The 144,179-nt window shown below is 39.9% G+C and overlaps 5 protein-coding genes and 2 pseudogenes across 8 annotated transcripts in view; 4 read left to right on the top strand and 3 right to left on the bottom strand.

Moving 5' to 3' along the window:
• Window positions 1-1,476, top strand: part of LOC103698045 (cytochrome P450 CYP72A616-like) — a 4,712-nt gene extending 3,236 nt beyond the window's left edge. Inside the window, exons 4-5 of the mRNA XM_008779999.6 lie at window positions 175-565; window positions 789-1,476. Coding sequence (XP_008778221.4) covers window positions 175-565; window positions 789-1,214 — 817 coding nt within the window. The 3' untranslated portion in view covers window positions 1,215-1,476. The remainder of the gene's footprint in view (window positions 1-174; window positions 566-788) is intronic.
• A 23,390-nt stretch (window positions 1,477-24,866) lies between these two features.
• LOC120110179 (uncharacterized) lies at window positions 24,867-26,796 on the bottom strand. The gene is made up of 6 exons (XM_088702136.2): window positions 26,769-26,796; window positions 26,339-26,687; window positions 26,114-26,237; window positions 25,703-26,026; window positions 25,486-25,593; window positions 24,867-25,379 (listed from the first exon to the last, which is right to left on the bottom strand). The coding sequence occupies exons 1-6, from the start codon at window positions 26,794-26,796 to the stop codon at window positions 25,017-25,019; spliced, it is 1,296 nt and encodes a 431-aa protein (XP_088558262.2). The 3' UTR covers window positions 24,867-25,016.
• Window positions 26,797-26,865: 69 nt separating this feature from the next.
• Window positions 26,866-30,548, bottom strand: LOC120110055 (uncharacterized). Its single transcript, XM_039123998.3, has 4 exons — window positions 28,255-30,548; window positions 27,861-28,172; window positions 27,676-27,775; window positions 26,866-27,594 (listed from the first exon to the last, which is right to left on the bottom strand). The coding sequence occupies exons 1-4, from the start codon at window positions 30,546-30,548 to the stop codon at window positions 26,866-26,868; spliced, it is 3,435 nt and encodes a 1,144-aa protein (XP_038979926.3).
• An 18,297-nt stretch (window positions 30,549-48,845) lies between these two features.
• Window positions 48,846-51,011, top strand: LOC120108749 (uncharacterized). The gene is made up of 7 exons (XM_089925158.1): window positions 48,846-49,282; window positions 49,376-49,620; window positions 49,737-49,940; window positions 50,019-50,111; window positions 50,212-50,313; window positions 50,400-50,729; window positions 50,833-51,011. The coding sequence occupies exons 1-7, from the start codon at window positions 49,108-49,110 to the stop codon at window positions 50,881-50,883; spliced, it is 1,200 nt and encodes a 399-aa protein (XP_089781284.1). The 5' UTR covers window positions 48,846-49,107; the 3' UTR covers window positions 50,884-51,011.
• Window positions 51,012-51,387: 376 nt separating this feature from the next.
• LOC120110482 (lysM domain-containing GPI-anchored protein 1 pseudogene) lies at window positions 51,388-52,365 on the top strand (annotated as a pseudogene). Its single transcript, XR_016397821.1, has 3 exons — window positions 51,388-51,668; window positions 51,744-51,775; window positions 51,877-52,365. The product of XR_016397821.1 is annotated as a lysM domain-containing GPI-anchored protein 1 pseudogene (transcript).
• Window positions 52,366-56,490: 4,125 nt separating this feature from the next.
• On the bottom strand, window positions 56,491-136,858 carry LOC103712676 (adenylyltransferase and sulfurtransferase MOCS3-2-like; annotated as a pseudogene). Its single transcript, XR_015971910.2, has 9 exons — window positions 136,771-136,858; window positions 136,456-136,511; window positions 133,815-133,879; window positions 133,579-133,653; window positions 133,384-133,462; window positions 131,722-131,760; window positions 131,448-131,556; window positions 75,226-75,344; window positions 56,491-57,284 (listed from the first exon to the last, which is right to left on the bottom strand). The product of XR_015971910.2 is annotated as an adenylyltransferase and sulfurtransferase MOCS3-2-like (transcript).
• Window positions 136,859-139,353: 2,495 nt separating this feature from the next.
• On the top strand, window positions 139,354-143,209 carry LOC148715369 (cytochrome P450 CYP72A616-like). 2 transcript variants are annotated; one of them, XM_088705392.2, is made up of 5 exons: window positions 139,354-139,865; window positions 140,806-141,026; window positions 141,203-141,447; window positions 141,903-142,293; window positions 142,513-143,209. In XM_088705392.2, the coding sequence occupies exons 1-5, from the start codon at window positions 139,577-139,579 to the stop codon at window positions 142,936-142,938; spliced, it is 1,572 nt and encodes a 523-aa protein (XP_088561518.2). In that variant the 5' UTR covers window positions 139,354-139,576; the 3' UTR covers window positions 142,939-143,209. The 2 variants fall into 2 exon arrangements, with proteins under 2 accessions (XP_088561518.2, XP_089781281.1); XM_089925155.1 differs by having other exon boundaries at window positions 139,435-139,865; window positions 141,969-142,293.
• Window positions 143,210-144,179: the final 970 nt, after the last annotated feature.

The following is a 144,179-nucleotide window of genomic DNA, read 5'->3' as shown; positions in this document are numbered from 1 at the left end:
AAATTATGCTGGTGATGCTTCTTTTTTTCCTCTAAAGAATTGAATCCCTCAAAATCGTATAGATTTCACGTTGTTAACTTGAAGGAACACAATAATAATAGGCTCCTAAACCTTGTCAAAACAACTGACGATGAAAATTGACTTGATACCGAAATAAATGAACCTTTGATGCAGGTTTCTGCCTACCAAGAACAACAAGAGAATGAAAGAAAATGATATCCAGATTCGATCGCTTCTCAGGAGCATGATCGAGCGGAGAGAGGTGGCTATAAGAAAGGGAGGAGCTAACAATGAAGATTTGCTAGGCCTGCTAATGGAATCAAATTTTAGGCACTCCAAGGAAAACGAAGGAGGCTCCAAGAATTCTGGGATGAGTATTGAAGATGTGATCGAGGAATGCAAGCTATTCTACTTTGCTGGGCATGAGACAACATCGGTTCTTCTCACATGGACATTGGTAGCGCTAAGCCTGCATCCGAGTTGGCAGGCGCGTGCAAGAGAAGAGGTTCTACAAGTCTTCGGGGGAAATAAGCCCGACTACGATGGCTTAAGTCGATTAAAGATTGTGAGTGATATATTTTTATGATTGCTCATATCAACTGTTTACGCTGCATTCCTTGAGAAAGACTGATTTCGAGTAGCTAATAAATTTTTACATTAGAAAAGAAGGCAGCTTATAATTGCTTCCAATAGTCTTTTATTGGTGTTTTACATTAATTGCTGTTTCAAAAAAAAAAAAAAAGGTTTCTTATTGGACAAATTCCTCAGATGTTTCAAATTTGCTTCAGGTGACGATGGTTCTGTATGAAGTTCTTAGATTATATCCTCCAGCAGCTTTGCTCGTAAGGAAAACCTACAAGGAAATGAAATTAGGTCAGTTCACCTTTCCAGAAGGAGTACAACTCTTGCTGCCTATAATCTTCATACATCATGATCCAGAATTTTGGGGTGAAGATGCTTCGGAATTCAATCCAGAGAGATTCGCCGAGGGAGTTTCGAAGGCATCGAAGATTCAAGGTGCCTTCTTTCCATTCGGTGGGGGTCCTCGAATCTGCATTGGTCAGAACTTTTCGATGATGGAAGCCAAGATGGCTTTGTCTAGGATTCTTCAACATTTTACATTCCAACTTTCACCATCCTATGCCCATGCTCCTTATACTGTAGCAACGATTCATCCGCAACATGGTGCTCAAATCATCTTACACAGGCAGTAAGAGCATCTTTTCATCAATATATCACACTCGATATTGCCGACATCATTATCATCAGCATCAATGCCGTCAAAAATCCCTGGTTTTATCTTGAGGTTCATCAGGTGTATAATCCATTCGACGTGCTGCTTTTGTGAATCCTTGTAAGGAATTGGCTGAACCAGAGTCCAATATATAGTTGAGCCTAAGATTTATAGCTGTATTTGACTTATAGAATAACAATTCAGTAAATGTCTGGCTGTCAGGACATGGCAATCTTATTCAAGTGCTCAAACATCTTGTCTACTCGTTGTCAGACAATTTTTAGCTGTTATGATTTGGTTGTTGATTAGTCTTTGAACAGTGGAATGTTGTGTCAGAAAACTGCCGAGCATTCTCCAATGTGCTGGCTTGATTTTGCTACCATGGGAAAGAACTAGGAGTCTGCATGCGTGCACGTCCATGCTTGCCAGTATGTTTTGTCTATTTTAGATAATAGTTCCATGATAATTTTTGGTCAGGAGACCTCCTCTTTCCTTGCAGGGCATGAGGAATTCCTAAGCTTTTCAGTCTCCTTGCTCTAGTTCATCCATGTTCAGGTCCTGATTCAGTTGGAAGAAGAGGTGCAAAATATACCTTAACTTGAGCCACGAGAGAATTTAAACTAAAGTTTACCTTTATCTTCTTAAATTCATTGAGTTCCTTTCTAATCGATACATATATACTTACACCAAAATTGTGGATCCCTAGAAAGGTAACTCTTTGGAGAAGGGACTTATCTAGAATCTGCAGGAGTGAAGTTAGACCCATCCAAAATTGCACTTGTTGCAGTCAGAGAATTATTGATACGGATTTGGTTGCATAACCTTAGCAATAACATCTTAGGAGTGCAAGTTGGTGATATTACATGATGCGAATGTACCTACATAATTTCTCTAGGTTGAAATTAACCGTTAACACAAGTAAAATTCTTATACCAGTCCGCCTTGGCAACCAACTCAGCAGAAAAGAAAAATAAAGCAAAATAAGAAAAGAAAAATATAAAATATAAAAGCATCATCTAACAGATATCCTAAGAGATTGAGACTACTCGTCTCATTAAAACAAAAACAAAAAAAAACTAAATTCCTTCGTCAAAGGTATATCTCACTAGCTCAATTATGCGCTCCTCCTCGAGCAACTGCTAGCATGCCATGTTGTGGATATGTATCTCAACTGTCAACTCCATCTCTTCGACTCCAGTATCAAGAGCTTCTTGGCCTACCGTTATGGCGAAGTCTGTGAGCTCCTCCTCCCAGAACCACACAGCGCTCGGATTGTTGTAACGCACATGAGAAATGATTTCAGGAATCATATCATTAACAGCTCGCGGATCCACCAAGTGGCCGAGATATAAGGGAAAAACTTTGAACTCCGGTGCGCAAAGCAACCCCTGACGTCCATGGGGGAGCTCGTAGAACTCGGAGACGTGGAGGTGGACGTCCACCGGGGCCTGATGGCTTTTTTCTTTTGTGTCTATGCCACCTGATTGGAAAGGTACTTAACATTTCCTTAATACCCAAACCCAAGAAGATCAATCCACAGGAGATAAAGGAGTCTCGCCCTATAAGTCTTTTTTTTATAAGATTGTGGCAAAGGTGCTAGTTTCTAGGCTAGAGAGTATATATCATGAATAATTTTATTGCTGAGAAACAAGAAGCTTTTTTTCAGGGGCATTACATATCGAATACTATCTTAATAGTATAGGAAAATTTTACATCGGATGGAGAGTTCTTCTAAAAGAAACGCATTAATGGTTCTTAAAATTGACATGGAACGTGCTTACGATAGATTCTATCGGACTTTTTTGAGAGCTATTTTAGGGAGCCACGAATGTGATCCTGCGTTCCTCGAGTGGTTTATGCTCTGCGTTTGCCATCCTAGCTTCTCAGTCTTATGAATTGTAACTCTCCAACGTGATTGGAACCTTTCTTTATTGCATCAATTTTTCCCTTCGGAGCTGATTCAACAAATTTTATGTGCCCCGAGGGAGAGCCCGTGATACATACAAGGAAATCTTGATGCCCTCTGAGGTTGTTGCCCAAGGAGACAACCCAAGAGGAGGGGTGAATTGGATTTGGATTAATTAATGACAAATTAAAACTTGATTAGTAAATAATTAAATCTAATGCAAGCAGGTTAATTAAGCTACTTGATGAGGAGATTGGAAGAGACAAATAGCCAATGCAAACACAAGAAAATTTTATAGTGGTTCGGAGCCAACCTTTGCTCCTACGTCCACTCCCCAAGCTTCACTTGGAAGTTCACTATAATCCCTTGGATTACAGCCGGTTGTTTTATAAGATCACAACCCAACTTGTTGTTTTCACGAGATCACAACGAACTCGGTCGGATTTCATAGGCTCACCGACTAGAACCATTCGATTGTTTTTTCGGGATTACAATCAAACCCTTACACCGTTGATTTTTTCTTTGGCTCACCAACAAACCTTACAACCCTTGATTCAATCCCCTGATTGAATCAAGTAAGAAAAACAGTTTGGGAAAAGATACAAGAAAAGCTTCTTAAAAAGCAAATATGAATCAATATGAAAACAGTAAAGTTAGAAGCCCTCAAACAGATTTTGGAAGAGGAAGAAAGGGCTTCTCGAACTCTGAGTCTCCTCTTTGAGTGCACTGAAGATTTGATGTCAGAAGAAGAGCCTTGAATGCGAAGAAAAAACTTCTAGGAATAAATTGAATGCGTTTCTTCCTTCTTTTGCTTGTCTTTTCTCTCAATGAACTCTTGGTAGTTGGAAACGCCTTAATGCATAGATGGAGTAACTCTCTTGTTGTCTACTACTATTTACTCTGGCTATTTAAACAGTCCCTTTTGAAAAATAGCCGTTAGACACTGATTTGTAGCCGTTCTGCACAGTCTGCACCTCCTGACAATGTATCTGTTGGGGTCGGAGTCGACACATTCGATCTGGAGTCGACTTGGCTGTTGCTGGAGTCGACTCATGCTTTACTGGAGACGACTCGCCCACTGTTCAGGATTTGAATTAAAGTGCTGTCCCGACCTGAAGTCGACTCGGTCCAATCCTGGAGTCGACTCGTCAAGATTTGGAGATGACTCGGCATTTTGGAGACGGCTCGTTCTCAGGATTCCAGAGATCTATTTTTCTGCATTTCTCTCTCGAGTCGACTCGGATCCTCTTGGAGTCGACTCGGCTCTCAGAGCCCAAAAAACCGATCCTCTGTCTGTTGATCTGAGCTGCCTCAGAGTCGACTTGCACTTGGTTGGGGTCGACTCGGCTGATTTGGGGTCGACTCTCGAATTTTTGGAGTCGACTCGTTCACAGGGTCACTGAGTTTGATTTTCTGCCTTTCAGTCCGCTTTCCTTTGAGAGTCGACTCTGGCATGATTAGGAGTTGACTCGCCAAACGTTGGAGTCGACTCGCATCCTTCTGGAGTCGACTCGGTAACAAGGTCTAGAAAACACCTCTCTGTCTTTCTGTCTGTTACTCCTTGGAGTCGACTCGGATCTGTAGAGAGTCGACTCGTCAAGCATCGGAGTCGACTCGAAGCCTTTTGGAGTCAACTCGCTGACAGGGTCTGAAAACCATCTTTCTGTCTTTCTTTCTATTCTCAGTTGGAGTCGACTCGTAGAGTATCGGAGTCGACTCAAGCTGGTGCCAGAAACTCTGAACCATTTGGAGTCGACTCGTAATCTTTCGGGGTCGACTCGAGAATCAGCCCTTGGTTCAAATAGGGTTTAATACTTGTCCAACTTATTTTGAACCAAAGCTTGAGGCACTTAATTGAAAATATACAAATATATGTCGAAATACTAGATTGAATTCATTAGTATAACATAAGATATACTCAAATGGTTTAAGCTCATCAAAATCAAATAGATGTTTAATCAATCACTCCACAATCTCCCCCTTTTTGATGATGACAAAACATTGAGTATTTGTAAAGTGAATTGCTCAAACATGAATTGACTTGTAGTAAAGTTTCAAAATGAATTCAAATGTCTAGTCATTTAGTGTATCCAAAATTGAAAAGTATGAGTCAGTAAACTTTGAAATTAAGGCTCCCCCTTTCATTTGGAATTAAATAAGTCTTCAAAGCATACACTCAATTGTTTGGCTTATATTCTTTCAATTTAAATTGCTTATAATTTTGATTCTCCCCCTCAATATTTGCATTCTCTTTTGTTCGAACTTTGTTCAGATTTTTTTATTAAATTTCTTTTGATTAGAGAGGGAAAAATCTGACAATTTGTTCTTTAATATGATTCAACTAATCTTCGAATATCTCTTGAATAGATTCTGGAGATTACTTCTTGAGGAGCCCCAATAGAGAAATAATCAGCCTCGAGGTATTGAATTCACTAAGAACAAATTACATTTTTGCTTAAAATTGTTTCTTTTGTTTATATCCCTTTGCTTAAGAATGTTTCTTTTGTTTATATCCCTTTACATTTTTCTCCTCCTTTTTGTCATCACATCAAAAAGCACATAAAACATAAAGAGATAATAAGTCAAATTGCACAGATTTTTGAAGGAAAATCTCTATTCATTATAGTAAGTACAAAAATGAATACATATCAAAAAAGTCCTCAAGGGACTGTACATCATAAAATCAAAAATACACTAAGGTCGTCTAGTAGTGGAGGATGTGGCTCCCATACTCAGTCTAGTATGTCGCATGACCAAGCTTATCCCCTCAGATACATTCCCTAGTTGTGTGATGATCTTCGAGATGGCCTTAGATTGTATCTCAGTTAGCTGGTTTACATTCTCTTGAATAGTGTCAATCTTGAAGATTAAGGCATTTGCAAGCCTTTCCGCACCTTGACTTTGCCTTCCAAGCTCCTCTCTGATGTTGTCTCGCATCTGTCTCGTGTCTTCCTTAATGGCTTGAAGGCTCAAATACTGACCCTGGACCAATTTCCTCATGTGAGACATCTCCTCTCTAACCTCTGCGATCATCATAGATACGGTTGCTGTGGAGGGGATGACATCGGTGGAAGGAGCACTAAGTGGACCTCGCAGCTCTCTCACTATCTCATCTCTCAGCTCCCGGAGCTGCTCAAGGCTGATCCTGACCTCTAGGGGCTGCTGAGGTGGTGGAGCTGTAGATGGTCCAGCTGAAGTGGATGGTTCAGTTGGGAATAAGGGACCAGAAGTGGATGGAAAAGTGGGAGGAGCTGTGTAGTGGTCCTGGTCATGGTCAGGGCTAGGTGAATGGTGAGTAGTAGGGTCAGATAGTGTGGATGAAGATGTTCTCCTAACCCAAACTCCCTCTACTTTATGGAAGCCCATTCTGTGAAGAGTCTCCTCACCCATATGATCAGTGTGCCTGAGGGAGCATGTGGGTTCTCCCTCAAGGATAGGGACCTCTAATTCCCTAAAGATAAGTGTAAAGAGCATACCGTAGGGAAGACTTAGCCTAAGCTTATCTAAGGATTCACAGAGATACCTATAGATTAGTTTTGGAAAGTTTAGGGAAATGTCATGTAGAATGTAGAACATCAATGCTAGGTCCTTTTCTGAGACAAAGTCAAACCGACCAGTCTTAGGAAAAAAGGTCCTAGATATGATGCTCAGGAGGAGTCGCATTTCAGCCGAAAGCTAATTTGCAGACACCTCCTCTATGGAGGATTGGGGTGGTCTCCCTAAAATGGCCGTAAGGGCCTCTGTCCTGTCTGTGGGATGTGTGGGAGCGATGTTGCCCAAGGTGACAAGCCAAGAGGGGGGGTGAATTGGTTTCTTTTAATTTTAACTATCTTACTTATGTTAAATGATGAGTTAGTGAACTTAAACAAATCACAATGCAAACAACAAGAAGTATAGCGGTTCGGTGCTCTCCTTAGCACCTACGTCCACTCCCCAAGCGACCCCTTGGGAATTCACTATAATCCTGCGGATTACAGTTGGATTGTTTTCCGGGCTCACAATCCAAAAACCTTTACACTTTGGTTTTCCGGGTTCACCAAAAACCTATGTTGGTTTTACGGGCTCACCAACGAACCTTTGTTCGTTTTACGGACTCACCAACGAACCTTTACAATTGGTTTTACGGGTTCACCAACAACCTACGTTGGTTTTACGGGCTTACCAACAACCTATGTTGGTTTTACGGGCTCACCAACGAACCTTTACAATTGGTTTTCCGGGTTCACCAATCAACCTGTTCCGTTGGTTTTGCGGGCTAATCAACCAACCTTTACAAGTAGTTTAATAAACAAAGGAAGAAGATTTAAACTCCTAGATGAGCAAATATAACAATATAATCTACAAAGAAGAGTTTAGAGAATATTTATCGCTTGATGTGACTTCTCTCTTCTTTGTCAAGGATGCTTCACTCTTCAAGGGTGGATGGAGCTCTTGATGACTCTTTGAATCTGCTCAACCACTTTTTTTTGATTCTTGAATGAAGCACTTGGATGAAGCTTGCCTTGCTAGGGTTCTCTCTTGAATGCACTTGATGTATTTTCCAAAGCTTACTTCCTCTGATGAATACTCCCTCTTAAATACTTCTCCAACCTCCAAATAGTCCTTCCTGACCGTTGGATTGAAGAAACTAGCCATTTATAGCCGTTGGGAGTCCAAAAAGCACTTCTGCACAACTAGCCGTTATGCTTCTGCCCGTGCTTGGGTCGACCCAAACTTTTCTTGGGTCGACCCAAACCTTGGGTCAGCTCAAACTTTTTCTTGGGTCGACCCAACCTTCAGAAACACAGAAACTTGGAATTCAGCTTTCCTTCACTTGGGTCGACCCAACCTTTCCTTGGGTCGACTCAAGGTTCAGTTGGGTCGACTCAACTTCTTCTTGGGTCGACCCTCTCAGTAAATCCAGAGAACCATTTTCTGAGTTATTTTGAGGATCTTGATGTTTGGGTCGACTCATGCTTTCCTTAGGTCGACCCAACACACTGTTCATCTGTGCCATTTTTGCAGAAGTGTGCCAAATGATTTCTTGATGTGCCGGGGTCGACCCAATCATCCTTTGGGTCGACTCAATCCACACTTTGCTGCATCTCAAGGTTAGATTCATTCAAATGAATAATGAAATGTATCTATATCAATTAATACAAAATATACTGAGAGTAATAAACTTATAAATGAAGTATCGATTTAACTTATAACATACTCTAGATAATTGCTTGTTAATCATTAAAATAACACTATCATCCTCAATCTCCCCCTTTTTGATGATTACAAAATAAAGAGTATGAACCTTTTGATACTTATTTTAAAATCAGTTTTTGAAAGGGCTTAACTTGCTGAATTTCAGCTTTTCATATATAAGAGTGAAGTCTCCCCCTATATCATTCAAATGTTGCCAATTTGACTTTTTGAATTACTCCCCCTTTCATTTATAATTCATTAAAGATGAAACTCCAAAAATTTGAGATAAAACATGAGTTTCAGGTTATGTATCGAGGTGTGAAAGGTGCGTGCCAAATTCTGAAATTATATGTGCCAAATTCTGAAATTTGATATAAATTTTTGACTTGATCATTTTCATTGTTGCAAATTGCTCTCCCTTGGATGTATATGCTTTCCTATATGATTTTTAATTTGTTTTACAAATTATTTCTCTTTCTTTCTTTACTTCTCCTCTTATTACTCTATCTTTACTTCTCCCCTATTACTCTTTCTTTACTTCTCCCCCTTTTTGTTACTCTATTTACTCTATCTTTACTTCTCCCCTATTACTCTTTCTTTACTTCTCCCCCTTTTTGTTATCATCAAATAGGTACATGGGAAAAGACACAATAACAACCTTTCAAACTTCATTGATCAAAATAGGAACATTTTAGTACAATCATGCCAAAAACAAAAGCAAATACAATGTTCCTCAATCAAGGTTCAAAATACATGATCAACACAAAATACATATGAGAACTAGATACATATCCTAGGCTCTAAACAAGATCGTGAGACTCTCCCGGATCGCTTGGCTACGGCTCTCTTGGGTCCCATTTCTCCAAGATATTGAAGTAATCTACTGTTTGGAGATGATTGGAGAAGATTTGAGAGTGGAGAATAGGGTTTTCGGAAGAGGACAAAGGGTAAACAGTGCCCTAGATAGCTCACGGGTCCCCCTTTTAACAGTGGGGTCCCGACGTTGGGTCGACTCAAGAATTTTCTTGGGTCGACTCAATGTTGGGTCGACCCTATTCTGGGTTGGGTCGACCCAAGTTCAGAAATTTTTTTCTTTCTCTTCCTTTTCGCTTCTAAAAATTTTTCTTGCTTCCAATCCGTACAAATTCTTTCTGGGACAATGATACATGAGTAAGAAATCTATAGATGACAAGTTTGACTCATGTTTCATGGATTTTTAGAAATGGAAGGAATGTATCATGAGACTGCTTGCTCCCTTTTATATCTCTTCAATAAAAAGGATCACATATGCCTAATTTTCTCCTTAGCGTGCAGACTCTATCTTCACTCAAGGGTTTTGTGAATATGTCAGCTAATTGTTTTTCCGTACATATATGCTCAATACATATGTTTCCATTTTGCACATGATCCCTAATAAAATGATATCTTATTTCTATGTTTTGGTTTTAGAAATGAGACATTTAAGATGTGAGCCAAAAGAGATCTCTAAATGTAGATTCCAAAGATATTTTTCAAATCAAGTGTAGATGGAATCTTTTTCAAGTTATTTCAAGGAGTATCAAGAATAATATTCAAAGAAGGCACGAATGAAAATTCAACACCTTTATATATATATATATTAAGTATATAGCAAGATGAGAGCAATCTAATTAATTTTCAGAGTATAGTATAAGAGCAAATAAAGATCAAAACTTATATACTCGAAAAACATAAGATTATGTTGAATCCTTAATTCTTAATGACTTCAAAGTTCTTTCATGATATAAAAGTATTGGGGCATATATACCAAAACATGAATTTATGCAGTGTAGGATACATAAAATTCAAGGCTTTGAAAGTTCTTTTAGAGCTCTCTTAAAAACTTTCTTTTACTCCTTTAAAGATCATAGCATCAAAATCAATTAAAATGAATTGGCTCAGGATTGAAACACCAAAGTGCAAGCCAATAAGAACTCATAAGTAGATTCCAAGATAAATTTTCAAAACTAAGACAGATGGAATCCTTTTCAATTAAATTTTCAGAAATAAATGATTTACCGATGAATACAGATGGAAATCCAACTTTCAAAAGATATTCAATGAAGCACAAAGTTTACTACCACTTTATATTTAGTATTCTTTGTCTTATCTTTAGATGCGAATTTATACGATTAAGTTCTATATGATCTCTCACTCTGAAATTTTCTTTCTCCCCCTTAATTAATCATTCCATTTGAGAGTTCAGAGTTTGAAGATAATTTTCAATAAAGAGATTGAGTATTTAAAGCTCCCCCTCAAAAGATGCATTTTCTTTCAAACCTTTTTTTTTTTTTGCTCTTCTATAATATCAAGAATGTAGAGTGATCTAGAATTTTTCAAAATTTATAGCAATCACTCTTTTTAATCTTTCAAGAATAAATTATATTTCCTCTTATTTTTTTAATATGTATGAAAATATTAATCAGAAAATAATTCTTTTGAAGCTCAAATTTCTTTCAAAAGTAATTACATTTTCTTTCCTATAAGAATTATTGAAGTGAGTTGAAATATTCTAAGCTTTAGGATCATTAACTCTCTTCTTAAAAATAGCTTTTCTTTTTAATGATAGAAGCATTTAATTATGTAGGAGTGTATATTCAAAATATTAATTTTTTAGTCATAGTTTTTTTTTTCAGCAATGTATATATGAAGCACCATAAATCTTTTTAATATCAAAATAATATCATATGTTTAGAACCATTTATTTGCAATCAAGATCATTGAAAAACACATCATTTAGACCAATTTTAGTACACTTATAGGATAAAAAATGATATGTTTCAGATGCGTATCGGAGCAAACAACCAAGGTATCTAAAGTAATTCTATTTTTCTTAAACCGTAGTTTTCATCTAGAAATCATATTGAGTTATTCTCCAAAATGATGCAATCATTGAAGTATATAATGAAAGTTACAAAAATGCAACGATAGAAGCATTTTTAAATTAAGTTTAAGCTTTTATCCTTAAGGTGTGTTTTCAAGTGATCGAAACTTTATTTGGCTTTTCACAAGCTTTTTATATACTTTCATTTATCTTGTCATTCATTTCCTCATTTTTGAATTTCTTCTTTTGACCACTCAGTGAATATTCTAATCTTCATTTCTTTTGGTTTTACTTTTCTATGCTCTATACTCTATTTGCTCCCTATCCGGTGGAGTTGGAAGGGGCACGAGGTACTACCACTAGCCTCCCTCTTGTGCCGTCCCTAATATACCCTACACCGAATAGTTGGGTCAAATAGTGCCGGGTACTACCACTAGCCTCCCCATTGGCACCATCCCTATGATGAGCAAAATAGAAAGGTTAAACCGTTTTCTTTAACAACAAGATATTCACTCCAAACTCTCCCTATTTAAATATAATAAATTATGAATTTTATCCCTTCCAAAAGAATGCTCACACAAGTCTCACAAATATGCTGAATATATTATGCTTGCTCTGCTTTTTCTTAAGATTAAAGTATTTACTTAGCTTTTACTTCTCCCGAACAATGTTCATTTTCTTTTTTTTTATATCTCTCTCTTTTTGTTATTTTCAAGTAATTACATGAAAGAGCAGAATAATTAAAAAAAAATAATCTAATATGCTGCATATAAATATATATCATGTAAACAGTATTTCATTATGCCCAATAATTCATAGCTTATCACAAGTTATTCTGAATTAGAGATTTGAGGCATACACTTGTGTATTTCATGGTTATGCATTATACACGCAAGAGTATATTTCAATTTAGGCAAACCATGAAACAAATTTCAAAAGCATAAGTTAGTCAAAATATATGTAGACATGATATCAAGAAATTAGTAATTAAGGACTTTAATCATGCCACAATATGACTTTGCTCAACTGATTTATAAGAGAGATATATGAAATTACCGATTCATTCTGCATTCTTTAAGTCAAATACTTAATAGACTTCTCATGTATAAACTTTTGGCTGAAGAAAGTTCTCTCTTTTGTTTGCATATGAATGTTTATTGTACCTTACGTGGAGGTGTCCTTCAAGTTGAAATCTCTCATTTCTTGCTTATAGATCCTGCATCATTAGTAGAATCTTTTTTCTTTCTTGAAGGCAAGTCATTAGGTTGTCCAAGATACAAGAATATTCATACAACATATTTCATAACTATATGACTTGACATAAGATATGACAATGATTGAATTTGAGTCACTCTACTCAAGAGATTGCCTAAATATAAGCAAGCACAAGTCACTTGAACTAAAGAGATAATTTTATTAAATAATATGGTTCAAGGACACCCATGTGAGGCAATAGGAAGATTTATCAAAGTCAAACCAATTTCTTATTTTCAGAAGCAATTTAGCTTAGATTCTATTTGCTTAAGATAATTATCAATAAGATATACCAGTTAAGTTTTAATCAAATTATCTTAAATAGTTGTTTCTATCAAAATTCTGGTTATGATTCAGCTTTCAATACAAATAATCTTGTTTCAGAGAGATAGGCAATTTTCTTTTAGATTAATTAAGATTTTACATTTGACTTATGGGAGATGGTTCAAAGGAATTAATATTCATACTTTTAGAATATTTTTATGCTCAGATTAAACATGACGTGTTAACATTAATCAGTAGAATTTGAGATAATTTTATGTAAGGATATTAATCATTCAATCAAGGATACAATGATTATACTAAATGAAACACTTTAAAGATCAGATTTATTAATCTTAGATTTTTAGAATAGTCTTGAGAATTACTTATAAAGAAAAAACAATCCATTGTTATAAAACTTTTTAGTAGAATTTCCATTATGATCACGACACATTAATCATTTATGATTGAAACATATGATGCATACATGCGACTTATAGAGTACATCATAATATATTTCAAATAATCACATAAGGAATGAGTGATATAATGATAAATTATACTCATACCTTCACAAATAATGAAATAAGATTTCATAAGTATTATGCTCAATAAAGTTTTAACATGAAGGTATGAAATCAGCATCAAGTGTTTATACTAGAGAGGAAATTTAGATTTTGTAAACTTGAAGAAGAAGGTTATATATATATATATCCATTCATTGTTTTCTTATCATGATGCAAGCACTAGAAAGTTTCATGCTAAAATCGTTGAGATAAGATTTAACATATGAGGCATTTAAAAACTTTGATGCAGAGAGTACGTAATTTCATAAAAAGATAATTTCAATACATGAAGTAGAATGTTAAACCTTATACTAGATTTAATGAATAAATTGAGACTTATCTTTAATTATGTGTCAACGCACCCATTTGTATGAAAATTTCATTTATTCCATGGGTAGCTTGGCACACCTACATCTACACCCTCATATTTTCATTTTGGGTACCCAAGCTTGCTTGGGTCCTTGAGGGTTAGTGCATATGGTTCCTTTTGGAATCCAAATCTGTTTAATCGTAATAACTTTACCATTTGATTTATTCGTATTAGAACCATAGGTAAAGTTTTTATGCCCAATCTTTTTATGTTTGAAATAAGTTATCTTATTTGATTGTTTGTTTGTCGAATTGATAACCTTTTTCTTTAGGGGTTTATTATTGAGCAAAGGAATCCAGCCAAGTCTTGATTTATCAAAAACAGCATGTTGGCTTTCAAACATCGTTTTTAATCTTTCTGAACTTACAGTGAATTTGTTAATAAAAGATTTCAATTGGTTAACTTCTTCACTTAAGTTTTGATTTTCTTTAATTAAATTCTGATTTTTCTGAATCAATTCTTCCGAATTTAATCTTAAGCGTTCATTCTCAGAATTTAATTTGTCTTTCATTTCAGCGGAAGAATTTCTTTCTTCTGACATTTCCAGATTTAGCTTTTTAAGATTTTTATTTTTCGTAGCTAATTTTCTACATTCACCATACAAATCATGAAAAGCATTTAATAGTTCATCATAAGAGAATTCTTCCTGAAATTCATTAGGTGTGAAATCAGATTCAGATTTTACCTTATCTTCTTGTGCCATAAGGCATAAGTTAGTTACCTCTTGTAGTTCTTTGGAGCTAGTATCATTATTGTTGCTCCTCACTTTCATTTTCTTGCTTGACTCTTCCTTGGTCAAGGCTTTCTTGCTTTTTATCTCTTTCTTCCTTTCTTCTTGCTTCCTCTTCTTCTTTGTCTTTAGGAAGCTTTTGAATTTTTCGGTGTTTGGGTATGGGTCCTTGTTTTCATCACTGAATTCTTCATTTGTTGTTCTTTCTTCCGGATTGGGAGATTCAACATATTTTTCTGCAGGCTCACTGTTAGTGTGTAATTGAAGCACATGTGAGCTAATCTGAATTTTGTCATAAATATTTTCTAAAGTATCCCAGATTTCCTTAGCAGATAAGCATGCAGAGATTTTATTAAATTCAGTTTCATGGATAGCACAATATAGTATGTTCATAGCATTAGCATTCAGTTGTGCTAAGTCTTTTTCATTAATAGTGTGAGAGAGTGAGTGAGGGCCTCTAGTAACAATGTACCATAATTCATAGTCTAAAGCTTGAATGAATATCCTCATCCTAACTTTCCAGTATGTGTAGTTTGTGCCATTAAATAGAGGTGGTCTATTTGTGGATTATCCCTCACTCATAGAACATCCCACTTGGATTGTCATGATCTTTAACTCTTGATTGTGAGATCAATGAGTACTATTGGAGCACCTTGCTCTGATACCACTTGTTGCCCAAGGTGACAAGCCAAGAGGGGGGGTGAATTGGTTTCTTTTAATTTTAACTATCTTACTTGTGTTAAATGATGAGTTAGTGAACTTAAACAAATCACAATGCAAACAACAAGAAGTATAGCGGTTCGGTGCTCTCCTTAGCACCTACGTCCACTCCCCAAGCGACCCCTTGGGAATTCACTATAATCCTGCGGATTACAGTTGGATTGTTTTCCGGGCTCACAATCCAAAAACCTTTACACTTTGGTTTTCCGGGTTCACCAAAAACCTATGTTGGTTTTACGGGCTCACCAACGAACCTTTACAATTGGTTTTACGGGTTCACCAACAACCTACGTTGGTTTTACGGGCTTACCAATAACCTATGTTGGTTTTACGGGCTCACCAACGAACCTTTACAATTGGTTTTCCGGGTTCACCAATCAACCTATTCCGTTGGTTTTGCGGGCTAACCAACCAACTTTTACAAGTAGTTTAATAAACAAAGGAAGAAGATTTAAACTCCTAGATGAGCAAATATAACAATATAATCTACAAAGAAGAGTTTAGAGAATATTTATCGCTTGATGTGACTTCTCTCTTCTTTGTCAAGGATGCTTCACTCTTCAAGGGTGGATGGAGCTCTTGATGACTCTTTGAATCTGCTCAACCACTTTCTTTTGATTCTTGAATGAAGCACTTGGATGAAGCTTGCCTTGCTAGGGTTCTCTCTTGAATGCACTTGATGTATTTTCCAAAGCTTACTTCCTCTGATGAATACTCCCTCTTAAATACTTCTCCAACCTCCAAATAGTCCTTCCTGACCGTTGGATTGAAGAAACTAGCCGTTTATAGCCGTTGGGAGTCCAAAAAGTACTTCTGCACAACTAGCCGTTATGCTTCTGCCCGTACTTGGGTCGACCCAAACTTTTCTTGGGTCGACCCAAACCTTGGGTCAGCTCAAACTTTTTCTTGGGTCGACCCAACCTTCAGAAACACAGAAACTTGGAATTCAGCTTTCCTTCACTTGGGTCGACCCAACCTTTCCTTGGGTCGACTCAAGGTTCAGTTGGGTCGACTCAACTTCTTCTTGGGTTGACCCTCTCAGTAAATCCAGAGAACCATTTTCTGAGTTGTTTTGAGGATCTTGATGTTTGGGTCGACTCATGCTTTCCTTGGGTCGACCCAACACACTGTTCATCTGTGCCATTTTTGCAGAAGTGTGCCAAATGATTTCTTGATGTGCCGGGGTCGACCCAATCATCCTTTGGGTCGACTCAATCCACACTTTGCTGCATCTTAAGGTTAGATTCATTCAAATGAACAATGAAATGTATCTATATCAATTAATACAAAATATACTGAGAGTAATAAACTTATAAATGAAGTATCGATTTAACTTATAACATACTCTAGATAATTGCTTGTTAATCATCAAAATAACACTATCATCCTCAAGCGATCCCATTGCGAGACAAGTGGAGGACCCTAACAATGAGATCTTCTGAAATGAGAATGGGGACATTGGCTACTACCCCTTGGACACCACTGCCACCTCTTGTGACGGTTTCATAAAATTTCCTAACTAACCCTGGGTAGGTAGGGAGGTCAAGAGAACAAAAATATTCTAAGTTTTGGGCTCTAAGGTGATGCACTAGGTTGAACCCTTCCCGGAAGAGGAAGTCAAAGTTGACTTGTCTCCTGGTAGAGACAACCCTCCCGGCGCACGGTTGCGAGGGAACCGTCCTCGGCGGAGAAGGAACCGGAGGTGGTGGCCTCACGGGTTCGTTTCTCGCCTTGGACCGTCTCTCGGCACCGCTCGCAGAGAGAGGTCTCTTCCGGCTCAGGACAACTGCTTTTCTAGGTATTTTTGACCTAATATGGAAGGATGGACTCGAAGGATGGAAGAAAACAAAGAAGAAATGACGGGAAAAAGGGTCCGGGACGATGTAGGAGACGACTCTAGATTTTTGAACAGTGGCGGCCGAGAATAGAAGTGGAGAAAAGGATATTTCACTTAGGGTTAAAAGTCGGATTTCCGACCTCGAGTCGACTCCGGTAAGTCGCGAGTCGACTCCTCCACGAGCCGACTCTAAAATCTATTCGAGTCGACTCGAACTCTGGCACACGCTTAGAGTCTTAATCAATTCTACTCAAAATGTAAGAAATGTAGAAATCCTTAGAATTTATACAATGATTTGATGATCACTGACGTGAAATCCTATATCCAACATAACCTAATCATCAAAATTAATGAATTATAGGGGAGTATCAGTCGAATGGATCAATCACTCCTAATCCTCTTCTAAGAATACAAAAACGATCTTCACTTAAGGGTTTTGTGAAGATGTCAGTAAGTTGATCATCAGTACACACGAATTCAAACACCACATTACCATTTAATACATGATCTCTTATGAAGTGATGTCTTATCTCAATATGTTTAGTTCTTGAGTGTTGAATTGGATTTTTAGTTAGATTTATGGCGATTGTGTTATCACAGTTTATGAAAATCTTATTTTGTTTAATGCCATAATCTTGAAGTTGTTGCTTAATCCATAAAATTTGAGCAAAACAACTCCTGGCAGCAACATATTCGGCTTCAGCCGTAGATAGTGCAACCGAGTTTTATTTCTTGCTAATCCATGAGATCAAGTTTTTTCCTAAGAACTGACACGACCCGCTTGTGCTCTTTCTACCAAGTTTGCAACCAGCAAAATCGGAATCAGTGTATCCTACTAGGTTTATGTTTGATTCTTTAGAGTACCATAATCCTATATCTTTTGTTCCTATTAGATATTTAAAAATTCTTTTTACTACGATTAGGTGTGATTCCTTAGGATTAGATTGATACCTAGCACACATGCATACACTAAACATAATATCAGGTCTACTTGCTGTAAGATATAATAGTGATCCAATTATACCTCTATACAGTTTTTGATCTACGGACTTACCTGATTCATCTTTGTCTAACTTGCATGATGAGCTCATGGGAGTGCCAATTGATTTGTTTCCATCCATATCAAACTTTTTTAGCATTTTCTTGATGTACTTAGCTTGATTGATGAAGATTCCCTTCTTAGATTGTTTGATTTGAAATCCGAGGAAGTAGTTCAATTCTTTCATCATGCTTATCTCAAATTCACTCTGCATTAATTTAGCAAATTCTTCGTAAAGGCAATTATTAGTAGCACCAAAAATAATGTCATCTACATAAATCTGCACTATCAGCTTATCTTTATTTTTCCTTTTCAAGAATAGGGTTGTGTCAACATTTTCTCTAGAAAATTCATGATCTAATAGAAATTTACTAAGTCTTTCATACCATGCTCTAGGGGCTTGTTTTAGACCATAAAGTGCTTTGTTCAATTTGTAAACATGATTGGGATATTGATGATTTTCAAAACTAGGAGGTTGTTCCACATACACTTTCTCATTAATATACCCATTTAAGAAAGCACTTTTTACATCCATCTGAAATAATTTAAAGTTTTTGAAACATGCAAATGCTAGCAACAATCTAATTGCCTCAAGTCTAGCCACAGGAGCAAAGGTCTCATCAAAATCTATATCTTCTTCTTGATTATATCCCTTTGCCACTAGTCTAGCCTTGTTCCTAATCACAACTCCATTTTCATCAAGTTTATTTTTATACACCCATTTGGTTCCAATTATTGAGTAATCGGAGGGTCTTTCAACTAAGTCCCATACTTTGTTTCTTATGAATTGATTAACTTCCTCTTGCATAGTATTTATCCAATTTACATCACTTTCAGCTTCATCAAGGTTTTTAGGTTCTTGATATGAAACAAATGCAAGATGATTATTTAAGTTTCTAAGTGAGGCTCTAGTTCTAATGGACTGAGATGGATCATCTAGGATTAACTCTTTAGGATGACCGTGAACATACCTCCAAGCCTTAGTAAGTTCATGTTCAGCCATTACCTCTTGACTTGTTGAGCCCTCTTCAATTTACTTTGGTTCATCTTCTTGTATGATCATGTCATCCATCTTTTCTTCAATTATTCCTACATCATCATCAAATACTACTCTCTTGCTGGAGGAAGCATCATTAGACTCATCAAAAACAACATGAATGGATTCTTCAATAATAAGGGTTCTTTTGTTGAAGACTCTATAAGCCTTACTTGATGTAGAGTATCCCAAAAATATACCTTCATCAGATTTGGAATCAAATTTACCTAAATTATCTTTGCCATTATTGTAAATGAAACATCTACACCCAAACACATGAAAGTAGTTTACTTTGGGCTTTCTATCTCTCCAAAGTTCGTAAGGTGTTTTCTTTATAATTGGTCTTAATAGAACTCTATTTATTATATGCATGATGTGTTAATGGCTTCTCCCCAAAAATATTTTGGGAGGTCACTTTCACACAACATGGTCATAGCCATTTCCTCTAGGGTTCTATTCTTTCTTTCCATAACACCATTTTGTTGTGGTGTCCTAGGTGCAGAAAAATTATGAGTTATCCCTTTTTTACTACAGAATTCATCAAATAAATGATTCTCAAACTCATTTCCATGACCACTTTTAATTGCTATAACTGAACTATATTTTGTATTTGTTACCTCCTTATGGAACTTCTTAAAAACTGAAAATGCCTCATCCTTATGAGCTAAAAACATGACCCAAGTGTATCTAGAGTAATCATCAACTATAACAAGTCCATACTTGTTTCCACCAAGGCTTGTAGTCCTAGTTGGTCCAAAAAGGTCAATGTGAAGTAATTCAAGGGGTCTAGTAGTAAAGACATAATTTATGAATTTAAAAGAACTTCTAGATTGTTTGCCAAATTGACAAGCTTTACAAATTTTATTTTTCTCATATTTCAGCTTTGGCAAACCAATCCCAGAATCTCGTTTAACTAATTTAGATAAGGTGTCCATGCTTGCATGACCTAATTTACAATGCCATAACCAACTTGTCTCACTAAGCTTAGTATCATTAGCTACTAAGCAGTAGCTGTTTTTAGTAAGATCATCAAGATCTACTACATAAACATTTCCACGTCTTAGTTCTTTGAAAACTAAACTATTGTCAGTTGAGTTGGTTATGATGCACCTAGATGGCTTAAACAATACATCAAAGCCTTTATCACACAGTTGACTAATGCTAAGTAAATTGTGCTTAAGACCATCTGTAAGCCGAACATTATCAATAAAAGTTGAAGGTGTGATTTGTATCTTACCAATACCCATGATGTGACCTTGGTTATTATCTCCAAAAGTCACCGCATCTCCTTTCTTAGGTTCTAGGGTGAAGAATTGCTCCTTGTCACCCGTCATGTGTCTTGAACAGTCACTATCCAAGTACCAACAGTTTTTATTAACCTTGGCTGCAAGACACTCCTACACAAGAAAATCATATAATCTTAGGTACCCAAGTTTTCTTGGGTCCTTCAAGGTTAGTTATATTGGTTCCTTTTGGAACCCAAACCTTTTTAATTTTTCTTTTAGTTTTTATTTTTCTATGGTCACATATGTTAGCTTTATGTCCTACTTTTCCACAGCAAAAACAGGTTATATTTTTAGTTTTACTTTCCCCAGCTTTTACAAAAAAGTTTTTAAGAAACTTTTGCTTATTCTTAGGTTTATACCCTAAACCAGCTCTATTAAACACAGCTCTTTGACTATTAAGAATCATCTCCAATTTTTTAGAACTATATGTAAACTTTTCTACAATAGGTTTGTATTTTTCAAGTTCTTTTGTTAAGTTCAGTTTTTTTGTTTTTAGTAAGCTTAAGTCTTTTGTAAGATTATCTTTTATAGTTTGATTACTATTTTTATATTCTGAAATCTCTTTAGTTAATCTTTCTTTGTCTTTAATCAAGGTACAGTTCTTTTGAGTTAATAAATGGTTGCTTGTTTTAAGTTCTAAGTTTTCTTTAATAATGGAGTCCTTTTCCTTAATCAGACTATCATTTTTATGACTATAAGATTTATTAGTCAACCTCAAATCTTTATTTTAAGAGTTAAGGATTTATACTCATCCATTAGTTCATTAAAGGCATCATACAATTCATCAAAAGTAAACTATAACTGAGTTTCAGATGTTACCTCATTATCATTTGCCATGAAGCAAAGGATGACTTTTTCTTCTTGTTCCTCTTCCGATGATGATGATGATTGATCGGAATCTATCAAGGTGGAGACAAGAGCTTTCTTCTTCTTGAGTTTGTAGCTCTTCTTCAGTAAGGGACAGTCAACTCTGAAATGTCCCGGCTTCTTGCATTCATAGCATCCAATTCCCTCACTTTTTCTTTTCTTACCTTTATCCTTGTTGAAGGAACTTGAGGGACCTCTCCTCTGATGAAAGGACTTCTTTCGGTTGATGAATCTTCTGAACTTTCGCACGAGAAGAGCCTCTTCTTCATCTCCCTCATTGTCTTCTTCTTCACTGCTGCCACTGCAAGATAGTTCCTTGTTAGAAGAAGTGGATTTGAGGGCAATTACCTTTTTCTTATGTGAGGATTCTTCTTCATTGTGTTGTTTCATTATGAGCTCATGCGTCATTAGGGATCCAAGAAGCTCCTCTAGTGGCATCTTGTTCAAGTCTCTTGCTTCTTGGATTGCATGTGACTTTGACTTCCCAAGACCTTGATAACAAACGAAGAACTTTCCTGACAAGATCAGTGTTAGTATAACTTTTGCCAAGACTTTTTAGGCCGTTGACAATATCAGTAAAACGAGTAAACATGCAAGAGATGGTTTCATTTTGCTCCATTTTAAATAGTTCATATTTATGAACTAACATGTTAATTTTAGTTTCTTTAACTTGATTTATGCCCCTCGTGGGTCACTTCAAGTCTATCCCGTATCTCTTTTGCAGAAGTGCAAGTAGAGATTCTATTGAATTCATTAGGATCTAGGGCACAGTAAAGTACATTTATAGCTCTGGCATTTAGCTGTCCCTTCCTTTTATCATTGTCATCCCAGTCTTTGTCAAGCTTGGGTATAGCAATGTCATCAACATAGATGGAAGGAATATATGGTCCATTGATTATGATGTTCCAAAGATCATAATCTTGGGCTTGGATGAATATTCTCATTCTAGCCTTCCAATAGGTATAATTAGTTCCATTAAACAATGGAGGCCTATGAGTAGATTGCCCCTTACTATAGGAAGATCCAAAAGGGATTGTCATTTTGATCTTTTGACTCTATTTAAAGATTGGAACACTAATCGATATGAGAGAACCTGCTCTGATACCACTTGTTGCCTTGAATGCGAAGTAAAAACTTCTAGGAATGAATTGAATGCGTTTCTTCCTTCTTTTGTTTGTCTTTTCTCTCAATGGACTCTTGGTAGTTGGAAACGCCTTAATGCATAGATGGAGTAACTCTCTTGTTGTCTACTACTGTTTACTCTAGCTATTTAAACAGTTTCTTTTACAAAATAGCCGTTAGACACTGATTTGTAGCCTTTCTGCACAGTCTGCACCTCCTGACAATGTATCCGTTGGGGTCGGAGTCGACTTGTTCGATCTGGAGTCGACTCGGCTGTTGCTGGAGTCGACTCATGCTTTACAGGAGACGACTCGTCCACTGTTCAGGATTTGAATTAAAGTGCTGTCCCGACTTGAAGTCAACTCGGTCCAATCCTGGAGTCGACTCGCTAAGATCTAGAGATGACTCGGTATTTTGGAGACAGCTTGTTCTCAAGATTCCAGAGATTTAGTTTTCTGCATTTCTCTCTCGAGTCGACTCGGATCCTCTTGGAGTCGACTCGGCTCTCAGAGCTCGAAAAACCGATCCTCTGTCTGTTGATCTGAGCTGCCTCGGAGTCGACTCGCACTTTGTTGGGGTCGACTCGACTGACTTGGGGTCGACTCTCGAATTCTCGGAGTCGACTCGTTCACAGGGTCATTGAGTTTGGTTTTCTGCCTTTCAGTCTGCTTTCCTCTGAGAGTCGACTCTGGCATGATTAGGAGTCAACTCGCCAAACGTTGGAGTCGACTCGCATCCTTCTGGAGTCGACTCAGTAACAGGGTCTGGAAAATACCTCTCTATCTTTCTGTCTGTTACTCCTTGGAGTCGACTCGGATCTGTAGAGAGTCGACTCGTCCAGCATCGGAGTCGACTCGAAGCCTTCTGGAGTCGACTCGCTGACAGGGTCTGAAAACCATCTTTCTGTTCTCAGTCGGAGTCGACTCGTAGAATATCAGAGTCGACTCGAGCTGGTGCCAGAAACTCTGAACCATTTGGAGTCGACTCGTAATCTTCCGGAGTCGACTCGAGAATCAGCCCTTGGTTCAAATAGGGTTTAATACTTGTCCAACTTATTTTGAACCAAAGCTTGAGGCACTAAATTGAAAATATACAAATATATGCCTGAAATACTAGATTGAATTCATTAGTATAACATAAGATATACTCAAATGCTTTGAGCTCATCAAAATCAAGTAGAGGTTTAATCAATCACTCCACAGAGGTGTTGGATGGGCAATCTCGAGAAGTTTTTTCGGCAATCTAAAAATTTGAAGGTAATACCGAGAGAAAATTTTTTGGTGAAAAGTTACTTGGAATAACTTCCTTGTAATTCTCTCATTCTAGAATTGCGATCTCTGTAGGGTGATTGAAGATGGGAAACAAGTTCTTATCAGTTGTTCTATTGCAGAAGAGTTGTGGAGTCTGATTGCTACCATGTTTGATCATATCTGCCACTTGTCCTTCATGCATTCCCAAGTAATTGCTGTGACTACAAAGTCTCCGATCTCAAAAACCCTACCGATTGGCTATGGAATTTCAGTCCATGATGGTGGCTCCTCTTCTTCTTCCTTGCCCCTCCCTATGGTTCTTGCAGCTGAATTTTGACGGCTCTCTCCAAAACGATCAGGGCGGTGCTGGTTATGTTCTACACTTATTCTTTAGTTGTAGCATAAATTTCTGGACCCACTTGGGAATGACAAAAAGGATAGAAGACTTTTTACTCTCTTTTTTTCCACGAGAAGAAAAGTGGAACAGAATTTGATCGAGAGAAGAAAATGAACTCCACGTCCTACCCAGATGCCAGTTATATTGAGATCAATCCAACTAGACAAAAGAATCTGAAGGAATTAAGAAGCCATGATAGTTAGCTAACATAAAAAAGAAGAATTATGTCCTAGAAAAATCAGTCCTATTAAAACACAAGTTCAACCCTCATCTGTGTACAATATGGCCATCAAAATACCATTCAAAATCAGTGAGGTAATTGCCCTTGCTGCTACCACTACCAGAAAACACGCGTATAGTGACGGAGATTCCCGTCACTATACCGTGTTTCCGGTTACTAATATGGAATTTGTGACCGGAGCTCCCGTCACTGACTTCGTTGCAAAAACACGCGTCGCTAAATTCTCCGTGACGGCGGCGATTCCCGTCACTAACCTCCGTGACAGAACCGCCGTCACTAAGCCGTTACAAATTCAAGAATTAAATATTTAAGAAATTATGTATTTCCCGTCACTATCCAGTTGCGGAGTTAGTGACGAAGGTAACTTGGTCACTGATTTTGTCACAGAATGCGGTCACAAGTTTGGTCACTAATCTGTCACGACCTTTAGTGACAGATTTAGTCGTCACAGACATGGTCACACATTTTGTCACTACATTTGTCATTAATCCCGTCACTGACCTAGTGATAAGTTTACGGTCACTAATTGGTTACAAACGCGCTGAGCAAAATCAATTTTTATTGACCAAAATCCTGTCACTAAGTTTATGACTGCTCGTCACAATAGTTGGTAAACAATTTAGTAACCAAAATTTGGTCACCGATCACAATCTAATAACCTGGTACATTTGGTACATTGATTGGCACATAATAATAATAACAATAATATCATTAATAGCAAAGGCATTCAACATTACGCAAAAGTCATTTTAAATGTCATTCAAAATTGGCATCAACATGTCCTGAATCCATCAAAATCAAAGTCTAAAAATATGTCATAAAGATCAACAGAGATTTCATTCCTCCTAGGAATGCAAAGACCTATCATCTAAGGCAAAAACAATTATAATGAAGCATGATCAGCAGAACCAGAATCACCATTACTCCCCCGATCTGCATGCCTTGGTCCAAAGCCAATCTCTTCTCTCATCTTTTGAAGAACCTCCTCTTGCCATTTTTTCTTTTCCTGCTCAAGAATACGTAGAAGGTCTTCATGAGTGTACAGCTCTGGAGCTTGACTTGTAGAGGTGGAAGCAGATGATGATTGCCCAATAATTCCAGTGAGATCCTCTAGGGGACTAAAGCCATAGACATGGCCATGAGTTGGGACACCAGTTGCCTCAAACCACAAGTCATAATCACGTGGAGGAGCATCTGAGGTGGAGGCATCACCATATTTTTTGGAGTATTCAGCTGAATACTTTGCCTGCCAGTTGATTTAAAAGAAGAGAAAAACATTATGGTGGATCAAACAAGAGATAAACATGAGCAAGCTCAATAATATTTATGAATCATAAAAAAATTATACTTACCATGACAGCTTCACTTCTCTTATCTACATATCCTCCCATGCCTTGCTTTGTCTTATGCGTCCGATTAAAAGATTCAACTATTGTTGGCTCCCTGCCTAACTTTAATTTCTACAAAAGAGAAAAGAAAAAATTCATTAACATATAATGGGCTAATTTAAGATGACTGAACAATAATATAAAAATTATTATAGAAATCTAATTGAATAAAGATATGTACCAATCGTTCGTCATGATTCACAAATGTGATTGATCCTCCACAGTGTTTAGAGATGCTACCGTTCTTCATGGTGTTTCTATTATTTTTGTTGGCTTCTGATTTCTTCTTCCATTTTGGAGAGATCCAAATATCAATTAGCTTATTCCAATTTTCTCTAGAGATCCAATTAGGGGGTTTATCACGGGCTTTGTTTAAATCTCCTTTTGCTTCCAGAAGCTTTTGGCTTCTGACCTTCCCTAATGAGGTTGTCAATCGTCGCTGACAATGCTTGTTCCAAACTTCATGCACATGATGCAATTGTCCTGGAAGAATTGTGTGTATCTCCTAACAATATATAGATCGCAAGTAATCAGACTTACTATTTGTTAAGGGCAAAAGTTAATGATAAGAAATATAAATTAATTACATCACCTCAAATTTGTTCCACATTCCAACTTTAGCATGTGTAGGGACCTCCCTCCATGACAACCACGGACCATTAAAAAATTGGCGCATGATAGCAACAGCTTTGTGACTGACCTCATAATCAAGAAACCTGCAATTTAAAAAATATTCATTAGAAAATAAATTAAATACTTTAAATGCAACAAACACATAAATTCAAATTAGTGATATAAGAAAGTGATATTTTCATACATTCCTCTTTTGCACCTAACAATCACTTTTCCATTTGCATCAACAGGGGCTTTAAGGGTTGGTTCTGGGCCATTGCTCTGTCTTGAATCAATTCCAAGTTCATCATTCATCTGATCCTCATTCATTGTATCCTCATGATTTTGCACTGCACCATTCATTTCTTCATCATTTATTTCTTCATTTGCATCCAACTCTTCAATCATGTCCCCATCAGGAATGTAATCATCATCATCATGACATTCCTCGACACGCTCAGGCAACCTAGGAGGTTGAGGAGGAACTTGAGTAGCAGCCAGTATTAAAGCTGCTTTTCCATTACCTATTGCTTTCCCTTTTTTCTTGGCCATAACTGCACAACAATAAAAAGTTATAGTTATTTCACAATGTAAATGTCAACAAATTCAATCAAAGTAAAGAACAATCAGTGGACCTGTTGCTTTCTCTTTGCTCTTTCTCATGTCTGCACAACTATAATTTATAAGTCTAAAATTAGTTATATTAGCATTCATAAATATGCATGTTGTATTTTAATCTTCCTCAGCCTCATGCTCCTCTTCCTCAGTTTGTTCATCTTCAAAATCTTCTTCTTCATCCTCAAGATCCTCTTCCATTTGGTTAGTTGTCAACTCAATTTCTGCTGCATCAATATCTTCTGCATCTCTATTAACACCAACCAAAATGTCTGGGTCATCAAGCTCATCTGTCATCGAGATTGGGGTAGGAATCCTGTAGTTTTCTTCTTGATAAAAATCAGAAAAAATTTTTTCTGTCCCACTAGGAAGGAACCTACCTCTAGCTTTTGTCTTAATTACTGCCCACCACAATCTTCGATTCTTCTTCTTACCTGGGTAACCAGTATAGAACACCTGATGTGCTTGTTGAGCTAATACAAACGGATCATTGGTTGGAAGTCTTAGTTTGTAATTGATCTCAACGAGGCCATGTTGAGGATGCACTTTCATACCCTTATCTCTGTCATACCAGTCACATTTGAATAACACTACTTTATTACCAATCCCAAAATAGTCTAACTCGATAATGTCAACCAACATCCCATAATAGTCACTCTCAAAGTCATTGTAACTGCTTCCCTTAATGAACACACCACTGTTGAAGGTTCTTTTATCCTTTCCATATTCTTTGGTGTGAAATCTGTACCCATTCACAAAGTAGCCTTTATAACATTTAACTTTATTCCCAGGGCCATATGATAGGTCCTTTAAGCGCCCATCAACATGATTTTTACTGTCATTAACCTAGCATGATAAAAATAATATCGTAAGAATAAATCAAGTGAAAGTCTAATTTATTATTATATTTATGAATTTACAGCTCACATATGATCTAAACCAAGCCGGAAACTCCATTTCGCGTCGTCTTTCCAAATCAATTTGGCTTATATTTGGACAAGATTGCCGGATATAATCATCAAAATACCTACAAGACAAAAGCTATAATCACATATATTGTACTCCATATGCATTTTTAAGCATGATTATAATTAAGTACTTGTGTAACTTACTTTCCAAAAGGTTGAACCTCCACACAATTAAGAAGAACATATAACTCAGCAGCATTAAACTCCTGAGTAGTCAAATGCCTTGCAGAAGGTTTTCCAAAAGGTCGACCTTGATGAGTAAAAATGGATAGACGATCCACGAGATCAAACTCCCCTTCATCTTCATTACGGGGAACTTGATTTAACCTCGTTTGTATAGAAGGCTCAAAATAATGCGAACAGAAAGTTGATATTTCTTCTATGATGTAAGCCTCGACAATAGAACCTTCAATCGATGCTCGATTCTTTACCTTCTGCTTTATATCATGCATAAGCCTATAAATAAGATTAATATGTTAATTTCTCAAATTTAATGGATACAAAGAAACTATATTAATGGATTTACAGAAATTGTTACCTTTCAAAGGGGTACATCCATCTGTACTGCACGGGCCCCCCAACCTTAGCTTCATAAGCTAGATGAACAGGTAAGTGCTCCATTGAGTCAAAAAATGCAGGAGGGAATATCTTCTCAAGTTTGCAGAGAGTTACCACAATATTTTTCTCAAGAACCTCCATATCTTGGACACGCAAAGTTGTGCTGCATAAATCTCTAAAGTAACAGCTTAATTCTGTCAATGCATCCCACACTGGTGCTGGCAATACTTCACGGAATGCAATTGGAAGCAATCTCAGCATGAAAACATGACAATCGTGACTTTTTAACCCGTAAAACTTATAATCATCCAGGTTAACACACTTCGATATGTTTGAAGCATATCCATCAGGCAGTCTTAACCCTTTCACCCACTCGCAGACCTCCATTGCTTGGTCTTTGGACAATACATAGGAAGCTGGAGGCTTAACTAGCTTTCCATTAACAAATTGAATCCTCAACTTAGGACGCTTGCAATACAACTCCAAATCTTGCCTTGCTTTCACATTATCTTTAGTCTTCCCTTTTACATCCATACAAGTGTAAAATATATTGAGAAACACATTCCGAACAATATGCATGACATCTAAATTATGTCGAATAAGTAGTGTATGCCAATAGGGCAACTCCCAAAATATGCTCCTTTTCACCCAATTATGATCTTTACCGAATCCAGGAATGGTGTGCTTAGGAGCTTTCAAACCAAAAGTTATATTAGGCAAAGCAGAGATCCTATTTTTCAACTCCTCACCAGACAGTCGACGAGGTGGGGGGTCTGTCTCTATTCTACCATTGAAGAAACTATCAACTTGGTATCTGTATGCATGGTCCATGGGCAAGAATTGACGATGGCAGTCAAAAAAAGAAGTCTTCCCACCATGTTGTAGTGTAAATGTTTTTGAGTTCTCCATACAATACGGGCAGGCCAACTTTCCATGCGTACTCCATCCTGAAAGCATGCCATATGCAGGAAAATCATTGATAGTCCATAATAAAACTGCCTTCATTTGAAAATTCTCTTTTCTAAAGATGTCATAAGTGGTGACCCCTACTTCCCATAATATTTTAAGTTCATCAATCAAAGGCCTAAGCAAGACATCAATACTTTTGCCAGGGCTCTTAGGTCCAGAAATGACTAAACTTAGAAAAATGTAGGGTCGTTTCATACATATTGATGGTGGAAGATTGTAAACTGTTACGAAAACTGGCCAACAAGAATAAGGACGAGCTGATTGGCTAAAGGGGTTAAATCCATCCGTACATAACCCAAGTCTAACATTACGAGGCTCGGTAGAAAAGGATGGATGAATGCGGTCAAAGTGCTTCCAAGCCTCCCCACAAGCAGGATGCACCATCTCATCTGAATCACCTCCCTTCACATGCCATGACATGAGTTCAGCCGTTCTGCTTGACATAAAAAGCCTCTGAAGTCTTGGTGTTATTGGAAGATATCGCAACCTTCTATAAGGAACATCTTTTCTTCTACCACCACCATCATTTCTTCTGAGTTTATAACGAGGATGACCACAAATAGTACACTCAATCAAATTCTCTGTTTCCTTATAGAATAGCATACAATTATTCTCACAAACATCAATACTTGTATACTCCAACCCCAACTTCCGAAGCATCTTCTTTGATTGATAGAAATCAGAGGGCAGCTTCTCACTTTCCGGCAACATATTCTTCACTATTTTCATGATTCGATCATAGCAAGATATACTCATATTAAATTCAGACTTGCAATTTAATAATTGACTAATAGCAGATAACTTAGAGTGTTTTTTACACCCTTCCCACAAAGGTACTTCTGCATCTTTCAACAAAGAATAAAAATCTGCAGCATCCTTGTTTGGTTCTTCCTCATGATTAACTTCAAATGCACTTCTCAAATGAAGTTCCTCTTCTGGACCCATAGCTTCCATCACCATGGTTCTATATTGCTGACCATGTTCACAACCAACATCCATTGATGTGGATGCTTCTACTGCACTTGTACTTACAGGAGCAACTGCACCAAGTAACTCCCCATGTGCAAACCATGTTGAATATCCCGGTGTAAACCCCTTTCTCAACAGATGAACATTGACCGTATCACGGTTAAGAAATTTCTGGTTGTCACATCTTATACAAGGGCATCTAATCTTATCACCACTACAATACTCTAACTGAGTAAATGCAAACTCAAGGAACCCTTTAACTCCATCACAGAACTCAGCTCTTATATAACCATTTTCACTAAGTCGGTGGTACATCCAATTACGATCAACTGACATAGTTCCTCTAAAAATCAAAAAAATAAAACAACATAAGAAAGCCTAGAAAATATTAGAGAGATGATAAAAAAAGAAAACAACATAAGAAAAACCGAACCATTAAAAACACGAAAGGCAAGATCGTAAAAAATGTAAAAGAAACAAAAACTGGTATGATATTTATGAAGATGAGAAGTTATCATAAGCATGACAAAAATAAGTCATTCAATCTTGTCCCAGCATCATTGACATTAAGAAGGCATTCAATCTTTACAAAAAGCTGAACATAAGGAATTAACCTTTACAAGTTATCTGTTCATTCATCTAATACCAGCAATATTCAAAAAGCATTTAATCTTTACAAAGACAAGGAATACAAGTCAAATCATCCAAATTTACATATGGAATACTATCTGCTTCACATAGAACAAATGTGAATATACATGATCGCCTCTGATGCTAGGAAAGCATGGTACTTCTTAGCAAGCTTTTTGACCAGCTTCTTGATTGCACACTGGAAATAACTCACAACCATGAAGCAACACCACTTTCCACCACTTTCCATTATTCCTTGCAGATGAACAATGATTGTAAAAATGAATAACATGACGAAAAAATTAAAATCCATGAACTTTACATAATCCCAACCCATCAACCCTCAAAATTTCAACAGCTTATTTTTCAACAGAGCTTATTTTAAATTTACAACAGAGCTGGCAAAAGAAACCATCAAAGATCTAAAATACATGAGCTTATTTTCATATGAAATTACAACAGAGCTGGCATATGGGTTTAAGATTTTTTTAAACAGAGCTTATTTTAGACAAGTCTCTCCACTCAAGCAAGTTGGACTGCAAATGGACAACAAGGAGAACATAAATCAAAGTAGCAATTAAAATTTTGAAAATTCTAATTCTATCAGCAGAGTAACAAATAGATGCATTTACTAACCAGAAGAACACCTACATACATACATACCAAAACCAAAAAAGAGAAGGGATGAAAAATCCCTCCTCTCGGGAAACATATGTTTAATCAACATACAAATGGCAGTGGGATCGAAGAATGAGAAGAAGAGGGCAACGGCGGCCTGAAGAACTTGGATAAATCAGAGAAAACCCTAAACCTAATCGCCAGATGGCCATAGAAGAGGAGGGAGGAGAGGGGGGGGGGGGGGGGGTTAGGTTCTTACCGCGGGAGTCTGAGCGGGCTGCGGGTTCGGAACGAGGGGATGCGAAGGGCGTCGAGACGACCGGCTTTGCAGCGGATGGTGGTGATTTCTCCCCGCCGATGAAGGTTTACAGGGGCGGTAATGCGCCAGGTTGGGGTCCCGAACCGGGGGGGCGAGGGAGTGGGGAAGAACTCGAGAAATCAAGGGATCAAACGCCCGGTTGGTTTGGATCGGATCGAAGAATGAGAAGAAGAGGGCAACGGCGGCCTGAAGAACTTGGATAACTGGATCAGAGAAAACCCTAAACCTAATCGCCAGATGGCCATAGAAGAGGAGGGAGGAGGGGGGGGTTAGGTTCTTACCGCGGGAGTCTGAGCGGGCTGCGGGTTCGGAACGAGGGGATGCGAAGGGCGTCGAGACGACCGGCTTTGCAGCAGATGGTGGTGATTTCTCCCCGCCGATGAAGGTTTACAGGGGCGGTAATGCGCCAGGCTGGGGTCCCGAACCGGGGGGGCGAGGGAGTGGGGGCGGGGGGGGGGGGGGGGGGGGTTCGGCGGCTGCTCTCAGCGAGGGAGGGGAAGGGAAGGGAAGGAAAAGGTTAGGGTTTTTGTTAAGTTGGTTTGCAAGCCAAATTGTATATCTAAGGCTGATTTGGGCTAAATCGGTTTGCAAGCCAAATTTCATATCAAATTATTTTTTATTTATAAGGCTGATTGGACGGGACTTGCAAGGCAAAAATATTTTTGAACTATAAAGCATGGTAAAAAAATTCTATAAAGCAGGAAACTTGCAATAGGGGTGCAAATGGGTCATGGCCGACACCATGAGATTTTAAAATGAGAAGAAGAAATTTGAGTTTTATAGAGAGCGATTGGAATTTGGATTATCGAAGAAATTTGGGCGGAACGGCGGGCACACTTAGTTTCATTTTGGATATTCCTCCTTTTATCTTTTCTTTTAATTTAGGTTTACTCAAAAATAATATTTTTAATATTTTTGGAATTAAAAATTAAATTTGGTGACAGAAATTTTTGTCAATAATCTGTTACTGCCAAAAATAATCTTTTAAAAATTTATAAATACTAGGGTTACTATATTTGTGACGGCTACATTTGTCACTGTCTGGTTGCAATTTTGGTTATCATATTGCTGACAGATACCCCGTCACTATGATGGTCACTAAGGTTTGGCGCCCATCCCACCCGCGCATTCTGTGACCGGTCTGTCACTAAACGGTCACTAAGTTTACACCACGGTGACCAAATTTCTGTCGGTCACTAAGCCGTCACAAATAGTAACTGATAACGGTCCGTCACTAATTTCCCGTCACTATACACGTGTTTTCTGGTAGTGTACAATCATCTAATGCAAGTAATTTTTTTGAGAGAGAACTAATGCAAGTAAAATTGGAACAGCAAATAAACAAATAAAAAATAAATTCAAAATCTAAGCTATCTCCTTCCAGTTTCACTCTCGGCTCGAAGTAGGCATCTCATAACGGCACAAAGGGCAGAGGTGGCCCCTTTCCAGCCACCGAGCGAGACAGTCGCCATGAAAGACATGCATGCAGGGCATTCGAGTCACTTCCATCCCGACGTCAAACTCCTCCAAGCATATCGCACATCCATGCTGCTCTCCAACGTTATTACATGTCACCTTTTCCAGCTCCTCGATCGAAGCCGGCGATGCCGTCACCCTGCCAAAATTCCCTCCTCCATTAAGGGAACGTCTCGGCACCTCTGTCGTCACTGTAAGCTGCCAGTTATTCCAGAAGCATTACGAATGATCTGTAAGCTTCTAGCAGGATCTGAATTCAGTTTATCCCAACTGAATTCAGTTCATTTCAAACTGTTGTAACTGTTTCTAGTTAATCAACAGTTGAACTTTGGATCATTAGCTATAAATACATATATTGTAAAGTCTTGATTGATGAATAAGATGACATTCAAACTCTTCTCCCAGTTCACTGTTTTCTTAATATTTCACTGTATCAGCATAGTTTCAGTGCCGTGCCAGTAGTTTTAGGATGTGCCAGCTACAGTAGATTTAATACACCTTCTTCAAATCTCTTCATGGTATCAGAGCAGGGATCCAGATCAACTTGTCAAGATCCACTAGCTCATTAAGATCTACTAATAAGATCAAAAGATCTTAAGGTGTGATTTTTTTTTTTTTTTTCATGTCCTTGAGGTCGGATGAAATTGTAGTAATACTCCCTCCTCTTGAGAGTGATTCTATGGCATCCCCTGCATCAGTGAATCATCCCAGATCAGATGAAGCATTCCAGTCTTCTGCAGATCAGGTTATATCTGTTGGATTGCCCCACAGCGGCGCGACGTTCGCGGCGGAATCCGCATGCCGGGCCCAGTGCATCGCATACGCCGGAACAGGATCGGGTAGATTTCAAAATTTTTCTGAATCAAAACGATTCAGAACCCTTTTGAATTAAGATGGGGACTAAACTAAGATCTAATAATTAATTATGAATTGTTAAACTACTAGAAAATCAGAAATATAAAAGTTCAAATGAAGATCTCATCTTCACCTTTGTGCGGGTAGAAGAACACCGCAACCGATGATCGTGGTTTGGTTCCTTGTAGCCGCACAAACGTCCGGCCTCTACAAGTATCCACACGAGGTTGCTGAAGATCAGAGATGGGGCTTCACCGGGGTGCTAGCTCCTTGCAAAAGCCTCTCTTGGATGTCGAAGAAGAAGGAAGAAGAAATCACAAGGATCCCACCTTGTGCAGCCTTCAAAAGGAAGAAGAAAATCCTTCACCTTTTTTATTCTTTTCTCTCCCTATTTGCTGATTTAAAAATCCCCAAAAGCATTGCCTTGCTGCCCCACGCCTGGGAGAAGAGCTCTTGGGTTTCTTGGGTCGTGGGGCTCCCTTTTTATAGGGTTCAAAACCCTATGCGCCAGGAAACCTATTCCTAATAGGTTTCCTGGTGCCTTTCTTTATTGGCGGGCCCCTTGATTCTTGGAAAGAATCAAGGGGCGTTGGCTCCCAGCAAAGAAGGAGAGGGGGCCACGCCCCTCCTTGTCCTCTTGGCTGCCCCCTCTTGCCTATTTTGACTCCTCAAAATAAGGCATCAAGAGGGAGGCTCCAATAATAGGAAAAAGGCTGAATTTGGCAGGATTTTTAAGGATTCGATCTAGCCAACTTTTGACTAGGATTTGAGTTAAATTTCTTTGGGTCAGACCCAACATAATTTGACTCAATTAATCAGCAAATCAAAGACTTAATTATAATCTAATTATAATTATTTAATTCTTCCATTTAACTCACTAACTATTAGTGGGTTATTTCAAACATCAATCTCATTGACATTGTGATTCCAAATCACAATTCGACAATCCTAATAATCAGAACCCCTAATGTGTGTGACCTCGTAGGTTCTAATCTAACTGGTAATGAGATATATTGCGATCTCTATCACAATATCATTGAAAACTCCTTTCAATGGGTTGGAACGATTCCAACTCAACTCATTAGGGTTTATCGATCATCAAGATAATCCCTATGAGTCCCACCATCCACCAGTGACACCTAGCAGCATGTAGTGGCTACCTAGTAGAATAGAATGATGAACCTCTAGGTGCAGTTGTCATGTGTTACAGTCCTTCTATCGTGGATCCCTACAAGACGGAGGTCATGGATAACTCGTCAAACCCCTTCGTCTGTCATATGTCAAAATTTATTCGACTTAAGTTCGAGAGTGAAAAACTCTTTCTCCACTGTGCATACTGCCCCGGCCGAGGTCTTACGAACTCAGTCTTATAAATCACATAGGATCTCTCCTTATCTATCAAGGTCGATAGATTCCATATAGGTGCATACCCTACTCCTACAGTGAACTTACTGCAGCCAATCTACACTGCATGGACCCATATGGCTAGAGACCATGTATGTGTGCAGTCAAACTACAATAACCTCACTGTGAGTAGCCGAAGCACCGCAGGTCAAAGGACCAGTCACACTACTGCAACATCAAGCAAGTCACTGACGAGTGGATAGACATCCAAGTGACTTCTTGTGTTGGTCACGCTCAGTACCCTTGTTCTCTAACAAGCACCTGCACTATCACTTCAGTGTCCCTACACTGTGGACTCAAGTCTCATCCATCCAGAAGGAAAGTGATCTGTGCACTGATCGAATCGATCACCGTCCTCGTGATGATCCATTGATCAGGAGCATTTAGAAATTAATCACCAATGATACATGGCTCAAATTCTCAACTCTTGAGAATATGTATCATCATCTTATTAATTTCTTGGACGATTCATAGACACATAAACAATATGAATGAAAAGATGCCTTTTATTTATTTAATAATAAATAGTCAAGTACAAAATTATTTCCCTAGAATTAATAATGTGTCAGCCAGATTGGCTTCTAGGGCATACATCTAACAATCTCCCACTTGCACTAAAGCCAATCAGTCATATATCTAAGCCCCATCTTCTCAAGGTGGGCTTCAGTCTTTTGCTGACTTAGCTGCTTAGTGAATGGGTCTGCCACGTTATCCGCAGAGTCTACTCTCTGTACCTCTACATATTTCTTCTCAACATAGTCGCGTATGAGATGGAAGCGCCGCTCTATATGCTTAGACTTCTGATGAGACCTTGGCTCCTTAGCAAGGGCTATGGCGCCATTATTATCGCAGTAGAGTGTTATGGCATCTGATGTCATCACGTCCAACTCTGCAATGAATTTCTTGAACCAGAAGCCTTCCTTAGCAGCTTCAGAGGCGGCGATGTATTCAGCTTCCATAGTAGAATCAGCAATGATCGGTTGTTTAGAACTCTTCCAATTCACCGTACCACCATTGCACAAGAACACGTATCCAGATGTTGACTTCCTGTCATTGACATCAGTCATGAAGTCTGAATCTGTGTACCCTTCTACCTTTAACTCTGATGATCCTCCAAAAATCAAGAATAAATCTTTAGTTCTTCTCAAGTACTTAAGAATATTCTTCACAGCTGTCCAGTGTTCTTCACCTGGATTCGACTGATATCTGCTTGTGACACTCACAGCAAGAGCTATATCATGTCGTGTACATAGCATGGCATACATGAGGCTCCCTATTGCCGATGCATAAGGAATCTTGCTCATGCGTTGAATCTCTTCAGATGTGTTGGGGCACATCTTCTTGGAGAGATGAATTCCATGCCTTAGGGGTAAGAGACCCCTCTTGGAGTTTTTCATGCTGAACCTCTTAAGCACCTCCTCTATGTACATTTTCTGTGACAGGCCAAGCATTCTTTTAGATCTATCTCTATAGACCTTTATTTCCAAAATATAGGATGCTTCCCCAAGATCTTTTATGGAGAATTCTTTTGACAACCAGACCTTGACCGAGGTTAGTATGGGAATATCATTCCCAATCAGGAGAATGTCATCTACGTACAGTACGAGAAAAACGACAGCACTCCCACTAACCTTTTTGTAAACACACGGTTCCTCTTCGTTTTTGATGAAATCAAACGTTTTGATTGCGTCATCGAAACGAGTGTTCCAACTCCGAGATGCTTGCTTTAGTCCATAGATGGACCTTTACAGCTTGCAGACCTTGTGATCTCCATCACTGGAAGTGAAACCCAAAGGCTGTTCCATATAGATATCTTCATCAAGATATCCATTCAGGAAAGCAGTTTTCACATCCATCTGCCAGATTTCATAATCATGAAATGCTGCAATGGCAAGCAATGTTCGGATGGATTTTAACATGGCTACAGGTGAAAAGGTCTCCTGATAGTCAATGCCTTCGCGCTGACTATACCCTTTCGCCACAAGCCTTGCCTTATAGGTCTCTACCTCTCCATCCGAACCTATCTTCCTTTTGTAGATCCATTTGCATCCAATAGGTACAATACCTTCTGGTGGGTCTACTAAGGTCCAGACTTGGTTGGAATGCATGGAGTCTAACTCTGACTTCATAGCTTCCAACCATTTCTCAGAATCGACATCAGATATCGCCTCGTTGTAGGTTTTGGGATCCTGTATGTGATCCCTATCTCCCACTAGGAACATTTCCTCGGTATCCTCTTCTAGTATACCTAAGTATCTATCGGGAGAATGGGAGACCCTACTAGATCTACGAGGTGGTTGAGGGACATCGTGTACTGGCTCTTTATGAATGGGTTCTATAGGATCCATGACTCGTTGCTTTTCAGAGACTTTCTCTTCAAGCTCAATTTTCCTCCCACTGCCTCTATCAAGGATAAACTGATTTTCCAAGAAGATGGCATGACGGCTCACAAACACATTGTGATCCTCTGAGACGTAAAAATTGTATCCTAATGACTCTTTAGGATATCCTATAAAACGAGCACTTATGGTCCTAGCCTCTAACTTGTCCGCCTGTAGTCGCTTGACGTGGGCCGGACATCCCCAAATCTTGAGATGACCCAGACTTGGTTTCTTACCATGCCATATCTCATACGGTGTGGTAGGAACGGATTTAGAGGGAACTCTATTCAATAAATAAATCGCTGTGAGTAAGGCATCTCCCCAAAGGAACATAGGTAAATCAGTGAAGCTCATCATGGACCTGACCATATCCAATAGGGTCCGATTCCTCCTTTCTGACACCTCGTTGAGTTGAGGTGTACCCGGAGGTGTCCATTGTGAGACTATGCCGTTTTCTTTGAGATAGTCCCGGAATTCCCCACTAAGGTATTCTCCTCCTCGATCTGATCGAAGAGCCTTAAGAGGTTTTTCAGTTTGTTTTTCTACTTCATTCTTGAACTCTTTGAACTTTTCAAAAGATTCAGACTTGTGTCTCATAAGATACACATACCCATACCGTGAATAATCATCGGTAAAGGTAATGAAGTAAGAATAACGTCCCCTGGCTAGCACATCGAATGGGCCACATACATCTGTATGTACTAGGGTAAGTATTTCAGTGGTCCTCTCCCCATGTCCTACAAAGGGCAGTCTAGCCATTTTTCCTTGAAGACAGGACTCGCAAACTGAATATGACTCGGAAGTCAATGAGCCTAAAAGCCCATCTTTATCCATTTTGTTCATTCTGTCCTCTCCAATATGGCCAAGCCTGAGGTGCCACAAATATCTTTGGTTTATCTCATCTCTGGATCTTTTGGATCCTTTGGCACTCACATCTTGCTCAGTAACATTCACAGATACATCCATATGTAAATGATAGAGACTGTCAATCATAAAACCACGTGCTACTATTTTATTTCTTAAATAAATAGAACAGCAGTCTTTGTCAAATGTAAAAACATGACCTTCCTGTGCTAGACATGAAACAGAAATCAAATTTCTGCTAGCAACAGGTACATAATAGCAGTCTCTAAGTATTAAACTAAATCCAGACGGTAGTCGCAGATGGTAGGTGCCCACAGCCACAGCAGCAACTTTTGCCCCGTTGCCAACCCGAAGGGTTACCGCACCTTCTGCCAGCCTTCTACTTTCCTTTAGACCCTGCATGGTAGTGCATAAATGAGCACTAGAACCAGAATCTATAACCCAACTAGAAGTAGAAGAAACCGTTAGATTAGTTTCAATAATGAGCAAGTCTATACCTTCTGAAGGTGTGTCACCTTTCTTGTTCTTCAGGCTCTCGAGGTATGAAGGACAGTTTCTCTTCCAGTGGCCTTCGACATTGCAGTGGAAATATTTTCCTTTGTCGTTAGCCTTTTTCTTTTGAACTTTCTTCTTTGGCTTCTTGTCTTTCTTCTGCTTCTTTGCAGGCTTCTTTTTCTTCCAAGTAGACTTTCTCTTGGAACCAGAAGTCAACTCAGCAGCAAGGACATTGCCCCTTGAACGTTTCAAGGCTCCCTCAGCAGTTACCAACATGTTTATCAGTTCAGTCTTAGTGCATTCAATCTTATTCATGTGGTAGTTTACTATAAACTGACCAAATGAATCAGAAAGTGACTGTAGGATCAAATCCACTTGTAATTCCTTGTGCATGTTCATACCGAGCTTCTCAAGCTCCTCTAGATCCTTGATCATAGTCAAACCGTGATCATGGACAGACTGCCCCTCGCGCATCTTCGCTTTGAAAAGCCTCTTGAACACTTCAAAACGAGCTGTGCGACTCTGCTCACCATACAACTCTTGCAGGTGTGCCAGTATGTCCCTAGCAGTCTTCATATTTTCATGCTGGCATTGGAGTTCATTTGACATGGATGCCATCATATAGCATTTTACTCTAATGTCATCATCCAACCACTTTTTATGTATCTCACGCTGAACATCAGTAGGACGTGTTGGTAGTGTGGGGATATCTGAATCGAGTATGTAGCCTATTTTCTCACAGTCCAAAACAATTTTGAGATTTCTAAGCCAGTCCTTGTAATTGGTTCCGGTCAGTCGGTTGGTCTCAAGAATACGGGTCAAAGGGTTTGAAGCTGACATTGTATCTGCAGAGAGTAAAGATTCTAGTTAGACTTTTGTACTTGATCCTAATCTGTTCTAAGATCTTTTAGAACAAATGTAACTCCCACTATTTTCTCGAATCCCTCACACTCCCCTGGTAGGAAAACGGAAATCCCACACGACTAGGGTTTCTAGTGGGTACTGCGGTCCCATCAATTTACATGCCACCTCACCTAACAGTTATTGGTGACACATAGATTGATGAATGTACAACTCTTGTACAATGCTTCTGAAGCATGTTGCAGTGTAACTTGGTCTCTAAGCCATGAAAACCTCACCTAACAGTTATTGGTCCCATTTCTTAGTTAAGTCAGACCCACCGTATAACCGTAGGAATAAAGTCGTCATTGGGTCCTCACCTAACAGTTATTGGTGCCCAACCCCACCTTTATCCTACAACATCTCATGTCTATAGAGAGGTCCAGCCCCCCGATGCAACTTGACCACTGTGTCCAGCCGAGACAAATCAACATCAGAAAGGCCTTAGCAGCTCTACTACAGTGGAAGACCTATTGACTTAATATTGGTTAATCAGGTCTTTAGTGTTTGCAACTTGAGCTCTTCATAAGAGGTAATCGAACAATTGGCCAGGTAAGCAGGTGGGAGGCTCCCCTTACTCAGAGAGTAAGGTCCTAATTAAGTAACCACCTTTAATGCTTTCCTAGACACCAATTAGATCAATTAATCTAATATGACTTGCTCATGTCGGTTCACTCTCGACTTGATTGAGGAGGTTTTAATTTAGGTCTCAATTGGGTTTGCTACATCACATGTAAACCTATCTACCCGACTCTCATTTACATCACATGCAAACGGCACATTGCAGGCAGTTATGATCGCAGCAATAATTAAAGCTAAACTTTAAATAGGTGATGATCATGGATTCTAGTTAGGTCGTATTACAAGCACATGCACGTCAATCGATCAACTGGTCTTCAACTCTTGAATTGGTTCCAAGCCTCCTTGATTCGATCCTTGACCAACTCTTGATCCAATCGCCATCAACCGCTTAGACCCCTGCTCATCTCATGCATCATCTTTGATTTGATCGTTGACGTACATCACATCACAGAAATACAACCAGATATAAAATAAAAATAAAAATAAATTACATCTCCCTTTTAGGAGGCACGCAGGCCTCTCAAAATATTAAATAAGATGCATGCAAGCATCTGCAAAATTACATGACATTACAGATCACATCGCGGGTCATTACATTCGATACCAAAAGGGTTTGAATCCTATGATCATCACCACATGCATCTCATGCATGATTTTATCTAATCTGATTTTAATTTTATTATGCAACCATCTGAGATCCAGATCATGCAATACCTTAATTTTAAACATCATAATCATATCATAATTTTAAAACTAACATCGCATGATCGATCTAACAAAATCAGCATGCTGAAAATTTTCAGCAACACGAAATTTCAGCGCGCAGAATTTTTCAGCATGCATAATAATTAAAAAATCAGAACTAATTCATAATTAATTAACTATTATCTTAATTCGATCCCCAAAACCATGGCTCTGATACCACTGTTGGATTGCCCCACAGCGGCGCGACGTTCGCGGCGGAATCCGCATGCCGGGCCCAGTGCATCGCATACGCCGGAACAGGATCGGGTAGATTTCAAAATTTTTCTGAATCAAAACGATTCAGAACCCTTTTGAATTAAGATGGGGACTAAACTAAGATCTAATAATTAATTATGAATTGTTAAACTACTAGAAAATCAGAAATATAAAAGTTCAAATGAAGATCTCATCTTCACCTTTGTGCGGGTAGAAGAACACCGCAACCGATGATCGTGGTTTGGTTCCTTGTAGCCGCACAAACGTCCGGCCTCTACAAATATCCACACGAGGTTGCTGAAGATCAGAGATGGGGCTTCACCGGGGTGCTAGCTCCTTGCAAAAGCCTCTCTTGGATGTCGAAGAAGAAGGAAGAAGAAATCACAAGGATCCCACCTTGTGCAGCCTTCAAAAGGAAGAAGAAAACCCTTCACCTTTTTTATTCTTTTCTCTCCCTATTTGCTGATTTAAAAATCCCCAAAAGCATTGCCTTGCTGCCCCACGCCTGGGAGAAGAGCTCTTGGGTTTCTTGGGGCGTGGGGCTCCCTTTTTATAGGGTTCGTGCCTTTCTTTATTGGCGGGCCCCTTGATTCTTGGAAAGAATCAAGGGGCGTTGGCTCCCAGCAAAGAAGGAGAGGGGGCCACGCCCCTCCTTGTCCTCTTGGCTGCCCCCTCTTGCCTATTTTGACTCCTCAAAATAAGGCATCAAGAGGGAGGCTCCAATAATAGGAAAAAGGCTGAATTTGGCAGGATTTTCAAGGATTCGATCTAGCCAACTTTTGACTAGGATTTGAGTCAAATTTCTTTGGGTCAGACCCAACATAATTTGACTCAATTAATCAGCAAATCAAAGACTTAATTATAATCTAATTATAATTATTTAATTCTTCCATTTAACTCACTAACTATTAGTGGGTTATTTCAAACATCAATCTCATTGACATTGTGATTCCAAATCACAATTCGACAATCCTAATAATCAGAACCCCTAATGTGTGTGACCTCGTAGGTTCTAATCTAACTGGTAATGAGATATATTGCGATCTCTATCACAATATCATTGAAAACTCCTTTCAATGGGTTGGAACGATTCCAACTCAACTCATTAGGGTTTATCGATCATCAAGATAATCCCTATGAGTCCCACCATCCACCAGTGACACCTAGCAGCATGTAGTGGCTACCTAGCAGAATAGAATGATGAACCTCTAGGTGCAATTGTCATGTGTTACAGTCCTCCTCAATTGGATGGTCTCCCCTACCTTCCCACTGATACGATAGAGCATCGGTGGGGCCTTCCCTCTTTTCCGGTCCTCCTCAGGGGGCTTGGGGTCGCCCCTTTCTTTGACAAAGCTGTCATCTTCGATGCAATTTCCACGCACGGATGATTCGTAGCGGACAGTGCCATCCGGGGGGTCCTCCTTACACTTGGTGAGCAAGACCAGTTTTCTTGTTCAAAAAGAATGGATGGCTTGCGAGAAGGACGAGGGCTCTCTCTCTCCACTTCACCACCGGATACTGTATGGAAAAAAACTAAAGATTTCTTATCCCGAACTTAGGAATAAACCAGTATCCTCCTCACTTCTGTTTGATAGTTTTGCTTGGATAGTCCCTCCCCTCGGGAAGTATCTACAAGACGGAGGTCATGGATAACTCGTCAAACCCCTTCGTCTGTCATATGTCAAAATTTATTCGACTTAAGTTCGAGAGTGAAAAACTCTTTCTCCACTGTGCATACTGCCCCGGTCGAGGTCTTACGAACTCAGTCTTATAAATCACATAGGATCTCTCCTTATCTATCAAGGTCGATAGATTCCATATAGGTGCATACCCTACTCCTACAGTGAACTTACTGCAGCCAATCTACACTGCATGGACCCATATGGCTAGAGACCATGTATGTGTGCAGTCAAACTACAATAACCTCACTGTGAGTAGCCGAAGCACCGCAGGTCAAAGGACCAGTCACACTACTGCAACATCAAGCAAGTCATTGACGAGTGGATAGACATCCAAGTGACTTCTTGTGTTGGTCACGCTCAGTACCCTTGTTCTCTAACAAGCACCTGCACTATCACTTCAGTGTCCCTACACTGTGGACTCAAGTCTCATCCATCCAGAAGGAAAGTGATCTGTGCACTGATCGAATCGATCACCGTCCTCGTGATGATCCATTGATCAGGAGCATTTAGAAATTAATCACCAATGATACATGGCTCAAATTCTCAACTCTTGAGAATATGTATCATCATCTTATTAATTTCTTGGACGATTCATAGACACATAAACAATATGAATGAAAAGATGCCTTTTATTTATTTAATAATAAATAGTCAAGTACAAAATTATGTCCCTAGAATTAATAATGTGTCAGCCAGATTGGCTTCTAGGGCATACATCTAACAATATCTCCCAAACTTAAATTCTTGACTTCAAGGATTCAATCCCTTATACCCAATCAACTTACCACTGAAAATTATCTTGTCTGGAAATCCCAAATCACTAGAGTGTTCAAAGCAAGTGGATTTTTTGGATTTCTAGATGGTTCATCAACTTGTCAACAATCTTCATCTAGTTCTGAATTTGATGCTTGGTTTTTGACCGATCAGTTCTTAGCTGTGGCTTTGAATTCAACAATTTCTTCTTCTATATTACCCTATGTGATTAATCTTGAGCATTGCTATCAAATTTGGGCTACATTGGAATGTCATTTAAATTCCTCCACTAGATCTCATGTCATTCAATTAAAGAATGAGCTTCACAATATTCGGAAGCAAGATTTATCAATGCAGCAGTATTTAAATGACATCAGGACTAAGGTAGATGCTCTTGCAGCAACTGGATCCAAGTTAGATACAGAGGATGTGGTGTTGTATGTTTTGAATGGACTCCCAGCTACTTATGATTCCTTCTCTACTGCCATTAGAACTCGGTCATCAGCTATTTCTTTGGATGAACTCTATGCACTGTTAATTAGTAGTGAAGAGATTATCTTGACTAACAAGGACAAACAACAGTCCACTGTCGACTCTGCTTTTGCACTATTTTCAGTTCGTGGCAGAGGTCGTGGGCGTTTTTCCTTCACCAACCGAGGACGAGGCAGGTCAAGAACATCAGGATGGTCATTTCCAGGTCGAAATAGAGATCAGAGAAATTTCTTGGAATGTCAAATTTGTAGTAAACGGGGTCATTCTGCTGTAAATTGTTGGCACAGGATGGATGCCAATTACAGTAGCCCAGGTTGGCCACGCATGGATTCTTCTTCCAATGTATCAACAGCAAATCCTCCTCAGGCTTTTCTAGCAAATTCAACTTCTCAAGCTTCATCTGGAGGTTCTTCTACATCAACAAGAACTGGGGATTGGATCATTGACGGTGGTGCTACGGCACATATGACACCTGAGCAATCAGCTCTTCATCACTCTGTTTCCTACGGTGGGTCTGAGCAAGTAGCACTTGGGAATGGAGCTTCTATTCCTATTCATCACCTGGGTTCTGGTATCCTTCCTACACCATCTCATTCCTTCAAACTATCTCATCTTCTTCATGCTCCACAAATCTCTCATAATCTCTTATCAGTCTATAAACTCGCAGCTGACAATCATTGTGTTCTTATTTTTGATTCGGATGGTTGTACTATTAAGGACAAGTACACCAACAAGACTTTGTTTCAGGGACGTTGCAGTGAAGGACTTTATAGAATTCCTTTCACCTTTGTTCCATCATCGGTCTCAGCTTCCTCAGCTCCAAATGCATTCTTTGCTTCAAACCCGTCTTCCTCCATCTGGCATCAGCGGCTTGGACATCCAGCTGCCTCTGTGCTTTCCACATTGTCTACTCATATTCAGCCACTTTCTTCTTCAACCTCTTCGTCTGTCTGTCAAACCTGCAGCATGGCAAAGAGTCATAAGCTTCCTTTCAAATCAAGTACCACCGCATCAACAAAGCCTCTGGAACTCATACATTCTGACGTGTGGGGACCATCACCTGTTGCATCTTCAGGGGGTATTCGTTACTATGTGCTCTTTGTAGATGATTTTACTCGTTTTTGTTGGGTTTATCCTCTTCGATGTAAGTCTGATGTCTTCCAGCATTTCTTGCAATTCAAATCCATAGTTGAAAATCAATTTTCCTCTACTATTAAAGTGTTTCGGTCTGATGGAGGGGGTGAGTTTAACAATGCAAGATTTCAAAGTCTTTTTTCCCGAGCTGGTATTGTACATCAGATGTCCTCACCATATACTCCTGAACAAAATGGCATGGCTGAGAGAAAGCATCGTCATCTCTTGGAAGTTGTTCGCAGTCTTCTTCTTCATGCCTCTCTCCCTTCAAAATTCTGGGTTGAAGCACTTTTGACTGCTACTTATCTTATCAATCGTCTGCCTACACCACTATTGAAGAACAAATCCCCCTTTGAACTTTTGTTTCATCGTGTTCCTGACTACAGTTTTTTAAAAGTATTTGGATGCCAATGTTTTCCTTGGCTTCGGCCACAAGCATTGAATAAATTCTCTCCACGATCTACTCCTTGTGTTTTCATTGGCTATTCTACACAACATAAAGGATATCGATGTTTTAACTTGCAATCAGGGAAAGTTTTTATTTCTCGGCATGTTGAATTTCATGAGGCTTTGTTTCCATTTTCTCAACAACCTTCACTTTCCTCTTCCCAGCCCACATCTCTTCCTTATTCTTTTTTTGTTCCATCCTCACATTCTTTCGAATCATCTCCAAAGTCTTCTACTTTACATCCCACAACACCTTCACAGACATCTTCTGTTCTTGTTCCTGCTTCCCAGTCTTCTTCTTCTCCTTCACTATCAGCTTCTCCTTTACTGTCTTTTTCTCCAAAGCCTGCTCGCCACCCTATGGTCACTCGTTTTCAGACTGGTTCTCTTAAACCTCGGCGTATTTTGTCTTTACTTAGCACTGCACCTATTCCAGCTGAGCCCTCTTGCTATTCTACTGCTATTGCTGATCCTCATTGGCGTGCTGCCATGTCACAAGAATTCAGTGCTTTAATTGATCAGCAAACCTGGGAGCTGGTTCCTAGGTGTTCTTCACAACATGTTCTTGGTTGTCGTTGGATTTTTCGGATCAAACGGCATTCTGATGGTTCTTTGGCCCGATACAAAGCTCGTGTTGTGGCACAAGGATTTAAACAAGAATATGGCGTTGATTTCACAGAAACCTTCAGTCCTGTGGCCAAGTTTCCAACAATTCGAGTGTTTCTTTCTCTTGCATTAACTTCCGGCTGGGATATTCGTTAATTGGATGTTTCAAATGCTTTTCTGCATGGTAAACTGGATGATCAAGTGTTTATGGAACAGCCCAAAGGTTTTGTTGATCCTCATTATCCGGATCATGTTTGCCGTCTTAAGAAGGCTATCTATGGTTTAAAGCAAGCCCCACGCCAATGGTTTGCTACATTCACTAGTTTTCTCATTGAGCAGGGATTTCAGAGCAGTTCAGCAGATCCTTCTCTTTTGTTTTTCAAACGTGATGGTGTTGTTCTATATCTCACTACAGCAAAAATAGTTTTTGCCGACTCTATATTGCCGACGCTAGATAAAAGCGTCGGCTAAAATTTTTCTCCCCACAGTAACCGCCGACGCTTCTAGGAAGCGTCGGCAGAAAAACATCTACCGACGCTTATAAGCGTCGGCTTAACGGAAAAATACGACGACGCTTATAAGCGTCGTCGGAGTTTACCCCTCCCACAACAAAACCATCTACCGACCTTCTCCCTCCGCAGCCCTAAATTCGTAGCTAGCTCACGCCGACCGACTCCCAGCTCCCTCCTCAACCCTTTTCACCGATCTCAGCCATTCCCTCCGCCGAGCGACCCCAAATCGCGTTCCTCCGCCGCATCTCCTTCCCCTCTTCCCCCTCTCCGTTGGCCTCCTCTCCGTGGACATCTTCCACCTCCTCCGCCGCAGAGCACTCACGCGGCGTTTGAAGTTTGGAGCCGGCAAGGACGGGGACAAGGCCAGGTTTGGGATCTTGTTCTCTTGCTTCGATCTTTAAATTTTGGATGTTTTGGATTTTCCAGCCCAGCTAATCAGAGTTGATTTCGAGAAAAATACATTGAGGATTGCGGAGCTTGTCTATAAAAAAATCAGACACTGCCGAAGCTTTTTAATATATATGAGTAGTTAATTTTTAGATCAGTTAATGCATATGTAACTAGAATCAAGTACTTGTCCTGGTTTTGATGTTCTGTATAAGCTGCAAGCACAATATGCTAGGTAGAATAGTTTATCATGGTTAAGAACTTCTGTGTCTTTGAACTGTGAATGCAATTAAGAAAATTGTTGATATGGAATGTCCATTCGTATGGCTTCAATGTTGCTTATTATTTTAAGAATTGCTGCAAGTTGGTCGGATGGTTTTTCTTATACATGTTGGGGCTCACTTAGTGCACACATATTGCAGGTTATTAATAGATCTATGCCCAGTCCAGACATGAATGGGGGCCCAAGTAACTAGGCCTGATATCTTTTGTTCTTTGTTTTTTTTGTGGCCTCATTTTTGGAGACATGACTAATTTGAATTGGATCAAGTTTCTGGGCCTATTGAAGTGATAGTTAACGTAGTAGTATAAGCTGATTATATACTTTTATATGGAACGTATTATGACTTGGAGGAATATGGAATTTGTAATAACTAAACAGTGTTTTCGCAATAGCCTCTGCACTTCCTCTGACATTTGCAGTAATTCCTTATGTAAAAGGATTGGACAAATTGCTGTATTTTTTCAGAAAGCATCTAAATACATAATATTTAAATCTTATGGAATTTAGGGAATATTCTTTAACTTTTTAATCAGTTATTTGCCTTTACTTAATACTAGAACTGACATTTCAACTTGCATTGTGATAAGTAGAACAACTTGATCTAGTTAGCTTGAAGCAAACCAAGTTTGCTATATTGTCAAATTCCAGTCTCTACAAATCTAGTAGAACATGATGGAGGTGCATATGGTGCTAGAGAAGTTCTAGAATAGCTTATGCTAATGATAACTTACATACATTCTATGAGATACATTTTGAGTGTGCTTGTTAATATCTTTCATTCTACAAATGACCTTATAATCCTCTATATTCTGTTTTCTGCTGAAACGACAACTGCATTTAACTCTAACAGTTGCTGCTTCACAAAAAATGAATTTCTTTTCTTATATTTTGGCAGGTACGCTACTGCTAGTGCTCGTTCACATTATCCTATTATCTTCGCCACAGGTATCGTTTCTTTCTCCATTAATAATAATGGCTTCTTCATTCTCAGATAGTTTTAGTTTGCAGTGAGAGATATGGGATGATTATGCTGTTAACGTACTCTTGAAGGCATGCCATAATACACAGAAATATTATGGCATAATACACAGAAATATTCTTGCTTAGGTAACAAAATGCACCGAGGAAAACGATTCAGAGATGTGGAGTTCCAGCAGTCTCAGGTGGGATCTTCTTCTGCTCAGTCCATGCGATCCCAGCAGCCCCAGCAGCACGAGTCCGAGTCTCAGCATGAGTTCCAGTCTCAGCAACATCCAGGCCAGGAGGTTATGGATGACTTGCATATCCAAGGTAATTTGATTTAAAGTGCATATGTTAAGTTCATTTACAATCTAATTATTTTAATTAATTTGCCTCCAATGTTTTAATTATTATTTTTTATAGATGAACAAGTGAGAGTGAGGTTGACACGGGGTTCCTCTCGAGCACGGGATGTGTGGCAGCTTCGTGAGGATGAGAAGATGGTCGTCGAATGCAACGAACTAGGGCAGCCCATCAAGAGGGCTGGAAGCGTTTTATCAAGTTTCTTAGGATCAGTTGCGCGTAGGGGTCAGTTGTGTCCGCTCAACTATCATAAGTGGAATGATATGCTTCCTTCTTATAAAGTTGAGCTTCTTAAATTTGTACAGGTAAATGTTGAATTTAATATTGTTAATTTGATAGCTACTGTATGTTAATTTGCTTACTATTATAAATTTAATTTTTTGATTTAATATTATTATAACATTCTTTTGTTTTGGTGTAGAAAAAGTTTGTGCTCCCTCCAGAGAGCCATGATTGGGTGCTAAAGTCCCTCAACCGCAAATGGAAAGAATATAAGTCGAAGTTGAAGGCCGACTGGAAGCGCGAGGGTATGACAGAGGAGGAGGTTGCTCGTGTTTGTCCTCCTGGTGTATACCATCATCAGTGGAGGGAGCTTGTTCACTATTGGTTTTCCGAGAGAGGACAGGTTGTGTATTCTCTCTTAATACCTTATATAATGTTTAATATATTTAATATATTACAATGTTTAATTTTTTTGTGGTAGACATATTCTGACATTGGTCGAGCCGCACGAGCATCTCAGACAATTCCTCACACTTCAGGCTCGAAGAGTTATGCGAGGCTCAGAGCTGAATTTGTAAGTTTTTTTGAAACTTTTTGAAACTCTTGTATCATATAGCATGTATCATGATATAGTTCTATAAGATGAAACTCTTCCAATATACTTTTTGTTGTAGATGGAAGACCATGGGAGGAAACCTGGTGAGGTGGAGTTCTATAAGATGACTCACACCCACCGAGATGGCAGCTTTGTCCGAGAGGAGTCAAGAGATATAGTTGTATGTATTTATTAATAATTTCTGCAATGATTTTTTATATATATTAATTTTTCAAAAATTAATTTGATTGTTTTTGAGAGATATAGGACAGAGCTACATCCCTTATTTCAGAGCGTATCGGAGAGTCATCTTCAATCGGCAACACCAGAGGTGTCGAAGCTCAGGTGTTTACCGAGTTGATGGGCTCGGAGCGTTATGGACGAGTGAGGGGTTATGGCGTTGGAGTTACCCCCACTCAGTTGTCTGCAGTGGGTAGATATACTCAAGATGTTAGACAGAGTAGTAGCACTGCAGAGGTTAATGATCTGAAGGCAGAGATAAAAGAGTTGAAGCAGAGCCACCAGACAGAGATGCAATCTTTGAGGGCTCAGATTAATCAGATTACATCTTTGTTGCATCAGTTTGTCCCTCCTCAGGTAAATTACTACATCTACTTGAACATTTTGCATAAGTATCATATTTTTCTTAAAGAGTGTAATAATTTTCGTATTCTTAACTGCTTTAGTTTTTTTATTACAGGTTCCTGATAGTTCATCTGCACGTAGAGATGGTGATGCTAGCGACCCCTGAAGCATTTATTTTGGAGTTTATATGTATTTTTTTATGCTTTTTGAAGTACATTGTTTTGTACTTCCTAAATGCTGTCTTGTTGCTCTTCTCTTCTAACAATGGAATTTTGACTCATCAAACAATGGAATTTTGACTCATCACGTATGTAGCTCATCCTCCCCATCTTCTTAGTTAATGTGTATGTTAAAACTTTAATCGGACACTTAGTTTACCATACGAGTTAGTGACATATTCTCAGGTAATGATGTATCTTAGTAAAGTTTAATTCTGGAAAATTATTGTGGATGAACTTTAACCAGTAGTATAAAGTATCACATGATACATGTTCATAACAATGGATTACTGTTTGGCCTAACTACTAGGTTATTTTGGCTTTTGTTTATATCCTATTTCTGCTGGTTCTGTAGTTTTATCTTTAATCTGGCTTTGGGTGTGTTCAAGGACCAGTTAGTTGCTTTGTTATTAGGTTGTTTATTCAAAGTTTAGTCTTCTGTCATTAATGGTATGAGTCGTGTTTTTCTTCCTGCTATAGCATGTGCTTCATTGTTCCCGAGGTATGCATCAGATTTTGGCTTGGTTGTGGCAAATGGGAGTTATGCAATCACTGCTAGTCACTGTGTCCAATGCAGTTGCGGACCAGCTTCATTGGCAGTGTCATGTTCGAGCATGCAGTGTAGAAACAGCAATCTGATGCTTGGAAATGTTACTGCCCAACCCACTAGTGCTGGTTGCAATGTCACTTCTTGTTCTTATGGTGGCTTTGAGAATGGAACCATTATGACAATGTAAGAGCTACTGGAATTGTTTCTCCTTTTGCATTCAATGAAACAAGCTGTTGAGGTTCTGAGTTTATCTTGCAGGCTAACTACGTCTCTTCAGCCTCGATGCCCAGGTAAGTTTTGCCTCCTTTAACTAATTTCAATTTTGGTGTTTCCCAATTGCACATAAATCTCCATCAAGTGTTGACATTTAAATCCGTATGAACTGATTCAGGGCAACATCAGTTTCCTCCAATCATACTACCACCATCAGCACTGATCCGTAATGCATTTCTTGCTCCATCACCATCACCAGTGCAATCACAACCTGGTGGTGCTCTGACGACACCAAAATCTTCAGTGCCTGGTACTTTCACACTTCCTGGTGGATCTCCTGCCAATGGTCCTTCTGGGAGTATGTCGGAGGCTCCTACCGTTAAACCCTTGAAGCACATTCTAGTAGTTTTTATTTTTTGTCAGGTTCACAACTTCCTTCTGTAAATGGTGATGCAATTTTTTGATCAAATGTGTACTGAACTGTTGAGTTTCATAATAGCTGGATTGACTCTCTTCCTGTTGGGCTTGTTTGTTGTATTTGACCTTTATTATTAGACTTCGTTTGCATGAGCTGATCAGGAAATCATTAACATGCTTATGCTGTAATCCTTGTGCTAATGAATAGTTATGATACCAAGGCGGGGAGGAGCCGGGAACCTTTTTGTCCAGGGGAGTTGTCAAAATGCATCATCCCAGAAGACAAGAACTACTTTTTGCAAAAGGAAGAACAAACCCATAAACAGGGATTCCATGAAATTTTAAAAATTATTTTAAAAAAAAAAATAATATTCTAACAACGCTTTAAAGCGTCGGCTCTTATTTTGACCAGAAATCAATTAGCGACGTTTTAAAGCGTCGCTAAAATTTCGATCAATTCGCGACGCTTTAAAGCGTCGCTAAAAGTTCGACCAGAATTCAATTAAAATTTTGACGAGAAATCAATTAGCGACGCTTTAAAGCGTCGCTATTTATCGACGCTTTAAAGCGTCGTTAAATTACATCTAGCGACGCTTTAAAGCGTCGCTAATTTTGAACTTGCCGACGCTAAAAAGCGTCGGTAAATCTCGACGCTTTTCAAAGCGTCGGAAGACATTTTCTCCACTGTAGCATAGGCGACGCTTTGCCGACGCTTGCTAAAGCGTCGGGATGGTTTTTAGCGACGCTTATAAGCGTCGTTAAAGGCGAAAAAAAGCGTCGCTAATGACCATTATTCTTGTAGTGTCTCCTGGTTTATGTTGATGATATTTTGCTTACTGGTAACAATACCAGTGCTATGTCTTCTCTTTTTCTTCAGCTGCAAAGTAGATTCAAAATGAAAGATCTTGGTTCCTGTTCTCATTTCCTGGGCATTACAACAACCTTTACTACTAATGGTGTTTTTCTTAGTCAGGCTACATATGCAACTGCTTTATTAAACCGGGCTGGGATGCTGACTTGCAAGCCAGTTTCTTCTCTGCTGCCGCTTAAGCTTGATGCCTTCTGTCCGACTGATGCTCTGTTTAATTCCCCTGAGTTGTATCGCAGCTTAGCAGGTTCTCTTCAATATTTAACAGTCACACGTCCTGACATTTCCTATGCTGTCAATTACCTCTGCCAATTCATGCATTCTCCAAAGATCTCTCATTTTCAGCTGCTAAAGAGGGTTCTTCGGTATATTAAAGGGACCTTGCATCATTCTCTTCATTTTCAGTCTGGTCCTCTGGTTCTCTCTGCATTTTGTGATTCAGACTGGGCTGGCGATTCAATTGATCGTCGTTCTACCTCTGGTTTTTGTATCTTTTTGGGTTCTAATTTGATTTCTTGGTGTGCCAAAAAACAGCCAACTGTTGCTCGCTCGTCTACTAAGGCTGAGTACAGGGCCTTGGCTCTCACGGCTTCTGAGTTAATTTGGCTACGTCGACTACTTCGTGAGCTTGGCATTTCAATTGATACACCTACTGAGATTTACTGTGACAACATTTCTGCCATTGCTCTTGCTTCAAATCCTGTATTTCATGCAAGAACGAAGCATATCGAAGTCGACTATCATTTTATCAGGGAGAAGGTGCTTTCCAAAGAACTTCATATTGCTCATGTCTCTAGTGCTGATCAAACTGCAGATATCTTCACCAAATCCCTCACTGCTAGAAGGCATTCGCTCCTCTGTTCCAAGCTGCAGGTCTCTACCCTACCTTCAGCTTGAAGGGGGGTGTAAGCTGCCAGTTATTCCAGAAGCATTACGAATGATCTGTAAGCTTCTAGCAGGATCTGAATTCAGTTTATCCCAACTGAATTCAGTTCATTTCAAACTGTTGTAACTGTTTCTAGTTAATCAACAGTTGAACTTTGGATCATTAGCTATAAATACATATATTGTAAAGTCTTGATTGATGAATAAGATGACATTCAAACTCTTCTCCCAGTTCACTGTTTTCTTAATATTTCACTGTATCAGCATAGTTTCAGTGCCGTGCCAGTAGTTTTAGGATGTGCCAGCTACAGTAGATTTAATACACCTTCTTCAAATCTCTTCAGTCACCTCCTCGGCCGACCCCCAAACTGCAGGGTAGACATGGATGATGACGACCATCTCTACCCTTTCTCTTCCTGCATCGAATGCCAGTTGGGCCTTGGAAGAAGTGAAGGCGATGAGCTTCTCCTTCCAGAACTCTAGTGCTCTCGGGTTGGGAGAGCGTGTGGTGGAAAGCATGCGAGATACCACCTCCTCGAGGGACGGGGAGGCTAAGAACTGGCCTAGGGGGAAGCAGAACGCCGAAATCTCGGTCTCGGGGCGACCGTCCGGCTGCCGCCTTCGTGCTGCAGTTCGTGGAACTCCGAGAAGCGGAGTTCGACGTCAACTGGGACTAGCGGCCTCATATCTGCTTCCAAATCTCTCTCCCCTTTGAACGAGACAAGAAGGTATACAGCAGTGTTGCCCAAAAGGAACGCCATGGACTACTACTGTCGTTGTATCGCTTGCTCTTCTTTTTTTTTAATCTTCTTTCTTCACCACGTCTGGAGAGCGGTGGTATATAGAACGAGACGATTTCAAGGACACCCCACCACGAATCAGAGCACACCCCTACGACGACACGTACAATAACTGAAGACCAGTCGTTTTCAAACTCAAACAAGGATATTATTGATTGCTTATTTAAAATATTGATCAAACAAATCTTTCCTTCCCTTTCTTTATGACAGAGCAAATTCTACAAAATCTATCAAAACTGGGAGGCCAACTTTTACTCCAACTATCCTACACAAAAATAAAGTACATGTCCTACCTAAACTGGTAACATAGGGATAACTAACTAGAATAACAATAGAATGAATAATAATTAGTAGAAATATAATCCTAGTTAAACTAGGACTCATGATGTAATTATCTATATTGTGACTTTAGGAGTTTCTCCACGTCCAAAAAAAAAAAAAAATACTGTTTTTGCTTTCGCAGTCCAAATCATAACTGAATATTTCTTTAAAAAAAAAAGGCGTACAGTTCTAATAATAATTATAGCATTCCTACCATTAAAACATATAGCAGATTTTGATTAGCTATGCAAATCATGCATGCCTTTCAATATACCATCGGGATGGTGGATTTTCAACAGGAAAAAAATGGAAAAACTTGACAATTTTTTTGTTTCAACATATTAAAAATTTCCACGCCCCACTTAGCATGAATTTCCTACAGCTTGGATTGGACAAGAATTGCTGAATATTAATACTCTCATTTAACTACTGAAGGCTAAAAGTTTCAGTCTGGTTCTCAAGGAGAACCTTGTTCCGAGCTATTCTTTTTCACACGCAACCTGACTCGGATTCCGTTGCCGCCCCCGCTAAGAAGCCAGCAGGACAGTCATCAACATGGCAAATGATATATGAATAAGATTCATGCGACACTCTGAATACAAAGTACTCTTTATTAATATTCTCGTGGGGACGGATCAAACATGAGCTACTCTGAATACAGAGTACTGCAGCTGCTGGTGAGTTGTTGGCAACTGCATAGTACTTCCAATAAACCTGGCCATCAAAATGGTCTGAACAGCATAAGACCAGTGTCCCAACCTAGAAACCTATTTGCAGCATCCCTTGGGATGGGAAGCACAGAATTTTGCGATCCTTAACGATGACTTAGAAATGCTCAAGAAAATATCAACATGATCTTGGGGCAAAAAATATAAACAGATGTGTTGTGGGATGGGGTTCCCAGTTTAGTCCCACATCGGATAATCAGCAGAAAGGTCTGTGCCTTAAATGGGGGGTGCAAACACCTCTTCTAACCGAGGGCCCTTTTGTAGGACAAAACCGTGAGGGTAGGGGTAGTACCTCCGCGGACCCCCGCGCCGGCAGGGCTCGGGACTGTCATTGGGCCACGGCCCTGGGCGACCTCCCGCAGACCCGAAGCGGCAATCCCAGAGCGGACAATACCTCGGGGAGGACGCGGATGCTTTCCCTGCTCGTCCGGTGTGCGGGCTGGTGTCGGGGTTCCGACCCCACATCAGATGGCGCTAGAGGAAGGGCCCCGGCCACGCACAGACCTTCCCGCTGGGGGGGCTGTGTTGTGGGATGGGGTTCCCAGTTTAGTCCCACATCGGAAAACCGTGAGGGTAGGGGTAGTACCTCCGCGGACCCCCGCGCCGGCAGGGCTCGGGACTGTCAATATTGGGCCACGGCCCTGGGCGACCTCCCGCAGACCCGAAGCGGCAATCCCAGAGCGGACAATACCTCGGGGAAGACGCGGATGCTTTCCCTGCTCGTCCGGTGTGCGGGCTGGTGTCGGGGTTCCGACCCCACATCAAGATGGAACACATCAATGCCACGCAATGTTTTGTTTACTGCAGAGAGATCATCAATCCTTTAGAACAATACTTGGAGACTGGTGATAGATTTTACTGCCTGTAAACAAAATATATATTATTCACAACTTTGGTTGATTTTTGGAATTGTTGCTTGCAGTAATACACATGTTGAGTACAGATATTTGTTTTATCTCGACAAAAAGAAGGCACTTTTAATCCACCTGCAAAATTTATGCAGAATGTCTTAGCCTGTGTATGAATTTGAGATCTTCATGAACCCATCCATGATATCATCTCCATCCATAGCCACAAATCAACGCAGAATAAATACTCATGGAATAGAGAGACTGATACAGTAGCAGTAGCTGCCTAGTAAATAGGAAACGTTCGATCAACATCTTGTTCCCAAGACTCCAACCCCCCAATTATATCCTTAACCAAAGGGAAACCATTACTGTTTAGGTACTGTACAGCCCTCTGAGAATCGTTGCCTCTTCTGCAGACTACGTACAAGGAGGCATGTTTGCCTGAAACCTGTCCTGCTTCTTCTAGAGCTAAATCAATTGTCGACAGCTTACCTTCCAAGATGGATAGTGGGATGTTCACAGACCCAGGAATTGCAGCAATTTTGAAGTGATGTGCTGGCCGTACATCAACCAGTTCGTGCGGCTCACGCTTATCAAATAATTCCTTGTAGTCTTTACTGCTAATCCGGGCACTCTCTGGAACCAGGTTCAGCTTTGGGCTTGACTGCATTTTCTCCACAAACAACACAATGTGATGATCTTCCACGCATCTTGAACTGCGAAATTTCATATTACATGTGTCACGCCCCGAGCCCGAGGCGCGGCAGACGCTGTACGCCCGCACGGCGGGCCGCGCAGGCGTGCAAGGCAGCAGATCATATCAAAGCAATCACAGATGCTTAAAACTGATATAAGTATTTAAGTTGTTCAAAAGCAGTCTTACAAGATTCCAAAATAACATTTGCTGACGTAAGTCAAATACTCTAATCAATCTAACTCAAATGCCAATAACTGAAGGAATCGTCGGAAAATCTAACGCACTACCCAATCCCGTATGGTCAAGCCTCTGGATCTGAAAAACAGAGAAAATAAAATAATGAGCTACACTAGCCCAGTAAGCAACAAAATATCTCAAAGTGGGGTCAGAGGATATCAGTTCAAAATACAGGATAATGTCTGGAATAAATTATAAATAACATCGTTTTACTGTTTTCAAAATTTATTATCATTTTTCCAAAAATTCTGATACCAGAATCTCAACATAATAGGCTACGGCCACGTAACCCAGTGGCATGGGTTGCACAAGGTGCCAAATCCACTATTTTTATCCACCGATGGCAGCCGGTGTTGCACAAAAGTACCAAATCCACTATTTTTATCCACCGATGGCAGCCGGTGTTGCACAAAAGTGCCAAATCCACTATATTTACCCACCGATGGCAGCCGGTGTCGAAACTGGTTCCTCACAGATTACAAGTCGACAGGTCCAACGTATAATCCCCATTGGCGTGGCTAGAACAGAATAGAACAGATCATAGCCATGCTGAGAATGCATATATATAAAAACAGATTTCATAAATTGCCCAGTCTTAGTTTATGGATTTCAGAGCATATAACGTAATTTTCAAATAAAATTTAACATGCCAGACCCATTTTACTAAATATAAAATATATTTCGAAATTTAATCTACTAATAATTATTTTAGAAAAATGCACTTTGAAGCATTAAGTTACTTACCTCTTCTCGCTTAATTCCTACTTCAGGTAGGCGGATCAAGTTCACCTGTTAACATTTAATTAATTTCTTTGTAAATTTCAGAGCTAAGCAAAACCAAAAGTAATACTATTGGACATGGCCCAACAGGGCTCAGAGTTGGCCCATAATGGGCATGGCCCGATAGGGCCCATATCGGACGCGACCCAATTGGCCCATATAGATCGAACCCAATAGGGCCCCCAAAGTTGGTCTCTAATGGATTATTTATGCATTGCAGGCGCTAATACTTAATTACAGGGTACTGTTCTATAATAAAACTTTAGTGGAGGGACCAATCGAATACATTTGGGGACTCTTATGTAATAATCTTTCTTATAGGGATCAAACATAACTTGCAGAAGGCTCTTTTGTGAAATAATATACTGCCAAGGGCTTAACTGCAAAATTTCATTTATTGGCCAAATGGGTTCGGGTTTCGGGTTTCGGGTTCGGGTTCGGATTCCGGGCTCGGATCTGAACTGGGTTTCGGGTTTCGGATTTTCTTTTTTTTTTTTTTTTTGTTTCGGGTTTCGGGTTGGGACCGGGCCCAAGTTGGGCCCGCGGTGAACAGGGCCCATGCTTGGCCCCGTTCGGCCCGTAAGGGCCATCATCTTCCCCAACCCCCCCCCCCCCCCCCACAAACAAGGGAGATAGAAACCGAGAGAAGGGAGAGGAAAGAGGGTAGAGGGCCGGCCTGGGTGGCCGGAGGCCGTCGCCCAGTTGACAGCCAGCTGGCCGTAGTGGCAGCCGGCGGCCGTTGCGGTGGCTGACAGGGAGGAAGAGACCGAAAGTGGTCTCGGTTTGGGGCCAAAACAGAGGGGGAAAAATCAAGGACAAATGGCAATGGAACAAAGAGCCAAAGAAGGGGCTTACCGGCGGTCGACGGAGGCGGTGGATCCCGGCCGCAGGTGGCTCAGTTCGACGGTCAAGTGGCGGCGACGGCAGTGGGGCTTTCCGACAGCCAAAACAAATCTTGGAATAGGGGATGGCCCACGAAGGGGCTTCGGATGGTTGATCGGGCGGGCGGGCATGCCGGTCACCAAGGAGAGGAGGAGGAGGGAAGGAGGGAGGAGGAGGAAGAAGCTCGGAGGTGGCCCTAGGGGAAGGTAAGATGGGGTTTTATCGTCCCATCGTAACGGCCCTCCGCTGCGAAAATCGCGGCGGTCAAGCAAGATCCGCGGCCGCGGTTGGCCGCGGATTTACCAGAGGGGGTTCCGCAGGTATCCCGTGGCGCCCTTGCCCCGTTTGTCCCCGGAGGAGCCGGAGAGGATCGCCATCGCAATCCTCTGTTCCGGCTCTTCCCCAAAAGAGGATGCGGCTGAAGTCGGCTGGGGCTGCCGACTTCAGCCCGTATCTCACATTCTCTCCCCTTTAGAATAATTTCGTCCTCAAAATTTAAGAGATCTAGGCCTTTCAAATTTAAAAATGCTCAGCTCATTGAGTAATATAAATCCAAGATCTCATTCTCCTCGATCAAAATCAATGTGATAGATAGCTTTAGATCAATTATCAAAAATTTCATAAGTGACTAACTAAAATCTCAGATTGAAATTATCATCTTGATGCATGTTCACTCGAGATCGAATTAGGATCGATTCACAACAAGATTGAAATTATCATCTTTCAAATAGATCTCATACACTTATCATGGTAGTGTGCTGATCGCTCAAAGGATAATGACCATCCTTAGAGTCAAATCATTATATAGCTAAGAATGTAATTCACAAAATGAACATGTACTGATAATCATTAGATAGCAACATTCTATCTCAAAAATGATTTGTATCAAATCACAAGAGCAGGTCTGAGAAGGCAAAGTATTGATACCATGATTCAATATGCCACAAAGCTTTTAACTTAAACTTATAAATCATAAGATGGGAGCAAATAATGCACGGTTTATTCAGATACTTAACAAATTAGACTGTATTTAATCAATAATCAACCAATCCTGGTCATGATATCCTCAAATTTTTCTTAGCATACGAAAAAATAGCAAAGTCTATCCAAGAGATAACATAGTCATGTCATGATTGACCTGAGAATCAATAGTATTCACCTTCCCTTATTAACAAAATCTTTCATTATTGAACAACATAGTCTTTCATAATAACATGTTACCAAAGCACAGTCAATATTTTTGACCAGTTTAAATTGACTCAGTCCATCATACTTTCGCTGCGCAACTCTGATCAATGTTCTCCAAAATTTCTTAATGATCCCAGATCATCAACATTTTTTTTTATAATATCCAAGCAAAATTTTATCCTTGCTTTCCAAGTACACTAGGTCATGATTAACCCTTGAGATAGTTGTCATATTTGTACCATCATATAATCAAGTAATCATATTCTAGATCCAAATTTGAACTAAGCCAATTCTAGTTTCCCTTGACAATTCCATTATACAAGTTGATATTTATTCTAAGCTTCGATAATTAAAAGATTCTAGATTAACTTACTCAGGAGCTTACTTAATCATTCTGAATCTTTTCTTTTAGGCTAAACTTATTTGGGCCTCTCATGAAATCCCACTTGCATTTCTCATATGGTGATACAAAATCCATAATCAACTCATAGCCTTGATTTATAAATATTTAACTTGCAAGAATCTAATAATCTGGTTCAAAGATTTACAAGAAATTCTACCAAGATATAAGCTCTATGATTTTACATTGAGATCAACTCCTCAAATAAGTAAAATATTTTTATTTGCAGTACTGCAAATATTTCGGGATCTTGTAAATCTACTAGACTTAGAGAATCTACTAATAACACAATGATATCCATATCGATCAAAATCAAAAGTACTATACTTTCCAACGATCTTTTTTTTTTTTAACAAGGAAAAGCATCAAGAACTTTTCCAAATCAAACAAGTCCTATTTCGACCAACCCAAAAACATTTTAATCCACCAATATTCTCAAGATTTACTAATTGACTTTCCATCAAAATATCAATCTTAATTGTTTCAAGTCTCAAGTAGAGCCAAATAAAAATTCTTAAGTCTCATCCCCAAGTATATTTTCCTTCTATATACAAGTTCCATGCATGATCTGTTGGAATTTGTATCCTAAATGTCAATCGTCAGCATATTGATGATTGAATTTTGTAAATGAATTGACAAATTAATAAAGTGTTATTTGGCATTATTCATCATTTCATCTTCAAATGAACTCTTATATGATGAAGTCCTTAGGACTTATGTTATGATAAATGAGGATTTATCTTTGAGTCCTTAAACTTGTTTGCGACGAAATGATATGTTGTTACTAGGATGACAACATTATCAAGATTAGGTCGTTGTGTGACATATATGTTGGTTGTCCTCTTAACCAAGGAGTGTGGAGACACTGGTATGCCACACAAGTGAAGTGTAGAAGTACATTTTACTAAACGTGACCATTCCGGAATGCTCTACTGTCGAGAGATGTTTCGAGTGGATATGGATATAAGTTTGGCCCTCTGACCTGAGACCGCAACCTGTGACTAGCAAGCAACTCACTGTACTTTGGTACCGGACTACCTGAATTTCTAATTCAGTGACGGAAGGTCACTGGGTGCAGTCAAGTACTTGCGTAGTCAGTTGTGAGTCAAGATGGAATTGACCCCTCCTGAAAACAGAAGATAATGTCTTGTGATTAATTTAGCAAAATCTTGGCCAGGGTAATCCCAGTGAGGAGTCACGGGATATCTAAAGTTAATCACATAATGGATGTACTAATTATAGGGTTGACAGTGAGCTCTAAGTCATCCTGGCATTAGGAGTCAAAGGGATTGAATTATACAGTAACCATAGTTCAGGGTTCCAGAATATTTGCTTCGCATATATTCGACCTATCCGGACGTTGGGTACCATTGCTAGATGGTCACATCGATTAGTGTAGAAAATTGTTCCTATACTACCGGCTTAGGTTCGAACCTATGAGGTCACACGCATAGAAGATTCCTGATTGATCAAGAAAGCTGATGAATGATTAAGAATCATTCAGGGGTAATTTGGTCAATTTGATTGGCAAATTATCTTATAAAATAATTAAAGTAATTATTGAAGGATTAATTAGTAATTAAATTACTAATAAACTCAATTTGATTGAGTAATTGTGCTAAGGATGAGCCAAATTGAATTGGATTCAAGTTTGGGCTCAATCAGGGTTTTGACCTGATTGGATTAGGTCAGAACCAAAAGGACTTAAGCTGATCAAATTAATTTTAAATTAATTTGTTCTTAATTGGGGATTGACCTAATTGAATTAGGTCCAACACAAAGTAATAATTCAATTTGATTGAGTTTGCATGAGCCAAAATTGAATTGGATTCAATTTGAGCTCAATCAGGGTCTGACCTGATTAGATTGGGTTCAACCAAATTGCTTTGTTTTAATTCGGGTTTGACCAAATTTGATTAGGTGCAACCCAAGGGGATTAGGCTCAGATGATGTGGCAATTATTGGTGACATGGAATTGGATTTCATGAATTTTAAATAAACCAAAATTATTGCATGGCACATGGACCCATTGCTTGACACATGGCGACATTGTTTATTATTTGAATTTAAATTCAAACATTAAGCAATGTGTTAAATGATTTTAATCACTCAAACCATCAGCCAAGGTGGCGTCTGAGTTTTTGAATGGATTAAATTCGAATTTCAAGAGGTGATTTCGAAATTATGAAGTGTTTTACCTTGCCGCATGGATTTCAAATTCCTTCCCTCTTGCACATGTGTTTAAAATTTGAATTTAAATCAGATTTGGTTGAGATCTAATTTGGGTTGTTCCTATTCCTTTGCATGTGCCAACTAAAAGAGGTTTTCTGAAAATAAATTTTGAATTTTGAATGAAAATTCGGAGGCCATTAGAAGGGGTCAAACATAGGCACCAAAAACACATCCATTGCAGCCTTCTTCCTCACCCGCCTCCTCCTCCTCTTCTTCTCTATTTTAGATAGGGTTTTCAGGGTGAATATCTAGAAGATTCAAGATCAGATCTGAGTCCTCTACTTTCCTTACAAACCTCGTCTCTATCTGCTTCAAGACGATTGATCAAGAGTTGATTGAATCCCGGCGGGCAGATTTCAGCTTTCAAGTGTTCTGCAGCTGCTAGCACTGTTGCGGAAGAAGATCCTTCAGGACTTCGCGTGTACTTCTCGTAGAGGCCATTCGTGTGCGTGGCTGCGAAGTCAAGAATCAGATTCACAACTTTCATCCATCATAAAAGGTATTAATCTAGCATTAATCATTTATTATGGTGTCAAGGTCTAGGTCCAATTCTTCGAGGTTTTACCCTCTTTTGGGGCTCCTCACGGAGATATCTTCAGATTCCATTCGATGGATATTCGGAGATTAATTGGAATAGAGTTCTTAAGTTTCAGATCTGATAGTTAATCATGCATAAAAGTTTTAGCATAATTGTTTAAACGATTCCGGCATAATCCTATATGTTCTTAAGGTGCTGATTTTTAGATTTGATCTTGTAAGCATGCATGAATTAAATAGTTTGATTCGGCTTTTTCCGCTGCGTTTTAAAACTTAAAAAGAACTACGTATGGCTTGATCCCCCTTATGAAGGGGTACGTAGGCAACCCGATCAGGTTCAGCCATGGTTTTCAAAAAAAAAAAAAATTCAGCATGCTAAACACCGAAGAACCTAGGATTCACTTTCAGTGGTATCAAAGCCAGGTTTATGTTTAAACTTTTATGTTTTAATTCTTGCAATTAAATCTGAAATCATTAACATGTTTAGATTAGATCTAAAGTGCTTTTTATGATTGATTTAATTGCTGATTATGCATGATTAAGTAGATCTGAAATTTTGGATGCATATGATGCATGTTTGTGTTAGGATTAGTAACATGAATAAATCTGAAATCATAATATTGTTTAGATTAGATCTAAATAAAGTTTATGATTCATATGATCTCTGATTTTAATGAACAAATCAGATCTGAAAATAAAAGTGAAAAAACAAATACATAAGATGTATGTTGTTTGTATTAATTCATGTTGTTATGTATATGTGATGCATGAACATAAAACATAATGACTTAAACATGAATTAAATCTGATTACATGTGATTAATTACAAAAACTCAGATTGGAAAATATGTTTTAAGAACTGAAAGATTGTAATTAATATGTAATTAAAAAGAAATATGCAATGATCAAAACTTTCATAAGTCTAAACTTAATTGAGAATTAAGTGTTATGAAATAGAATTGTAACTCAATTAATTGACATTGCATAATTCTTTGGGCATATGGGTTAGCTTGAATCAAGTTCTTAGGATTGGGTTAGACCTAAGGTTAGAATCAAACATGGTCTAATTAGAGTTAATTGATCAAATCTAATTAAGTAGTAACTAGATTAGGTCAAAAAAACTCTAGGTTAAATACAATAGTTGTAGATTGATCAATTCCATGTCTTTGATTAGACCAAGATGGAACTTGATTTAGGCTCAGAGGTGTAGCCCGAGTCATTTGAGTAATCAAATCGAAATTGATTAACCAGTCGGTGTCTAAGGTAAGTTTGGCAGTTTTGACCGGTGGTTTTTAATTGGGAGCTACTCGCACTGATTCGTCTTTGTCGAGTTAATGGCATATCCCTTCCACCGATCTCACTTACCTGGCCGACATGGTCAATCACATTTTGATTGGATCACTTAATGATTCGAGTTAGCCCATGCCTTAAGGAAAATCAGTATGACTGATTTAGGTGTCTCCTTAACCGGTTTGAGTCTAATCTGATTTGGTGAAGTCAGTGGGAGAAATTAGACTAACCGGATCTTCTCATCTATCCTAATTATGAAATCCTCTAAAATTATTAGGTCCTTAAAATGAAATGGTTATGGAGATAACTAGGTCATAGCCTCCCATTAAGTTGGGTGATAATGGGTCCAATGTTTTGATAATTATTGGAGGCGCCACACGCCTGGTACTTATCAAGCATTGGAATTGTCATTCAATATATGATGAGTTAAGTGTACCTTCAATAGGCGGTCAGGTGAGCCGAGCCACACTTGGGCTTGGTCGTCTATTAGTTGATGAGACTTAACCCTATCATTTAATGGTTGGATCTGACTAGGGTATTCGGTGGAGGCGCCACACGCCTGCCGGAAAACCTAGAGCAAAATCATCACTAGAAGTTGCTTGGTGAAGCAATTGGTTAAGAACCTACCAATAGGTGCATATGGGTTGGCCGAGCCACACTTGGGCCTATATGGGATCTATTGGGTTCTAGTGCCCACTAAAGAATTAGGAGTAATTTTTCGAATTAGAGGTAGAGGCTACCAATTTGTATAAAATAGTGGGAATATCTTTAGACTAAAGTCCAAGTCTACTGTGTTTAGTCAATTCATATACTAATAGCCAAATTTTCTTTTTATGCAGAAATGGCCACTAATTTATCACTTCGCTCATTGTTGGACAATGACAAGTTGACTGGTCCAAATTTCAATAATTGGCATAGGAAACTAAAAATAGTGCTAGAGCATGAGAGGATCCTTTATGTGATAACGGATCAAGCACCTGAGCAGCCCGCTGCTAATGCATCAAGATCGGCCAGAGACACTTATCAGAAGTGGCTCAGTGACCGGATCACTGTTCGATGCATCATGTTGGCAGCAATGAGTGATGAGTTTAGTAGGCGTTTTGAGAATACGCAGCCGGAAGATATCATTCAAGTGTTGAATGAATCATTCGGCGTTCCTGACGACGTTGAGAGGCACAAAACTAGTTGTGCCATCTTCAGCGCCCGAATGAAAAATGGAACCTCGATAACTGATCATGTACTCTACATGATTGAGTTGATCGAGCGTCTAAGCTCTCTTGGCTTTCCCCTTCATGATCAATTGGGGAAGGATGCCATACTAAACTCATTGCCTGGATCATACCGTCCTTTTCTCACTCATTTTCGTATGACGAAACCTGTAGTGAATTATCACCAATTGTTGGGGTTACTACAGACGTTTGAGAATGATCACCAACTTCTTAAGAAGACGGTGAATTTAGTGGGAGGTTCATCCAAGGGTCGCTCCTTTAAGAAAGGGAAAAAGAAAAATAAAATCCAAAAGAAACAGGTGCACCATGCTCAGCCTAATCAGAAAAAGAATAAAAAGGCTGATCAGAGCAAGGCGGAGTGCTTCTTCTGCAAGAAGCAAGGACATTGGAAGAGGAACTGTCCTCTTTACATTGCATCCCTCGATCCGAACCGGCCTAAAAAAAGTGGGCAATCAGTTGCCAATCAAGATACTTATATGATAACACCTTGCAATTTTCCTATTTGTGATAATTCAACCTGGGTATTGGATACCGGTAGTCCTTTTAATATTTGCAATTCGTTGCAGGGGCTACAAGTCAGTAAGAGGTTTGAAGAAGGAGAAAGGTTCCTGAATGTTGGAGATGGAAGACCAGTTCCAGTTCTAGCTTTAGGAATTCTTAAACTTGAATTCAGCTCTCATATAAATGTCCTTAGTGATTGTCACTATTGTCCAAGTTTTCTATTGAATATCATTTCTGTAGGCCTTTTGGCCAAAAATGGTTATGAAATATCAATAAAAAAGGATTATTGCAATGTCATTTGGAATGGTGTTGTTGTAATGAATGGAATTCTGAGTAATGGCATTTACATTTTGTCACAGCCTGTTCATGTAATGTATAAATCCAATAAGCGCCCTAGAATAGATAATGTCACGGATGTCTACCTTTGGCATCATAGGCTAGGTCATATTAACAAGAATAGGATGAACAGGTTAAGTAAAGAGGGAATCCTTGATGTTAATGATTGTGAATCATTGACAACCTGTGAATCATGTCTTCTTGGTAAAATGACCAAATCACCTTTTACCGGAAAAGGTGAACGAGCCAGTGATTTATTGACCCTTGTACATTCTGATGTATGTGGGCCAATGAGCACAGATGCTAGAGGTGGGTATTCATATTTCATTACGTTTACAGACGACCTTTCTAGGTATGGTTATGTCTATTTAATGAGACATAAATCTGAATCATTTGAAATGTTCAAATTATATCGTAATGAAGTAGAAAAACAAACTGGAAAGAGTATTAAAACTCTTCGATCAGATCGAGGAGGTGAATACCTCTCCAGTGAATTTTTGGCATATCTAGGAGAAAATGGGATTCTCTCCCAATGGACTCCTCCTGGTACACCACAATATAATGGTGTGTCAGAAAGGAGAAATCGAACTCTGTTAGACATGGTTCGATCCATGATGGAGTTTGCTAATCTGCCCATATCCTTTTGGGGATATGCTCTTGAGTCAGCCTGCTATATTCTAAATAAGGTTCCAAGTAAGTCTGTAAATAAAACACCACATGAGATGTGGACTGGACGTAAGCCGATGCTCTCTCACCTTAGGATTTGGGGGTGTCCGGCGTACGTCAAACGTTTGAAGACAGACAAACTTGAACCCAAGTCTGACAAATGTTTCTTTGTTGGTTACCCTAAAGAAACTAAAGGATATTACTTCTACTTTGCTGAAGAACAAAAGTTGTTCGTAAGCAATAGAGCAATTTTCTTAGAAAAGAAATTCCTTGGTGAAGGAACAAATAGCTCTAATGTTGAGCTTAGAGAAGTTCAACATGTAGAAGATCCGACACCATCTACTGAACCAGTTGAGTCGGATTTGATTAGATCAGATCCAGAACCCATATTAGATGCACCATTAAGGCGATCGGGTAGAGTACCACGTCAGCCGGACAGATACTACGGTTTCTTGGTCCGAAATGGGGATCCTATCGAACTTGATGAAAACGATGAGGATCCGATCACATATATGGATGCAATGCAGAGGTATGACTCTGATAAATGGCTTGGAGCCATGCAATCCGAAATGGAATCCATGAAGGTCAATGATGTTTGGACATTAGTTGACCCACCCGAAGGAATTAAATCCATAGGGTGTAAGTGGATATTCAAAAGGAAACGGGGCGCAGACGGAAAGGTAGAGACCTATAAAGCCCGTTTGGTTGCCAAGGGTTATCGTCAACGTTATGGTATTGACTATGACGAGACGTTTTCTCCTGTGGCAATGCTCAAGTCCATTCGGATTGTGCTTGCGATAGCAGCACATTTAGACTATGAAATCTGGCAAATGGATGTAAAGACCGCATTTCTAAATGGAGATTTAGAAGAGGAAGTGTATATGATACAACCTGAAGGTTTTACATCTGCAGATGAGTCTAAAGTGTGCAAGCTTCAAAAATCCATTTATGGATTAAAGCAAGCTTCACGGAGTTGGAATATACGTTTTGATAAGGTAATCAAAACATATGGCTTCATTAAGAATGAAGAGGAACCTTGCATTTATAAATGGGCAAATGGTTCAGTTATTATATTCCTTATTTTGTATGTGGATGACATTCTTTTAATCGGGAATGACATTCCTGCATTACAAGGAATAAAGGTTTGGCTATCATCTCAATTTGCCATGAAGAATTTGGGAGAAGCATCTTACATCCTAGGGATGAAGATCTATAGAGATAGATCTAGAAGATTGCTTGGATTATCCCAATCCACATACATTGATACTATACTGAAGAGGTTTAGTATGATTAATTCCAAGAAAGGCTATCTTCCGATGGGCCATGGAATTAACCTCTCTAAAAGGGATTGTCCGACAACCCCTCAAGAAAGAGAGAGTATGGATAGAATTCCATATGCTTTGGCAGTGGGATCTATAATGTATGCCATGACATGTACTAGACCAGACGTGGCATACTCACTAGGAGTAGTGAGCAGATACCAGTCTGATCCAGGTAGCAACTACTGGAAGGTTGTAAAAACCATCCTTAAGTATTTGAGAAATACTAAAGATCAGTGGCTTGTCTATGGTGATTCTGACTTAAAACTTGAGGGATATACTGATTCAAGTTTTCAGTCAGATCAAGATGATAGCAAGAGCGTGTCAGGATATATCTTCACTCTTAAGGATGGGGCCATCTGCTGGAAGAGTTCCAAGCAGCATACAGTGGCAGATTCTACATGTGAAGCAGAATATATCGCAGCATCTGATGCCGCCAAGGAAGCTGTATGGTTGCGGAAGTTCATCACCGAGCTTGGAGTGACACCCTCCATTGATGGTCCAGTGCCTATATTTTGTGACAATACTGGGTCCATAGCTCAAGCAAGAGAACCCAAAGCACATCAGCGGACCAAGTATATTCTATGTCGCTACCACCTGGTTCGAGAGATCATCGATCGAAGTGATATTGATCTTCAGAAGATTGACACAAAAGAAAATCTGGCTGACCCATTTACCAAAGTCCTCGGCATCAAAGAGTTCGACGAACACAAGTCGAAGATGGGTATTAGATACTGTGCCGATTGGTATTAGGCTAAGTGGGAGTTGTTGGAATTTGTATCCTAAATGTCAATCGTCAGCATATTGATGATTGAATTTTGTAAATGAATTGACAAATTAATAAAGTGTTATTTGGCATTATTCATCATTTCATCTTCAAATGAACTCTTATATGATGAAGTCCTTAGGACTTATGTTATGATAAAGGAGGATTTATCTTTGAGTCCTTAAACTTGTTTGCGACGAAATGATATGTTGTTACTAGAACGACAACATTATCGAGATTAGGTCGTTGTGTGACATATATGTTGGTTGTCCTCTTAACCAAGGAGTGTGGAGACACTGGTATGCCACACAAGTGAAGTGTAGAAGTACATTTTACTAAACGTGACCAATTCCGGAACGCTCTACTGTCGAGAGATGTTCCGAGTGGATATGGGTATAAGTTTGGCCCTCTGACCTGACACCGCAACCTGTGACTAGCAAGTAACTCACTGTACTTTGGTACCGGACTACCTGAATTTCTAATTCAGTGACGGAAGGTCACTGGGTGCAGTCAAGTACTTGCGTAGTCAGTTGTGAGTCAAGATGGAATTGACCCCTCCTGAAAACAGGAGATAATGTCTTGTGATTAATTTAGCAAAACCTTGGCCAGGGTAATCCCAGTGAGGAGTCATGGGATATCTAAAGTTAATCACATAATGGATGTACTAATTATAGGGTTGACAGTGAGCTCTAAGTCATCCTGGCATTAGGAGTCAAAGGGATTGAATTATACAGTAACCATAGTTCAGGGTTTCAGAATATTTGCTTCGCATATATTCGACCTATCCGGACGTCGGGTACCATTGCTAGATGGTCACATCGATTAGTGTAGAAAATTGTTCCTATACTACCGGCTTAGGTTCGAACCTATGAGGTCACACGCATAGAAGATTCCTGATTGATCAAGAAAGCTGATGAATGATTAAGAATCATTCAGGGGTAATTTGGTCAATTTGATTGGCAAATTATTTTATAAAATAATTAAAGTAATTATTGAAGGATTAATTAGTAATTAAATTACTAATAAACTCAATTTGATTGAGTAATTATGCTAAGGATGAGCCAAATTGAATTGGATTCAAGTTTGGGCTCAATCAGGGTTTTGACCTGATTGGATTAGGTCAGAACCAAAAAGGACTTAAGCTGATCAAATTAATTTTAAATTAATTTGTTCTTAATTGGGGATTGACCTAATTGAATTAGGTCCAACACAAAGTAATAATTCAATTTGATTGAGTTTGCATGAGCCAAAATTGAATTGGATTCAATTTGAGCTCAATCAGGGTCTGACCTGATTAGATTGGGTTCAACCAAATTGCTTTGTTTTAATTCGGGTTTGACCAAATTTGATTAGGTGCAACCCAAGGGGATTAGGCTCAGATGATGTGGCAATTATTGGTGACATGGAATTGGATTTCATGAATTTTAAATAAACCAAAATTATTGCATGGCACATGGACCCATTGCTTGACACATGGCAACATTGTTTATTATTTGAATTTAAATTCAAACATTAAGCAATGTGTTAAATGATTTTAATCACTCAAACCATCAGCCAAGGTGGCGTCTGAGTTTTTGAATGGATTAAATTCGAATTTCAAGAGGTGATTTCGAAATTATGAAGTGTTTTACCTTACCGCATGGATTTCAAATTCCTTCCCTCTTGCACATGTGTTTAAAATTTGAATTTAAATCAGATTTGGTTGAGATCTGATTTGGGTTGTTCCTATTCCTTTGCATGTGCCAACTAAAAGAGGTTTTCTGAAAATAAATTTCGAATTTTGAATGAAAATTCGGAGGCCATTAAAAGGGGTCAAACATGGGCACCAAAAACACATCCATTGCAACCTTCTTCCTCACCCGCCTCCTCCTCCTCTTCTTCTCCATTTTAGATAGGGTTTTCGGGGTGAATATCTAGAAGATTCAAGATCAGATCTGAGTCCTCTACTTCCCTTACAAACCTCATCTCTATCTGCTTCAAGACGATTGATCAAGAGTTGATTGAATCCCGGCGGGCAGATTTCAGCTTTCAAGTGTTCTGCAGCTGCTAGCACTGTTGCGGAAGAAGATCCTTCAGAACTTCGCGTGTACTTCTCGTAGAGGCCATTCGTGTGCGTGGCTGCGAAGTCAAGAATCAGATTCACAACTTTCATCCATCATAAAAGGTATTAATCTAGCATTAATCATTTATTATGGTGTCAAGGTCTAGGTCCAATTCTCCGAGGTTTTACCCTCTTTTGGGGCTCCTCACGGAGATATCTCCAGAATCCATTCGATGGATATTCGGAGATTAATTAGAATAGAGTTCTTAAGTTTCAGATCTGATAGTTAATCATGCATAAAAGTTTTAGCATAATTGTTTAAACGATTCCGGCATAATTCTATATGTTCTTAAGGTGCTGATTTCTAGATTTGATCTTGTAAGCATGCATGAATTAAATAGTTTGATTCGGCTTTTTCCGCTGCGTTTTAAAACTTAAAAAGAACTACGTATGGCTTGATCCCCCTTATGAAGGGGTACGTAGGCAACCCGATCAGGTTCAGCCATGGTTTTCAAAAAAAAAAAAAAAATTCAGCATGCTAAACACCGAAGAACCTAGGATTCACTTTCATGATCCACATACAGATTTCAATAAATATTTTCTTGTCCAAGCTTTAAACATCTTTTTATAGATGAATCTTAATTTGCCACCAAAATAATTAACTTCAACTAGAAGCAATATCCACAGTGCCTGATATCAAGTTAAACTTTCAAAATAATAACATTGCACGATAATATCTCATGATTAATATTCCTTCACTTAATTTAGTCAAAATCTAATTAATCATAACTTGAAATACAAATTGCTCTACCAAGAAAACCATCAGAATAACTTATTCACACTTTGGTTACAGCCATAATTAGGTTGCATTCTAATTTTAGCATTTCAAAATTCTGATAAAATAATATAAATTTATCAATAGCAAAAGCAAATAAATACCTTCGTCTAATGGCCTAATGTCCATCCATCTCTCAAACTTTCCGACGAATCCTAAAGATCCTAAAACTTAAGCTCCATCAGACTATTTCAAACACAATCCCTAGAAATCTAAAACCTGAGCTCTGATACCACCAAATCTGTCACGCCCCGAGCCCGAGGCACGGCAGACGCCGCACGCCCGCACGGCGGGCCGAGCAGGCATGCAAGGCAGCAGATCATATCAAAGCAATCACAGATGCTTAAAACTGATATAAATATTTAAGTTGTTCAAAAGTAGTCTTACAAAATTCCAAAATAACATTTGTTGACGTAAGTCAAATACTCTAATCAATCTAACTCAAATGCCAATAACTGAAGGAATCGTCAAAAAATCTAACGCACTACCTAATCCCGTGCGGTCAAGCCTCTGGATCTGAAAAACAGAGAAAATAAAATAATGAGCTACACTAGCCCAGTAAGCAAAAAAATACCCCAAAGTGGGGTCAGAGCATATCAGTTCAAAATATAGGATAATGTCTGGAATAAATTATAAATAACATCGTTTTACTATTTTCAAAACTTATTATCATTTTTTCAAAAACTCTGATACCAGAATCTCAACATAATAGGCTACGGCCACGTAACCCAGTGGCATGGGTTGCACAAGGTGCCAAATCCACTATTTTTATCCACCGATGGCAGCCGGTGTTGCACAAAAGTACCAAATCCACTATTTTTATCCACCGATGGCAGCCGGTGTTGCACAAAAGTGCCAAATCCACTATATTTACCCACTGATGGCAGCCGGTGTCGAAACCGGTTTCTCACAGATTACAAGTCGACAGATCCAACGTATAATCCCCATTGGCGGGACCAGAACAGAATAGAACAGATCATAGCCATGCTGAGAATGCATATATATAAAAACAGATTTCATAAATTGCCCAATCATAGTTTATGGATTTCAGAGCATATAACGTAATTTTCAAATAAAATTTAACATGCCAGACCCATTTTACTAAATACAAAATATATTTCAAAATTTAATCTACTAATAATTATTTTAAAAAAATACACTTTGAAACATTAAGTTACTTATCTCTTCTCGCTTAATTCCTACTTCAGGTAGGCGGATCAAGTTCACCTGTTAACATTTAATTAATTTCTTTGTAAATTTCAGAGCTAAGCAAAACCAAAAGTAATACTATTGGACATGGCCCAACAGGGCTCAGAGCTGGTCCATAACGGGCATGGCCCGATAGGGCCCATATCGGACACGACCCAATTGGCCTGCATAGATCCAGCCCAATAGGGCCCCCAAAGTTGGTCTCTAATGGATTATTTATGCATTGCAGGGGCTAATACTTAATTACAGGGTACTGTTCTATAATAAAACTTTAGTGGAGGGACCAATCGAATACATTTGGGGACTCTTATGTAATAATCTTTCTTATAGGGATCAAACATAACTTGCAGAAGGCTCTTTTGTGAAATAATATACTGCCAAGGGCTTAACTGCAAAATTTCATTTATTGGCCAAACGAGTTCGGGTTTCGGATTCCGGGTTCCGAGTTCGGGTTCGGGTTCGGGTTCCGATTCCGGGCTTGGATCTGAACTGGGTTTCGGGTTTCAAGTTTTTTTTTTTTTGTTTCGGGTTTTGGGTTGGGACCGGGCCCAAGTTGGGCCCGCGGTGAACAGGTCCCTTGCTTGGTCCCGTTCGGCCCGTAAGGGCCATCATCTTCCCCAAACCCCCCCCATGAACAAGGGAGATAGAAACCGAGAGAAGGGAGAGGAAAGAGGGTAGAGGGCCGGCCTGGATGGCCGGAGGCTGTCGCCCGGTTGACGGCAGCCGGCCGCAGTGGCGGCCGGCGGCCGTTGCGGTGGCTGACAGGGAGGAAGAGACCGAGAGTGGTCTCGGTTTGGGGCCAAAACAGAGGAGGAAAAATCAAGGATAAATGGCAATGGAACGAAGAGCCAAAGAAGGGGTTTACCGGCGGTCGACGGAGGCGGCGGATCCCGGACGCAGGTGGCTCAGTTCGGCGGTCAAGTGGCAGCGACGGCAGTGGGGCTTTCCGACAGCCAAAACAAATCTTGGAACAGGGGATGGCCCACGAAGGGGCTTCGGATGGTTGATCGGGCGGGAGGGCATGCCGGTCACCAAGGAGAGGAGGAGGAGGGAAGGAGGGAGGAGGAGGAAGATGCTCGGAGGTGGCCCTAGGGGAAGGTAAGATGGGGTTTTATCGTCCCATCGTAACGGCCCTCCGCCGCGAAAATCACGACGGTCGAGCGAGATCCGCAGCCGCGGTTGGCCGCGGATTTACCGGAGGGGGGTGCCGCGGGTATCCCACGGCGCCCTTGCCCCGTTTGTCCCCGGAGGAGTTGGAGAGGATCGCCATCGCGATCCTCTGTTCCGGCTCTTCCCCAAAAGAGGACGCGGCTGAAGTCGGCTGGGGCTGCCGACTTCAGCCCGTATCTCACAACATGAAGTTCAAATACGTTTAGAAATTGAACTAAGTTAGCTTTAGATGACTTATAAATATGGAATAATCCTTTAGACATAAGAAAATAGCATGAAATAAACATGAAAAATCAAATCTGAAGACAAAATCATGGTTTTGGAAACACTCAAGTGACGTACAATCCGAATTCGAGAAGACAGTGCACCGAAAAGAAGCATCCTCCCAGAGAGGGGTTCACCAACTGCAGTAGCAACCTTTATAGCCTCTAGAGCTTGGAGACAACCAATCACACCAGGAACTAATCACACAAAATAGACTTGTGTTATATATTAAGAATAAAGTTTGAAAGAAAAGAGGGCAGGAACAATGAAATAAAAAACTAAAGAAATAACAAAGTATACATAAATGTATCATCTAGCATCTGAGGAGTGCAAATAAGACAATTGATACAATCAATGAAAACCCCTTTTTCATAGTTTTGGAGTAATCTAATAGAATTTAAAAAGAATGAAGTGTCAGCATTATTGATGGGAAGAAGAATAAATTGAATAATTTAAGTGCGAAGAAAATAAAACTTAATTAGCAGAAGTTCCAACTAGGGATGTAGTCAAGCTGAGGTTGATCAAGCTTGGCGTGAAATTAATTTCAAGCTCGAAAGGCGAGATGAAGCTTGATTTGTTTACCACTATTTTGAGCTCAATTCGAGCTTAATCTCAAATCAAGCCAAACATGAGCATAATTGATCAGCTTGAAAATCCTTAATTGAACTAAAAATCAACTCAAGCTTGAACCAACTTTGCTCAAACTTGAAGTAAAGCTTGATTCATGCTTGATTGGGATCTGAATTAACACTTAATGGATTTGAAAAGTAAACAAACATTCAAGCTTGAAAAGACTCTGATATTGTAAACCACTAGATCTAAGATCCAACAACCACAATCTAAACTAATATATACTAGTAAATAGGCACATGTAATGCATGTTCAATAAAATAATGATAATATAAACAAGTTTATAAATTATGTGTTATACTTTTTCTTTTACTTATTAGTTAAAATGAATACACATATAGTTAAAAAAAATAAGTAAAAATATAAAATTAAATGCAGAAAAAAAGAAAACAAGTTAGAATAAAATAAAAATTATAACACAAAATAAAAAGTAAACTGAAATAGAAAACTTACTTCAGGAGAGTGAAAATGGATCACTTATAAAAAACCAATAAAATAAATTCAAATAACAATCAAAAAAATAATGATCTATATATATACAAAGTAAACCCAAACAGAAACCTCAAAAGACTATTTTAAAAGTATGAAATAAAATAATTAAATACAAAAAAGTCTAGCCAAAGATAGATTAAAATGTTGAGAAATAATATCAAATAGATATGAAAAAAATGTGTGAAATAGAAATGGAAAAAACATGACAGAAACTATAAAATTTTATGATGGAAAAGATAAACTGAAATGGGAAAAAACATTGTGAAAGGGAAAAAGGATCAATTTGAAAATATAGCAAGTGATACAAAAAAAGAAGATAGAAGAAAATACAATATACATAAAATAAAATGAATAAATAAAAAATAAAAATATAAGAATAAAAATAAAGATATAAATAAATTTAAGAAAACTAGAACGCAAATCAAAATTTTAAAACAACAAACATATATTAAACATAAAATCTAGATAAGATTTTAAAAATAAAAATATACCATGAAATAATAAAGTAGAAACTAGAAACAACATCAAACAAAATGTCAAATAAAAAATAGATGATCTGAAAAGAAAATTAGATATGAAATAATAAGTAGATGGGATGATGTTGGGCATGGACTCTTAAGAAAAGATATATACGTTAGACTACCATGGAATGATATATGACATGATATACATTCTAGGGGAAAGTTAATGACCATGAGCAGTAAAGCTAGATCTGGAACATGAAGTGAAAAAGATAAATTTTGTATTTTATTTTGTTTCTTTTCACTTATTTTGAAGATAAGATACAAAAATTTTATATGTGAAGATCCATCTGGAATGAAAATTTAAGTCTGGTCCGTAACAAGTTATCTAACCTTTCAGTGATAATCTTGGGCTTATATTACCAACCAGATTGATTGATTTTTAATCAGAGATTTATATTATACATAGATCTAGAATTAAAAATTCAAAAAAAAAATATTCTGGGCACCAGAATTGGACAACTCCACTGACTTTCAGCCATCTACTGAGATCCTCTGCTAATATGGAGTCAATTCTTGTGGAAAATCAATTCATAACCGAGTGATTATGCAATTTAGTTTCAGAAGCAGTCCTCGATTTGCATGTGAAGGATGAAGGAACAGAAAATGGAAGGCACGTCTTTAAAAAAATGAAACAAAGAGATGTTAATTTTTGGGGTGCAATGATTTCAGGGTACTCTTAACATAGCTTACAGAGAATAAAATTTTAGAGCTGTTTGAAATGATGAGATAATATTTATGCCAGAAGAGTTTGCAATTCTTGATTCTCACTATGAAAAAAAAAATGATTTGTTTACCACGAGCTTGATTGATCAGCTTGAAAATCCTTAATTGAACTAGAAATCAACTAAGCTTGAAACAGACTTGGCTCAAACTTGAATTAAAGATTGATTTAAGCTTGAAAAGACTAATATTGAGATCTGCAAGATCTAAGATCCGGCAGCCACTATCTAAGCTTATTGAGCTTGAAAAGACTAAACTTTAATCCACTAGATCTAAGATTCAGCAGCCACTACTTAAGCTTGTGTGTGTGTTGTTGTCCGATTCCTGTTTACCTAAAAATATGCTAAACAGATCGTTGTTAGAACCGACAAATAAAGTTTAAATTAATTTTACATTTACCTGTTCTACTCGAAGAATAGTGGTCGTAAGAGGTCGATCCACAAGGAGGCGATTGGAGTTGCATAAAAATTAAAACGTTCACTCGGATTCGAAACTGATTTTTGAATGATAGAAGAAAAACATTACTTCGAGGATGTTTGAATGATTCTCTGGGCTACCAGAGAATGTTTTCTACTTGAAATTGACAAAAAGACAGGTATTTAAATTCGAAAGGCATTTATATATTGAACTAATCAAAGAAAAGCTTTGGCATAAAATGGATGAAAACAGTGCTAGGAAAATTGTAGACTGGAATATAGATTGCATGAAAGAAGATTTAATGTATTGCAGAACAGAAATTAAAATTACAGAATAAATACAACTTTCTACCCAAATAAACTCTCAAAAATTAAAACTCAAAACAAAACCTAAAATAAAACTAAAAATAAGAACAACATGCTCTGAAACTCAAAACATAACTTCTCAATTAAAACTTTCAATTAAAATAAAACTAAAAAAAATAACATTGCTCTCATAAACTCAAACTAAAGAAAAACATTACTCTCATAAATAAAAAAATAAACTCAAACAGAAAACTAAAAAAAAAAGATGCAATGCTCTGTTTAGCAAGGCATTCTCTCTTTCTCCCTCGTCCGCCTCCTCCCCTGTTTCTTTGGCCAAACCGAGCACCACCCTCCTCTCTGTTTCTTGGCCTCAAACCCAACCGAGCACTCCCTTCCAACCCAAAAAGCTCCCCCTCCATGCCGATGGTCTCTTCTCTTTATAGATCAACCCCTTGGAAGGAGGGGGAGGATGCTTGATTAAGGAAGAGACGGACTCGGATGCTTGATTGCAGCGTGATCCATGGAGCTTGGACGCGGAGGAGGCTGGATCACGGTGACTGCGAGGAGGAGCACGGGATCGCTGGATCAAGGGCTGCCGGGATTACGCACGGAGGAGGTAACGGACGTGGGATCGCTGGGAGGAGGCGATCCTCCGGGTTGCTTGGATCACGGATGCGTCGTGGACAATGGAAGAGGCTGAAACGCTGGATCTTGGATGCGGACGGCTGGGTGCATCACGGAGGAGGTTGGATCGGTGGAGCTAGCTGCGGGATCACTGGGATCACGGGCTGGAGCGGCTGGAATGGGGTGCTAATCCGGAAGCTTTGGAAGAGGAGGAGAACGTGGATCCGGGCACTGGGAGGAGCCGATCACGGCTTGGAGCTGGGACGTTCACCGCGTGAAGAACGCGGGCTGCTGGGCGTGATGCTGGAAGATTGCGGACGGATGAAGCCGGAGGGAGCTGATCGTGCGCTGCTGCATCACGGAAGAGGGACGCTGGAGTTTCAGGATGGAAGGCGCTCGGGGACATGGCATGGATGCAGTGGGGACATGGTTGGGACGCGCTGAAGATGCGGGGATGGCGCTGGCAGTGACGCGAACGAACGCCTGATGCGGAAGGCGGGCTGAGACGTGCCGGCTGGTTGCTTGCATGGCACGGGAGAGTTGGCTCAGTGGGGACGCGGGCTCGCTGATCACGGAAGGCTGGGAAGAGGGGCTGGGTCAGAGGAGACGGGTGGGATCACGGACGGACGCATGATCGCCAGGGACGTTGATCACAGAAAAGTGAGCGAGACCTGATCTAGAAGGGAAGATGCTGGCACGCTGGCTGGCACGGGCTGGAATCACAGTTGGGCTCAAACCCAATGTTATTGGGTTTCTTGGATTACTTGCACTCAAACACAAATACAACGTTAATTAGTTAATTTTATTATTAATGATTAGCTATAATACTAATTAAGATGGTATGACGATTGCACTTTTGTGCTCTCATCATACCCTCCAACCAGCTTATTGCTAGTTTCTAGCAATTTAGTGCAGAAATGAGAGTGCAAAAGTATTAATTATTATTATATAAATACATGACCTAAGATAAATACTTACTTTTGTAGAGCATTACGATTACACTTAGCACGTGCAACAAGCCATTAAACGCCTAGGTTACCCTAGTGGACGAGTGTCGTCTCGTGAGGGTTTGCAGTGAAGTTATCCACAAACTTCATCAGATAGGAATTTCCAATATTTAACTCGAAATTTGAACAAGTATTATTATATGAACCTAGAATTGCAAGGACAATGGAGACTTATTGCTATCGTATTTAAGCAGACTCTAACTCAAGTTTCATTACACCCCATCTATCTGCTAACAAGTCGAAAATGTAGTGAGGTGCAAGATAGTATCATATAAATGAGTGGCTTTCACTTACTTCCAACATGATCACTCTAATTTTCAAGACTTTCTAGAGTTAAATGGTAATGAACACCCGAGATTTAACTTTTAATCAGGCTGAATGCTAAGAAGAATGACTTGTGCAATATCTAGCCTTATTAAGCTTTTTAGCTAACCCATGTAGCGAGTGTTAGGCCAATGACTTCCGATCCAGATGGCTCAGGGCACTAGGTGTATAGACACCCTAATAGGCTTACTAACTCAAGTCAACTAGGCGCCAAGTCCGAATTAGTCACTCAGAGTTTAATCTCAGTCATCCTCACCTTTTTACGCGAACACTCGCTGCTTGCCAGGCAAGAGGCCCGGTTACTCAGTGAGAAGACTTAAGATAAACTCGTTTTATTTTCTTCTTCTTTATATATATATATATTTAATAGGATGTTCATCACACATATAACTTTAAATTATCCAGAAGATTAAAAGTATTCATATTAGTTGCAAGTTTACATACCCCACTATTCATGTGCTTACGTATAGGTGCTAAATCGTCTTCTATCATGTTAGCAGAAGATAGGTGGGACGAAAACTCAAGCTAGAACTGCTATCATATTTCTTAACTCAAAGCTATTGTCAAAGCAATTTCTAGTTTATACAGCCAAAAAGATTAGATCTTAAGTTAAAAATTTGAAATCCATTCTTTTCTTTTCTTTTCTTTTTTAATCTTTTTAGGTAGAAAAATCAAAATATTCTCACCCCCATACCTAAATCTAACATTGTCCTCAATGTTAAAGAAAATTTAAAGCAGTAATAGGACAGAGGAGAAGTTACCTGATATGGATAGGTAAATTAACAATTGGGGCAAAAAATCCCAAATCTACATGTTAGTTATTTTTTTTTTAATATTTACATGTTGGGTTGCCTCCCAAGAGCGCTAAGTTTTATATCTTCAGTCAGACAATTCTAAATTAATTAGTATAAACAGGATCTACCAGAAGTGTTTCTCTAACTTCTGGACTCAGATAATCGAGGTATGGCTTGAGGCGATGTCTATTAACTTGAAAAGATCTGCCATCCTTGGTACTGCCTATAATTATCGCACCATGCGGATGTACTTTCTCCATAATGTATGGGCCAGTCCAGCGGAATTTAAGTTTTCCAGGGAACAGATGTAATCGAGAGTCGTATAAAAGAACTTTCTGTCCTGGATGAAATTCCTTACGGATGATCATTTTATCATGCATGATCTTCATGCGATCTTTGTACTTCTTGGCACACTCGTAAGCATCATTTCTAATTTCTTCAAGCTCATCAAGCTGAAGCTTCCTATGTTCTCCCGCTTTGTCAAGATCAAAATTTAAATGTTTAATAGCCCAATAGGCCTTGTGCTCTAACTCGACAGGTAAATGGCAGGCCTTGCCATAGACAGTCCTATATTGAGACATTCCAATTGGTGTTTTGTAAGCCATCCGATATGCATCTGTTAGCCTAAGAGACCAATCCTTCTGAGATGTATTAACAGTTTTTTCAAGGATGGTCTTGATTTTTCGATTGGAAATTTCGACTTATCCACTTGTTTGTGGATGATATGGTGTACTGACCTTGTGATTAATGTTGTACTTTCTCATAAGGGCTTTAAAGATTTTATTACAAAAATATTTTTCCCCATCACTAATGATAGCACGAGGGGTGCCGAAACGAGCAAAGATAGATTCTTTAAGGAACTTGATCACCACTTTGTGATCATTGGTCTTACACGCGATAGCCTCAATCCATTTTGATACATAGTCAACTGCCACAAGAATGTACTGGTGCCCAAACGACATAGGAAAAGGACCCATAAAATCAATACCCCAAATATCGAAGATTTCTATAATTAAGATAGGGTTCAGGGGCATCTCATTCTTTCTCGAAAGTTTTTCTAATCGTTGACATCGATCGCAAGATTTACAATAGTCATGCGCATCTCGAAAAAGTGTGGGCCAATAAAATCCACACTACAAAACTTTTGCAGCAGTTTTCTTCCCACTAAAATGACCACCATAAATATGGTCATGACAAAAGAAAAGGACATTCCTTTGATCGTGTTCAGGGATGCATCGTCTGATGATTTGATCAGGACAGTATTTGAATAAGTATGGTTCATCCCAAAAATACCATTTTACGCGAGCTAGGAAGCGGAATTTCTTTTGTTTGGTCCATGAACTGGGCATTCGTTCAGTAACTAGATAGTTGACTACATCAGCATACCATGGAACATTGGTATGAAAAATCATCATTAATTGTTCATCAGGGAAGGTCTCGGACACAGGCATGGATTCTCTAGATGATTCAACAATTAATTTGGACAAGTGGTCAGCTACAACATTTTCAGTTCTCTTTTTATCTCGTATTTCAAGATCAAATTCCTGAAGCAATAAGATCCAACGAATGAGTCTTGCCTTGGCATCCTTCTTTGTGAGAAGGTACTTAAGGACGGCATGATCAGAATAAATAAGGACCTTAGATCCTATCAGATAGGGACGAAATTTGTCAAGAGCAAAGACAACAGCCAACAACTCTTTTTCAGTGGTAGAATAGTTGAGTTGGGCGTCATTCAGAGTTTTGCTCGCATAATGAATCACATGGGGAAGCTTCCCCACTCGCTGACCTAGGACGACACCTATTGCATAATCAGATGCATCACACATGATTTCAAATGGCAGATTTCAATCAGGGGACCTTATGATGGGTGCTGAGGTTAGTTCAGACTTCAATCTTTCGAAAGCAGTTATACAAATTGGCAAAAAATTAAAAGTAGCATCTTTCGCCAACAGATCGCATAAGGGTTTCGACAATTTACTGAAATTCTTGATAAAGCGGTGGTAAAAATCCGCATGCCCTAAAAAGGATCTGACTTTCCTAACAGTTTTGGAAGGTGTTAACTTAGCAATTAATTCTACTTTGGCTTTATCCACCTCGATTTCCCTTTGTGACACAATGTGTCCCAAAACAATACCTAATTGAACCATAAAATGATATTTTTCTCAGTTAAGAACTAAATTTTTCTCTTTACACCGTTCTACAACAAGGGTCAAGTGATACAAACATTCATTAAAATTAGATCCGAATACAGAAAAGTCATCCATAAAAACTTCTAAAAATTTCTCCACCATGTTGGAGAAAATGCTCATCATACACCGCTGGAATGTAGCCGGTGCATTGCATAACCCAAAAGGCATGCGACGACAGGTAAAAGTGCCATAAGGACGGTGAATGTGGTTTTCTCTTGATCCTCACATGCAATTGGAACTTGGTTATATCCAGAATAACCATCAAGGAAACAGTAATGAGAGTGGCCAGCTAGATGTTCTAACATTTGGTCAATGAAGGGTAGTGGGAAGTGGTCTTTCCTAGTCATGGCGTTCAGCTTTCTGTAGTCGATGCACACTCGCCATCTAGTTTGGATTCGAGTTGGGACTAACTCATTGTGGTCATTCTTAATCACAGTAATTCTAGATTTCTTTGGTACGACTTGAACTGGGCTCACCCATTGGCTATCAGAAATAGGATATATAATCCCTGCATCTAAGAGTTTAATGATTTCAGCTAGAACCACATCCTTTATGACTGGGTTAAGTCGCCTTTGTGGTTCTCTAGAGATTTTTGCATCCTCTTCTAGATGAATTTTATGTCGTACCACAGAAAGGCTAATCCCCTTGATATCAGCTATAGACCAGCCGATCGCTTCTTGATTTTTCTGAAGGATATTTAACAACTTCTCTTCCTGTTCTTCAGTTAAATTTGATGCAATAATAACAGGTAAGGTGTTGTTGTCCCCGAGAAATGCATATTTTAAGTTTTCAGGCAGATCTTTAAGTTCAAGCTGGGGAGGTTTGACACTTGAAGGTATTAGCTGGGATTCAGGTATAGGTAATGATTCAAATTTAGTAGTCCATCTGCAAGTATCCATTATAGGAATGGAATCTAACAATGCATTAACCTCCTGATTTGACTCTCCTTCCTCACAACCTTGACTGAATTGGGCCAAACATCTTTCTAGTGGATCAGAATAACTTGATTCCTCAAAGGACTTGCTGATTATGTTCTCAATCATGAAAATTTTTTCTAAATCGTCCATCTCAGATGATTGATTATTACTGTGAAAAACATAGAGTTGGACGGTCAAGTTTCCAAATGCTAATGTCATTATCCCATTTCGGCAACTGATCACAACATTTGACGTGGCCAAAAATGATCTGCCTAGGATTACCGGGATGTGACTACCTGGATTTTTCACTGGTTCAGTTTCTAGGACTACAAAATCCACAGGATAGTAAAACTCATTTACCTTTACAATTACATCCTCTACAATTTTTTTAGGATACTTCACAGTCCTATCTGCTAATGACAAAGTAATGTTTGTGGGCTTTAATTCCCCCAAACCTAGTTCGGTGTAGACTGAATAGGGTAACAGGTTTACACTTGCTCCTAAGTCTAATAGAGCTCTCTGGATGATCATTTCTCCTATTTTTATTTCAATGGTAGGGCAACCAGGATCTTTGTATTTTGGGGCAATTTGTTGTTGAATGAGAGATGAAGCCTGTGCAGCCAAAATAGCTTGCCTAGGAATGCTGATTTTTCTTTTGACCGTGGTGAGGTCTTTCAAGAATTTTGTATAGGAGAAAATTTGTCGTATGGCATCGAGGAAAGGTATATTTATTTGAACATTTTTAAAGACTTCCATTATTTCATCAAAGTTAGATTATTTCTTGGAGTCCTGAAGTCTACTGGAAAAGGGAACCTTAGGTTTGTATGTTTCTATGGGTTCTTCCTTTTTTTCTGGTTTGTCCTATTCTTGACCCCTCTTTTGAATAGGGTTCTTATTGGGTTCATGTTTATTTTCTTTTACATGTTCAGAAAGTTGGACTTTATTGTCCACTTGCTTGCCAGACCTTATAGTGGTAATTGCCTGAACTTCATGGGTTGGATTTTCATTAGAATGGATTTGATACTGACCTCTCTGAACTTGTTGTCTACTAGGGTTAGGCATTGGTTGACTAGGTAGTTCACCTTTCTTCCTATCCCCTATAGAGTTTGCTATTTGGCTCAGACTAACTTCAAGTTTTACAATTGCTTGTGCATAGAATTGGTTAGTCTGGGTTTGGGTCATGTTGGTTTTGTTAGAATCTTATGCATGCTGTAGAAAAATTTTAAAAATTTTCAGATCTGCAGCAGAAGGCATGCAAGATCCCGTTCATCGCATGAACGTATTTTAAAACCGTCGTTTGTAGATAGATTAGGATTAAATTCTTAAAAACCATTTTAAAATCATTAAGAAGATCAGATCTTCACCTTGTGCGGGTAGATGGTCTCCGCAAATCTAATTTACGTGGTATTTGATGAAGGTTCAATGGAAGCCGGACATGCGTCCGGCCTCTACGGATATCCACATGAGGTAGTGAACCGATCGAAGCTTTTGGATCTCCCTGGGGTGCTAGCTCCCTTACAGAGATGGCTATTGATGGCTGATATCCTTCCCTTTGAATCAACTCTTGATTGCCTTGAGAGGAGGAAGAAGGAGGAGGGATGTAGCAAGAAGAATGTAAAGCCCGCAGCCTTTTCTTTTTTCCCTTCGCATTGGTACCAAAGAATGGAAGGAAGAAGGGCCACGCCACAAGCCTTTTTTTTTACTTTCTTATGGCTGAAAGGAGGGATAGAAGGAGGTTCCTTGCTGCCAAAAATCCTAAGAAAAAATTATGAAAAATTCGTAGCCCCTTAGAACCCCTCTTTTATGGTGTGTGGATAGAGATGAGCTCCTAAATAGGAGGGGTGTGGCCTACGCACAGTACGAGCTCATCTTTATCCCTTTGTGAATTCAAAATAGGAGGGGTGTGGCCCCTCCTTTTTCCTTCACGCCACCAGCCAAGGGAGGGGTGTAGGCCCCTCCCTCTTCTCCCATTTGGTTAGCCCCCACTCAATCTAATTAAGTGGGGAGGGTTGGGTCCAAGTGCTAGGATTCAATCCTATTCAAAATAGGATTGAATGTTCTTCACAAGTACTTAAGAATGTTCTTCACAGCTGTCCAGTGCTCTTCGCCTAGATTCGACTGATAACTGCTAGTGACACTCATAGCAAGGGCTATATCAGGTCATGTACACAGCATGGCATACATGAGGCTCCCTATTGCCGAAGCATAAGGGATCTTGCTCATGCGTTGTATCTCTTCAGATGTGTTGGGGCACATCTTCTTGGAGAGATGAATCCCATGCCTAAGGGGTAATAGACCCCTTTTGGAGTTTTCCATGCTGAACCTCTTCAGCACCTCCTCTATGTACATCTTCTATGATAAGCCAGGCATCCTCTTAGATCTATCTCTATAGACCTTAATCCCCAAAATATAGGATGCTTCCCCAAGATCTTTCATGGAGAACTCTTTTGACAACTAGACCTTGACCGAGGTTAGCATGGGAATATCATTCCCTATCAGGAGAATGTCGTCTACGTACAGTACGAGGAACATGACAGCACTCCCACTAACCTTTTTGTAAACACACGATTTCTCTTCATTTTTGATGAAATCAAACGATTTGATCGCATCATTGAAACGAGTGTTCCAACTCCGAGATGCTTGCTTCAGTCCATAGATAAACCTTTGCAGCTTGCAGACCTTGTGATCTCCATCACTGGAAGTGAAACCCAAAGGCTGCTCCATATAGATATCTTCATCAAGATATCCATTCAGGAAAGCAGTTTTCGCATCCATCTACCATATTTCATAATCATGAAATGCTGCAATGGCAAGCAATGTTCGAATGGATTTCAGCATAGCTACAGGTGAAAAGGTCTCCTGATAGTCAATGCCTTCATGCTGACTATACCCTTTCGCCACTAGCCTTGCCTTATAGGTTTCTACCTTTCCATCTGAACCTATCTTCCTTTTGTAGATCCATTTGCATCCAATAGGTACTATACCCTCTGGTGGATCTACTAAGGTCCAGACTTGGTTGGAATACATGGAGTCTATCTCTGACTTCATGGCTTTCAGCCATTTCTCGGAATCGATATATGATATCGCCTTGTTGTAGGTATTGAGATCCTGTACATGTTCCCTATCTCCCATGAGGAATATTTTCTTGGTATCCTCTATAATCATACCTAAGTATCTATCAGAAGGATGGAAGACCCTACTAGATCTACGAGATGGAGGAGGTACAATGTGTACTGGCTCTGTATGAATAGGTTCTATAGGATCCATGACTCGTTGCTTTTCAGAGACTCTCTCTTCAAGCTCAATTTTCCTCCCGCTGCCTCTATCAAGGATAAACTATTTTTCCAAGAAGATGGCATGTCGGCTCACAAACACATTGTGATCCTCTGAGACGTAAAAATTGTATCCTAATGACTCTTTAGGATATCCTATAAAACGAACACTAATGGTCCTAGCCTCTAACTTGTCCGCCTGTTGTCGCTTGACATGGACCGGACATCCCCAAATCTTGAGATGACCAAGACTCGGCTTCTTACCATGCCATATCTCATACGGTGTGGTAGGAACGAATTTAGAGAAAACTCTATTCAATAAGTAAATTACGCTAAGTAAGACATCTCCCCAAAGAAATATAGGTAAATCAGTGAAGCTCATCATGGATCGGACTATATCTAATAGAGTCTAATTCCTCCAAACTGACACCCCGTTGAGTTGAGGTGTACCCGGAGGCGTCCATTGTGAGACTATGCCATTCTTTTTGAGATAATCCCAGAATTCTCTACTAAGGTATTCTCCTCCTCGATCTGATCGAAGAGCCTTAAGGAATTTTTCAGTTTATTTTTCTACTTCATTTCTGAACTCTTTGAACTTTTCAAAAGATTCAGATTTGTATCTCATAAGATACACATACCCATATCGTGAATAATCATCGATAAAGGTAATGAAGTATGAATAACGGCCCCTAGCTAGCACATCAAATGGGCCACACACATCAGTTTGAATAGGGTAAGTATTTCAGTGGTCCTCTCCCCATGTCCTACAAAGGACAATCTAGCCATTTTTTCTTGAAGACAGGACTCGCAAACTGGATATGACTCGGAAGTCAATGAGCCGAGAAGCCCATCTTTCTCCATTTTGTTCATCCTGTCCTCTCCAATATGGCCAAGCCTGAGGTGCCACAAATACTTCTGGTTTATCTCATCTCTGGATCTTTTGGATCCTATGGCACTCACTACTTGCTCAGACACATTCACAGACACATCAACATGTAAGTGATAGAGACTGTCAATCATGAAACCATGTGCAACTAATTTATTTTTGAAATAAATAGAACAACAGTCTTTGTCAAATGTTAAAACATGACCATCCTGTGCTAAACACGAAACAGAAATCAAATTCCTGCTAGTAGTAGGGACGTAATAACAGTCTAAGCAATAAACTAAAACCAGATGGTAGTCGCAGAGGATAGGTGCCCACAGCTACAGCAGCAACTCTTGCCCCGTTGCCAACCTGAAGGGTTACTGCACCTTCCGCCAGCCTCCTACTTTTCTTTAGACCCTGCATAGTAGTGCACAAATGAGTACTAGAACCAGAATCTATAACCCAACTAGAAGTAGAAAAAATCGTAAGGTTAGTTTCAATTACGAGCAAGTCTAACATACCTTCTGAAGGTGTGTCCTTTTTGTTCTTCAGGCTCTCGAGGTATGAAGGGCAGCTCCTTTTTCAGTGGCCGTCGACGTTGCAGTGGAAACATTTTTCTTTGTTATTAGCCTTTTTCTTATGAACTTCCTTCTTCGGCTTCTTGTCTTTCTTCTACTTCTTTGCAGGCTTCTTTTTCTTTCAAGTAGACTTTCTCTTGGAACCAGAAGTCAGCTCAGTAGCCAGAACAGAGCCCCTGAACCTTTCAAGGCCCCCTCAGTAGTTACCAACATATTTAACAGTTCGGTCTTAGTGCATTCAATTTTATTCATATAGTAGTTTACTATAAACTGCCCAAATGAATCAGAAAGGGAATGCCCGAGCTTCTCAAGCTCCTCTAGGTCCTTGATCATAGTCAGACAGTGATCATGGACAGACTGCCCCTCGCGCATCTTTGCTTTGAAGAGCCTCTTGGACACTTCAAAGCGAGCTGTGCGACTCTGCTCACCATACAACTCTTGCAGGTATGCCAGTATTTTCCTAGCAGTCTTCATATTCTCATGCTGGCATTGAAGTTCATTAGTCATGGATGCCATGATGTAGCACTTGACCCTAATGTCATCGTCCGTCCATTTTTCATGCGTCTCACGCTGATCATCAGTCGGACGTGATGGTAACCTGGGGATATCATTCTCGAGTATATACCCTAGTTTCTCACAATTCAAAATGATTTTCAGGTTTCTTAGCCAGTCTTTATAATTGGTTCCGGTCAATCGGTTGGTCTCAAAGATATGGATCAAAGGGTTCGAAGCTGACATTGTGATCTGTAGAGAGTAAAGATTCTAGTTAGACTTGGTACTTGATCTTAATTTGTTCTAGAAACTTTTAAAATAAATATGCTCCCACTATTTTCTCGAATCCCTCATACTCTCCTGATGGAGAAACGAAAATTCTACGCGACTAGGATTTCTAGTGAATACTGCGGTCTCACCGATTTACATGCCGCCTCACCTAACAGTTATTGGTGATATATAAATGAATGAGTGTACAACTCTTGTACAATGCTTCTCAAGCAAATTGCAGTGGTACTTGGTCTCTAAGTCATGAAGACCTCACCTAACAGTTATTGGCCCCATTACTTAGTTAAGTCAGCCCACCGTATAACCGCAGAAATAAAGTCGTCATTGGGTCCTCACCTAACAGTCATTGGTGCCCAACCCCATCTTTACCCTGCAACATCTCATGTATAATAGAGAGGTCCAGTCCACCGATGCAACTTGCCCACTGTGTCCAGCCGAGACAAATCAACACCGAAAAGACCTTAGCAGCTCTACTACGGTGGAAGACCTATGGACTTAATATTGTGAAATTATGTCTTAGTGTTTGCAACCTTGAGCTCTTCATAAGAGGTAATCAATCAATTGGCCAGGTAAGCAGGTGGGAGGCTCCCCTTACTCGGAGAGTAAGGTCCTAATTAAGTAACCATCTTTTAGGCTTGCCTAGACACCAATTAGATCAATTAATCTAATATAAATAGCTCATGTTGGTTTACTCTCGACTGATTGAGGAGGTTTGTATTTGTTAGGATCTGTCACATGCCGCTGAAAATTCAAAATTTTCCAGATATGCAGCGGAAAGACATGTGCATATCCTGTTCATCGCATGAACGTATTTTAAAATCTTTTGTAGATAGATCAGGATTAAATTCTTATTAAATCATTTTAAAATCATGATTAAGAAGATCAGATCTTCACCTTGTGCAGGTAGATGGTCTCCGCAAATCTGATTTACGTGGATTTGTTGAAGGTTCGATGGAAGCCGCACATGCGTCCGGCCTCTACGGGTATCCACACGAGGTATAGCACCGATCGAAGCTTTTGGATCTCCCCGGGGTGCTATCTCTCTTGCAGAGATGGCTTTTGATGGCTGATATCCTCTCCTTTGAATTAACTTTTGATTGCCTTGAGAAGAGGAAGAAGAAGGAGGGATGTAGGAAGAAGAATGTAAAGCCCGCAGCCTTTCCTTTTCCTTGCGCTAGAACCAATAGAAGAGGAGGAAGGAGGCCACGCCACCCTTTGTTTTCTTCCCTTGTTCTTGCGGCTGAAAGGAGGAATGGAAGGAGGTTCCTTGCTGCTAAAAATCCCAAGGAAAAATCATGAAAAATTCGTAGCCCCTTTGAACCCCTCTTTTATGGTGTGTGGATAGAGATGAGCTCCTAAATTTTAGAAGCTCATCTTTATCCCTTAGTGAATTCAAAATAGGAGGGGCATGGCCCCTCCTTTTTCCTTCACGCCAACAGCCAAGGGAGAGGCGTGGGCCCCTCCCTCTTCTCCCATATGGTCAGCCCCTAGTTGATCAAATCAAGTAGGGAGGGTTGGGTCCAAAGGATGGGTCCAATCCTATTCAAAATAGGATTATGTACACCCATTTTAATTTCTCCAAATTCTAATCCAATTAGAATTTAATTGAACCATGACTCAATTGAACTCTTCAATCCTAATCTAATTAGGAGTCATTTAATTAATTAGATTAAAATTAAAATTAATTAGGACTTAAGAAAATCCTAATCTAATCAGGACTTGTTTAAATTTCAGCCCTAAGGCAATTAGGACTTTAGAAATCCTACTCCAAGTAGGACTCTAATTTAATTTGAAATTCTAATCCAATTAGAACTCCAATGATCCTACTCCAAGTAGGACTCATGATCAAGTCCAATTAATTAAATCCAATTAATTAAATTAAATTGCAATCCGATTGCAATTATTCCTTCTTCAACTCACTAACTCTTAGCGGGTTAACCAATTATCAATCAAATTAATTATTTGTGATTCCTAATCACAATTCAACCATCAGATCGGTCAATACCTTTAATGTGTGTGACCCCATAGGTTCTGTTCTGACTGGTAGTGAGATATATTGTGATCTCTATCACAATATCATTGAAAACTCCTTTCAATGGGTTGAACAATTCCAACTCAACTCGTCAGGGATCATCGACCATCAAGATGATCCCTGTGAGTCTCACCATCCACCAGTGACATCTAGCAGTATGTAGTAGCTACCCATCAGAATAGAATGATGAACCTCTAGGTGCAGTTATCGTATGATACTGTCATTCTATTGTGGATCCCTACAGAACGGAGGTCATGGATAACTCGTCAAACCCCGTCGTCTGTCATATGTCTAGATTTATTCGACTTGAGTTCGAGAGTGGAAAACTCTTTCTCCACTGTATATACTGTCCTGGCCAAGGTCTTAGAACTCAGTCTTGTAAATTACATAGGATCACTCCTCATCTATCAAGGTCGATAGATTTCATGTAGGTGCATACCCTACTCCTACAGTGAACCTACTGCAGCCAATCTATACTACAAGGACCCATATGACTAGAGACCATGTATATATGTAGTCAAACTACAATAACCTCACTGTGAGTAGCCGAAGCACCGCAGGTCAAAGGACCAGTCGCACTACAGCAACATCAAGCAAGTCACTGACGAGTGGATAGACATTCAAGTGACTTCTTGTCTTGGTCACGCTCAGTACCCTTGTTCTCTAACAAGCACCTATACTATCACTTCAGTGTCCCTACACTGTGGACTCGAGTCTCGTCCATCCATAAGGAAAGCGATCTGTGCACTGATCGGATCGATCACCGTCTTCATGATGATCCATTGATCAAGAGCATTTAGAAATTAATCACCAATGATATATGGCTCAAATTCTCAACTCTTGAGAATATGTATCATCATCTTAATAATTTCTTGGACGATTCATAGACACATAAACAATATGAATGAAAAGATGCCCATTTATTATTCAATAATAATAAAGTCAAATACAAATTTATGCCCTAGAATTAATAATGTGTCAGCCAGATTGGCTTGTAGGGCATATATCTAACAATCTCCCACTTGCACTAAAGCCAATCAATCATATATCTAAGTTCCATCTTCTCAAGGTGGGCTGCAGTCTTCTGCTGACTTAGCTGCTTAGTGAGCGGGTCCGCCATGTTGTCCGCGGAGTCTACTCTCTGCACCTCGACATATTTCTTTTCAAGGTAATCGCGTATGAGGTGAAAGCGCCGCTCTATATGTTTGGACTTCTGATGAGACCTTGGCTCCTTAGCAAGAGCTATGGTGCCATTATTATCGCAGTAGAGTGTGATGGTATCTGATGGCATTACATCTAGCTCTGCAATGAATTTTTTGAACCAGAAGGTTTCCTTTGCAGCTTCAGAGCGGCGATATACTCAGCTTCCATGGTAGAATCAGCAATGATCTGTTGTTTGGAACTCTTCTAATTTACCGTACCACCATTGCACAAGAACACATATCCAGATGTAGACTTTCTATCATCAATATCAGTCATGAAGTCTAAATCTGTGTATCCTTGTACCTTTAACTCTGATGATCCTCCAAAGATCAAGAATAAATCTTTAGTTCTTCTTAATACTTAAGAATGTTCTTCACAGCAGTCCAGTGCTCTTCACCTGGATTCGACTGATATCTGCTAGTGACACTCACAGCAAGAGCTATATTAGATCGTGTACATAGCATGGCATATATGAGGCTTCCTATTGCCGAAGCATAAGGAATCCTGCTCATGCGTTGAATCTCTTCAGATGTGTTGGGGCACATCTTCTTTGAGAGATGAATCTCATGCCTTAGGGGTAATAGACCCCTCTTGGAGTTTTTCATACTGAACCTTTTCAGTACCTTCTCTATGTACATCTTCTATGATAGGCCAAGCATCCTCTTAGATCTATCTCTATAGACCTTAATCCCCAAAATATAGGATGCTTCCCCAAGGTCTTTCATGGAGACCTCTTTTGACAACCAGACCTTGACCGAGGTTAGCATACGAATATCATTCCCTATCAGGAGGATGTCGTCTACGTACAGTACGAGGATCACGACAGCACTTCCACTAACCTTCTTGTAAACACACGGTTTCTCTTCGTTCTTGATGAAATCAAATGATTTGATCGCATCATTGAAACGAGTGTTCCAACTCCGAGATGCTTGCTTCAGTCCATAGATGGACCTTTGCAGCTTGCAGACCTTGTGATCTCCATCATTGGAAGTGAAACTCAGAGGCTGCTCCATATAGATATCTTTATCAAGATATCCATTCAGAAAAGCAGTTTTCACATCCATCTGCCATATTTCATAATCATGAAATGCTGCAATGGCAAGCAATGTTCGAATGAATTTCAGCATGGCTACAGGTAAAAAGGTCTCCTGATAGTCATTGCCTTCATGCTAACTATACCCTTTCGCCACTAGCCTTGCCTTATAGGTCTCTACCTTTCCATCCGAACCTATCTTTCTTTTGTAGATCCATTTGCATCTAATAGGTACTATACCTTCTGGTAGATCTACTAAGGTCCAGACTTGATTGGAATACATGGAGTCTATTTCTGACTTTATGGCTTCCAGTCATTTCTCAGAATCGATATCAGATATCGCCTCGTTATAGGTATTGGGATCCTGTACATGTTCCTTATCTGCCATGAGGAATATTTCCTCGGTATCTTCTATAAGCATACCTAAGTATCTATCAGAAGGATGGAAGACCCTACTTGATCTTCAAGGTGGAGGAGGTAATACGTGTACTGGCTCTATATGAATAGGTTCTATAGGATCCATTACTCATTGCTTTTCAGAGACTCTCTCTTCAAGCTCAATTTTCCTCCTCCTGCCTCTATCAAGGATAAATTGTTTTTCCAAGAAGATGGCATGTCGGCTCACAAACACATTGTGATCCTCTGAGATGTAAAAATTATATCCTAATGACTCTTTAGGATATCCTATGAAACGAGCACTTATGGTCCTAGACTCTAACTTGTCCGCCTGTTGTCGCTTGACGTGAGCCGGACATTCCCAAATCTTGAGATGACCAAGACTCGGTTTCTTACCATACCATATCTCATACGTTGTGGTAGAAACGGATTTAGAGGAAACTCTATTCAGTAAATAAATCGTGAATAGTAAGGCATCTCCCCAAAGATACATAGGTAAATCAGTGAAGCTCATCATGGATCGGACCATATTCAATAGAGTCTGATTCCTCCTTTCTGACACCCCGTTGAGTTGTGGTGTACCCGGAGACATCCATTGTGAGACTATGCCATTCTCCTTGAGGTAGTCCCAAAATTCTCCACTAAGGTATTCTCCTCCTCGATTTGATCGAAGAATCTTAAGGGTTTTTCCGGTCTATTTTTCTACTTCATTTCTAAACTCTTTGAACTTTTCAAAAGACTCGGATTTGTATCTCATAAGATACACATACCCATATCGTGAATAGTCATCGGTAAAGATAATAAAGTACGAATAACGATCCCTGGCTGATACATCAAGTGGGCCACACACATCAGTGTGTACCAAGGTAAGTATTTCAGTGGTCCTCTCCCTATGTCCAACAAAAGATAATCTAGCCATTTTTTCTTGAAGACAGGACTCACAAACTGGATATGACTCAAAAGTCAATGGGCCGAGAAGCCCATCTTTCTCCATTTTGTTCATTCTATCCTCTCCAATATGGCCAAGTCTGAGGTGCCACAAATACTTCTGGTTTATCTCATCTCTGGATCTTTTAGATCCTATGGCACTCACTACTTGCTCAAACACATTCACAAACACATCAACATGCAGGTGATAGAGACTGTCAATCATGAAACCACGTGCAACTAATTAATTTCTGAAATAAATAGAACAACAGTCTTTGTCAAATGTCATAACATGACCATCCTGTGCTAAACATGAAACAAAAATCAAATTCCTGCTAGCAGTAGGGACATAATAACAGTATCTAAGCAATAAACTAAATCCAGACGGTAATCGCAGAGGATAGGTACCTACAGCTACAGCAGCAACTCTTGCCCCGTTGCCAACCTGAAGGATCACTGCACCTTCTGCCAGCCTCCTACTTTCCTTTAGACCCTGCATAGTAGTGCACAAATGAGCACTAGAACCAGAATCTATAACCCAACTAGAAGTAGAAAAAACCGTAAGGTTAGTTTCAATTATAAGTAAGTCTAACATACCTTCAGAAGGTGTGTCTGCCTTTTTGTTCTTTAGGCTCTCGAAGTATGAAGGGCAATTCCTTTTCCAGTGGCCGTTGACATTGCAGTGGAAATATTTTCCCTTGTCATTAGCCTTTTTCTTATGAACTTCCTTTTTAGGCTTCTTGATTTTCTTCTGCTTCTTTGCAGGCTTCTTTTTCTTCCAAGTAGACTTTTTCTTGGAACCAGAAGTCAGCTCAACAGCCAGAACAGAGCCCCTTGAACCTTTCAAGGCCCCTTCAGCAGTTACCAACATATTTAATAGTTCGGTCTTAGTGCATTCAATTTTATTCATATGGTAGTTTACTATAAACTGCCCAAATGAATCAGGAAGGGATTGTAGGATCAGATCTATCTGCAGTTCCTTATGCATGTTCATACTGAGCTTCTCAAGCTCCTCTAGGTCCTTGATCATAGTCAAACAGTGATCGTGGATAGACTGCCCCTCGCATATTTTTACCTTGAAGAGCCTCTTGGACACTTCAAAGCGTGTAGTGCGGCTTTGCTCACCATACAACTCTTGCAAGTGTGCCAATATTTTTCTAGCAGTCTTCATGTTCTCATGCTGGCATTGAAAATCATTAGTCATGGATGCCATGATGTAGCACTTGACCCTAATGTCATCATCTGTCCATTTTTGATGCATCTCACGCTGATCATCAGTAGGACGTGCTGGTAACCTGGGAATGTCATTCTCGAGCACATACCCTAATTTCTCACAATTCAAAATGATTTTCAGGTTTCTAAGCCAGTCTTTGTAATTGGTTCCGGTCAGTCGGTTGGTCTCAAGAATACGAGTCAAAGTGTTTGAAGCTGACATGGTGATCTGTAGAGAGTAAAGATTTTAATTAGACTTTTTACTTGAACTCTATTTATTTTAGGATCTTTTAAAACAAATATGCTCCCACTATTTTCTCGAATCCCTCATACTTCCCTGATGGAGAAACGAAAACCCTACGCGATTAGAGTTTCTAGTGAGTACTGCGGTCTCACCGATTTACATGCTGCCTCACCTAACAGTTATTGGTGATATATAAATGGATGAGTGTACAGCTCTTGTACAATGCTTCTTAAGCAAATTGCAGTGGTACTTGGTCTCTAAGTCATGAAAACCTCACCTAACAGTAATTGGCCCCATTACTTAGTTAAGTCAGACCCACCGTATAACCACAGAAATAAAGTCGTTATTGGGTCCTCACCTAACAGTTATTGGTGCCCAACCCCACCTTTACCCTGCAACATCTCATGTCTAATAGAGAGGTCCAGTCCTCCGATGCAACTTGCCCACTGTGTCCTGCCGAGATAAATCAACACCGGAAAGACCTTAGCAGCTCTACTACGGTGGAAGATCTATGGACTTAATATTGCATAATCATATCTTAGTGTTTGCAACTTGAGTTCTTCATAAGAGGTAATCGAACAATTGGCCAGGTAAGCAGGTGGGAGGCTCCCCTTACTCGGAGAGTAAGGTCCTAATTAAGTAACCACCTTTTAGGCTTGCCTAGACACCAATTAGATCAATTAATCTAATATGACTAACTCATGTTGGTTCACCCTCGACTGATTAGGAAGGTTTATAATTAGGTCTCACTCGATCGCATATTCATATCTCTTGCAAATATAAGTCTACCCGCATAGATATAAGCATTAAACATCCAGTTATTTATCAAAATAAAATTAAATGGTGATGATCATGGATCCAGGATGGGGTCATTTTACAAGCACAGGCACGTCAATTGGTTAGATCGTCTTCAACTCTTGACTCGATCTTGATCCCTTAGGTCCAATTGTGATCAACTCCTTGATCCATCTTCAATTAACCCTTGATCTCGATCCGCGCATGTTGAGTTTGTTGATGTACATATCGATCTACCATCGACATGCAACACACATCACAGATTACATCCCAGATTGCTTTAAAAATTAAATATAATTTAAAGAATAAATTACAACCCTTTTTTATGAGACACGCAGGTCTCTAATACATGAATTTAAGATGCACGCAGGCATCTGAAAATTAAAATTACATGCATCACAGAACATTGCAGAACATTTCAGCACATTTAAAAGGGTCCATCCATGATCATCACCATATGCATCACATGCATAAAAATTATTTTCAGATCTGTAATTTAACTGGTTATTTCATCTCGTGACTTGCTGATCATGCAAGATTTGATTCTAAATATTTGTAATCACATTATCAAAGCATTAGAATCATTAATCTAAGCATCCAAAAATCAGCATGCAGAAAAATCAGCAAGCTGAAAATTCTGCATACATAAATTTCAGCAAGCATAATCCCTTAAATTTCAGATCTAAAATGCCTTAAAAAATTTAATCCTAGTCTTAATCTACATAACCATGGCTCTGATACCACTGTTAGGATCTGTCACATGCCGCTGAAAATTCAAAAATTTTCAGATATGCAGTGGAAAGACGTGTCCATATCCTGTTCATCGCATGAATGTATTTTAAAACCTTTTATAGATAGATCAGGATTAAATTCTTATTAAATTATTTTAAAATCATGATTAAGAAGATTAGATCTTCACCTTGTGCGGGTAGATGGTCTCCACAAATCTGATTTATGTGGATTTGTTGAAGGTTCGATGGAAGACGCACACGCGTCCGGCCTCTACGGGTATCCACACGAGGTATAGCACCGATCGAAGCTTTTGGATCTCCCCGGGGTGCTAGCTTTCTTGCAGAGATGGCTTTTGATGGCCGATATCCTCTCCTTTGAATCAACTTTTGATTGCCTTGAGAGGAGGAAGAAGAAGGAGAGATGTAGGAAGAAGAATGTAAAGCCCGCAGCCTTTCCTTTTCCTTGTGCTAGAACCAATAGAAGAGGAGGAAGGAGGCCACGCCACCCTTTGTTTTCTTCCCTTGTTCTTGCGGCTGAAAGGAGGAATGGAAGGAGGTTCCTTTCTGCTAAAAATCCCAAGGAAAAACCATGAAAAATTCGTAGCCCCTTTGAACCCCTCTTTTATGGTGTGTGGATAGAGATGAGCTCCTAAATTTTAGGAGCTCATCTTTATCCCTTTGTGATTTTCAGAATAGGAGGGGCATGGCCCCTCCTTTTTCCTTCACGCCACCAACCAAGGGAGAGGCATGGGCCCCTCCCTCTTCTCCCATATAGTCAGCCCCTAGTTGATCAAATCAAGTAGGGAGGGTTGGGTCCAAAGGATTATGTACACCCATTATAATTTCTCCAAATTCTAATCCAATTAGAATTTAATTGAACCATGACTCAATTGAACTCTTCAATCCTAATCTAATTAGGAGTCATTTAATTAATTAGATTAAAATTAAAATTAATTAGGACTTAAGAAAATCCTAATCTAATCAGGACTTGTTTAAATTTCAGCCCTAAGACAATTAGGACTTTAGAAATCCTACTCCAAGTAGGACTCTAATTTAATTTGAAATCCTAATCCAATTAGAACTCCAATAATCCTACTCCAAGTAGAACTCATGATCAAGTCCAATTAATTAAATCTAATTAATTAAATTAAATTGCAATCCGATTGCAATTATTCCTTCTTCAACTCACTAACTCTTAGCGGATTAACCAATTATCAATCAAATTGATTATTTGTGATTCCTAATCACAATTCAACCATCAGATCGGTCAATACCTCTAATGTGTGTGACTCTATAGGTTTTATTCTGACTGGTAGTGAGATATATTGCGATCTCTATCACAATATCATTGAAAACTCCTTTCAATGGGTTGAAACAATTCTAACTCAACTCGCCAGGGATCATCGACCATCAAGATGATCCCTGTGAGTCTCACCATCCACCAGTGACACCTAGCAGAATGTAGTGGCTACCCAACAGAATAGAATGATGAACTTCTAGGTGCAGTTATCGTATGATACAGTCCTTCTATCGTGGATCCCTACAAAACGGAGATCATGGATAACTCGTCAAACCCCGTCGTATGTCATATGTCTAGATTTATTCGACTTGAGTTCGAGAGTGGAAAACTCTTTCTCCACTGTATATATTTCCCTAACCAAGATCTTAGAACTCAGTCTTGTAAATCACATAGGATCACTCCTCATCTATCAAGGTCGATAGATTCCATGTAGGTGCATACCCTACTCCTACAATGAACCTACTGCAACCAATCTACACTACAAGGATCCATATGACTAGAGACCATGTATATGTGTAGTCAAACTACAAAACCTCACTATGAGTAGCCGAAGCACCGCAGGTCAAAGGACCAGTCACACTACTGCAACATCAAGCAAGTCACTGACGAGTGGATAGACATCCAAGTAACTTCTTGTCTTGGTCACGCTCTGTACCCTTGTTCTCTAACAAGCACCTGCACTATCACTTCAGTGTTCCTACACTGTGGACTCGAGTCTCGTCCATCCATAAGAAAAGCGATCTGTGCACTGATTGGATCAATCACCGTCCTCATGATGATCTGTTGCCCAGATAGACAACCCAGGAGGGGGGGGTGAATTGGGTTTTAAAATAATTTGAATAATTAAAACGATGTGGTTGACTAATTAAAAACTATTGCAAGTTATTTAATTAATGCTAAGTGCTGTGAGTAATGTGAGGGAAAGAAGAAGAGAGACAATCCAACACAAACACAAGGTTTTATAGTGGTTCAGAGCTAACCCTTGCTCCTACGTCCACTTCCCAAGTCTCACTTGGGAATTCACTATAACCCCCTTGGATTACAGCCGGTTGTTTTCCAAGCTCACAACCAAACTTGTTGTTTTACGAGCTCACAACGAACTCGGTCGGTTTTCCCAGGCTCACCGACTAGAACCGCCCCGATTGTTTTCCCAGGATCACAATCAAACCCTTACACACGTTGGTTTTAACTCGGCTCACCAACCAACCTCAATCCCCTTGATTCAATCCCCGATTGAACCAAGTAAATACAAGTTGTAGAAAGAAAACAGAAAATGAGCTTCTCAAAAAGCAGATGAAAACAATATGAACAATAAATGAAGTTAAGAAGCCTCAAACGCTTTTAGATTGGAGATGAGGAATGGCTTCTTAAACTTCTGGTCTCCTCTTGAAAGAGTAGTCGACTTGAATGCAGGAGAAGGAGGCTTTAATTGCTGGGAAGATGTAGTTGGAAGCAGTAAATGCAGATCTTCCTCTTTTTCGTTGAAGAGCACGTTGCAGAGCTTGAATGCTTGATTAGTTGGAGTGGAATGGTTGTTCTCTGCCTTGCTACAGTCCTCTGTGGCTATTTAAGCCAACCCCCACGGAAACTAGCCGTTAGAGTGCTTTTTCTGCCCGTTCTGAACACTCTGCGCAGCCTGACAATATGACCGTTGGTGGGTTGGAGTCGACTCGCGCGATCAGGAGTCGACTCGGCTGTAGCGGGAGTCGACTCAAGCTTTTCCGGAGTCGACTCGGCAATTGTTCCAAATTTGAATTAAAGTTGCCTTCACGACTGGGAGTCGACTCGTCTTGACCTGGAGTCGACTCGTCAACTTCTGGAGCTGACTTGGCAATTTTGGAGTCGGCTCATCCACTGAAGTCCGTGGATCCAATTTTGAATTTTATCCACTCGAGTCGAATCGACTGTCCTGGGAGTCGACTCGAATCTCAGAGCCCGAACTCCCGATCCTCTGTCTTTTGGCTCGTCCAGTCTTGGAGTCGACTCGAACTTCCTTGGAGTCGACTCGGCTCTCAGTTTCCGAAAGATGGTGAAGCTGTCTTGGAGTCGACTCGAGCTGTCTGGCAGTCGACTCGAATCTCAGAGGCAGTAACTTGGTTTTCTGTCTGTCTTGGGGTCGCGGTGTCTTGGAGTCGACTCGCGTATTGCGGGAGTCGACTCGAATCTCAGAGTCCATAAAATGCTCTCTGACTTTTTCTTTGTGTATCGCTGAGAGTCGACTCTTGCTTTCTCTGGAGTCGACTTGCCACCTATCGGAGTCGACTCGCGTTCCACTGGAGTCGACTCGAATCTCAGACCCAAAAACTGTTCTCTGACTTTTCTGCCTGTGACTGCTTGGAGTCGACTCTTACTTCCTTGGAGTCGACTCGGTGAACATCGGAGTCGACTCGCGCACTTCGGGAGTCGACTCGCTGACAGGTTCTGAGTTGAAGCTTTTTGTCCTTCTGTCTGTTCTCAGTCGGAGTCGACTCGTACTTATCTGGAGTCGACTCGAGCTCGTGCCAGTGAACTTGATACGCTTGGAGTCGACTCGTGATACTCGGGAGTCGACTCGAGTCTCAGACATTGGTTCAAACAGACTCCTTAACTTATCCAAAAATTATGAACCAAGTCTTGGGACACTTAGACAGGATTTTCACTGAAACACTCAATTGAATTCATTAGTAATCAAAAGATATACTCAAATGCTTTGAGCTCATCAAAATCAAATGGGGTTTTAATCAATCACTCCACAATCTCCCCCTTTTTGATGATGACAAAACTTTGAGTATATGTAAAATGAATTGCTCAATAAATAATGAAATAAAATCCATAAATGAATTCAAATGTCTGGTAATTTAATTTATCCAAGCTTGAAAGGAGTGAAACAATAAATTTCGGAGTTAAAGCTCCCCCTTTCATTTGGAATTATATAAGCCTTCATATTATGCAATCAATTGTTTGGCTTATATGTCATTAATGATTTAGTTTGATTAAAATTCAGATTCTCCCCCTCAACATATGCATTCAACTATGTTTTGATTCTCTGAATTTTCTTTTAATGCTTTGAAGTTTTTGAACTGAATTTTTTGTATTTAGAGGGAAAATCTGTCAATTTGTTCTTGTGTAGGATTCAGCTAATCTCCGAATATCCCTTGAATAGATTCTGGAGATTACTCCATTAGGAGCCCCAAAAGAGAGATAATGAGCCTCGAGGTACCGAATCCACTTAGAACAAATTTGTGTGTTTTTAAGAGTTTTATGTTTTTATTGATTTCCATTGATTTCTTTTACATATTTCGCCCCTTTTACATACTTTATACATATTTCTCCCCTCTTTTTTTTTTACATATTTTATTTCTTCCCCTTTTTGTCATCATATCAAAAAGGAGGCAATCACACACAATCAATGGCACAACCAATCATCAAATGGCACATAATTGAAGATAAAATGTCTACTCATTGTATTGATATGAATGTGAATACATGTGAGAATACAATAAGTAAAGTAAAACAAGACAAAACACAAAAACATCTATGGCCTCCTCGAGGATGAGGCACCTCCTCTCGAGGATGTGGGTCCTCCTCTCGTGGATGTGGCTCCTCCTCTCAATCGGCTCTGCTCCATGAGGAGGGTGACTGCATCTGTAACATGGCCAAGCTGCGTGATAATAGACGTAGTGGCTCTGCTATGTGTAGTGGAGAGCTCAGTCACCGACGTCTGAAGCCCAGTCACCGACGTCTGAAGTGCGTCCAGCTTGTCGATGAGTACATTCGACAAGCGCTCGGCCCCCTCGGTGGTGGTGTGCATGTCACGACCTATGTCCTCTCGCATCTGTCGAGTGGTGCTCGTGACCTCACTCATGCTATGGAACTGGGCCTGGACCAAACTCCGGACATTGTAGATCTCTTTCCGTACATGAGCTGTCATGTCAGTCACGGCTGTCAAGGAAGGGACCAACTGAGAAGATACGGGTGCAGGAGTGGGAGCAGGCACCGCACCTCGGAGCTCCCGAAGCAGCTCATCCCTCACATCTCTGACTATCTCCTGTCGCAGCTCCCGGAGCTGCTCAGGATCAATCCGGACCTCCATGGATGGTGGAGCCGAGGAGGAAGGTCCGGCGGAGGTGGTAGGAGCAGGAGGAGTGGATGGAAGGTCTGGATGATCTGGAAGGTCTGGGTAGTCTGAATCGGGCTCAGGACTGGGTGAAGGTCTGGTGGTCTGAGCGGTGAGGGTAGACTTCCTAACCCATACCCCCTCTCTCTTCCGAAACCCCATCCTGTGTAGGGTCCCCGCACGCGTGCGATCAGTCCATCGCAAAGCGCAAAAGGGCTCCCCCTCAGGAATGGGAACCTCGTACTCCCTAAAAAGAAGGGTGAAAATCATATCGTATGGGAGGGTGAGCCTAGGTCTATCTAGGGGCTCACACATATACCTATAGATGAGCTTAGGGAAGTTGATTGGGGTGTCCTGAAGGATATAGAACATAAGAGCTAGGTCTCTCTCATTTACAAAATCAAATCTCCCTGTCTTAGGGAAGATGGATCTAGACAAAATACTCAAGAGGATCCGCACCTCAATCGGTAGTGAGCTCGCGGATACCTCGTCTAGAGGTGACTGGGGTGGATGTCCTAGAACGGCCGTAAGGGCCTCAACCCTATCCTCAGGGTGTGCGGGAGCCACCCCTGCTAATGGAAGGTGGAGGATGTGGGCAATAAGATCCTCCGTGACACGCAAAGGGACACCGGCTACTGTGCCCTCGATACCTCCATCTCTGTAATAACCCCAAAATTTTTTTTATATAAAAAGGGATAGAATAGTCCTTTAAAATTGATATAAGGAGTAAAATGGGAAGGAATCAAAAGTTAATGGCATAACTGTAGATCCGTTGAAGTGGCAGGGGCAAATTGGGAATTTAATAATATTAAAAAAGGGTGAATAGTGTTTTGATGTGATTTAATTGGAGGGTTTGAGCTACGGAATGAAGCAGAGAAAGAAAGAGGGAGGGGGTTCACAGACGGCAACAGAGAGGAAGAAAAAGAAGGAGAGGAAATGAAAGGAAGAAAGGAAGAGGAAGAAGAAGAAGAAAAAGAAAAGGAAGGAGATCCCGGTTGCGCTGCCAGCTGAAGGGAAAAACATAGATCTCCTTCCCCTCTACGCAAGGACCTCAATTTCCAAAAAGAAAAAGGTAAATATCCATCCCTATCTAGTCTTTTGATGACATTAGGCTATACAAAGGGTGGATATAGTCTAGAGGGGTCGGATAAGGGTTGTAGAGGTGGTTAAAAGAGGAAGAATCGGATTTTAACAAATTTTTCCGGCACTACGGAAAAACTGTGTCGAAGTCCCAACTTCGGCGAATTATTTAGGGGGTCAAACGGCCTCCGATGATGATGCATGCTATCTCTTTGGAATCCTCTATGAGTGTAAAATGTTAGGTAAAAATTTCATCAAATTTGGAGTCCTGAAAGTGGATCAAAACCGGGATGAAGTAACCCACTGTCAGTTCGGGTTACTGTTCATCCGGGTGGAAAATAGGGGATTTCATCCTATAATAGGGTATTAAGCCTAGATCAAGCTAAAAGGGACCTTGTACTCATGCAAGGGAGTCCCTAATACACATAAATGATGAGTTAATTAATAGAAAAGGAAAAAGAGAAAGAAAAGAAAAGATTTAGGGAACGGGGGAGTTGAATCAATTAAAGTTCCCTATATTATAATTGGCACGTAGATTATGGCCCTTGATACAAGACTAAATGTATTGTAAATGCATGTCACAGTTGGGCAAGAAGCTAGGGAACAAGAGGAAGAAGTTCCCCACTGCCTGCTGTAGATTTTTGGAGGCGTATCAGGGCTGTGCCGGATTGACAGGTGAGTGGGAGTCATGTACTTTGCACCATGAGCATCCTTAATTCATTTTCATGAATGTCGCCAAGTGTGAATTGATTCCACTTGAGCATATTGATTGATATTGTAGTAGATTCCTCTATAATCTTGATTCTCCATGCTTGATTATTCTGTACATGCATTTGAGAGAACATTGAGAGAAATTACGAGGGGTTGATGAGTAATCAAATTGATTCCGAATTGTGAAATGATTTCTTTTGTAAATTGATTTCATTTCCTCTATTTTAAAGACTTGTGAGTTGTAGCTTGATTATACTCCTTTATGAGTAATGAAATTGGATCTGAATTGTGAAATAACTTCTTTTGTAAATTGATTTCATTTCCTCTATTTCAAAGACTTGTAGAGCCCTTCTCATGGTATATTGAGTTGCATTGTACTCCCGTGATTCCTCACTCCCAACCCTGATGTTAATTTATGATTGGGTCATGATCGAGTGAGTGGTAATCTTGATTATACTCCTTTTTAGTAGAGTATTGGGAGGGTGCATTATGGCATTTATGTATGGCTTGACAGTATCTGCAGGACACCTATAGTCGATGGGGTTGAACATCGGCCTTTGTGCACATAGTAGCCTTCTGGGTGGGCGGAGCCCAGTCCCTTCCTAGGGGGGACACGGCCCTAGGCGTAGGATCGGCCGGTCCTACGACTTATATTCTGCTTGCCGCCGGGCATAGTAAGACCCCGCGAGGTGCAGTATGGCTTTCCGCGGATGTAGAATTCCCGCGAGGTGCCGTTTAGTATGTAGATGTGAGATGGATTTCTGTTCTGGATACTGGCCAGCATTTATATGATCAGTGTGGTGTCTTATCCTGCATATGCATGTGACAGTAGGGAGTTGTTGCTGGTTCGCCTGGGGCGTAAAACCCACCTCCCGATAGCTGTCTAGCATTTATGTTATCGGTATGGTGTCTTATCCTGCATATGCATGTGACAGTAGGGAGTTGTTGCTGGTTCGCCTGGGGCGTAAAACCCACCTCCCGATAGCTGTCTAGCATTTATGTTATCGGTATGGTGTCTTATCCTGCATATGCATGTGACAGTAGGGAGTTGTTGCTGGTTCGCCTGGGGCGTAAAACCCACCTTCCGACAGCTGTCTAGTGATGATTTACATATTGGTGTGGTGTCATATTCGATGTATGCATATGGCAGTAGGGAGTTGTTGCTGGTTCGCCTGGGGCGTAAAACCCACCTCCCGATAGCTGTCTTGTTGATGATTCAGCCTATTGACACCTGATTTATATGATTCAGTACTATGACCTGTTGAACATATTCATGAGTAGCATATATGTTGACTTGATTATTCCATATATGCTTCAGATGAGTTGATATTGATTGTGGTGATATTGATGATTTACTCCATATTCTTTATGTTGAGTTCATGTTCATCTTGTTATTGATCTTGAGATTTTACCTCGAGCCATGACTATATCTTGTCTCATGTGCATAGTACTCTCTACTCCACTCACTGAGTATTTATATACTCACTCCCCAGTTTGGTGTTTTTGATTGCAGGGCAGGTATTGTATAGAGAAGAGCAGGGTTAGAGATTGCCTGCTAGCTGTGCCGCTCCATAGTATAGTATAGTATAATGTAGATAGAGGTTTATCCCCTTTTGGTGTATTATAAACCTTCTATTGTATATAGTGTATAGTTACAGTCATAGATCCTGTTGTGGATATGGGTTTGACCATGGATGGAATGGGAACCAGATTTTTATACAGATGAGTTATATGCCTGAGATAATGTATTGATATATATTGTCCAGGTTCATTATGTGACGGATTATGTGATTGCTGCTCTGACAGGTAGTGTGTTATATGTATTGAGATAATCCTGACAGGTCACCATAGGAAAGGTGATCATTTTGTGCATGCATCATGCCAAAATTTTTCAGAATTTATGGATGATTGATAGGTAGTAGGGTTCTACGTGGTGGCTGGTGGCCTTATGCCTACCCGCACCCTAGGACCGTCGCGGCGGCCCGCCGGGAACGGGGCGGGGGTCGTGACAAGGCTTGGTATCAGAGCAAAGGTTAAACAAGAGTCCTGTCAGAGCAATAGGATGAGTCAGGATTAAGTATAGGATTATACTATGGAGCATAGGATTTTTCTGTATGTTATTTTATGAGTCATTTACAACTCAGTAAAATATATCATGACTCAGTGTGTAACGACCATCCTCTCTTTTTGACTTTTTTAGAGAGATATAAAGAATACCTCCAAGGAGAGGACCTGCTCGTCCTGGAAAGAGGATGGAGCCAGATATAACATTGGATGCGGGTTCCGCACATGTCGAGCCCTAAAGAGAAAAACCTCCTCCTGCTGATAGACGGAGGGTTGATGATCAAGGAGAGGTAGGAAGTAGAGATGCATTGATGGAACAGTTACTGGCGGAGAATCAGGCTCTGAGGGAGCAGATTGCTCGGGGGAAATCTCCTGCCCCGTCAGTAGTATCCATCCCACCTCCTGTACCTGTGCCAAGAAGTTTGGCCAGGCGAGCTCTAGATGATGAGGGGATTACTGTACAGGAATTTCTTAGGCTCAGAACCCCAGAGTTTAAGGGGGAAGAAGGTAAAGATCCTCAGAGATTCCTGGAGGAGACTGAAAAGATGATACGGAGACTGCCCTGTTCTGATGCAAGGGCAATAGAACTTGTAGGGCTCACAATGAAAGAAGATGCCTGGGGCTGGTACCAGAGGCACGTGGAGGACAGATTGTACAGTAGGAATCCTCCAACCTGGGAAGAGTTCAGGCAAGCAGTGATGGATGATTCTTGTCTCCAGCTGAGAGGCAGAATCGGGCTCTTCAGTTTGAGAGGCTGAAGCAGATGCCCGGAATGAGCGTATCTGAGTACGCTCGTGAGTTCACTAGATTGGGGAAGTATGCTCCTTACATCATCCCCACTTAAGCTGCCAGGATAGAAAGGTTCAGACGAGGTCTGATTTCCTCGCTTTATAATGCAGTACTGGCAGTAGAGGTCCCCACCTTGTCTAGGCTAATTGATAAAGCAAAACAGTGGGAGACCAGAAACAAAGAGGAAAATGAGCATGGGGAAAGGGCAAAGCAGTAGAGATAGATCTGAGGGAGTAGATCTCTCGGAGGGCCCGATGGAGCAGTCTGTACGCTCAGCTCCACCTGCCCCACGTAAGAGGAAATGGAGGGAAAGAGGTCAATCACAAGATACTTTTCTACCATCAGTACCTCGTCCTCCAGTCACTATGGCCAGAACTGAATCTAGGTTCCAATCATGGCCAGTATGTGGCATATGTGGGAAGCAGCACCCTGGCAGATGCAGAATGGGTCAGGGAGTGTGCTACAGATGTGGACAGCCGGGTCATTTTGTCAGAGAATGCCCGCAGGGTGCCACCCAGCAGTTTGTGCCTTTAACATCCTACCCTTCTGTGCAGATGGACAGGCCTAGTAGTAGGGAGCCTGTAGGCAGAGGTAGAGGTCAAGCACAAACATCACAGCAGAGTGCTGGACCATCTCAACTGTCAGCTCCAGTAGGCAGAGGGCAAGGAAGGGTGTTCACGGTAAATCCACAGGAAGCACGGGCATCAAATGCAGCTGTGACAGGTATGCTCCTCATTGATAAGATTAAAGCTAGAGTGTTATTTGATTCTGGAGCTACCCATTCATTTGTGTCCCCTTATTTTGCTAAAAAGTTAGCTAAGGATAAGATATTAATGCATATCCCCTTAGCTATTAGTACACATGTAGGGGATAGTATAGAAGCGAAGTATGTATATCCTACCTATGTGGTAGAGATAGAAGGTAAAACACTCCTAATTTATTTGATTCCCAATACCACACCGAGCAGAATATGAAGACCAGATACACTCACCCCTTTGAGTAATCAGGTAATTTACTCTTTTAAATTCGAGGACGAATTTTGTATAAGGAGGGGAGGATGTAATAACCCCAAAATTTTTTTTATATAAAAAGGGATAGAATAGTCCTTTAAAATTGATATAAGGGGTAAAATGGGAAGGAATCAAAAGTTAATGGCATAACTGTAGATCCGTTGAAGTGGCAGGGGCAAATTGGGAATTTAATAATATTAAAAAAGGGTGAATAGTGTTTTGATGTGATTTAATTGGAGGGTTTGAGCTACGGAATGAAGCAGAGAAAGAAAGAGGGAGGGGGTTCACAGACGGCAACAGAGAGGAAGAAAAAGAAGGAGAGGAAATGAAAGGAAGAAAGGAAGAGGAAGAAGAAGAAGAAAAAGAAAAGGAAGGAGATCCCGGTTGCGCTGCCAGCTGAAGGGAAAAACATAGATCTCCTTCCCCTCTACGCAAGGACCTCAATTTCCAAAAAGAAAAAGGTAAATATCCATCCCTATCTAGTCTTTTGATGACATTAGGCTATACAAAGGGTGGATATAGTCTAGAGGGGTCGGATAAGGGTTGTAGAGGTGGTTAAAAGAGGAAGAATCGGATTTTAACAAATTTTTCCGGCACTACGGAAAAACTGTGTCGAAGTCCCAACTTCGGCGAATTATTTAGGGGGTCAAACGGCCTCCGATGATGATGCATGCTATCTCTTTGGAATCCTCTATGAGTGTAAAATGTTAGGTAAAAATTTCATCAAATTTGGAGTCCTGAAAGTGGATCAAAACCGGGATGAAGTAACCCACTGTCAGTTCGGGTTACTGTTCATCCGGGTGGAAAATAGGGGATTTCATGCTATAATAGGGTATTAAGCCTAGATCAAGCTAAAAGGGACCTTGTACTCATGCAAGGGAGTCCCTAATACACATAAATGATGAGTTAATTAATAGAAAAGGAAAAAGAGAAAGAAAAGAAAAGATTTAGGGAACGGGGGAGTTGAATCAATTAAAGTTCCCTATATTATAATTGGCACGTAGATTATGGCCCTTGATACAAGACTAAATGTATTGTAAATGCATGTCACAGTTGGGCAAGAAGCTAGGGAACAAGAGGAAGAAGTTCCCCACTGCCTGCTGTAGATTTTTGGAGGCGTATCAGGGCTGTGCCGGATTGACAGGTGAGTGGGAGTCATGTACTTTGCACCATGAGCATCCTTAATTCATTTTCATGAATGTCGCCAAGTGTGAATTGATTCCACTTGAGCATATTGATTGATATTGTAGTAGATTCCTCTATAATCTTGATTCTCCATGCTTGATTATTCTGTACATGCATTTGAGAGAACATTGAGAGAAATTACGAGGGGTTGATGAGTAATCAAATTGATTCCGAATTGTGAAATGATTTCTTTTGTAAATTGATTTCATTTCCTCTATTTTAAAGACTTGTGAGTTGTAGCTTGATTATACTCCTTTATGAGTAATGAAATTGGATCTGAATTGTGAAATAACTTCTTTTGTAAATTGATTTCATTTCCTCTATTTCAAAGACTTGTAGAGCCCTTCTCATGGTATATTGAGTTGCATTGTACTCCCGTGATTCCTCACTCCCAACCCTGATGTTAATTTATGATTGGGTCATGATCGAGTGAGTGGTAATCTTGATTATACTCCTTTTTAGTAGAGTATTAGGAGGGTGCATTATGGCATTTATGTATGGCTTGACAGTATCTGCAGGACACCTATAGTCGATGGGGTTGAACATCGGCCTTTGTGCACATAGTAGCCTTCTGGGTGGGCGGAGCCCAGTCCCTTCCTAGGGGGGACACGGCCCTAGGCGTAGGATCGGCCGGTCCTACGACTTATATTCTGCTTGCCGCCGGGCATAGTAAGACCCCGCGAGGTGCAGTATGGCTTTCCGCGGATGTAGAATTCCCGCGAGGTGCCGTTTAGTATGTAGATGTGAGATGGATTTCTGTTCTGGATACTGGCCAGCATTTATATGATCAGTGTGGTGTCTTATCCTGCATATGCATGTGACAGTAGGGAGTTGTTGCTGGTTCGCCTGGGGCGTAAAACCCACCTCCCGATAGCTGTCTAGCATTTATGTTATCGGTATGGTGTCTTATCCTGCATATGCATGTGACAGTAGGGAGTTGTTGCTGGTTCGCCTGGGGCGTAAAACCCACCTCCCGATAGCTGTCTAGCATTTATGTTATCGGTATGGTGTCTTATCCTGCATATGCATGTGACAGTAGGGAGTTGTTGCTGGTTCGCCTGGGGCGTAAAACCCACCTTCCGACAGCTGTCTAGTGATGATTTACATATTGGTGTGGTGTCATATTCGATGTATGCATATGGCAGTAGGGAGTTGTTGCTGGTTCGCCTGGGGCGTAAAACCCACCTCCCGATAGCTGTCTTGTTGATGATTCAGCCTATTGACACCTGATTTATATGATTCAGTACTATGACCTGTTGAACATATTCATGAGTAGCATATATGTTGACTTGATTATTCCATATATGCTTCAGATGAGTTGATATTGATTGTGGTGATATTGATGATTTACTCCATATTCTTTATGTTGAGTTCATGTTCATCTTGTTATTGATCTTGAGATTTTACCTCGAGCCATGACTATATCTTGTCTCATGTGCATAGTACTCTCTACTCCACTCACTGAGTATTCATATACTCACTCCCCAGTTTGGTGTTTTTGATTGCAGGGCAGGTATTGTATAGAGAAGAGCAGGGTTAGAGATTGCCTGCTAGCTGTGCCGCTCCATAGTATAGTATAGTATAATGTAGATAGAGGTTTATCCCCTTTTGGTGTATTATAAACCTTCTATTGTATATAGTGTATAGTTACAGTCATAGATCCTGTTGTGGATATGGGTTTGACCATGGATGGAATGGGAACCAGATTTTTATACAGATGAGTTATATGCCTGAGATAATGTATTGATATATATTGTCCAGGTTCATTATGTGACGGATTATGTGATTGCTGCTCTGACAGGTAGTGTGTTATATGTATTGAGATAATCCTGACAGGTCACCATAGGAAAGGTGATCATTTTGTGCATGCATCATGCCAAAATTTTTCAGAATTTATGGATGATTGATAGGTAGTAGGGTTCTACGTGGTGGCTGGTGGCCTTATGCCTACCCGCACCCTAGGACCGTCGCGGCGGCCCGCCGGGAACGGGGCGGGGGTCGTGACAATCTCCCCGATGGACGGTACCATAGAACTCTCTAATAAGGCCCGGGTATGTGGGGAGGTCCAGTGTAAGGAAGTACTCTAGGCCCTGGGCCCTAAGTCTATCACCTATGGTGAACCCTTCCCGGGAGAGGAAGTCGAAATCGACATACCTCCCGGTGGAGACGACCTTCCCGGCCAATGGCCTCGCGGGAACCGCTCTAGGCGGGGAACGAGCCGGAGGTGGTTGCCTCGCGGGATCGTGCCGCACCTTGGAGCGCCGCTCGGGACCGGCCTCGGGTCGGGACCTCTTCCTAACTACGGTCTTACGTGGCATTTTGACCTAAACTGAGAGGAAAAACCTAGAGGACGGTGAAGGACCGACGGAAAAGACTCGGAACCGACCGGGAATGACCTAGGAAGGGAGGAGAACTCAATGTCCAGCGAAGAATCGACGGGAAAATGGCTTGGAGACGATCGGGGACGACCTAGGAGTCGGCTCTAGGGCTTTTTGAACAGTGGCGGCTTGAAAGAAAAGTGTTTTCGAAACGACAAATCTAGGGTTAAAAAGTCGGATCCCGACTGCGAGTCGACTCCACTGAGTCGCGAGTCGACTCGACCTCGAGTCGACTCCAGAATATGCGCGAGTCGACTCTCCTTATGCGCCTGTGGACCTCGAGTCGACTCCCGACAGTATGCGAGTCGACTCCCCCTCTGCTGCCATCTTTGCGAGTCGACTCCCGCCAATGCGCGAGTCGACTCCCCCTTAGGACCCGGCTCTGAAACTTACTCGAGTCGTCTCTAACTTTGGCACGCACCTAAAACTCATGCTATAATCGTGCCGAATGACGGAAAATCACTTAATTAAGATCTGATTTGATGATCATTGGAAAGAAACTCTATTTTTAACCATATTGTAATCATCAAAATCAATGTATCTAGTGGAACCACTAGGATGGATCAATCACTCCTAATCCCCTCCTAAGCACACTAAACCTCTCTTCACTTAGGGGTTTTGTAAAAATATCTGCTAATTGATTATCAGTACAAACAAATTGGAGTGTCACATCACCATTCAATACATGATCTCTTATAAAGTGATGTCTTATCTCAATGTGTTTAGTTCTTGAATGTTGAATTGGATTTTTAGTTAGGTTTATGGCACTTGTATTATCACAATTAAAGGGAATTTTATCTTGTTTAATGCCATAATCTTCTAATTGTTGTTTAATCCATAAGATTTGAGCACAACAACTCCCGGCTGCAACATATTCAGCTTCTGCAGTGGATAATGCAACCGAGTTTTGTTTCTTGCTAAACCATGAGATAAGGTTTTCTCCTAGAAATTGACACGACCCGCTGGTACTTTTTCTATCAAGCTTACATCCAGCGAAGTCTGGATCTGTGTACCCTATTAAGTTTAGGCTAGATTCTTTAGAGTACCATAGCCCTATGTTCTTAGTTCCTATTAAGTATTTAAAAATTCTCTTAACTGCAACTAGATGTGATTCTTTAGGATTAGCTTGATATCTAGCACACATGCACACACTAAACATAATATCAGGTCTACTTGCAGTAAGATACAGTAAAGATCCTATCATACCTCTATAAAGTTTTTGATCTACAGATTTACCTGATTCATCTTGGTCTAACTTGCATGATGAGCTCATGGGGGTGCTGATTGACTTGTTTCCCTCCATGTCAAACTTCTTGAGCATCTCCTTGATATATTTGGCTTGATTGATGAAGATGCCTCCTTCAGACTGTTTGATTTGAAGCCCGAGAAAGTAGTTCAGCTCTCCCATCATGCTCATCTCAAACTCACTCTGCATCAAATCAGCAAATTCCTCGCAGAGGCGATTGTTAGTAGCACCGAAAATGATATCATCAACATAAATCTGTACTAATAACATATCCTTATTTTGCTTTTTCAGAAATAGTGTTGTATCTACATTTCCCCTAGAGAATTCATGTTCTAATAGGAATTTGCTAAGCCTCTCATACCATGCTCTAGGTGCTTGTTTTAAACCATAAAGTGCTTTATTTAGCTTATATACATGATTGGGGTATTGATGATTTTCAAAACCAGGAGGTTGTTCTACATATACCTCCTCATTAATATACCCATTTAAAAATGCACTTTTTACATCCATTTGAAATAGTTTGAAGTTCTTAGAGCATGCATATGCTAATAGTAGTCTAATCGCCTCAAGTCTAGCTACGGGAGCAAAGGTTTCATCAAAATCTATACCTTCTTCTTGATTATACCCCTTTGCTACTAGTCTAGCCTTATTCCTTATAACAATTCCATTTTCATCAAGTTTATTTTTATAAATCCATTTAGTACCAATAATTGGATATTCAGAAGGTCTCTCTACTAGATTCCACACTTTGTTTCTAGTAAATTGGTTTAGTTCTTCTTGCATTGCATTTATCCAATTTACATCATTTTCGGCTTCTTCTATATGTTTGGGCTCAAAGTGTGAAACAAAAGCTAGATGGTTATTCAAATTCCTAAGGGATGCTCTAGTTCTAACGGGTTGAGATGGATCATCTAGAATTAGTTCCTTAGGATGCCCATGAGCATACCTCCAAGCTTTAGTTAGCCCATGATCCATAATAGCCTCTTGGCTTGATGATTCTCCTTCAATCAACTTTTGATTATCATCTTGTAATCCCATCTCATCTATCTTTTCTTCAAGTATTTCCATATCATCATCAAAATTAACCTTCTTACTAGACGAGATGTCACTAGAGTCATCAAAAACAACATGTATAGATTCTTCTATAACTAAGGTTCTTTTATTAAAGACTCTATAGGCTTTACTAGTTGTAGAATAACCTAAGAATATTCCTTCATCAGATTTAGGGTCAAATTTCCCTAGATTATCTTTCCCATTATTATGCACAAAACACCTACATCCAAACACATGAAAATAATTAACCTTTGGTTTTCTGTTTTTCCACAGTTCATAAGGTGTTTTCTTTATAATGGGTCTCAATAGAACTCTATTTAGTATGTGACAAGAGCTATTAATGGCTTCTCCCCAAAAGTACTTAGGGAGGTTACTTTCACATAACATAGTTCTAGCCATTTCCTCTAGTGTTCTATTCTTCCTTACCACCACTCCATTTTGTTGTGGTGTCCTAGGTGCTGAGAAATTATGGGTTATCCCCTTCTTACTACAAAATTCATTAAATGACTGATTTTCGAATTCGGTACCATGGTCACTTCTAATGGCTATGACTGAAGACTCTCTAGCATTTGTTACTTCCTTATGGAACTTCTTAAACATAGAAAATGCTTGATCCTTATGCACTAGGAACATGACCCATGTGTACCTAGAGTAATCATCTACTATAACTAGACCATATTTATTTCCACCTAGGCTTGTTGTTCTAGTTGGACCAAATAGGTCCATGTGTAATAATTCTAGAGGCCTAGAGGTAGAGACACATTTTATGGATTTAAAAGAGTTCCTAGATTGTTTGCCAAATTGACATGCTTCACATATTTTGTTCTTTTCAAATTTTAATTTTGGCAAACCTATCACGGAGTCTCTTTTAACTAGTTTAGTTATTGTGTCCATGCTTGCATGACCTAACTTACGGTGCCATAACCAACTAGCATCATTATCTTTAGTTTCATTTACAACTAAACATTGGTTATGTTTTGCAAGATCTTCTAGGTCTACAACATATACATTTCCACGTCTAATCCCTTTAAAAACTAAACTATTATCATTAGGATTTGTTATAATGCATAGTGATGGCTTAAACATAACATCATACCCTTTATCACATAATTGACTAATGCTTAATAAGTTATGCTTAAGACCATCAACATATCTAACATTATCAATAAAAGTAGAAGGGGTGATTTGAACTTTACCAATACCAATGATGTGACCTTGGTTGTTGTCTCCAAAAGTCACAGCACCTCCCTTCTTAGCTTCAAGGGTGAAAAATTGATCTTTGTCACCCGTCATGTGCCTTGAGCAGCCACTATCCAAGTACCAGCAGTTTTTGTTGACCTTGGCTGCAAGACACTCCTACACAAGCAAATCATGTCATCTTAGGTACCCAAGTTTTCTTGGGTCCTTCATGGTTAGTCAAGTTGGTTCCTTTTGGAACCCATACCCTTTTAATTTTTCTTTTTGTTTTATTTTTCCTAAAATTACACACATTCGCTTTATGACCTATAGTACCACAGCAAAAGCAAGTTATTTTCTTAGTTTTAGTTTTCCCAGCTTTAACAAAGAAGTTACTAAGAAGTTTTTGTTTATTTCTTGGTTTATACCCTAAACCCGCTTTATTAAATACGGCTCGTTGACTATTAAGTATTATGTTTAATTTTTCAGAACTATATGTAAATTTTTCAACTAAGGGTTTGTATTTGTTAAGTTCTTTAGTTAAAGTTTGATTTTCTGCTTTTAGGTCATTAAGTTCTTTTGTGAGATCCTTATTTAAGATTTGTTTATGATTTTTAAGTTCTGAAAGTTACTTAGTTAGTTTTTCATTATCTTTAGTTAAGGTACTAGTCTTTTGAGTTAAAAGTTGGTTGGTTGTCTTAAGTTCTATATTTTCTTTGATGATTAAATCCTTATCCTTAACTAATTTATCGTATTTATGTAGGTATGATTGATTAGCTAATTTTAGTTCTTTATTCTTAAGATTTATGGCCTTATATTCTACCATTAATTCATTAAATGCATCATAAAGTTCATCAAAAGAAAAATCAGGATGCGTATCGGAAGTTACCTCATTTTCATTGGCCATGAAGCAGAAATTGGCCTTCTCTTCTTGTTCATCATCTGATGAGGAGGATGATGAGTCGGAGTCGGATAGTGTTGTGACAAGAGCCTTCTTCTTCTTGTACTTACTCCCCTTCTTCAGTAAGGGGCACTCAGCTCTTATGTGACCCGGCTTCTTGCACTCGTAACACCCAATCCCCTCATTTTTCCTTTCCTTACCTTTGTCCTTGCGGTAGGAATTTGAGGGGCCTCTCCTTTGATGATAGGACTTCTTGTGGTTGATGAATTTCTTGAACTTGCGCACAAGAAGAGCCTCACCATCATCTTCCTCATTCTCTTCTTCGTCACTGCTGCTACTGCAAGACAAGTCCTTGTTAGATGAAGTAGACTTAAGAGCTATTACCTTTTTCTTGTGGGAGGACTCCTCTTCACTGTGTTGCTTCATGGTTAGCTCGTGAGTCATTAGGGATCCAAGGAGCTCTTCAAGTGGAAGCTTGTTCAAGTCTTTAGCTTCTTGGATTGCCGTCACCTTGGCTTCCCATGACCTTGGTAGGCAGCGAAGTATTTTCCTGACAAGATCACTGTTAGTATAGCTCTTGCCAAGGCTTTTTAGGCCATTGACAATGTCAGTAAACCTAGTGAACATGCTAGTGATTGTCTCATTAGAATCCATTTTAAATAGTTCATACTTATGAACCAATATATTAATTTTGGATTCTTTAACTTGATTCGTGCCCTCATGGGTCACTTCAAGTCTATCCCAAATCTCTTTTGCAGAGTTGCAAGTAGAGACCCTATTGAATTCATTTCTATCCAAGGCACAATAAAACACATTCATAGCTTTAGAGTTTAGTTGTGCCTTCCTCATGTCATGTTCATCCCAATCCTTTTCTAGTTTGGGTACCTTGATACCCTCTACATATATGGATGGGATGTATGGGCCATTTACTACAATGGTCCACATCTCATAGTCTTGGGCTTGGATGAATATTCTCATCCTAGCCTTCCAGTATGAGTAGTCGGATCCATTAAAGAAAGGGGGTCTTTGGGTGGACTGACCCTCAATGTGGGAAGATCCAAATGGGGTTGTCATTTTGATCTTTTAACTCTTGGGTGGAAGAGTTTAGGCTCTGATACCACTTGTTGCCCAGATAGACAACCCAAGAGGGGGGGTGAATTGGGTTTTAAAATAATTTGAATAATTAAAACGATGTGGTTGACTAATTAAAAACTATTGCAAGTTATTTAATTAATGCTAAGTGTTGTGAGTGATGTGAGGGGAAGAAGAAGAGAGACAATCCAACACAAACACAAGGTTTTATAGTGGTTCGGAGCTAACCCTTGCTCCTACGTCCACTCCCCAAGTCTCACTTGGGAATTCACTATAACCCCCTTGGATTACAGCCGGTTGTTTTCCAAGCTCACAACCAAACTTGTTGTTTTACGAGCTCACAACGAACTCGGTCGGTTTTCCCAGGCTCACCGACTAGAACCGCCCCGATTGTTTTCCCGGGATCACAATCAAACCCTTACACACGTTGGTTTTAACTCGGCTCACCAACCAACCTCAATCCCCTTGATTCAATCCCCGATTGAACCAAGTAAATACAAGTTGTAGAAAGAAAATAGAAAATGAGCTTCTCAAAAAGCAGATGAAAACAATATGAACAATAAATGAAGTTAAGAAGCCTCAAACGCTTTTAGATTGGAGATGAGGAATGGCTTCTTAAACTTCTGGTCTCCTCTTGAAAGAGTAGTCGACTTGAATGCAGGAGAAGGAGGCTTTAATTGCTGCGAAGATGTAGTTGGAAGCAGTAAATGCAGATCTTCCTCTTTTTCGTTGAAGAGCACGTTGCAGAGCTTGAATGCTTGATTAGTTGGAGTGGAATGGTTATTCTCTGCCTTGCTACAGTCCTCTGTGGCTATTTAAGCCAACCCCCACGGAAACTAGCCGTTAGAGTGCTTTTTCTGCCCGTTCTGAACACTCTGCGCAGCCTGACAATATGACCGTTGGTGGGTTGGAGTCGACTCGCGCGATCAGGAGTCGACTCGGCTGTAGCGGGAGTCGACTCAAGCTTTTCCGGAGTCGACTCGGCAACTGTTCCAAATTTGAATTAAAGTTGCCTTCACGATTGGGAGTCGACTCGTCTTGACCTGGAGTCGACTCGTCAACTTCTGGAGCTGACTTGGCAATTTTGGAGTCGGCTCATCCACTGAAGTCCGTGGATCCAATTTTGAATTTTGTCCACTCGAGTCGACTCGACTGTCCTGGGAGTCGACTCGAATCTCAGAGCCCGAACTCCCGATCCTCTGTCTTTTGGCTCGTCCAGTCTTGGAGTCGACTCGAACTTCCTTGGAGTCGACTCGGCTCTCAGTTTCCGAAAGATGGTGAAGCTGTCTTGGAGTCGACTCGAGCTGTCTGGCAGTCGACTCGAATCTCAGAGGCAGTAACTTGGTTTTCTGTCTGTCTTGGGGTCGCGGTGTCTTGGAGTCGACTCGCGTATTGCGGGAGTCGACTCGAATCTCAGAGTCCATAAAATGCTCTCTGACTTTTTCTTTGTGTACCGCTGAGAGTCGACTCTTGCTTTCTCTGGAGTCGACTTGCCACCTATCGGAGTCGACTCGCGTTCCACTGGAGTCGACTCGAATCTCAGACCCGAAAACTGTTCTCTGACTTTTCTGCCTGTGACTGCTTGGAGTCGACTCTTACTTCCTTGGAGTCGACTCGATGAACATCGGAGTCGACTCGCGCACTTCGGGAGTCGACTCGCTGACAGGTTCTGAGTTGAAGCTTTTTGTCCTTCTGTCTGTTCTCAGTCGGAGTCGACTCGTACTTATCTGGAGTCGACTCGAGCTCGTGCCAGTGAACTTGATACGCTTGGAGTCGACTCGTGATACTCGGGAGTCGACTCGAGTCTCAGACATTGGTTCAAACAGACTCCTTAACTTATCTAAAAATTATGAACCAAGTCTTGGGACACTTAGACAGGATTTTCACTGAAACACTCAATTGAATTCATTAGTAATCAAAAGATATACTCAAATGCTTTGAGCTCATCAAAATCAAATGGGGTTTTAATCAATCACTCCACATGATCCATTGATCAGGAGTATTTAGAAATTAATCACCAATGATACATGGCTCAAATTCTCAACTCTTGAGAATATGTATCATCATCTTATTAATTTATTGGACGATTCGTAGACACATAAACAATATGAATGAAAAGATGCCCATTTATTATTCAATAATAATAAAGTCAAGTATAAATTTATGTCCCAGAATTAATAATGTGTCCGCCAAATTGGCTTCTAGGGCATACATCTAACAGTATTTAGGTCTCTCTCGATCGATTATTCACATCTCATGCAAATATATATCTACCCGCATAGACATAAGCATTAAACATCCAGGCATTTACCAACAAATAAATTTAAATGGTGTTGATCATGGATTCAGGATGGGGTCATTTTACAAGCACATGCACGTCAATTGGTTTGATCGTCTTCAACTTTTGACTTAATCTTGATCCCTAGGTCCAATTGTGATCAACTCCTTGATCCATCTTCAATCAACCCCTGATCTCGATCCGCACATGTTGAGCTTGTTGATGTACATATCGATCAACCATCGACGTGCAACACACATCACAGATTATATCCCAGATTGTTTTAAAAATTAAATAAAATAAAATAACAAATTACAACCCTTTTTCATGAGACACACAGGTCTATAATACATGAATTTAAGATGAACACAGGCATCTAAAAATTTAAAATTACATAGAATCACAGAACATTGCAGAACATTTCAGCACATGTAAAGGGTCCATCCATGATCATCACCATACGCATCTCATGCATAAATATTATTTTTTGATCTGTAATTTAACTGATTATTTCATCTCATGACTTGCTGATTATGCAAGATATGATTCTAAATATTTGTAATCACATTATCAAAGCATTAAAATCATTAATCTAAGCATCTAACAATCAGCATGCAGAAAAATCAGCAAGCTGAAAATTCTGCATGTAGTAAATTTCAGCAAGCATAATCCTTTAAATTTCATATCTAAAATGCCTTTAAAAATTTAATTCTAATCTTAATCTACATAACCATGGCTCTGATACCACTGTTAGAATCTTATGCGTGCTGCAGAAAAATTTCAAAAATTTTCAGATCTGCAGCAGAAGGCATGCAAGATTCCGTTCATCGTATGAACGTATTTTAAAACTGTCGTTTGTAGATAGATTAGGATTAAATTCTTATAAACCATTTTAAAATCATTAAGAAGATCATATCTTCACCTTGTGCGGATAGATGGTCTCCGCAAATCTGATTTACGTGGTATTTGATGAAGGATCAATGGAACCCGCATACGCATACGGCCTCTACGGGTATCCACACGAGGTAGTGAACCGATCGAAGCTTTTGGATCTCTACGGGGTGCTAGCTCCCTTGCAGAGATGGCTATTGATGGCTGATATCCTCCCCTTTGAATCAACTCTTGATTGCCTTGAGAGGAGTAAGAAGGAGGGATGTAGCAAGAAGAATGTAAAGCCCGCAGCTTTTTCTTTTTTCCCTTCGCGTTGGAACCAAAGAATGGAAGGAAGAAGGGCCACGCCGCAAGCCTTTTTTTCTTGCTTTCTTGCTGCTGAAAGGAGGGATGGAAGGAGGTTCCTTGCTGCCAAAAATCCCAAGGAAAAAACATGAAAAATTCATAGCCCCTTAGAACCCCTCTTTTATGGTGTGTGGATAGAGATGAGCTTCTAAATTTTAGGAGCTCATCTTTATCCCTTTGTGAATTCAAAATAGGAGGGGTGTGGCCCCTCCTTTTTCCTTCACGCCACCACCCAAGGGAGGGGCGTAGGCCCCTCCCTCTTCTCCCATTTGGTTAGCCCCCACTCAATCTAATTAAGTGGGGAGGGTTGGGTCCAAGTGCTAGGATTCAATCCTAATCCAATTAGGAGTCTTTTAATTAATTAGATTAAAATTAAAATTAATTAGAACTTAAGAAAATCCTAATCTAATTAGGACTTATTAAATTTCAGCCCTAAGGCAATTAGGACTTTAGAAATCCTACTCCAAGTAGGACTCTAATTTAATTTGAAATCCTAATCCAATTAGGACTCCAAGGATCCTACTCCAAGTAGGACTCATGATCAAGTCCAATTAATTAAATTCAATTAATTAAATTAAATTACAATCCGATTGCAATTATTCCTTTTTCAACTCACTAACTCTTAGCGGGTTAACCAATTATCAATTAAATTGATTATTTATGATTTCTAATCACAATTCAACCATCGGATCGGTCAATACCTCTAATGTGTGCGACCCCATAGGTTTTATTCTGACTGATAGTGAGATATATTGCGATCTCTATCACAATATCATTGAATACTCCTTTTAATGGGTTGAAACAATTTCAACTCAACTCACCAGGGATCATCGACCATCAAGATGGTCCCTATGAGTCTCACCATCCACCAATGACACCTAGCAGCATGTAGTGGCAACCCAGTAGAATGGAATGATGAACCTCTAGGTATAGTTATCGTATGATACAGTCCTTCTATCGTGGATCCCTACAGAACGGAGGTCATGGATAACTCGTCAAACCCCGTCGTCTGTCATATGTCTAGATTTATTCGACTTGAGTTCGAGAGTGAAAAACTCTTTCTCCACTGTATATACTGCCCTGGCCAAGGTCTTAAAACTTAGTCTTATAAATCACATAGAATCGTTCCTCATCTATCAAGGTCGATAGATTCCATTTAGGTGCATACCCTACTCCTATAGTGAACCTATTGCAGCCAATCTACACTACAAGGACCCATATGACTAGAGACCATGTATATATGCAGTCAAACTACAATAACCTCACTGTGAGTAGCCGAAGCACCGCAGGTCAAAGGACTAGTTATACTACTGCAACATCAAGTAAGTCACTGACGAGTGGATAGACATCCAAGTGACTTCTTATCTTGGTCACGCTTAGTACCCTTGTTCTCTAACAAGCACCTGCACTCTCACTTCAGTGTCCCTACACTGTGGACTCGAGTCTCGTCCATCCATAAGAAAAGCGATCTGTGCACTGATCAGATCGATCACCGTCCTCGTGATGATCCATTGATCAGGAGGATTTAGAAATTAATCACCAATGATACATGGCTCAAATTCTCAACTCTTGAGAATATGTATCATCATCTTATTAATTCCTTGGACGATTCATTGACACATAAACAATATGAATGAAAAGAATGCCCATTTATTATTCAATAATAATAAAGTCAAGTACAAAATAATATCCCAGAATTAATAATGTGTCAGCCAGATTGGCTTCTAGGGTATATATCTAACATGTTTGTTGTTGCTGTTGGATAAAATCTTATTGTTGTTTCATCATATTAGCCATCATGGTTTCTAATGGTGAAGATTGTTGTGGGATAGGGGTATTGTAAGGAGGTACAGATGAAACCAAAGGTTGGTTCATTTGTGATGGACCTATCCTGAAAAAATTCCTCTGAACCTGGTGGACCACCTTGATGCTGAATAGGTTCATTTTGCTTGTATGAGAAATTTGGATGGAACTTATTATCAGGGTGGTAGACTGGGCTGAATGAATTGGGAGTGGGCTTCTTGAAAGCACTATATGAATTTAGAGCATTTGCTTGCTCGGCCTTTATGGTGGGCAAATTAGGGCAGTACTCCACTAGATGTTTCGGACTGTTACACAAGACACATAAACTATGTGACTCGTGATCCACTTTCATAATGGGATTTAACTCTTTATATGAACTCGAGCTAGTGGAAACAGTGAAAGCATCAAACTTTTTACTTAAGTTGTTCATTCCAGTCACCAGATTGGACATATCATTTTTGAGATCTGGATCTACTTTCATTTCATAATTACCTAGTTTTCTAGACCCGAACTCATCTCTATTTACTTCCTCACCATAGCTACTCCAATTTTGGGCATTCTCGGCTAAGTCAACAAGAAATTCTAGGCTTGATTCGGGGTTTGGTTCATGAACCTACCCTTGTGCATGGACTCAATCATGTTTCTATGTGCCGGAAGTAGTCCTTTATCAAAGAAGTGGACCAGATCAGCCTTATCAAGCCCATGGTGTGGGCATTTGACCAACAAGTCATGAAATCGTTCCCAAGTTTGGAAGAATTCCTCTTCAGATTTTCCTCTGAAAGTTCTTATGGTATCCTTAATTTTTTCTGTTTTAATCTTGGGGTAAAATTTTGCCATGAACTTCCTAGATAGTTGTTCCCATGTTGTGATGGAATTTGGGGCCAGAGAATATAGCCATGCCGCGGCTCGATCCTCTAAGGTCATTGGGAACAATCTCAATTTTACACTTTCTTCATCTAAATTTTGATTTTTGAAAGTTCGACAAATTGTTATGAATTTATTTAGATGAATGTAGGGTTGTTCACTTTCAAACCCATGGAATTTGGGTAGCATATTTATTGTCGCAGCCCGAATTTCAAATTGGGTTGCGTTATTTATTGGAAATACTATACATGTCGGTGGACTAGCGGATGCAGGAGCGAATAATTCATTCAGGGTTCTAATATGATCACCCATTGTAGAGATTGGTGGTTGATCAATAATTCGTTGGATGTGATGATATTTTTTCCAACCTCTGGGTTAAATGGTGTTAACTTACCCCTTAATGATCTTCTACCATGCATACATTATCCACAACTAATTAGACTCGACTCCTAAACGAAATCCTAAAAGAGAAGAAGAAGGGCTAGACCAAGATGACCACAATCAATACCACACAATGGATTGGCTCTTTAATCTTGAGGTTAAAGAAGGTTTAGTAGCTTTTAATCTAATTGCATAGAGATTTATCAGGTTAAAAAGTTTCTGAAATTCTCTCCTAGATTAGATAGCTCCTAATCTCCCTTTCAAATTAAGCTTGAGCTTACCAATTAAGCAATCCAGTAACCAGTGACCAGGAAAGTCCCGGGGTGTGTGGTGGTGCCAGAAGGAATACACCAGTACCACAATACCCGTAACGGTTCTCACTGTTGTAAAACTTTCCTAGACATCACCAATTACTAAATTCTCACTGGAGTGGCTTTCAGCCGCTTCTTTCCAAGAGTTTAATTGAGCTCGAAAACCCTAAGGCCAACGTCTAATTGATTTTAATTTAATTTGGCTTAGGATATGTATGCAAGGTGGTAATTTTTTGGGCTAAGAACAGGTAATGACTTTCCGACCTTATCTTTTTAATGAGTTTTGCCCTTAAATTATTTTATGCAAATGCTTAATACTAAATGCAACAAATATTCAATAATTTTTTTAATGTTTATGGAATGTCATTAAGTTGTACTGATTAAATGAGCAAGTAATTTTTTTTTTAGATTTAAATTTCAAATTTCGAATTTCAGAATTCAAATTTTGAATTTAAATTTTTAAATTTTAGAATTTTGGAAAAAAAATTAATTTTTAATTTTTTTTCAAAATTTTAAATTTCGAATTTCGAATTTCAAATTTCAGAATTTAATAACTACGAAATTATTAACTAAAAATAATCAAAACAAGAAAAATTTTAAAAAAAAACTTACTACCGGAGTGCGTTCACTTCGGGCATCCAAAATTTGATTTGATCTTCATGATCGTTCTTGCTTCTCGATTTGCCTCTCCGACAACGGCGCCAAAATTTTGTTGTCCGATTTCTATTTACCTAAAAATATGCTAAACAGATCGTTGTTAGAACCGACAAACAAAGTTTAAATTAATTTTACTCTTATCTGTTCTACTCGAGAATAGTGGTCGTAAGAAGTCGATCCACGGGGAGGCGATTGGAGTTGAATAAAAATTAAAACGTTCACTCGGATTCGAAATAGATTTTTGAATGATAGAAGAAAAACATTACTTCGAGGATGTTTGAATGATTCTCTAGGCTACCAGAGAATGTTTTCTACTTGAAATTGACAAAAAAATAGGTATTTAAATTCGAAAGGCATTTATACATTGAACTAATCAAAGAAAAGCTTTGGCATAAAATGGATGAAAACAGTGCTAGAAAAATTGCAAACTGGAATATAGATTGCATGAAAGAAGATTTAATGTATTGCAGAACAAAAAATAAAATTGCAGAATAAATACAACTTCTACCCAAATAAACTCTCAAAAATTAAAACTCAAAACAAAACCTAAAATAAAACTAAAAATAAGAACAACATGCTCTGAAACTCAAAACATAACTTCTCAATTAAAACTTTCAATTAAAATAAAACTAAAAAAAAATACATTGCTCTCATAAACTCAAACTAAAGAAAAACATTGCTCTCATAAATAAAAAAAACTAAACTCAAACAGAAAACCAGAAAAAAAGATGCAATGCTCTGTTTAGCAAGGCATTCTCTCTTTCTCCCTCGTCCGCCTCCTCCCCTGTTTCTTTGGCCAAACCGAGCACCACCCTTCTCTCTGTTTCTTGGCCTCAAACCCAACCGAGCACTCCCTTCCAACCCAAAAAGCTCCCCCTCCATGCCGATGGCCTCTCCTCTTTATAGATCAATTCCCTGGAAAGAGGGGGAGGATGCTTGATTAAGGAAGAGGTGGACTCGGATGCTTGATTGCAGCGTGATCCATGGAGCTCAGACGCGGAGGAGGCTGGATCGCGGTGACTGCGAGGAAGAGCACGGGATCGCTGGATCAAGGGCTGCTGGGATTACGCATGGAGGAGGTAACGGACGCGGGATCGTTGGGAGGAGGCGATCGTCCGGGTTGCTTGGATCACGGATGCATCATGGACATTGGAAGAGGCTGAAATGCTGGATCTTGGATGCGGACGGCTAGGTGGATCGCGGAGGAGGCTGGATCGGTGGAGCTAGCTGCAGGATCACTAGGATCACGGGCTGGAGCGGCTGGAATGGGGTGCTAATCCGGAAGCTTTGGAAGAGGAGGAGAACGTGGATCCGGGCGCTGGGAGGAGCCAATCACGGCTTGGAGCTGGGACGTTCACCGCATGAAGAACGCGGGCTGCTGGGCGCGATGCTGGAAGATTGCGGACGGATGAAGCCGGAGGGAGCTGATCGTGCGCTGCTGCATCACGGAAGAGGGACGCTGGAGTTCCGGGATGGAAGGCGCTCGGGGACGTGGCATGGATGCAGTGGGGATGCGGTTGGGACGCGCTGAAGACGCGGGGACGGCGCTGGCAGTGACGCGGACGAACGCCTGATGCAGAAGGCGGTCTGAGACGTGCCGGCTGGTTGCTTGCATGGCACGGGAGAGCTGGCTCGGTGGGGATGCGGGCTCGCTGATCATGGAAGGCTAAAAAGAGGGGCTGGGTCGGAGGAGACGCGTGGGATCACGGACGAACGCGCTATCGCCTGGGACGTTGATCACGGAAAAGTGAGCGAGACCTGATCTGGAAGGAAAGATACGTTGCGGGGGACAAGGCACCCGGTCTGGATGGCTTTCCTCCGATATTTTTCCGTAGATATTGGATGCTAGTCGGGCAGGATGTGATTGAGGCTATCCAGCAGTTCTTTCGCACGGCTGCGATGTCATCTGATTGGCAGAGAACCTTTGTTGCTTTGATCCCCAAGAGGGCCACTATCGCCCCGTTAGTTTGTGCTCCACATTGTATAAGGCAACGGCAAAGATTTTAGCAGTGAGATTGAGAGATATATTACCCAGGCTTATCAGTCCAGAGCAGGATGCTTTTGTCGCTGGGCGGAGCATTACTGACAATGTGCTCATTGCCCAGGAGTTTATGTATGACCTTGGTAGGGCCCCTAGAAGGAGAAGTTTAATGGGGATCAAGCTTGACATGGAGCGGGCATATGATAGGTTGAGTTGGGATTTTGTTCAGCATTCCCTTCAGAGCTTTGGTTTCCACGAGACATGGATTAGATGGGTTATGGGATGTGTGAGGGGCCCTTCCTTTGCTATATTGGTAAATGGGACTCCCTCCCATTTCTTTGAGTCCTCAGTTGGTCTTCGCCAGGGATGTCCTTTATCTCCCTTACTCTTTATTATGTGTGCCGACTCTCTTTCTAGGGCCTTGCGGGGTGCCTCGGACTCCCAGCGGCTGGAGGCATATAGGCCGGTACGGGGGGCCAGGCCGATATCCCATCTATTATTTGCAGATGATAGTTTGCTCCTGGCCCAGGCGACCAGGCAGGCTGCTCAGGTGATTAGATCGATTGTTTTTGACTATTGTGCTACCTCTGGACAACGAGTCAACTTTGCTAAAACAACGATACATTTTAGCCCGAAGATTATACCACAAGTGAAGGCAGCTATTATGGAGATCTTGGGGGGTTAGGCAGCAGGACAGTGGCCTAAGATACTTGGGAGTTCCGATCACGGGTCGACGATTACGCAGAGGTGATTGTCTTTCACTAGAGACTAGCTTCAGACACAGGTTAGAGGGATGGCAGACACATACTCTATCTATGATGGGCAGGGTTACCTTGGCACGGACAGTTTTGAGCTCCATTCCGATATACCTCATGTCTAGTTCCATACTCCCAGTGGCGCTGTTGAGATCACTTGAGAGGCTTATCAGAGACTTCATATGGGGTAGGCGGGGTGACAGAGGTGGCATTCATCTGATGGCGTGGGAGGTGGTGTGCCAGCCGATCAGGCAGGGAGGTTTGGGTGTGACTTCTTTGATTTTGAGACAGGAGGCATTGGCGATGCGACATGCAGCCAGATTTCTATTGGAGCCTGACAGTATGTGGTCCTCCTTGATGAGGGCCAAATATGGGAGCCTACTTATTGGTACCCGTGCAGGGCGTCATTCGTCACCCATCTGGAGGGAGATCTGTGCCAGAGGCCCGTTGGTGCTGTCGGCGATTAGATGGGCGGTGGGTGATGGTCGATCCATTGATGTACTCGAGGACAGCTGGGTGACGGAGTTCCCTATCAGTCAGATGCTGACGATGGTGGACACAGAGAGGCTGCAGGGGTTTAAGGTATGTGATCTGATTGTTCCCGGAGAGGAACGATGGCACGAGGGTTTGATACGGGAGGTGTTTGGAGAGCAGTTAGCGGCGAGAGTCATGGCGTTACCTGTACCATCACGGGAGGAGCCGGACAGACTGATTTGGGAGCCGACAGGTAGATCGAGAGTCCGAGCCAGGGATCTTCATGCTCGGATTGGTAGGATGCCTGATAGGCAGATTGACGTGGGTTGGATATGGAGGTTGAGGTTGCATCCTCGAGTAGCGCTCTTCCTTTGGAAGGTGGCTTGGGGCTGCCTTCCGACCAGGAGTGTGTTGGTTAGGCGGGGGTTGAGGATGACACAGTTCTGCGAGGTATGCCTGGATTCCGAGGAGACTATACATCATGTCTTACTTCTATGCCCTAGGGCTGTACAGATTTGGAGTAGCTTATCTGGGCTTTCACTTTCGAGGTGGGAGTCAGTGGAGGACTTGTTACAGTTCTTGCGGGATTCCACCAGGAGGCCTAGTACAGCACGACAGGGGATTCTGGCAGCTTATCTGGCATTTCATATATGGATGGATAGGAATGGACGCCTGTTTGAGGGGCGAGGGTCGGCCCCGAGGTTTGTGGTGGACAGAGCCATGACACAGGCGGCGGAGGTCTTTTCGATTACTTCATCGAATTCATCTTTATTGGCTAGGGATATCTGGGGTACCTCTTTTGCTGTTGCAGCGACTGGGTATGCTTCTCTCTCTTGGGTACCCCCACCCCCTGGTTATCTTATGATGAATTTTGATGGTGGTATGGCTATGGATAGAGCTTCTGGAGGAGTGGGCTTCGTTATCAGGGACCAGCATGGTAGGTTGATTGCAGCTGGCGGTCGGAGTACACCAGGATTGACGGTTGTTGGGGCAGAGCTACGAGCTGCCTGGGAGGGTATCCGATATGCGAGATGTGTGTTGGGGGCCGACAGACTGTGCATTGAGGGAGACTCTGCCACGGTGATTGACTGGATACGGGGAGTGGATAGATATGGTGATGGTCACCCTTTGATTCGGGATACTCGCAGACTAGTTCATGAGTTGTTAGCTGTCCAGATTGGTCATGTATATCGTGAGGTGAACCGAGCTGCAGACTGGGTCGCCTCATATGTGGCTCGTCACTCCGGGGACGTCATCTGGACTAGTCTAGCAGCCGTTCCCCATTTGCTGCACTGCCTTTTGTCTCTTGACTTGGCAGGATGTACTCAATCTTGATTTATTGGATATGAAATGCCGTTTCGACCAAAAAAAAAAAAAAAAAAAAAAAGGAAAGATACTGGCACGCTGGCTGGCACGGGCTGGAATCACAGTTGGGCTCAAACCCAATGTTATTGGGTTTCTTGGATTACTTGCACTCAAACACAAATACAACGTTAATTAGTTAATTTTATTATTAATGATTAGCTATAATACTAATTAAGATGGTATGACGATTGTACTTTTATGCTCTCATCATGTATATATGTATGTATGTATGTATGTATGTATCCACTATCTAAGATCCGGCAGCCACTATCTAAGCTTATCTAATTTTGAGCCTAGGTTGCTGTTCAAGCTTGGTGCATTTAGGACGAGGTTTTTCCAAGCAGAGTCCCAGCTGAGCTCAAGCAGTCCAAATTGTTTATCACCCCTAATTCCAACTTCACATAAAGACAAATAAACAACTTTGCATACATAATTGAAGTGTCTGTCCTCGATCATCTTAAACAATACCTTCTTCTTACACTATTTTCTGCACCATAATTAGCAGTAGCACACTTTTGGTTTCAGTATAGCATCATCGGCATTGTATGTAACAAATTTTATCTTAGAAATGTTCCCATTTTTTCCATAGCTTTATACTACATCCTGCACCGACAGTGTACCAATATCAGTCTTCTGCCAGAACTGTATGGTATCACTCATACCATCCCATTCTGACGATTTCTAAAAAACTTGGTGCCTACAATGTACTCTAAAAATACAGCTGGCAACAAGGATGATCTACCATATTTACGCAATTCAAGATCATACACGAACAGAGCAAGCCAACCAAAGCTCCCCTGCACATGACAAGTCTCGATCGACAGGGAAGAAGAATTGTGTTCATCTTTGAGACACAACAGATAAGCCAAAGGGCCAACTTGAAACAATTCCCAAATATTACATGTCATGAAAGAACTTCACAATAACCGTCTAAACTATATGAATACAAGAGAGCTACGTGGAAAATAGAATATGCATCATTAAAAGGCACTGGACAAATTTCCACACCTAGTTGCTCTCGTGTTTATAACAAGAACTATCTTGGATAATCATTTGATGGATCGAAATTAACCATCTAACAGCATAAAGAATCAACTTACCTACCCCAAGAACACCACTATCAGAACATCTTTGACATGCTGTTGTCGGTGGTGGTGTTGGAAAAAGACATCTGTAACATGGACCTCCATTATGATGATAGACAGTAAGCTGCAAAATGGGGTTGCTGCAATTAATTCTCATAAATGATAAATATATTTTACTTCAAGGTTGTACAGTTTTCATTTGATGTTAAAAATTCTTAATTTTGAATCCATTAGAATTTTCTTGAATTAAAAGCTTTTCATGACCTCTAATTATAACAAGCAAATCTACCTGCCCTTCCAAGCCAAGTGCTGCACCGGATATCAAAGGCTACATGAAGAAAAATGGATCAGTCAGAGAATGAACTTAGAAATCTAGCATAATATGTACTTTGATACATGAAACATAGGTAATGAACAAAGTATGGCCCAGAAGTGATCGTTCTATGGTTTCTAATGCATCTATATTTCTTATGTAAAGATGAGGAACCCATTCTCAAATTCATTAGGGAAATGAATGCATCATGCATCTTTATATCAACAGTGCACTTTTCCTTTCAAATATGTATGCTTCCCCTCGGACTTACAATTTATTCTATAAAACCCTATTATCAGAAAATAGAGTACAAGAATGTAGTCTACCCTCACCCTTAGCTCCTTAAGGAGTAATTTATATCATCTGACAATAGTAACTTTCTAATCTCATATATTTATCGTATGTATCGATCTATGGAATAGTATGTTTTGTCCTGTGAAGGATGACATGAAAACAATTTCGTCCAAAACACATGACTTCTACTAAAACAGGTCATATTTTGCCTTAGATACAAAAACAAATCCATAGTTTCATTGGGTATTTGCCATGACTTCAAACATACAACTTTAGTTATTGTTTTTCCATCAGAATGGTATGGTAGCGGTCCTAAGGATATGTAACAAAGCTAACAACCTTAAAAATAATTAAAAACCATTGCACAAACCAGTATGCACCGCTAAGACTGGCACATACCAATATGAACAGTATATACTAGTATGGAGGTTTCGGCATCCAGGCATCTGCATAGAAACGATAAAATACCAATGGTACAATCCCATTCCAAAGGTTTTTGAATCCATGCATTTGAGCAAATCCATTCTTGTTACTTCATGTGAATGCCAAAGTATAGATCAATGGTATCATTATAATCAGTTGGCCTTTTCCAAACTATTTGGGGTTGACTTCATGGATCCTCATTCGCCAAGTATTCCTATCCAGTGCCACCTCTAATGTTATTCCATGTTACGTACAGATTAATAGTATATCAAAAAATAATAAGATATGCACAATAAATACACTATCACAAATCAAGACAATGATTATTTGTCTTTTTTAAAAATGTTATTTCTATGATGACTTTTAAGATTTTTAAAACATATTTAGTTGTTCTTGCAATTCCTAAATCACACTCTTAAGCTAGAAAAAGAAAATGTAACCCCAAAATCGAACCTTCTATTATGGTTCAGCATAACTACACATGCAAAGTGTAGTGTGATATTTTGCATTCATAATAAGTTCATAACTATTAAACATAAAAGTCCAATGTAGTACTTTTCCTGCATAATAAGTTCATAACTTCATAACTACAAAACATGAGTCTCATGTCATAGTTTTCCTGATTAAAGATGCACCATGTTCCACAAAGATAGACTTGAGAAACACACCATACACAATTAACTAGGTTGAACCATATGCAGCCATAGCATTAGATCTAACGTACTGAAGCTCCAAGTTAAAAATCATGTTTAGCTAAGTATTATTTTAGGGATCTGAATGGCTATTTGAAGAACCAATAGACAAACCAATTCAAATGAAAAAAAAAAATATTAAAAAAAAAAAGCAATGAGCTCTAAAATAGTAGTATATCCTGCTATTCCTCAAGTATCAATAGAGAAGACCAAACCAAACTATTGCTACCATTCCCAGCAGAACACAGCAATCGCTGATCATGTAACGACTTGGGAGATTATCTGTTGCATCTACCACTGCATCGTATCTTTTAGAATTTCAGTAGTCTTGGAAAACAAGATAGCTTAGCTGTAAAGACAAGAAAACACTAAGACCATCTTTAAAGTACTGCTTCTTCTGAGATTTACAGATTTCTAAGGATACTTGCTCACAATATCTAAAGCATTCGCTGCTTGCAAAGCTTCTTGGTGTTCCACCAACTTGATAGAAGAATTAACCCTGAATAACAATAACAATGTCAGAAATCAGTTGTAAAGTATTTTTAATTAAATCTATCAATTAATATAGAGATCCTAAACGACAAAATGTCAAATAGTCAGAAATAATTTTGCAAGACTTATAAAAAGAATTCAATAATGCTGAAAAGGACTGCTACATACGCACGACATGCAGCAGCAGCTGACTTCACTTTTGACTTCCCAACATATGCTTCCGCATGGATGATCTGAATTAAAATGTCAGTCATACAGAAGACATGTAGTGATCAAAAAGAGCAACTACATAACTCAAAAATACAAGGCCATATATGACTAGAGGAAAACTGTGCAAAAGAGACTGGATGTTGGAGAATTTGTAATAAATTTCCTCGAGGGTCAAAAGTGTTCAGCTGTGAAGCATAGAGATTATGTGGCATACAGGTAGCATGATGGTCCCATATCTTCAGTGTGCTAAACTGTTAAATTCAAAAAGGTTGACAATATAAAGGAAGCTTCTTAAAAAACAGAAAACCAAAGTACAAGATGAGATGGGCAGTTTAGTTGTAAAGATTCTTGCCAAAATCTTACAATCCACAATGTGATTGCACAATCAAGATCAATGGCACCAAATGACCCTCGATCAGTATAGATGATAAGACCCACATCTAAATCATATGATACGGATCATGGAAGTACAATCCTTTGGAGTATTATACCGAACTAGGTCATGTTTTGACAAACTAAAGCTATAAGCCTATAATCTTTTATGATTAATAAATTTCTTTGCATTTTAAAATGGCCAATTCATCACTGATAAACTTCTAGAACAGCAAACCAGCAATCTCCTTTAAATTTTCATTTTCCTAGGAAACAGAATACACATATTGTTGTTCCAAAGCTAAGACCTAGAGTTATCTCTTCTACCACTTTCTTAAAGTAGATACCTCCTACAATCTCTTACCCAAATAGAGTTCAACCAGCCTATGTTTAGGTATATACTTTCACGCCAAATAATTCAAACAAGTGGCAGTGTAGTGCATGAGGCTTCTACCATTGCAAGGTCAGGCGAGGAATAAATGTATTCGGCCTTATCCCAACATGCGGAAAGACTATTTTTATGTTTCAATCCTGTGACCTCCAGGTTACAATAGAGCAAACTTACCATTGCACCAAAGCTCACCCTCAAAATAACTTAAATAAGACATTTTATTAACTTATATGGTGAAATAAAACTATATTAATTAATTAAATATAGTGTTTGTTCATTGAGCATGATACTTTATGAGCTTATGGTTGTTCAAAAATGAACATTTTATGTCCTTACATGATGGTACCTTTCTCATTATTAGTTCAAATCACGATTTAGTTATACTTCTTACCTTTTATGTTGTTTCAACTTTAACCTTATTTTAATGTTTCCAATCCTTGTTAAAGTATGTAGAAAAGGGAGGGGAAGACCCTAACATGAAAGTTGTGAAAAAGGATATGGAAGAGCTCGAAATAGCATCAAAGGATGCCTTAATAGGAATGCTTCATGAATGAGGGGTCATAAAGCTGATGCCAAATAGTTAGGATGAGACATAATGATTATGGTCTACAAATGGCATGCGTGCAGATCTAAAACATAACCCAAATTTCAACACTTAGTAGTCCTTCCACAAACCATAACCATAATCCTAATCTAAACCAACATGAGAGAAAGCGAGAGAGCACTCATCCTCAACTCTTCATTCTTTTCCTCATTAACTTCAGAAAATTTGCACAAGGCCCCAAATTTCAGTGCCCAGACCATATTAAACCCGATGAAAGTCCACTCCCAAGCATATAAAATTTCTTCCCCAAAACTATCTAGTACATGTGAACCATAGAATTTGTAAAACAAGTTCTTTCTTTCCCGAACTTCAAGGCAGCCCAATATTTGTGCAATATCAGATTTTTGCACAGCAGCTGTGAAAGCTTGATAATTCAGCCATAACTCATCAAAGATATTGTCTCATCAATTATAGATTGCCTGAAAAATGTGTCTCTCCAATAGTGGGTTCCAACAACTGGATTCCCATAAAAGAGAGTCCACAGTCCTAAATTAACTGCCACACACCTAAAGTTGATGTCTACCTTTAGTCCATCCTGGGCAACTCTTACTATTTAACATGTTATGTAATTTATCCAGAGTTCCAAGATACAAGAAAGCAACAGTATTTTATCATTAGAGTCAGTTGACACCTTGTATTATCACCACAATGAGTGATATTAGCAAACTAGAATAGCTAGCAGCATTATAATAAAGACAGAGCAAACTGAGAGGTTAACTATGATGTCCAAATTATAAATAACCCCTTTTTTCCCCTTAGTTTTAAGGGCAAGGATTTTGTAAATTAAGCAGGCCACTTAATGCATAAGCCAGCATTGATACAGTTGATGCCCAGTTAAATTACAATAATACCCTGAACCCTTTTAAGTGCATAGGAAAATGAAAATATAAATTTGGGCAAAGTATGTATACTTTCCATTCTCTGTTTGAATTGTAACAATGCCCTGCATGGCCTATGCATGCACATACCTGTGCAAACAAGCAGGTGAATCCTTTTTGTTAGAATGGCACTTTTACTTTTTTTCTATGTTATAATGATAATATATAGCACAAGAATTTCATTTCTTTAATGATAAGCTTGACCATATCTGTCTGACTGTCTTGTGCCAACCCTACACTATCTATAGGGGAATAAATTTATGTCTGCAAACTTCTAACATAGGCAAACAGAAAAGAGAATGAGAGATGGAAGAGTAGAAAGAATGTTATGGGGGAAAATTATCATCTGCATACCTGCCGATGTAGATTGTTAAGCTCAACCATATCATCATCAACTATTCCTAGGCAACCTACAATGAGAGTCCAAACTTAAAGTTGAAATATAAAGTAAATTAATTTGAATATTAAAAAATTTTACTACTGAAAATAAAATTTACGAAAGATTACCAGGAATGCAGTAAAAGCCATATTACATAATTAATTAAAAAAAAAAAAGAAACTAAAGGGAAACATGGATCACTAATGTGTTATATAAGTAAAATCAATGTTTACACAAATTTTTATCAAGCTACAAAGTCAAATATATGAATTGTAAGTGGAAAAAAATACCAACACCACAAGAAGCAAGATACGGAGCTACGGGTGACCCCAACCCTCCTGCTCCAACCACCAAGACTGAAGACTTCAAGAGTTTTAGTTGCCCCGCATGACACACACAAATAAAATTAACAATTTGACAATGCCACAGTCAGTTGCTACAGCTTCGCAGAGCCCAAATTAATGAGAGACATCTCAAGTTATTAGCATGGAAATAAATAAGCAACTTATGATCTACAGATACACAGAGATCCTGATATAGCCAACAATAATGCATTTAGAAAAATTATTTTTGCATAATATTGGTCTTAGAAATATTCATAATTTGATGTCTCTCCATAAGATTTAAACTATATGGTTATTTAAACATTTAGGGCTATCCTTGGTTACCTCCATATGTCATATTATTTATTTTAGGGGATGCTTGACATCATTATTAGCAATATTTTTCATAAAACTTGGTCCTGCTTTAGTTTCCGCATGCCCTGTCTCATTACACTAAATGAACTTGCAAGCATAATTTTATAGGAATCCTTCAATAATTATGTTATATCTTAGTGTGAGATTTTGAGGGGTATCTGTTCAAGATCAAATGTATGTGAAAGAACATGTCATGCTTGCTTCTTTCCAATCTACATGGTGAATCAATGAACTAACTGTAACAACCCAGGATCTCACCCAAAATAGCTAGCCGGAAGGTATTATTTGGGTTCCTTGATCCTGTATAAGTACCCAAAATCTACCCAGCGAATAACCGATGTGGGACTAAACACACGCCCGCACGGATCCTCACATACTCCCCCCGTTCAAGCCCTGACGTCTTCGTCAGGCTAAGGGTTTATATCTATTCAAATCTAATCACAAACACCACGATTGGCTCGTGGTCAGCTCCAATGGATCCGTGCTGCAGTGTCCCCCAGTCCACATAGGTTATGGGCCGAGTCCGCTCTGATACCATTTGTAACAACCCAGGACCTCACCCAAAATGGCTAGCCGGAAGGTATTATTTGGTTCCTTGAACCTATATAAGTACCCAAGGTCTACCCAGCAAATAACCGATGTGGGACTAAACACACGCCTGCACAGGTCCTCACATACTCTCCCTGTTCAAACCCTGACATCCTCATCAGGCTAAGAATTCAAATCTATTCAGATATAATTACAAACACCATAATTGATCCATGGTCAGCCCCAATGGATCCGTGCTGCAGTCTCCCATAATCCATATAGGTTTTGAACGGTAGGAGTATGTGAGGATCCGTGCGGGCGTGTGTTTAGTCCCACATCGGTTATTCGCTGGGTAGATCTTGGGTACTTATACAAGATCAAGGAACCCAAATAATAACTTCCGGTTAGCCATTTTGGGTGAGATCCTGGGTTGTTACAAATGGTATCAGAGCGGACCTGACCCATAACCTATGTGGACTAGAGGACACTGTAGCACGAATTCATTGGGGCTGACCACAGGCCAATCGTGGTGTTTGTGATTAGATTTGAATAGATATGAACTCTTAGCCTGACGAGGACGTCAGGGCTTGAACGGGGGGAGTATGTGAGGACCCGTGCGGGCGTGTATTTAGTCCCACATCGGTTATTCGCTGGGTAGATCTTGGGTACTTATACAGGATCAAGGAACCCAAATAATACCTTCCGGCTAGCCATTTTTGGTGAGGTCCTGGGTTGTTACACTAACTCCACAATTACAACTCCATGAAACCATATTGTTTTGTAGCTTAAAGCAATTTTAAATTGTCCCATGCGGATATCCTATAAATCCATACAGCCCCTTCCCCAGACCAATCCTTAAACAGTTTTCAATATATCGACCAACTTTGCATTCTCTTTATGTCACATATGAATTAAAGTGAAAAGAATCTGAGTAGCGGGCTGGTGAGAACCTACAGATTGTCTTGCTTCATATCTTCTCAAGTAGGCAAAGCTCTTCAGTCCAAGCAAATGCCTGCCATTGCTAGCAGTTCAACCAAAACTATGAGCAAAATCCACCTTGTCAGCTACTGCCCATTGTTGGGCTTATAAAAAATGTAAACCTAGCAACATCCATACAATTTGCACCATGCACGAATGCATTCTTAGGGGGAAATTAGGTGGAATGGACGTATGGCCTGAATTCCAGAGTTTCACTGGAGATGTCATCTGACTCATCTCGCGCACGGCATTTGGTAGCAACTTTAGAGAAGGGCAACGGATATATATATATATATATAGGCTGAAGGTGTAGTTATTAAACCAGGATTGATGACCGACACAAAACAATTGGATCATGGATCAGTAGCCCGACGCTAGGGCAATTGATCGAAGTAATAATATATTAAAAAAATAAACTATAAAATAAAAAAAATAATATGAGAAAAATATGTATTACTATAGAAAACTATTTTTATATTTTACCACTAATTTTTAAATTTGTGGATCTAATATTCTACTCTACTGTTTAGCATAAATTTGTGGGCTCACTTGGGAAGGGCAAAAAGGGATAGAAGATTTTTTATTTATTTTTTTTTGGGAGAAGAAAAGTGGATCAGAATCTGATCTTACTTGTATCCTTCGGTAGCACTCTACTTACAGAGGTGTATACATAACAGGTATGATACAAGCTATAAATTAATATGATAGTGGATAGATAAGAAATAGTATATAAATTATAATCAGCTAAAGGATTCAGCACATCAAGATAGTCAAGATAAAAAGAATCTTCCACAAAAGACAGCTAGTCAAGATAAAGATAAAGAGGAATCAGCCATTGAAGGCACCATACCAAGTCAAAGAGGGGAAAGAGGAAGAGATAGAGCAGGCAACCATGGGGTTTGGAGCAATGGAGGCGCTGTGGAGAATAGGATGGGGAGCGGTTGGCGTGCTGTTACTGCTATGGGCTTGGAGAGGATTGGAGCGGCTTTGGTGGAGACCAAGGATGCTGGAAAGAGCGCTTCGGGCCCAAGGGCTGCGGGGCACCCGGTACCGCTTCCTCTGCGGGGACCTCAAGGAGAACGCCCGGCTCAGCAAGGAGGCCCGGGCCAAACTCATGCCTCTCTCTCACGACATCATCCCTCGGGTCGCTCCCTTCCTTCATCGTGTCATGAAGGAAAATGGTAATAATTTTTGGAACTTGGATTTTTTGGATCCTTGAGTCCTAGGGTCGCTCCCTTCTTTCGTCGTGTCATGAAGGAAAATGATTTCCGCTTTTTCCCTTATTTTCATATTTTTATTTTACAAATAAAAATGAAAATCTTAATAGTATTGACGCAGGGCAGTATATACTTTATCTATTAATTTATTTACTTTTTAGATATGTATATTAAATGATATGTAGAAGGTAATTGATGCTAGAAAAATTCATATGCAAGGAAAAAATATTATGATCTAAACACCTTATTTTAATAGATAGAGAACCTACTGTCTTACCATGGATAAAGTTGAAACATTTTTTTTTTTTTGAATAACTTGATCTAAGCATTTGAACTAGATAGCTTTGAGGCCAATGCAAATGAAAAATTGCCACACTGGGGATTCCTTGCTACGGCTATGGTGATAGAGTGGATTCGAGGGCAGCATTCGGCACCCACTCCTTTTAGATGTTCGTAGACTCGCAGGAGAGTGTGACACCTTTCAGGCTTTCCATATCTATTGGTAGGCAAATAGTACAGCAGATATGGTCGTCTTTAATGTGGCACATCATGCGGGAGAGTTTATTTGGATGGATCAGAACTCGGTTCGGTTCATAGTGTGAGCAACCGCCGTAGAAAAAAAGAAAGAAAAAAATCTTGTTCAAAATACTACATAAAAAAATTACTCTCTTTTTTGTTTGGGCCCCATCTTATCTAGAAGTAGATCGCCAACATGCCGTTTACACCTATTAAACGTTAAATAAGTATTTATTTTGATGGACGCGGCTTCCATTTCGCAATATTTTTTTTATAAAATAACGGTCCCAAGCAACTGTTGCCAAAAAAAAAATTTTAAAAAAAAAAAAAGTATCACAGGCAACAGTTGAACAGTTTCTTCCTTATTTACACGACCAGTTTGATGCAGGTAAAATGTCATTCACTTGGTTCGGGCATCATCCAAGAGTAGCCATTATGGATCCAGGACTGACAAGAGAAATTCTGTCCAACAAGTTTGGTCACTTTGAGAAGCCAAACTCACATCCTCTAGTTAAGTTATTGGTTGGAGGACTCGCAAGTTATGAAGGTGAGAAATGGGCCAAACATAGGAGGATCATCAATCCTGCTTTCCATCTAGAGAAATTAAAGGTATTTCAGTCATCCAGAATTCTATGAAGAAATTCCTAGTGAAATGCCATATTTTAGTTCCTTCTGAGAATTTAGACTCTGCCAAGCTACCGAACCAAGAGAACAAAAAAAATACAACACTTGTTCATAGTTGAGTGGTGATTGATGGCATTCTATGTTCTATGTCGATTTTGCAGTGCATGCTGCCAGCCTTCTCTGCTTGCTGTGATGAGCTGATAGATAAATGGGACAGGCTTGTAGCTTCCAAAGGATCTTGCGAACTGGATGTATGGCCTGAATTCCAGAGTTTCACTGGAGATGTCATCTCCCGCACGGCATTTGGTAGCAACTTTAGAGAAGGCCAACGGATATTTCACCTCCAAGATGAGCAAGCTGAGCTTCTAATTTCAGCTGCTCAAAATATATACATCCCTGGTTTCAGGTTTATTGTTTCTCTTTTCCTATTAATTTCTTTCAGTTTTCAGTTACTTGAGAGGAACAATCTCCCATATGTAAAAGAACAAACAAAAAAGAAACGTATTAAAAGAAATTCATCCTATTTTATTTCTCAATTCTAATAATGTTTCTCAGAGTAAGTGATAATAGAAATCAAATTATTATATAAAAAAAAAGAAGTCACTCGTGTTCCTACAAACCAAGAAGAACCACCAATGAGAGGAATTGTAAGTATAGACTACTTTATTACTTTCATGTTGGAAATGCAAATTATGCTGGTGATGTTTCTTTTTTTCCTCTAAATAATTAACTCCCTCAAAATCGTATAGATTTCATGCTGTTAACTTAAAGGAACACAATAACAATGGACTTCTGAACCTTGTCAAAACAACTGATGATGAAAATTGACTTGATACCGAAATAAATGAACCTTTGATGCAGGTTTCTGCCTACCAAGAAGAACAAGAGAATGAAAGAAATTGATATAGAGATTCGATCGCTTTTCAGGAGCATGATCGAGCGGAGAGAGGTGGCTATAAGAAAGGGAGGAGCTAACAATGAAGATTTGCTAGGCCTGCTAATGGAATCAAATTTTAGGCACTCCAAGGAAAACGAAGGAGGCTCCAAGAATTCTGGGATGAGTATTGAAGATGTGATCGAGGAATGCAAGCTATTCTACTTTGCTGGGCATGAGACAACATCGGTTCTTCTCACATGGACATTGGTAGTGCTAAGCCTGCATCCGAGTTGGCAGGCGCGTGCAAGAGAAGAGGTTCTACAATTCTTCGGAGAAAATAAGCCCGACTACGATGGCTTAAGTCGATTAAAGATTGTGAGTGATATATTTTTATGATTGCTCATATCAACTGTTTACGCTGCATTCCATGAGAAAGACTGATTTCGAGTAGCTAATAAATTTTTACATTAGAAAAGAAGGCAGCTTATAATTGCTTCTAATAGTCTTTTATTGGTGTTTTACATTAATTGCTGTTTCAAAAAAAAAAAGGTTTCTTATTGGACAAATTCCTCAGATGTTTCAAATTTGCTTCAGGTGATGATGGTTCTGTATGAAGTTCTTAGATTATATCCTCCAGCAGTTTTGCTCGTAAGGAAAACTTACAAGGAAATGAAATTAGGTCAGTTCACCTTTCCAGAAGGAGTGCAACTCTTGCTGCCTATAATCTTCATACATCATGATCCAGAATTTTGGGGTGAAGATGCTTCGGAATTCAATCCAGAGAGATTCGCCGAGGGAGTTTCAAAGGCATCGAAGATTCAAGGCGCCTTCTTTCCATTTGGTGGGGGTCCTCGAATCTGCATCGGTCAGAGCTTTGCGATGATGGAAGCCAAGATGGCTTTGTCTAGGATTCTTCAACATTTTACATTCCAACTTTCACCATCCTATGCCCATGCTCCTTATACTGTAGCAACGATTCATCCGCAACATGGTGCTCAAATCATCTTACACAGGCAGTAAGAGCATCTTTTCATCAATATATCACACTCGATATTGCCGACTTCATTATCATCAGCATCAATACTGTCAAAAATCCCTGGTTTTATCATGAGGTTCATCAGGTGTATAATCCATTCGACGTGCTGCTTTTGTGAATCCTTGTAAGGAATTGGCTGAACCAGAGTCCAATATATAGTTGAGCCTAAGATTTATAGCTGTATTTGACTTATAGAATAACAATTCAGTAAATGTCTGGCTGTCAGGACATGGCAATCTTATTCAAGTGCTCAAACAGCTTGTCTACTCGTTGTCAGACAATTTTTAGCTGTTATGATTTGGTTGTTGATTAGTCTTTGAACGGTGGAATGTTGTGTCAGAAAACTGCCGAGCATTCTCCAATGTGCTGGCTTGATTTTGCTACCATGGGAAAGAACTAGTAGTCTGCATGCGTGCACGTCCATGCTTGCCAGTATGTTTTGTCTATTTTAGATAATAGTTCCATGATAATTTTTGGTCAGGAGACCTCCTCTTTCCTTGCAGGGCATGAGGAATTCCTAAGCTTTTCAGTCTCCTTGCTCTAGTTCATCCATGTTCAGGTCCTGATTCTGTTGGAAGAAGAGGTGCAAATGTATACCTTAACTTGAGCCACAAGAGAATTTAAACTAAAGTTTACCTTTATCTTCTTAAATTCGCTGAGTTCCTTTCTAATCTATACTTATACTTACACCAAAATTGTGGATCCCTAGAAAGGTAAATCTTCTGAGAAGGGACTTATCTAGAATCTGCATGAGTGAAGTTAGACCCATCCAAAATTGCTCTTGTTGCAGTCAGAGAATAATTGATACGGATTTGGTTACATAACCTTAGCAATAACTTCTTAGGAGTGCAAGTTGGTGATATTACATGATGCGAACGTACCTACATAATTTCTCCTGGTTGAAATTAACCGTTAACACAAGTAAAATTCTTATACCAGTCCTCCTTGGCAAGCAACTCAGCAGAAAAAAAAAAAGCAAAATAAGAAAAGAAAAATATAAAATATAAAAGCATCATCTAACAGGTATCCCCAAAGAATGCGTGATAACAGTTTTTGTGAACTCAGAAAGCTAACTCATCTCATTAAAACCAAAAAAAAAACTAAATTCCCTCCTCAATGGTATATCTCACGAGCTCAAGTATGCCCTCCTCCTCCTTCTCGAGCAACCGCTGGCGTGCCATGTTGTGGATATGTATCTCAACTGTCAGCTCCATCTCTTCCACTC

This window comes from Phoenix dactylifera, chromosome 1 (assembly GCF_051530095.1).
Source record: "Phoenix dactylifera cultivar Ajwa chromosome 1, Ajwa_hap1_PhDact_Kaust_v1.1, whole genome shotgun sequence".
Taxonomy (NCBI): Eukaryota; Viridiplantae; Streptophyta; class Magnoliopsida; order Arecales; family Arecaceae; genus Phoenix; species Phoenix dactylifera.
This window is presented reverse-complemented; position numbering and strand designations above follow the sequence as displayed.

Coding starts and splice junctions, on each gene's coding strand:
- LOC120110179 (XM_088702136.2), bottom strand. CDS start 26,796: ATGAGAAAGAGCAAAGAGAAAGCAACAG. Junction 26,688..26,768: donor GAGCAAAGAGAAAGCAACAG/GTCCACTGATTG, acceptor ATTGTTGTGCAG/TTATGGCCAAGAAAAAAGGG. Junction 26,238..26,338: donor GTTAGGTGCAAAAGAGGAAT/GTATGAAAATAT, acceptor TTTAAATTGCAG/GTTTCTTGATTATGAGGTCA.
- LOC120110055 (XM_039123998.3), bottom strand. CDS start 30,548: ATGTCAGTTGATCGTAATTGGATGTACCACCGACTTAGTGAAAATGGT. Junction 27,776..27,860: donor GAGGTTCAACCTTTTGGAAA/GTAAGTTACACA, acceptor TTTGTCTTGTAG/GTATTTTGATGATTATATCC. Junction 27,595..27,675: donor CGGCTTGGTTTAGATCATAT/GTGAGCTGTAAA, acceptor TTATCATGCTAG/GTTAATGACAGTAAAAATCA.
- LOC120108749 (XM_089925158.1), top strand. CDS start 49,108: ATGCACCGAGGAAAACGATTCAGAGATGTGGAGTTCCAGCAGTCTCAG. Junction 49,283..49,375: donor GGATGACTTGCATATCCAAG/GTAATTTGATTT, acceptor TATTTTTTATAG/ATGAACAAGTGAGAGTGAGG. Junction 49,941..50,018: donor GGTTTTCCGAGAGAGGACAG/GTTGTGTATTCT, acceptor TTTTTGTGGTAG/ACATATTCTGACATTGGTCG.
- LOC148715369 (XM_088705392.2), top strand. CDS start 139,577: ATGGGGTTTGGAGCAATGGAGGCGCTGTGGAGAATAGGATGGGGAGCG. Junction 139,866..140,805: donor TCGTGTCATGAAGGAAAATG/GTAATAATTTTT, acceptor AGTTTGATGCAG/GTAAAATGTCATTCACTTGG. Junction 142,294..142,512: donor GCTTAAGTCGATTAAAGATT/GTGAGTGATATA, acceptor AATTTGCTTCAG/GTGATGATGGTTCTGTATGA.